General features: G+C 41.0%; 14 protein-coding genes across 27 annotated transcripts; 5 read left to right on the top strand and 9 right to left on the bottom strand.

The window, feature by feature from the left end:
* Positions 1–14,800: 14,800 nt before the first annotated feature.
* On the bottom strand, positions 14,801–23,313 carry slc25a10a (solute carrier family 25 member 10a). Its single transcript, XM_084925756.1, has 11 exons — positions 20,087–23,313; positions 19,434–19,553; positions 19,227–19,341; positions 19,084–19,132; positions 17,219–17,260; positions 17,070–17,113; positions 16,839–16,909; positions 15,747–15,839; positions 15,589–15,666; positions 15,354–15,410; positions 14,801–15,241 (listed from the first exon to the last, which is right to left on the bottom strand). The coding sequence occupies exons 1-11, from the start codon at positions 20,174–20,176 to the stop codon at positions 15,140–15,142; spliced, it is 861 nt and encodes a 286-aa protein (XP_084781882.1). The 5' UTR covers positions 20,177–23,313; the 3' UTR covers positions 14,801–15,139.
* A 98-nt stretch (positions 23,314–23,411) lies between these two features.
* Positions 23,412–28,547, bottom strand: mrpl12 (mitochondrial ribosomal protein L12). The gene is made up of 5 exons (XM_084925757.1): positions 28,354–28,547; positions 26,141–26,339; positions 25,968–26,042; positions 25,634–25,771; positions 23,412–24,488 (listed from the first exon to the last, which is right to left on the bottom strand). The coding sequence occupies exons 1-5, from the start codon at positions 28,410–28,412 to the stop codon at positions 24,372–24,374; spliced, it is 588 nt and encodes a 195-aa protein (XP_084781883.1). The 5' UTR covers positions 28,413–28,547; the 3' UTR covers positions 23,412–24,371.
* A 599-nt stretch (positions 28,548–29,146) lies between these two features.
* On the top strand, positions 29,147–32,882 carry LOC146388445 (methyltransferase-like 26 B). Of its 2 annotated transcripts, XM_084925765.1 has the most exons (7): positions 29,147–29,328; positions 29,421–29,623; positions 29,800–29,962; positions 31,608–31,667; positions 31,743–31,810; positions 31,895–31,973; positions 32,055–32,882. In XM_084925765.1, exons 2-7 carry the CDS (start codon positions 29,424–29,426, stop codon positions 32,100–32,102), a joined length of 618 nt encoding a protein of 205 aa, XP_084781891.1. In that variant the 5' UTR covers positions 29,147–29,328; positions 29,421–29,423; the 3' UTR covers positions 32,103–32,882. The 2 variants fall into 2 exon arrangements, with proteins under 2 accessions (XP_084781891.1, XP_084781890.1); XM_084925764.1 differs by having other exon boundaries at positions 31,895–32,882.
* On the bottom strand, positions 32,277–45,033 carry hgs (hepatocyte growth factor-regulated tyrosine kinase substrate). 6 transcript variants are annotated; one of them, XM_084925763.1, is made up of 20 exons: positions 44,855–45,033; positions 42,135–42,219; positions 41,884–41,959; positions 41,616–41,708; positions 40,832–40,955; positions 40,522–40,574; positions 40,336–40,404; positions 40,059–40,183; positions 36,958–37,042; positions 36,307–36,405; positions 36,109–36,204; positions 35,934–35,972; positions 35,664–35,828; positions 35,357–35,567; positions 35,091–35,263; positions 34,870–35,010; positions 34,434–34,617; positions 34,147–34,283; positions 33,865–34,047; positions 32,277–33,683 (listed from the first exon to the last, which is right to left on the bottom strand). In XM_084925763.1, the coding sequence occupies exons 1-20, from the start codon at positions 44,889–44,891 to the stop codon at positions 33,570–33,572; spliced, it is 2,289 nt and encodes a 762-aa protein (XP_084781889.1). In that variant the 5' UTR covers positions 44,892–45,033; the 3' UTR covers positions 32,277–33,569. The 6 variants fall into 6 exon arrangements, with proteins under 6 accessions (XP_084781889.1, XP_084781886.1, XP_084781887.1 ...); XM_084925760.1 differs by having other exon boundaries at positions 35,357–35,570; positions 36,958–37,069; XM_084925761.1 differs by having other exon boundaries at positions 35,357–35,570; positions 36,958–37,072; positions 40,832–40,949; positions 44,855–45,032.
* A 2,198-nt stretch (positions 45,034–47,231) lies between these two features.
* On the bottom strand, positions 47,232–48,174 carry cldnk (claudin k). The gene has a single exon (XM_084925784.1). It carries the CDS (start codon positions 48,172–48,174, stop codon positions 47,527–47,529), a length of 648 nt encoding a protein of 215 aa, XP_084781910.1. The 3' UTR covers positions 47,232–47,526.
* Positions 48,175–49,662: 1,488 nt separating this feature from the next.
* Positions 49,663–53,640, bottom strand: btr02 (bloodthirsty-related gene family, member 2). Of its 2 annotated transcripts, XM_084925779.1 has the most exons (7): positions 53,529–53,640; positions 51,563–51,835; positions 51,391–51,468; positions 51,042–51,284; positions 50,818–50,944; positions 50,696–50,722; positions 49,663–50,457 (listed from the first exon to the last, which is right to left on the bottom strand). In XM_084925779.1, exons 2-7 carry the CDS (start codon positions 51,830–51,832, stop codon positions 49,913–49,915), a joined length of 1,290 nt encoding a protein of 429 aa, XP_084781905.1. In that variant the 5' UTR covers positions 51,833–51,835; positions 53,529–53,640; the 3' UTR covers positions 49,663–49,912. The 2 variants fall into 2 exon arrangements, with proteins under 2 accessions (XP_084781905.1, XP_084781904.1); XM_084925778.1 differs by lacking the exon at positions 53,529–53,640 and having other exon boundaries at positions 51,563–51,836.
* A 421-nt stretch (positions 53,641–54,061) lies between these two features.
* On the bottom strand, positions 54,062–58,333 carry LOC146388449 (GTPase IMAP family member 4). The gene is made up of 2 exons (XM_084925781.1): positions 55,596–58,333; positions 54,062–55,097 (listed from the first exon to the last, which is right to left on the bottom strand). Exons 1-2 carry the CDS (start codon positions 55,612–55,614, stop codon positions 54,073–54,075), a joined length of 1,044 nt encoding a protein of 347 aa, XP_084781907.1. The 5' UTR covers positions 55,615–58,333; the 3' UTR covers positions 54,062–54,072.
* Positions 58,334–58,343: 10 nt separating this feature from the next.
* rsad1 (radical S-adenosyl methionine domain containing 1) lies at positions 58,344–62,941 on the top strand. The gene is made up of 9 exons (XM_084925776.1): positions 58,344–58,672; positions 58,801–58,934; positions 59,011–59,215; positions 59,749–60,114; positions 61,412–61,475; positions 61,561–61,708; positions 61,968–62,022; positions 62,123–62,226; positions 62,437–62,941. Exons 1-9 carry the CDS (start codon positions 58,532–58,534, stop codon positions 62,546–62,548), a joined length of 1,329 nt encoding a protein of 442 aa, XP_084781902.1. The 5' UTR covers positions 58,344–58,531; the 3' UTR covers positions 62,549–62,941.
* A 1,356-nt stretch (positions 62,942–64,297) lies between these two features.
* Positions 64,298–65,739, bottom strand: rasd2a (RASD family member 2a). The gene is made up of 2 exons (XM_084925780.1): positions 65,089–65,739; positions 64,298–64,977 (listed from the first exon to the last, which is right to left on the bottom strand). The coding sequence occupies exons 1-2, from the start codon at positions 65,624–65,626 to the stop codon at positions 64,460–64,462; spliced, it is 1,056 nt and encodes a 351-aa protein (XP_084781906.1). The 5' UTR covers positions 65,627–65,739; the 3' UTR covers positions 64,298–64,459.
* A 4,079-nt stretch (positions 65,740–69,818) lies between these two features.
* On the top strand, positions 69,819–79,857 carry epn3a (epsin 3a). 5 transcript variants are annotated; one of them, XM_084925769.1, is made up of 11 exons: positions 69,819–70,125; positions 71,829–72,557; positions 74,124–74,218; positions 74,791–74,868; positions 75,345–75,437; positions 77,188–77,271; positions 77,407–77,536; positions 77,703–77,858; positions 77,980–78,054; positions 78,147–78,383; positions 78,884–79,857. In XM_084925769.1, the coding sequence occupies exons 2-11, from the start codon at positions 71,990–71,992 to the stop codon at positions 79,177–79,179; spliced, it is 1,812 nt and encodes a 603-aa protein (XP_084781895.1). In that variant the 5' UTR covers positions 69,819–70,125; positions 71,829–71,989; the 3' UTR covers positions 79,180–79,857. The 5 variants fall into 5 exon arrangements, with proteins under 5 accessions (XP_084781895.1, XP_084781896.1, XP_084781897.1 ...); XM_084925770.1 differs by having other exon boundaries at positions 77,706–77,858; XM_084925771.1 differs by having other exon boundaries at positions 77,407–77,512.
* Position 79,858: 1 nt separating this feature from the next.
* Positions 79,859–83,821, bottom strand: arl16 (ADP-ribosylation factor-like 16). Its single transcript, XM_084925785.1, has 5 exons — positions 83,650–83,821; positions 82,133–82,187; positions 81,937–82,053; positions 81,719–81,834; positions 79,859–81,561 (listed from the first exon to the last, which is right to left on the bottom strand). The coding sequence occupies exons 1-5, from the start codon at positions 83,724–83,726 to the stop codon at positions 81,396–81,398; spliced, it is 531 nt and encodes a 176-aa protein (XP_084781911.1). The 5' UTR covers positions 83,727–83,821; the 3' UTR covers positions 79,859–81,395.
* Positions 83,822–83,946: 125 nt separating this feature from the next.
* On the top strand, positions 83,947–86,350 carry fn3krp (fructosamine 3 kinase related protein). Its single transcript, XM_084925783.1, has 6 exons — positions 83,947–84,186; positions 84,425–84,576; positions 84,712–84,803; positions 84,943–85,025; positions 85,191–85,313; positions 85,416–86,350. The coding sequence occupies exons 1-6, from the start codon at positions 84,046–84,048 to the stop codon at positions 85,752–85,754; spliced, it is 930 nt and encodes a 309-aa protein (XP_084781909.1). The 5' UTR covers positions 83,947–84,045; the 3' UTR covers positions 85,755–86,350.
* Positions 86,351–86,448: 98 nt separating this feature from the next.
* tbcd (tubulin folding cofactor D) lies at positions 86,449–113,725 on the top strand. 2 transcript variants are annotated; one of them, XM_084925766.1, is made up of 39 exons: positions 86,449–87,095; positions 87,189–87,239; positions 87,326–87,423; positions 87,547–87,648; positions 87,761–87,907; positions 88,569–88,624; positions 89,996–90,128; positions 90,746–90,791; positions 92,430–92,562; positions 92,655–92,797; positions 92,898–92,958; positions 93,111–93,185; positions 93,290–93,384; positions 97,870–98,026; positions 102,869–102,926; positions 103,014–103,043; positions 103,394–103,479; positions 104,470–104,550; positions 104,650–104,723; positions 104,865–104,982; positions 106,473–106,533; positions 106,629–106,651; positions 106,740–106,771; positions 106,860–106,922; positions 107,005–107,081; positions 107,365–107,446; positions 107,549–107,667; positions 107,765–107,856; positions 108,199–108,339; positions 109,205–109,288; positions 109,528–109,686; positions 109,857–109,995; positions 111,869–111,990; positions 112,084–112,161; positions 112,252–112,338; positions 112,427–112,514; positions 113,239–113,348; positions 113,428–113,512; positions 113,599–113,725. In XM_084925766.1, exons 1-39 carry the CDS (start codon positions 86,909–86,911, stop codon positions 113,620–113,622), a joined length of 3,597 nt encoding a protein of 1,198 aa, XP_084781892.1. In that variant the 5' UTR covers positions 86,449–86,908; the 3' UTR covers positions 113,623–113,725. The 2 variants fall into 2 exon arrangements, with proteins under 2 accessions (XP_084781892.1, XP_084781893.1); XM_084925767.1 differs by having other exon boundaries at positions 113,602–113,725.
* Positions 93,445–97,434, bottom strand: znf750 (zinc finger protein 750). Of its 2 annotated transcripts, XM_084925774.1 has the most exons (3): positions 97,163–97,433; positions 94,377–95,642; positions 93,446–94,270 (listed from the first exon to the last, which is right to left on the bottom strand). In XM_084925774.1, exons 2-3 carry the CDS (start codon positions 95,633–95,635, stop codon positions 93,739–93,741), a joined length of 1,791 nt encoding a protein of 596 aa, XP_084781900.1. In that variant the 5' UTR covers positions 95,636–95,642; positions 97,163–97,433; the 3' UTR covers positions 93,446–93,738. The 2 variants fall into 2 exon arrangements, with proteins under 2 accessions (XP_084781901.1, XP_084781900.1); XM_084925775.1 differs by having other exon boundaries at positions 93,445–94,270; positions 94,377–97,434.
* Positions 113,726–139,486: the final 25,761 nt, after the last annotated feature.

A 139,486-nucleotide genomic window follows, 5' to 3' on the forward strand; every position in this document is an offset into this window, starting at 1 on the left:
AGGTTTGCCAGTTACTTGCAGAAAATGAAACATCTATTTATTTTTTACTAATAGTTTTTTTTACTAATAATATATCACAATCTCATGTAGCTAACATGAAGTTTCCACATTGATTCTTGATATTAAAATCATTTGCTGTATGCACACATGAATTATGTGCATGTCATATACAGCACACTTACACTTATAAAGGCAGATGTTTGTAAATTACCATCTCCAACTTCTGAAATGCTACATTTGCCCACATCAAAAGAGCCCTGTTATGACCTTTTAGGTTTTCCATGAATATCTGTAAAGCTACTCAGGATTGCTCATCTGCATTTCATTATAAAAAGGTCAAACTCCTGTGCTTTCTCCAATCCTCTGCTATAGACCTTCGAGAACCCGCTTCCTACTTTAAGAGTTCAAAGCATGCTCAAGCACTATTTTCTCTATTCTGTTTTCCCTTATGTGAGCCTGTGCTAACAGTACTGGTCGTGCCATGGCACCAGCATTATCCCTGACAAGATGATTGCCCTGTTAGCTAACGGCTCTCCCCTATTGCAAGTTTTTACTCTGTTTTTATTCAGCTCCATGCATGCATATCTGGAATTGGGGGTATGTGAAGGTGAAAAGGGTTCTGCTACGATGTAATTGATCTTTTTGTCTTGCTGTGGTTGTGGGTGTAAGGGGCTGTGTGCGGTGCCCATTAAACTCAACAGGGACCTGGACAGTAACAAAAGCAGCAGCAGAAGAGTGAGAGCAGAATGATTAGTAGAGAGTTGCTGGGCTTCTTCCTGTTGCTCCAAATAGCAAATAGTATGACTGTAAAGTAGCTTTCACTCAAGCTTTTAATTATTTGCAATAACATATGAAAGTGCGCTTGATAGTCTATAATGGACAAAAGTACATTTTTGTGCAGACTGTATAATTACACACTTTGATATACAAAATAAAAGGGTAGCCTTAGATGCATCATTCAAATTCAACATCTTCACCATGTATATGAATTAAAAGCTTATAGTAATTCACTGAGAGAAGTGTCTTCTTACCGAGTAGACAAATAGATCAAAACCCCTGTAAAATGTAGCTGTGGCAAACATGAAGCAACTATGCCGTGTTAGCAGGATTTATGGTGCTCGCCTTAAAAGATGGAGGATTTTTTAAATTCATTCGTTTTTTTTAAGACCTGCTAAGTTGTGTTTAATGGGAGTTGTTATATTGTTTGTATCATTACACGTGGTGGACAGCATCCATATGCTAGTTCAAGCAGTCTTGGTGATGGCTTCGTTTTAACTGATGAGTCTGTTTTAGTGCATTTTGAGTTTAGTGAGTTTGAGTTGACTTGGATATCTAGTATATTGCTGTGGGCATAGTTAGTGACGGATAAAAGGCGACAGATTTGTCTACAAATACTCTCTTGCTACTCTGTGAGCTGAAGACAACTTTTGCCTTGAAGGCAAGTCTTCTCCACTTGTAGCCTTGCAATTTTTCTAGTTTTAATACCGTTCAGCTATTAGTTGTTATTCGCTGACAAGCATGAAAAATTACAGGCAATCTGCTACCAACCAAAGCAATCAGTAGGAGGTTTTTGGTGCACTACCTTCACCCAGTAAAAGCCAACAACATCCAGGAACAACTGCCAGATCTGTACACCTCAAACCACTCAGGGAGAGAAAGGTCAACTGTTTCTTGTCATCAAACTAGCCAACTATTGGTGGTAGCTTCCAACTTACTTCAGACATTAGAGTACTCTCACTTTTCTATAACTCTCATAAATAAATAAACTGTCCAGGGTGCACCCTGTCTTTCAAAAAGTCGACCCTGAACTGAATAAGCAGTTAGAAAATGAAGGGACGGCTGCATAAATAAATATACTGGTATTTCTCAAAAGGTCCGGCTCTTTTTTTTAAGCTTGTGTCTGTTTTTCTCTTAAAACACAATTTGATTAAAGGTTTCAGGTCCATTTCATCATGTGAGAAATGGAAAACAAACAATGGCTCGGATTAAAAATAAAACAGCACATTTATGGTGTATTTGCATGATCCATCTGCATGTAAGTGAATGTATGAGCAAACATATTTCCACTGCCCACACATGCAGTGTTCATGCAGTGAAAGGTGAGCGCTCCTGCCTGTGCCGCTGCTGACTTTAACCACATAAATTGTGGAATTCTTGTGGTGCCTGCTGGGAATCATTACTCAGTGATGGAAGCTGGAAAGGGATTGCCAGGCACACTCTCAGGCTGCATCCACAATAACGCATTTGTAAAACAGTGTTTTTGAAGAGGAGATACGCTGACACCTTTAAAGGCGTGTCACTTTCACATATTCACAAACACTCGGCACGAATGTGTTGGTGCCAGCAGCAGGCAGAGTCTCAGTTGTTTATATAATACTATTGATAACTATAATATGTTATCAGCCTGATTGAATAACTGTTACGAGTTATTATCAGTCACATACATTTCCCTTTAACATCTAGCTGGCAGTCCATTGCAATGAGTGATAAACAGAGAAAAACAAACATTATGCAGCAGAGATCTATCAAAGAAGTGCATGCTAAATCTCCAGTGGTAAGAAATAAACTGAGCTTTGTAAAATTATGAAAATGTGTATTTAAACAAAAACAGTGACATTTTCTAGCACTAATATATTCAGTGAGCAGATAACATTTGAAACAGGTGCCTAGCACCTGCTGGATTACAACAGTGCTTTATCCATCGCCATGGGAAACAGGGCAATAGGAAAGGCAAAGCAAATGTCCATCTGCTGTTGAGAAATTGCTCTCCATTTCTGGATGTGTGCAGCCTGCAGCTGTGGAATGGTCACTGGTTGTGGCAACCTCTGATCAAATTCTTTTAGCCAGCATGTTCAAGGGCACATTCAAGACATATTGGCACCAAATGCTGGCCTATGTTCCAGAAAGGCCTGTACTACTCAGGCAGAGTGTGAGCCTGGGCATTGTCCTGCTGGAAAAATTAAAGGGCAGGAAGATTGCAATGCTGCAAAACTGGGTCGAATACAGGTTGAAGCATTTCTGTCCAGTCAGATATCCACCAAGAACAGATCAGAGATGGTTTTCTCTCTGACATGCAAGTCTGCAATATTAACTCGAACACACACGCAAGCATCCAGCACACCTCGGTCACTGGTCGGTCAAAGCATTGTGGGACTGATGACAAATTTGTGCACATATTTTCTTTAATTTTGTTTGTTTTGTGTGTCTCAATTTCTTGTCACTCAGATTGAAACAAGAGCTCAGTTTGTAACTGGATCAGCAGGATTTCAAAACCTCTCTTTCTTAGAAGATATTAGGAAGTGAACAATCTGATTCGCAATCATAAGCATCCAGCTGAGGGATTAGACCACACACACTTACTTACATGCGCATTGTGTTTATGTTTTCATCATTTCCACACAGCAGGTTTTAATGTCCTTTCTCATAGCGACTCTCAGCAGGGATAATTAAACAATTACAGGTCTAAGTGGCCTGTTGTCCTCCAGCGCCTGGGATTAATGGGATCATTTATGTGATGGCGAGTCCAGGTTTTCATCAGGGGCTCTGGAGCAGCAGTAGATGCTAGATCCAGACAGAAATCACCTTGTTAGACTGTGAGTCGGTAGTAATCATGCTCTGCTGGCTGCAGCTGATAAGCACCAGCAATATTTCAATTCAGGCCCTGTCATATTTCACAAGTGTTATTTTGGGATCATTCACCGGTTCCATTCCTTCCCCTGGGAAATTTTCAACTGAGTACCATAAAATATAAGTAACCCGAGTGATAAGAGAGGCTGATGTTCAGCAGTAACACAATCATACATATCCTCCATTCCAGCCACTCCTGTATCTGAATGACTGTCATCAAGAGCCCACAGTGGGAAACGCACACACAGAGTACATCACATTCCTTCACCTTTTTTGGCTACATCTGTGTCCAACACAAAACAAGGGGCACCTCATTAGTTTAACTACAGTGCTGAATTTTAAACTAAACAGAGCCATAAATCAATCTAATTACAACATTTAACTGCATAAAATAGATATATGTGCACACAAGTTCTTGTAGATCATCGTTTTATAAAAGAGTAGAATGTCTGCCACAACAAAAATAATCTATAACAGCATGAATTTTTTAATATATCCTCTGTGACTGCATATATATATGACTGCATATATATATGCAGTCACAGATAGGAAAAAAAAAATATATATATATATATATATATATATATATATATATATATATATATATATATATATACTAAAAAACTATTTAAGTAAAAATGAACAGAAAAGAACATGACATATATCCTCTGTGACTGCATCATATGTTAATCTGTTTGATTGTTCATACTGTTATGAATGCATCATTGCACAATAGATGCATCTTGAGGATGTGATGGTTCCACAGCTACTTTATTTAAACTTTAGTCCTGGGGTTCCCAAACTATGAGTTGTGATTTATTGTTTCCACTAATGAATTACTTATTTATTATTGTATTGTTTGGTGAAGGAATGCAAACTTGCGTGAGTGAAACTTTGGGAAACCTAGCCAAACTAATTTCAAACCGTTAAATCAAAAATTCAAGGTGTGTATTTTGAAATTAATAACAATAAAAACTTGAACTTTATGTTGGAATTTTAGGATGCTGATCTGAAATTTTGACACAAGGGTGGGATTTTTTTTTTTTAATTAAAACATTTAAAAAATTAAACACAATTTTTAAAAAAAATATATCAATGGATACATAATTCTACAACAGCAACCGCAGACAAAAGACCATTGAGATGGGAGCAAATATAAGAAAACAAGTATTTTACAAAGCTGTCAAAAACTTGTTTAAGGCTTAAAATCATTTTGTTTTCGTGACATGACACTGAGGGAACAGACTGAACTAATATGACAGGTGGAACACAGGGAAGATACTGAAACTAGAAGCTAGAACATCAAATAACCTCAAAAGAGTTAAAACCATGAAAAACAACAATCAAGAAATATAAATTAAACACAAAACACTGGGTTACACCCAGAACCATGACAGAAACAAAAAAAATATTTCTGTAATTACCAATACTGTTAATTATGGGCAGCTATGCCATACACCCTATTAGATGATCACTGAATGATCATCTAATAAATTTGTTAAGCACTATATATCTTAGGACAAGCCTGAATGAGTCTGTTTAATTGATTCATGCAATTACTGGTAAAGGAGAAATGGTAACTGACCCTGGGTATTTTATTTGTTTGGTTTTGTTTATTATGTCCACGCTTTAATATTTAAATGTAAAATAGTAAGGACCTAAGAACTGATCCTATTTTAGCAGAGTTGATTGATGACTTTGGCACACTGTGGAGTAAAAGAAGATTCTGGGTTCAAACCTGCCCTCTCAGAGTTGGATTTGCATGTTGGCCCAGTGCCTCTCCAGGTAGTCCAACTTTCTACCACCATCTAAATTCATGCATGTTAACTCATGACTCTAAATTGGCTGCAGGTGTGAACGTGATAGGGTAAGGACGTCTTTCTGCCTGTGTTGTGATAGACTGGTGATTCACCCAAGGTGTACTCTCCCTTTTGCACATTGTGCACCCCCACCGGCCCAATGCATACCTGAATTGGATAAGGGGATAAGAAAATGAATAAATGACTGATAAAGTCCCCTTTGAATGAAACCCTAAAATGATGAGAATAAAACTAAGCTCACATCAGACTTCAACTGACAGCCCATTTTTTTAAGCAGTCGTTTTAATTTAAAGATTGAGGACAATCCAGGAGGTGTAGAGAGACACACAGAGAGAGCAAGATGGGAAAAATATAATTTAAAACTCTATTTAGTGCAAGTTCTGGCTTATGACCTGCCCTAAATCCTGACTAAAATTTCTCAAATAGACCATTGCAATATACAAAGCAACTGATTCTCTGTGTTATTTCTGCCCTAAAAAGTTAAAGTGAGATTTAACTTGAATGCTGACTACAGAGTTTGAGCTAATGGGTTACCACAGAAACAATGCTTTAGTGCGAGAACAAGGCAAAGTCACTAATGGATGCAAAATAATGCCACACTTGAATTATCTGTCACCTGTGCATGGCTTGTTGGAGCTCGCTTTGTCTGCAACCTTATGACCTGTCACTCTTTGGGCAGAAAAAATTCATTTTCCCATTGATGACAGCTGGATCTGCTAATGACTAACATCCGCCTCCCTCAGGATTGCTTCTTTATCAGAGGCCAAAGTGTGAGCAAAACAATATTCCACTAACTCTGGTCTTCCGCTGTTTAATAGAGGACCCATATTAGGTTTGTAATGTAGTTTGTACCCAAAAGAACATTTTGGCTATAATGCCAGGTGTTATTTCTATCATCTGGAATATGCACTTATAGGTGAATTTTAAATCAAGTTGATTTGACCACAGGGAAAAACATAGACGGAAAGGAAATGAAAGCAACTGTTTCATAACATGGTGACAAAACAATATCTGACTGTTCTTATGTGCTAAGAACTGTCCTCCGGCAAATTCATGCAAAACATAGAACTTTGTCAGAAACAGGAAGACACTGGGGAAAGAGACTTGTTTTAGAAATCAATTTGAATAAAAGTCAGACCAGTTTAGCGTGAACAGGGCTCAAGTGAAGGCAAAACTGCTGTGCTTATTTTCATTTAACCCGTAGCATGTCTCACAGAGATACGTTAGTCTTTTTTAGAGAAATAGAAGCAGGAAGCCAAAAATAAATAAGCTGCTTATGTTTAACACATTGTGAATTATATATGTAGGGGATGTTACTGAATTATAGAGTTTTAGATGCTGTGCCATGCTCCAGTAAGAGTGGAATGATTCCTCAAAAGGAAAATTTGGGAATTGTCTCATCTACATTACTTAAAATATCAATTGTGTTTGGTTAGAAGTGCAAATTCCTTCTGCAGACAAGCAATAAAGCAGAGTATTTTACATATTATGGGCAGATGTGCTATAAAATTTTGAATATTTCATTTCATTTCATTTTTTTTATTTCAAACATATACATTCACCAACATTTCATAAAATCTTTCCATGCAGTTGTTTGAAAAGGAGTAGGCAGACGTATATACTTATTTAGCCCTACCCCTTCAGGTTTACATCCTCATCATCTAAATTTGAACAACAAAAAACATATACAATGCCTTCAACTTAGAACATAACATCACAAAAAAAATATTTTCTCATGTTCAACTAAAACTATATTTAGATTTGCTAATTTGCAGAAGAAAATAAACATCAGTTTAATTGCTGTCTTGGGTTAATTGCATTTTCTTCATTCTTATACTTATTTAAAATTTCTTTTTTGAGTTTTATTTTAAACTGGTTTATATCACTACTGACCTTTATTTCTTCTTTTAACTCATTCCAGAATTTAACTCCCGCTATTGAAATAGACATCCTTTTCAATGTTGTTCTTACTCTTTGTAATTTTAAATTCCACTTCCCTCTAAAATTATACCTCCCTTCTCTTTCGAAGAACCATTTACTTATTTCGATTGGGAGCATCCCTTTCCTTGCCTTATATATTATTTGCACTGTTTTAAACTTCACCAGATCCTGGAATTTTATAGCTTGCATCTTAATAAAGAGTGCGTTTGTGTGAGCCCTATACCCCTCCAGTTTAACTATTAAAAAAAAAAGAAATGAATTATTTGGCTGACTTTTATCTGTAAAGCAATCTTTTGTATGTTTTTGCATTTAGAGAGACTTGCAACTGGATGTAATAGTCTGAAGATCTTCAAATAAAATATGCTTACACAAAAAGAGAATGCAGATTTTTTTTTTAAGTAACCAAATTTAAAAATTAAGATTCTAACTCTCTTTCCAATTTATTGAATTTCACAATTTAAGCCATTTTTTACACTGCATGTCAATGACAGATAAGGCCCACTGCAGTATGAAAAATATCAACGTAGGACAGAGTCAGGCTAAAATTAAACACATGTTAGGATTCAGTCACACAGGTCAACAACATCTGCTAACTAAGGAAAAATGTGTTTTGACTGGTTGTAAGAGGTCGCTTGTTGTTGCCAGGTGAAATTGACTACAAAGGGCTACATGGTGTTACACTGAAACCGTCCTTGAAACTGCTTTGCTCACTAGCAGGTTTCTGTGGTTGGTCCAATAATTTCTGTGGAAAATGTCAACATGGCTACAGACACGCACTAACTGCACACTAAGCAGTGATCCAGTGAAATTGTGAAAATAGTATAATACAAACTAGAAATGATGACTATCAACCAGCAGCCACTTGCCAACTGGTCAGGGAATATATGTTTCCCTAGCAACCAGAGGTTGGAAGGCTATGACCTTAAGTTGAGCTAACTGGATAATGGACAGGTGGTGAAAATAAGCTTGCATAGGAGGGAAATGCTTTGTTCCTGCTGCCACCGCAGGAAAAGAGGGCTCTAAGAGCATACAGTAATCAGCTCGCTATGAAGTAAGTAGCCATTGATGCCACCTTTCAGAATCAACACATGAGATTTAAGATCATGCTTCGTTTACCATCAAAAAAGCTTCCACGTGAACGCCAATTTGTTTCTTAACATTGCTTCAATAAGTAGTGATTATGTGATAAAATTAAACGTCACTGGTTTATATTTGCTCTTACATCAGCTGCACTGAACCAATCACAGATGGATACCATTATATGACATCTGCAACTGGTTTAAAAACATGACTGCAACATTGTCTGCATCATTATTCAGTTGACTTTGATTAAGTTTAAAAGCTTAATTGTGTTAAGGAGCAGGAGCTGCTTTCATTTCCTCCCAAAAGTAAAACAAGTGGGAACTTGATTGATTGTATTGATTGGGGTTTCAGGTAAATATCGGGCATATTTCAATTTCAATATATGTAGAAATGAAGATTCTTACGCTAAAGGAAAAACAAAAAAAAAAGTGTGAGATAGACCTCCTGTGGAGAAACTGCAGATCTAAATGCTTGAACAGTGCTAGCTGTAGCTATCTATCTGAAAGCTAAAGGTAAAAGGGTTCATTTTCACGTACTGCTTGCTCAGTTATATCGGGCTAATAAGCAATAAGATTACTGTGGTCCAGTAATAGCTTGTGCACGTCCACTGATGTCATTAAGCACTGTGATAAATGAAAAGCTGCAGTCAGTCATTTGGACTGCATAACTTCATACTGTACATATGAAAATGGATTTCTCAAAAAATAAAGCAAACGCTATATTGGTCTGACTGGGAATATCAACCTTTAATGCTGAAGATCATGTCTGTTATTCCACTTTGGATGTGGGGAGTCTATTTAAAAATGGGACACCCTCAAGTAAAAAGGCTGACGCGCCTTATTAACATAAAAGTTTTCTGAAAACAAAAACAAGAAATTCTGCATAGCTGTTTATCTCTGCTGCCTCAGACTAATGGGCTGTTTTTTCTGCTCTGATTTGAGCTGTTTCAGTGAGAACACAACCTGCTGTTTTTCATCATTATCTTTATTACATGTCACTGCCTCTTTTTTGGCGTCTTTTTTTCTGCTATTAACTGTAAAAAAAATCATCTTCACAAGTAGACATACACAAATTAAGCTGGGGTACATAGCTTACAAAAACTTTTGCTTTTACGTGGGATGAAATCTGGCTTCACATACATAATTGCCAAGTAAACAATTCTGTGTAATGTTTTGCTTGCTTGCCACCTTCTTTTACAATTGACTGATTCTCTGGCCTGCCAGTCACTTTGCTCCTTATATAAGGTTTTTGGTGATTTTCTCCGCCCTGGCTTTCGCTCCTGTTTATGTGAATATCTCTCTTCTAGCTGCAAAGGGCTGCCGGCCGGAGCAGAGAGGGGAGGCATGCAGGCTTAGATCCACAGTCAGACCTCAAGAGAAAAGCCTGGCTCCCACACTCCATCCCACAAACTTTTCCATAATGTGAAACCATCGCTCATTCTCTCAACTCTGTCGTCATTCCAAACCGAGGAGATCAGCGCTGTTACCACCCAGTATGATACTGGCAGCAAATGAGCTTTAAGAAAGGAAGAAAGGCATATCACTATTGTTGAATGAAAACCAGGGAAGTGTAATTTTGGTTATTTTTCCATTTAAATATAATTTTGCAGATTTATGGCCCCTCTGTTGCCCACATTGAGTGTCATGAAGCCCAGTTGAGAGTGGTTTTGAAGCACCTTTAGCCTTCAGCACTACCTGCTGTGGTCAGCCAGGCGTGGCACAGGTGGTGCTGTGACCCAGTCCAACGCAAGCTGGCAGAAATCCCTCAGACATAGACAGTGTAGGAAAAATCATCTCCAGCCAACAACGCAGGGTTGATAAGAGAAGGATTCATTAAGGAAACGCACCAAACTTTGACTCTGGGAGCGGCAGTGAGAAGGGATCTAAGTTCTGGTCTCATTTTTAAATTATAGTGATAATAGTAACAGATTAGCCACTTGAAAGTGACCTTAAAATTTTCCAAAAACTAAATCCATGATTTCAGACAGAGGTAGACAAAAGCAGTGTTACAATTTCTGGCTGGTGACGATCAATTTTGCCAGGCGAAATGACAACTTTTCATCAGCTTTAAAACTTCTAATAAAGAATCAATTGTAACTCTAAAAGTTGGAAATATGCTAACCATCATTTTTACTGCTGATTTTAAATTGTCATTGCTTAAACAAGCATTAAATAGGTCCATTTGATGGCTGTGTGTTGAAAAAAAAGATGAATTTAGATAATAATGTCTAAAGAACGGTAAGGACAAAAATGATAGTCAATCTGACTCATTCCTCTTTACCTCTTAATTTTAATGGAACAAGCAAGATGTGTGCTTTATTATTAACAAGCTTAGTAATTAACGTTCACTGAATGAACAGCTCCTTTTGTGCTGGACTGAAATCCTAATCTTGCTGATATTAGTCTGCACCGTGATTTAAAATCTCATCCTTTTTTCCAATCCAGTCCAGAAGCTGCTGCTGTATACTACAAAGAACCAGGGGTCCAGATGAAAATATTGGATTTAACCCTGTCATTTTGCATTTGTATTTTGGAGAAGAAAATTAACAGAGTGTAACATTTTTGTACGTATAGGTTTGCTTTTCTCTTATGTCTGCGGTCACACTGCTTAAAAAACATGCTGCGAAATCTAAAGTTTCACAGGCCTGGTGTTTTTCAGTTGCTAAGCTGTTTGGATGATCACTTTGGTAATTGGCAGGTCTTCCCACCTTCATCCTCACTGAAGTCTAACACTGTTGCTTGCACTGACTGAGCTGACCAGCCTGTGGAAAAACAGACATCGCCCATGAGAGGAAGAATCTGACATTTGAAGCAGCTGGCAGCTGAGTGCAGAGAAGAAGAACAGAGGACTGTCAACTACCTTGTAAGAGTCCAGGAAAGCTGAGGAAAACTCTGATGGATCAGTAAGATAAAAGGAGGGAAGAAACTAGAAAAGAAGGGATTTCCACAGCTGGCAGTGAGATGAAATGTAAAAGCGCTTTTTTTGGTTTCTTAGATGTTAAAAGACTGTTGAACTGTGACAGTGCAGCTGGTCCAGGCTTAACAGCAGAGGTATAACAAACTGCAAAGCTCATACGCTTTGGACTAACCGGCCTACTTGGCCATACCCAGTGCATTTAATTTCAATTTCATGCTGTTTAAAGAGTGCAGCCAGACACTTTAATTCAATTCAGTTTTATTTATATAGCGCCAATTCACAACAACAGTTGCCTCAAGGCGCTTTGCACATTATTCCATGCAAATGTCCACTTCAAATTTAATCAAGGCCACATATGAATTACTTGGATGTTTGCTATCCCGCTGGATCTTACACACACAAAAATGTAATGCAATTAAATTAATCTTTATTGCATTAAATTGTTAACAGCTGCATGCCAGCACTGTGGTGTATGGATATATTCAACCAGAGCTGACATGAGAGACATGAAATCATGCCCGGTTTTAACATGCTTGTTGATTTTTTATTTTTTTTTTTCAACAAATGTTGTGATCCAGAAACGTTTTAAACACAAATAATCTCGAGTTACTTTTTAGTATGATAATAATAATAAACAATTACAGAGAATGAGGTCAGGGTCAGTGTTTTCCTTTAAAGGCTGCAGAAGAGTTTTGCAATTTGTCAGCATCTTAAAGACATAACAGCCTGAAACTTTGACTCACAGGTTACAACTTCTGAGACTGACATCTGGAAAAAAAAAAGTGAAATTAAACATGAAATATAACTATCAGGGTTGTATAGTTTGATTTGGGGGTTTTTGCGTGGATGCTAACTGAACATTAACTGAAACCTTCTTAATGCTGTTTTGGAAAAGACTTGTCTGTGCCCTTACTTTACTTATATCTGCACAAGCCCAGTTTCTCAGTGTGAAGAAGAGATTATTATTTCAACAAACTGACCAATGAGAAATAATAAAATATAAAAATGTATATTTTTAACAAGCCTGTTTGTTCATATATACAGTGAGCATCCTGTTGGGTAAAAATCAAAGATGAAAATGACTTCTCCTCGTGTTCAGATATGAACCCGCAACATCTGGTATAACAATTCACCTCACTGTAAAATCTCAAATTCTGTTTCTGTTGTCAGGACCGTTCCAAAACATTCAGTCTGTCAGTTCTCAGCTTCAAACCAGACTTTGACATCTCTTCCTCGTCCGCATCCAGAAACAAAGGTAAACGGAGAAAGACGAGAAAGCGATATGTGTTTCTGTCCGTGTGTGCGTGTGCATCATCATCGATATCATTAGCTGCATCCCCGGTGGATGTCTTCGGGCACAGCGGTCAGTCTCTACCAGCGATAGAGTGCCTGATAAAGAGAAAATGTCAAGCACAAACCGCCGTCTGAGGCTTCAGAGTGATGAAGGGCAGAAAATGCCACAAAAAATAAATGATTTCTAAATGAATCAGTTTATAAAAATAATACAAGTGTAATAAATCAGAGCATTCAATTTAATTAAAAATGTGACAGAAATAGATAATTTTTTATTAATATGCTTCCCTATTTATTTATTTATTTATATTTAATTTTCCACTTTTTTTGCCCCATAACAGTTGAGAGAAGAGGAAGAAGACAGATGGATGAATGGATAATCGATTGATTGTCTTTATTAATCTCTTTGAATTTTATATTTAGCATTTTTCTTAATGCAAATCAATCAGGAGGCTCAACATCCAAGAGAAATGCGTGCTTCTAGAGACCTGAGGCAGCTGGCTAAGCTATCTAAAACTTATACAACTGCTCAGTACTGTTTGCAAGCAAATAAAATAATACTGAAATACATTCATACATTAATATTATAAAAGAAAAAATGTTATATTTTATAAATTAACACCTACACTTCTTTTTAATAATTTTTTATTTTATTTTAACTGTCTGATTCTTTCATACACAGCAAAGTAAATCTGGATATACACTAAAAAAGGAAGCAGATGTACTCTTCTTATGCAGTGCATTATCTATCATTACTGACCTATGTCATCAAGCTGCTCTTTCGTCAAGCACCATGACAACCGCACATAATAACCGGCTCACCATTAGATGACTTTTTGCACAGGTTTAACGGGGTTGTGTAACCCGTGCAGCAGTTAGGAATAAGCCATTTGAAACTCAACCTTTAACCACAAAAAATAAGTAAATAAAAGTTTCATCAAAAAGAGCTGATTTCACTTACACATTAATCTCTTGGTGATATCAGTGACTTTTTAAGGAAAGTTTGTCTGATTTTTGTTTGACTATACATCATGGAAAAGGCATCAAGCATGGAGCTGTTGGATCCCGAAGACAAGAATCATCACTCAAATTCTGACACTGATACAGGCAGTGAGTAAACCATAGGACATGGAAAAGATATCAGTTCGTCTTGTAAAGCTGAGCATGATGGATTTTGCATCGCTGTACAATATAATGCTCAGGAAAATAATACCTGGAACGATATTAAATAACATGAACCCACAAACCCACATACAGCTGCTGAACCATGGCACACAACTTTTTTTTCTCTCTGTCTTTTTTTTTAAGCAAAAAGTTTGTCTTCACACGAATCTGCCGGCCTCCTGTTTTAAAAAGCTGCTGAGTGTCTAATGAAAGCACGGTCATAATGAATTCAAGTGAATCTAATTGTCTAAGAGGTTAAGTATTCCTTTTTAAAAGAGGCCTGACAGGATGTCTGATGTGTCCAGCAATAACTGCACTCATGCAGTGAGAGAAGTAAATAAAGACACAAATTACTGACAAGGGAGTGTCTCACAAGCTTGTTTTCACAATTGAATCAGCCTTGTTTTCTTTTCCATAAAGCCCATCATTTATTTTCTCACTATATTCTCAATCCTGACTAATGAAAATGAGAAAAAGTAACGCTTCTGCCACAGATTTTCTTTCTAATCATTTTCTCCAGCAAATCCCACTATGGATCCAAGGGGCCTCTTCCATCAGCTGACATAGCACAAGAGGCAGGGTCCAGTCCATCACAGGCGCTCACAATGTAGAATCACCAATTAACCTAGCATGCCTGTTTTTGCACTGTGGCAGGAAATCAGTGGCAGAATAGGGAAAAACATGCAAACTCTGCACAGGCAGTGGAGAAAGTTCTAACCACTGCACCACTGTCCCGCCCTCACATTCCTTCCATAATATGAAAATAAACAGTCTTGTCTTGAACCAAATCCGTTGACAATCTGCATAATTACAAATACACTTTATATAAATATATTGGCAGGCTGTTTTTCAGTGTAACACTGTCCCCCAGAGGGCACTGGAGGTTTTGTAGCATGAAGATTCATTTGTCAGGTTCAGGATATTCATTCAAGAGACAGTTTTGAATTTAATGGAAATCCATTTATTACTTTATTAGCCTTATATAACCTTAGGTGATATTTATAGTTGCACAGTTCATGACAAGTGATGTAGCACAGTGGTGAATTTAAATAATTTAAACCGTCTCCATTTTTAAGAAACACCACGTTTCGTCACCACGTTTTTGTCTGGAGCTTTGGGTGTTATTACACAAGTTGTTTTGATTATGTGTTATGGATGGAAAAACGTAGCATGAAGATTTTCTTTCCGTCTCAGACTTTTGAGGGTTCCACTCAACCCCAGCTCAGTTTGTCGAGATCAACCTGTGCAGCATGGAGGAATAGCCGTGGCCGTAGGATAACTTTCTTATGGCACCCTCAGGTAATGACCATCTCACCAAAATGCTGCTTCAGCTGCTCGAGGAATATGAAGGTTAAGACTGTGTGAGGGATGAGGCGGATAGCTGCAGGAACAAGACCCTGGACACAAATCAAAGCACTATTTCAGTGTCTTAATACTCTGTAGGTTACTACAGCACATAATTAGAAAGAGCTGTATAAAACATCATGTCTGCGTGAATGTGACATCCACCTTGTAGAACGCATTCGGCCCCAGCTTTGCTGTTTCTGTTAAGCAGTGAGACACACTCTGCAACAAGGAGACAAAACACACAAGAGACATGCCAAGCTGTGTCATTTTCCCCATAACCAATGAATAAAACATACATAATATCAGACTGATGAGGGCGGGAGAACTCAGAGACCTAAATAAGCCAAACTCTCCTGCAAAACCAGATAACAGGAAAAGTCATTTTAAAGACACTCACCCCATACTGAACTTCTGAATTCATTAATCTTGTTTTAACAACATCCAGTGGTTGACAGAGGATTGTAGCAGAGCCACCCTGCGCAAGAACAGAGGGCTTTTTTCAGAAAATCATGTGATGTTTGTCTTGCTATGCTATGACAGACGTGAGTCACTTACTGCAAACACACTCGCCAGGAAGTGAGTGAAGATGTTGTCAGTCAAGTAACCAGTAGCCAGAACCAACTCTTTGGACTGGTCGTAGCAGGCGAGCTGCAGCAAAACACACATGTACTGCGTTAGTTGGCTCGCATTTATGGCTTTCTGTTTTGTTTCTTTATTTTTTAAAGAAGTGTATAATTTCCAAGAAAATACTTTTAAAAATATCAGTGAAATAGACCTAAAACCCAAAATGTAGTTTTGGTTTAAATGCTGCAGGCTAATTCGTGTCCTTCCTGCCACAGAACAAGAGCAAACTACACAGCTATTGTGGATATACAGTTGTGGTCAGAAGTTCGTGGGTACTCAACATGGGCATAAATGTCATGGTGATTTAGGGCCTTTAATGATTTCTTTGAAGTTTTCTTTCTCCAGGGTGGAATGATTGTGCATAGATCTTTAAAGACGTTAAAAAAACAAGAATTGAATGCACAAGTTTTAATTTATTAGGATTTCCTCCAATCCATGCAGGGTCAAAAGTATACACACAGGCTCAAACATCTACACACGCTCACTTAAATCTTAATAAGTGACGCTGAAGGCCCTACAATGTTTTTACTAACTTAACAACACCAAGGCCTGTTAACATCTCGTTAGTGATCACGATTGTCTCCAACTGGTAGTTTCTCTTTGCCAGAGAAAAAGGAATTTCTTTGACAGCACTTATTGGTCTGAGCAGTATTCAGAATTTTGGCATTTTGCATGATAATTACATGCAGTATAATTTTTAGGATTATAGTGACTGATTTTAAAATTTAAAAAATACCAACATTTAAATGTATAGATTTTTTTAATTGAACTTTATGCGTAGCCTCTAAAATATATTTCCCTACATAACAAGCTAAGAAAAACTGAATAAACACAGTTTAATCAGCTGACTATCTGCATATTTAGCCATTACAGATTTATTTATGGCAATAATTGTTGGGCATAAAAATTATAACATTAAGGCCATTATGGTTCTGTCTTACAGTTTGCTGTTACTGCTCAAAAATTCACAGTTTCACTATATTTGCAGTCACTGTTGTCTTGTAGGGCAGTTTATGACTTTACCTGTCCAATAGACACCAGTGCACCTCTCGAAGAAGCCATTGAAGCACCAGAAAACAGTTTCCTCAGCCCCTCTAAAAAGCACATTTCAAAAGGATGAACATTGTAAAGAAATCTTTAGTCAGTATTTGTTCTCTTGAGTTTAAGGATTGTGGATTTTAAACTTGTGACAGAACATACAAAGGAAATAAAAATTAATGGTACGTAATCTATAGAAGCTTTTATGGACTTTACCTTCCTTACAGACACGTAAGAGCCCATCAAACACATGAGCATAACTGTAAAAAGGGGAAAAAAACTATCTTACAATATGATTATTTGGAAAGAACTATAATTGTCTGTAATTATGATTCGGGATGTATTCCCATTTTTCGTGCACTTACTTTCTTCTGAACTCTGCTGCCATCTTGATGTCATTTTGCATTCTGTAAAGATGAGAGATTTCAAAGCCGGTTGTCTGTCAGCACGTGCAGCCTTAACACTGATTGTCTTGCTTCTGCACTCTGGGAAAATTGACCATCTAAAATTGGAAGGCTTTTGTGCCACCACAACTTTTTTTCTTGTGTAGTTTGTACTTTTCCCAGCTATCTTCCTTTCACTTCACAACATTTCTACAGGTACCTACTTTGGATGTTATGTTAGAAACCCCTTAACCCCTTAACTTGTGTTTAGAAATATATATACACTCATAGACACTTTGTTAGATAGTACCACGTTTGACCCCTTTTGCATTCAGAACTGCCTTCATGGCATTGACAAGATAGCATCATGTCAGTTGCTGCAGATTTGTCAGCTGCACATCTATGATCTGCATCTCCTGTTCCACCACATCCCAAATGAGCCCTGGAGGCCTTTTTGATACAGTGCGTGCTGGACATGTTCAGCAACAATATTCAGGCTGCCTGTGGCATTTAAATGATGCTCAGCTGGTAATAAGGATCCCAACGTTTGCACCACAAGCAGCAGCATGATGATACCGGGATGAATCAATGTTTTCCTGTTGTTTATGACAAATTCTGACCCTACTATCCAAATATCAAAGCAGAAAAAGTCATCAGACCAGACATTTTTCCAACCTTCTGTTGCCCATTTTTTTCTTTTATTTATTTTCAATTTTCATAACAATCAAAACACAAAATAGAATACACTGGACATGGTTACATCTGTGCAATCAGTAAGGAGAAATACAAAGACAGAAAAGTACCCAAGTACTAAGAACAAAATAAATAAGGGGTTGTGTAAAACTTAGCAGACGCACAAAAGAGAAAGGGCAACTGTCCGTCAGGTTATGTCCTTTGTTTTCTCCGCAACCTCAATCCACTCTTGCTGAAACTTTCCTTGACAGTTATTATTCCTTACCATCAGGAAGCAGTGTCTTTAACCATTCTATGAACTCTGGTTTAGTGTGGCTCCTCCAAAGGCAAAGAATAACCTAAGAAGCACAGGGTAAAACAGCCCAAGCTCCCAGTCGGCACAACTGAGGCAATTCTGGTAAAGGCCTATGTAGCAACTATCCAATACAATGAATCACTTGAAGATCAACAGGCCCTGAAATACTCCGACCAGCCTATCTGGCAGCAACAACCATACCACCTTCAGAGTCGCTTCTGTCGCCTTTCTTCCCCACTTTGATGTTCTCTTTGAACTTCAGCAGGTCATCTTGATCACGTCTACATGTCTAAATGCACTGAGTTCCTCTCATGTAATTGGCTGATGAGATATTTGTGATGAGCAGTTGGACAGGTGTACCTAATGAAGTGATCCGTGTTCGTGTATCCTTTGTTACTTTTTTGTATTTTTCTTTTTCTATTATTGTTTGTTTTTTGGTCATCAAGCACTCGCACAAATGTCCGGTGGACAGAAACCGCAAAACTCCAAAAGTTATAAACAACATTTTTTAAATGCTCAAGATAATAAAACGGCCACTTAAATGGACCAGAACAAACTAAAAATAAATGTAGGCTTTTATTAGTAATATGTTTCAAGATTCCGTTTCAATTTAATCTCCATTTAAATGTATATTAAATATTCATAGAATTATTATAACTATTAAAGCATTTTGACAACAAAATTAATCACTTTTATCTCACGGCTGGAATGACAGCAAATTTAGACCAATGTAGCAATGTAGTGGATGCACTGAACTATAAAATACAAACTATGACTTTTATGTAGTGAAACACAAAAATGCATTTGATTCTACATGTGAAGTGCAAACAGATACAAAGACATAAACACTATATCTCACCTTACATTCACCAGGTCAGTTGGGGTCCCAATGAAACCACCTGTAAAACCTGATGAAGGAAAAACAACATCTTTAAATAAAATTTTAAGTATAAAATAAAACAACATCTTTAAATAAAATGTAAGCTATTTTGCACCATTTACCTCCAAAGGCACCCAGGAGGACTTTCTGGTGGAAAGGCATAGGACCTTTATTTTTTCTCTTCATCTTATCCCTGACGGTCTCGTAAATGGCAAATCGTGACAAAGAATATGTCATCTGGACAAATGAATAAATAAAAACAGCTATGTCAAAGAGAGGAAGAGTGTACGGCTGATAAAGGTTTTATGGAAATGAGTGTTGTTTTTGACCTGCCGGCAGAGGGAAGCAGTGAGCCCGCTGTAGAGAGCCAGAAAACCCTCTCTTCTCACTACGTTAAGAGTCATCCCAATCATCCTCATCCTCACTTCCTGCTGTGTTTGCAAGTGGACCTGGAAGCAACCATAAGGAAGCAGCACTAAGAGTCAGTGGCACTTTTAGTGAGAATTGGCCTTAGAGATATGTAAAGTTCCTGTCTTTAAAACCGTTAATATCTAGTCTGAAAATATATCTCACGCTCTAATATTACCAGCACCCTTCAGTCTGCATCCTAAATTAAAGAAAACCAATGCAATAAGTGGATAATCGCTGCAAGAAATAAAAAAAAACTGTGCCACTAAACATACACTACAAATGTTACTATCATTTAAAGCACCTTAAGGAATCAAAGCAAGCCTAATGATTGCCAATATAAAGGCAATTTGGCTGCATAATAGTCTCATCAGCCAAGTGAAATTCTAAGAAACTACTAAAATGAATATTGCTACAACACATTATTCCAAATTTTATCATCAGCAGGTAAATAGAAAACCAAAATAGCCAAAATAGACACATCAGTGAGGCCTATCTGGATCTATTTTGTCTCTGCCGAATGGAAGGATTGTGCTCTGGTGTTAATTCAAATTCGATAAGCTCTATAATTTACCTTTATCAAATCCAGTGGATGGGTTACACAGGCTGCTGCACTGGACGAGACCCCACCAAAATACCAACGAGAGACACGGTTCTCCTGCATGCTGTCAGTGAGGCAAACTCTAGAGGGGGAAAAAGCCAAAGGGTCGACTTCTCAGAGGCTCAAAGGACAACTTTGCCCGAGGGTGCTCCTTTCATCGTTTCTCCCCTCAGCACTTCTAGTGATGCATGGCCACAATTCATCTTAAAAGTCAACGGGAGTCATCTCAATGTAAATCTGTATTTTTGTTTCTTTTGAAGCAGTGGACAGACAAATATAACGAGTGTCCCTCTGTACTTACTCCATGTTTGTGTGCCAAGAAGAAGAGGGGTGCAGCTGGTTCATGGGAGAAAGTGTACGTGACCAATATAAAAATAGTAAGCGGGCTTGACCGCTGCTGTAGTTTTGAAATTGTGGCATGCTGACCCACCGACATGGAGCAAAGGTTTCGAAGTTTAAACAAATATTTGTCAAGGATAGATTTGTCTAATTATAGCATTCAGACTTCAGGTCATACGCACAAAAGGTTACAAGGTTACAACATTTTGAACAATGGGTCAGTGATGCACAGCAACATTATTATTTTTATACTTTTCTGAAAGTTTCTACAGCTACTGCAACCGTCTGGGTTGTTGAACATGACATGATTTTAAATGAGTGCTATGAATGACCAGCCTGGCACAGCAGCACTTGGGCTGACTCAGAGGAAGGGCACTCATGACAGATGATACAAACAGCAACTGGATACCCACTCCAAGTTGGAGCAAAGGTAAGATGTGAGCAGACACAGGCAGGCATGGGTAATGACAGCTAGCAATAGTCAGAACTGAGATTTAGGTTTCTGTCTAATGCTTTAACATGAGTTGTTGTTGCTGGGCCTCTTTCAGGGAGCTGTTTGATCAGATTGGGGGTGGTTGCAATTTGGCCTACCGTCTGTGAAATAAATGAGATGGGCAAAACGATAACTGCAAGGTCCAGAATAAAAATGAAGTTGAATGAACAACAGGCTTAACCTTCATGTTGATAGGATTTATTGCAGGCCTGCTCCATTATTTTCTGCTGGCTGTAGCTACACCGGTTGAGATTGCAATCAAGTCAGACTGCAGACATTAATCTACTGCACATGAATCCAAATCTTTAAGGTTACACTGAGATTAAATAACAAGAACAAACTAGGAGTTAGGTCTACGTGGATGTTATATTGCATTGATGCTGGATGTTTGCAGTTGGTGGACCGTAGGCTGACATCAGTCACTTGAAGTGTAGGAGAGTGATATGCTGCTGCCCTCTGCTTTATGCTAAATTGCTGCATTAAATTGCATACAGCTGGATTTTGTTTTTATCATAAAGTGAGTTAAAATGAAACCTGTGACTGATTTAATGTGGTGAATTCCTTCAGCAGTCCAGGCAAGGCTTGCAATGCTACGACCCAGCCAGAAGCCATCATCACTAACACAGCAAAGTATCATTTTCATTCTCCAGGACAATTTTCTACGACTCTCATCAGGACTAAAGGGTTTTTCCCCCCCTCACTGTAGGAAAACTGGATGACAAGCCATTTCTTTTACATGTTGTTCACAGAGTTTTTAATCACTTATGTTGCGTTGCTCTTTCTCATGTTTCATCTGTACACATCTGTCTTCATTCTTCCTGCTCTCCATCTGTGCTTTGCATTTGTTCTTGTGACAGATGTAAAAACAGACTGTATTCTCTCTAAGATTTAGATGTGTCACAATAGATTAAGTCCGGGTGTTGACATAAAAACTAAACATGTTAAATTATCAAAGCACTAAAATTTACATTTAGGTTTAGCCTTAAAAAAACTAAAAGCAAAACTCCATCATGATTTGGCACACACACCTTCATCAGGGAATGAAACAGAGTTAATGAAATCACTCGATCCTTCTACTTTCCAGTGGTGTTTCACCATTAGGGATTTCCCATTAATGGTATTCCCCCAATGATAAGCTTCCACCCAGGATAAAAGTGGAATATTCCACCAGTGAAAAGATATAAGAGCAATCTTCAACACCTGGACAGATACAGGAGCCCAAAAGGATCAATAAGCCCAGAATATTCACCAATCCAACAGGAGTGAAATACTCCACTGTTTATCCTCTGCACTCTTTGTGCTAAAACACGTCAGTTCCCAGGTCCTGAATCCTTCCTGATGCTTCAGTCACAAAAGATTACTGAGACTACTTGATTAAAACAACTAGCCAACATATCTACTGTGAAAAAACACTATAAAAAACTGTTATATTAACATTATACTGCCATGATAGCAGGTATTTTATATTCTTCAGGTTTTTCTTTTTACAGTCAGCAGTCTGCAGGTGATTTTGTGCAGGGTTAGCAGTTTATGTTCCTTATGTAAACCCCTTTGAAGAGACAGATTCTCCAAGAGGAAAAGCAATCCAACACTAGTTTTAAAATAACTGTAATTTTTCTTCTTTACATGCTGACTTTTTTTTTCTTTTCTTTTTTAAATCTGTTTTCCAAGTAGTTGCAGACAAAATAAGATTGTCTAATTACAGCAACTAAATGCATGTAGACATAAAATGGGCAGAATGAAAAGCCGATTTAAAGGACTTTGAAAGTGACATAGCTCGTAATGACAGCTGGGCTGGACCGAGTACTTAAGTAACTGCTGATCTGCTGGGGTTTTCTCACACGACCATCTCTAAGGTCTCTTCTGACATCTCAGTGTGAGATGTCAGAAGAGAATGAGTGTCTCCTTTCATCTGATAGGACAGCAACAATAATTTGAATAACCACTTGTTACAACCAAGGTATGCAGAAGAGCATCTGTGAACAAATCAGACCTTGATGCACATGGGTTACAGCAGCACAAGACCACACTGGTTGCCACTTATGCCAGCTAAGAGCAGGGAACTAAAAGTAGAGTTTGCACAGATTCATGAAAACCGTTTTTTGTTCCAAAGGCAAAAGGGGTTCAGAGGAAGGTATACCTAATTAAGTGTCCAGTTAGTGTAAATTACTTTCTCTCCAAATCATACGTCATCACAGATACTGAAGCTTTTTTCCTCTTTTAGGAAAACCTACTCATTTCTGTTCATTTCAACACTAAGGTTTACTCAGAAACAAAATGACATGTAAGTGCTGTTATCCAGCGTTATTATGACCTCTGGTGGACAACCACAGTAAAGCATAATCTAGTGAAATGCACTGTTCCACTATAAATGTTCAGTCAACACAGCACACATGAAATCTTGATTACATCTCATCAAGTTTTCTGTAAATTCAGCCACACGACCAATAACACATAAGAGCAAAATAATTATTTCAACTTTAATCACATTATTAACATTTCAATGAGATTTATCTGGACTCAGCCCTGCCATTCTCTGAACTACACACAGTATCTGGTGCTCCTCAACATCAGTCATCTGTATCAACCTGGAAACCACAAGATTTAACCTTGTGAGAAGATTAAACACAAAGAATTACAAAGTGACTTCAGCCTCTTTCAGACATGCGCTCCTTCCCATTGATCTGACAGGATCTTGGTGTGGTAATGGTTTCGTGTCCATCAGCACCCTGATCACGCCTCTGGAGGTAGGACGCAATAAATTTCAACACTAGCAACTGTGCATGCATCTTTGGCGAGTTACTCAGCTCACAAGAGAATGCAATTAAAAGCAGAAACGTTTACATCGTTTCTAATTTGGAATATGATTCAAGCATTCTTCCTAATACAGAAGAGCTTTTTAGAGCATGCATGTGGGGGGGGCAGGGTACAGCTCTCTCTGCAACACCACGCAGCACATGCAGCTCTTTATAACAATGACAGAGAGAGAAGTTCTCTCAGTCTGTCGTAGGAAGGTCAGATAGAAACCAGAGGAACATTAATGTGATCAATGGCCGATTGACACAATGCCATTACTGCAATGTTATTCATCCCATGTCTGAAAAAGGCTTTACTCTGCATCCAACCAATCTCCTTATCTTGTTTGTGACACGTGTATCAGACAAGCGAACCACCAAACAGTGCGACGGCACATCTGCGAAGGCTGCGTGCCGGAGAGTTCAGTCTCAGCTGTGCCGTCCCGACCTGACGTTGTAAGGGGACGGCGATAATGTCAGAAGGCATTTGTTTCCATTTCTCTTACGATCCACGTCTTTGTCGTACAAAAAAAAGGGAGGAAAGAAAACAAAAAAAACAAATAAAAAGAAATAAATGAAGTGCATGAGTAGTAAAATGATGGCGAACAGTGGGCATAAGGGCAGACGAGATCTACTCCAACTCCACGGTGCCACCTGCTGCCTCCAGGGCTGCTTTTAATTTCTCTGCCTCTTCTTTGGATACGTTGGCCCGGATTTCCTGTGGAAGAGACTCCACTAGTTTCTTAGCCTGTTTCAAATAAAGAGGGCGGAGAAAAAAAACAATTAGTGAAATTAACAAATTTGTGCTTTGAGAAGCTTTAACACTGCAGACAAAGCAAATTACACTATACACAATGTTTGCTTGTAGTTACTGCTCACAATAAAAAGAAAGAAATTAGGAACACTTGATCACCACAATACAACAAATTCATATCAATCTGTCAAGTTAGAAACTGTTGGGAATGCATTTCACCCACTTTGGTGCAAATAAAGTGACAACAGGTTCACTGCAAAGCCAACACCACAGACAAACTCTGTGAGCAAAGGACCCACTAAAACAGCGGTCCCCAACCCCCGGGCCGGTACCGGTCCGTGAGTCGTTTGGTACCGGGTCGCGAGAGTTCAGGCTCAGGTGTGAAATGTATGGTTTTCAGGGTTTTTATCGGTTTTCAGCGTTATTTTGTTATCGTTTTGATCGTTAACTCAGTTTTCCTGGGTCTTTTCACGTGTGTTATGAATAAATCTTCTTTTTTCGGTACCGGTACTAGTTTTATTTTGTTGTATTTATCCGCGACACCTTAAAGGCCGGTCCGTGAAAATATTGTCGGGCATAAACCGGTCCGTGGCGCAAAAAAGGTTGGGGACCTCTGCACTAAAAGACGTCAACCCATGCTACCCTCATGCCCTCTGACAGTTTGGTCAGAGGAATGCACATGACGAGCTTGCTGGAGGTCATGTAGTAGGACTGGCAATTCTTTGCTCAGAGGAGCAGACACTGATGCCCTTGATATCCTTCTACAGCCCTGTTCAGCCTTCCTTGTGTAACAGCCCACCTGCATCACCGCACCACTCTTGAGAACATGCTGGGAGACATAGCAAACCTTCTCATGACAGCACGAATGGATGTGTCATCCTGGATGAGCTGGACTGCACGTACTGTTTTATGCTACCAGCAGTGAGATTTTCATTTGCACCAAAGCAGCTTAAACGGATTCACAAAATAAATTTGACTGATTTTGCAGAATATTATGTAATAATATATGCATATTATTACCTCCAAAGCGTCATCTCATAAACATTTTATATCTCACAATCTAACACTGGCCTGTTAACACTGCTTTTTGCCAAAAGCTACAATGAGCCTGCTTAAATAGCTCCAACAGTGAGACTTACCTGCACCAGATTCAAGCCCTGGATGCAGTTTTTCACTTCCTTTATAAGCTTTACTTTTTCAGCAGCTTTCAATTCTGTCAACTTTACTGTAAAGTGAGTCTTCTCCTTCTTTACTGGTGCCGCCTCCTCCTCTGCAGCCTAGTTGCAAAAGGAACACAAACAAGGTCATTTAACTGTGCGCACAGAGCCCCGTTGGCCACATCAACTATGAGTGGCTTTAAATTCCTAAGCTAGACATCTGAAAAAGAACAATAATGATGTATGTTGCTACTTAAGCCATTAATGATTTATAAGGCAGTCTTCAGAACTTCCCTTTAAAAACAATTATCAATACCTGAGCTGCAGGAGCAGCTAATGTCGCCATCGCCCCCATCGGCATCATTCCGACACTCTCAATGTTCAGAGTTTTCTGTGGTAAAGACAAACAAGTTATCACTCAACATTTAACACAAACGGACAGCAAGAAGCTCAGACAAAGTGCACTGTGGTTTCAAGTTTCCCACAAACCTTGAGGAGTTCGTTGAGATCGGACACCTCTAACAAGGTGAGGCTGGCTATGTCACTGACAAGCTGCTGGATTTTGGGGGAATACTGTTTGGGGGCTCCATCTAGAGGAGGGGTGGCGATGGCATCTGAAGACGAGGCTGGACTGGTTTTCAGAAGTCTGAGAGCACACAAGGCTGGTGTCTGCCGCTGAAGCTGTTGCCTGGGAAAGTGAAAAACCGATTAGCTAAACGGCAGACTGTATCCACATATTCAGTATGGTGTGGATCACACCTGGCATCATCCACTGCCATATTTTGACTTTGTCTACTGCTTTACAAAAACAATCCTTCTTACATTTAGAGTGCAGACTGCCTAAATGATGCATAATTAATGGTCTCAATTTGCAAACCACCAAATAACCCCTCAAGCTTCTCACTGTGTAAAGACAGTAGCTATTACTATGAGATGGGTTTGCTTTCTTATTTCACCTGGAGGACACTTTTATGCTTATTGCTTTGCAGTTTAACAGCTCACAAACAAAATTATGGTAATTTGGCAAGCAAAAAACCCTGAAATTCCAGTTTTGCATCAGCAAATAATGCTGTACAAAAACACCACACCACAAAGGATTTGGCAGGATTCTGCAGGTACTGGCTAGCTTTGGTTGGAGAGTCACGCATCCCTGGTAAGAATAGTAAGAAGAGATTTGTTGTATGTTATATGCGAGATGGCACAAGAATGCAGAGCAGTCGCTTAGGGCGGGCAGCACTGGCTGACATTACGGCAAGTACCTGTGAGCTAAGAAATCAACCACTATATTCTGGCAGTAAAGACAGATTTCAGGAATACTGTAGGTTTATTACAAAGGCACACTCTGCAACACGAATATCCAACTTGAAAACCTTTGGAACACAATCAAGTTTCATGTAAGCAGAATGTACAATAATAATATCAACTGAATTATAACCCTCACAGATGCAATTTATTTACCCGTTCTGTGTTACACCCTCCCTGTTGAGGTTACAATTGCATTATATAACAAAGGTTATATATCAGCTCAATCTTCTTCTTTGTTACCCGTCATTGTTTAGCAACCTCGCTATCTATGAATGCAGGACTGTAATCATGTAATCAAAGAAAGTATGTAGACCTAGAAATGCACTGTGGAGGGGAGAGGGGGGCAGGAAGCTCAGTCCTGTTAGTAAAACTGACAGCATGGTGGTTCTTCATGCCTTCTCAAACATCTCAGACTTCAGATTTCACAATGACAGACGTGGACAGCTCAGCTGAGCAGTTGCTCTTCATTGATTGCATGGAGGCCAGTTGGATGAGGGACGTACAGACGATGCACTTATAGTGTCTGATGGTTACAACAAATTGTCAGGCATGTGGACAACCCAGCCCCAAAGCTACCCATTCTACTTGTGATTACAAAATTTAAGTCCCTTTACACCCAAACAAACCCCTGGGTACTTGCAGGCAAAAAAAAATAAATAAATACAAAAAAAAAAAAAAAAAAAAAAAATATAGTTGTGCAAAGGGCAGTCAGCCTCCATGTAACCAGGGCGACACTGGAGGAAACTACAGCTTTGGCTGAGAGGTCCTGATAAGGATGAAGAGAGAGAAGCGCTCCAGGACGAGCCACGGTGGCTTACATCATAAAATCTCCAGCTGACAGTCTGGACATGTCTGTTTTAAGACACAACTGCCTCTTTTACACACATGGCATTGAAAGTCTCAAGATTCCCGAAAACCCCCAGTGGTGGCTCTATAGTCAGTTTTAACAGGGTAATGTAGCCTATCAAGCTATAAAAAATGTTTTAAAAAATCATCCAGGGTATTTTTACTACTGTCAAATACCAGAAAAGTCCCATTTGACCAGTGTAGGTAAGAAAAAAAAAAAGGTCAAAGCCATGCTTCTCTTAGATTTTTTTAAGACGAAGCCATAAAGGTATACTGCGTTTTGTGTCATTAGTCGGACAGCAGGACTCAATTGGTCACGTTGTTCAAGTTGAAGCCTGCGAGAGAACCTTTAACGCCGGCTAACCTACTTAGCACACAGCCGCAAACCATTAAACTCATTTCTGTGCTCAGACAAGGCGCATCGTCTGTCTTTAGACGAATTAAAAAGACAACATCATGTTCTCCATCCAAATTAAGCGGCAGCAGTGGCCGGCTCTCTGCCCTTGAAGCCGCAGACACTCGGATACAGGTGTACTCCGCCTGTTACGTACCGATGCGTGCTGGCTGCGGCTCGCAGCGCGGTGCGGAGGCAGCGGCTGGTGCAGAACATGCCGACGGTAAACGGAGCCGGTGGTCCTCTCTCTGAGAAAACAGACAAATTTATTACACACGTCTCCTTCCAGCGGCTCCTCTGCCTCAAAAGCACATGGCGTCCCCTCTACTCCTGACCTACCCACAATGCATTGCGTGAACTGTTAAAAAACCTCAATTCAACTGCTACGGGGGCCCACAAGGGACAATCAATGTGCGTGAGAGAGCGACAGAAAGAAAGGAAGTTTGAAATAATAATAATAATAATAATAATAATGTCCAGTCTCATCTTCCCATCTCTAGCATTATCACTTCAATGCCATGCAGTGACTCATAGTGCTCCATTATGTTTTTCCATCCAGGTGTCTTTACTGCATTGGCAGTGTGGTTGGGATCATTCTAATGCTCAAAAATTAAGCTATTACAGTCACATGCTTTCCAGATGGAATTGCATAGTGGATCAACATCTGAAGGGGTTTTGCTGTGTTCAGAATTCATCAGCTTTGACATTATCCACAACACCACTGGCTCAGATTCAGCCCAAAACCATGTCAGATCCAGACCCGAGGTCCTGTGTTTGGACTTTCTTAACAAGGCTTAACAAAACAAAAGAAAAAAATAGTAAATGAGTGAAAAGTCAGAATTGGAGAATTATTGGTCAAGACCACTTTAAAAATGTAAAGTGGACTGGCTCCTTGCATGCAAAGTAGAAAGAAATAAGAGGTGACTCAAGACTATAGCTGTCCTACTATTTGCTGTGCATGTGCACATGCGTATGTCCTACCTGTAGCGTACCAGTGCTGGGCACTTGGACACTGGGAAAGAGCATGAAGGAAATCCTCTTAACCAGGTAATCTCTCCACCCATCTGCTGCTACTGTCTTCCACCAACATGCCATTCCCTCCACTGGCCTTTATCGCCAGTGCAAATAAAAGGTAAGAAGCATCCACTGAGAGAACAATGCAATGCATGGGAGTGCAATGCTAGATAAAAGAGGCACACATCTTTTCTTTTCTTTTTCCTTCAGGCCATGCTGCTGTCTCCTCAGGCTGAAAGGAACTGGGAGAGTCTTTGTTCAGTGCTCGAAGATGTGTTGGAGAGCCAGTCACACAGGCAGTTATTTGCTTTAGAGCTTGGTTCTGGAACTGGCCAGCATATCATACGGTTTGCTCAGAAGATGCCCTTTGTCATTTGGCAGCCATCAGACATCAAAGAGGATTCTCTAGAGAGGTTTGTGCCTTTCAGAAAGTGCTTGCCATGTTGACGTGTCAGTATAGTTATGTGTGACAGAAAGATTTACAAACATATTCCAGTTAAATCAATGATCTATTTAAACAAGTGATTTGTTGAAGTCTACGGATTTGACATTAAATCTAAAATGAAGCTCGCACACACCTTGTTGGCAGTATCAAGGCATATATTGCTGCAACCCAAGCAAAGACGGTGCTACCACCTGTTCACCTGGATGCCAGTGATCCGTGGGAGAAATGGGCAGGACTGAGTCACAACTCCTGTGACGTTATTATTTCCATTAATTTACTGCAATACAGCTCCTTCAAAACAGCCCAGGTAGGCCTGGTTGCTTATAAATCAACTGAAGAGCTTGAGATAAATCCCTACAGTATTTTATTTACAGGGAGTGCAGAATTATTAGGCAAGTTGTATTTTTGAGGAATAATTTTATTATTGAACAACAACCATGTTCTCAATGAACCCACAAAACTCATTAATATCAAAGCTGAATGTTTTTGGAAGTAGTTTTTAGTTTGTTTTTAGTTTTAGCTATTTTAGGGGGATATCTGTGTGTGCAGGTGACTATTACTGTGCATAATTATTAGGCAACTTAACAAAAAACAAATATATACCCATTTCAATGATTTATTTTTACCTATGAAACAAATATAACATCTCCACATTCACAAATATACATTTCTGACATTCAAAAACAAAACAAAAACAAATCAGCGACCAATATAGCCACCTTTCTTTGCAAGGACACTCAAAAGCCTGCCATCCATGGATTCTGTCAGTGTTTTGATCTGTTCACCATCAACATTGCGTGCAGCAGCAACCACAGCCTCCCAGACACTGTTCAGAGAGGTGTACTGTTTTCCCTCCTTGTAAATCTCACATTTGATGATGGACCACAGGTTCTCAATGGGGTTCAGATCAGGTGAACAAGGTGGCCATGTCATTAGTTTTTCTTCTTTTATACCCTTTCTTGCCAGCCACGCTGTGGAGTACTTGGACGCGTGTGATGGAGCATTGTCCTGCATGAAAATCATGTTTTTCTTGAAGGATGCAGACTTCTTCCTGTACCACTGCTTGAAGAAGGTGTCTTCCAGAAACTAGCAGTAGGACTGGGAGTTGAGCTTGACTCCATCCTCAACCCGAAAAGGCCCCACAAGCTCATCTTTGATGATACCAGCCCAAACCTGTACTCCACCTCCACCTTGCTGGCGTCTGAGTCGGACTGGAGCTCTCTGCCCTTTACCAATCCAGCCACGGGCCCATCCATCTGGCCCATCAAGACTCACTCTCATTTCATCAGTCCATAAAACCTTAGAAAAATCAGTCTTGAGATATTTCTTGGCCCAGTCTTGACGTTTCAGCTTGTGTGTCTGGTTCAGTGGTGGTCGTCTTTCAGCCTTTCTTACCTTGGCCATGTCTCTGAGTATTGCACACCTTGTGCTTTTGGGCACTCCAGTGATGTTGCAGCTCTGAAATATGGCCAAACTGGTGGCAAGTGGCATCTTGGCAGCTGCACGCTTGACTTTTCTCAGTTCATGGGCAATTATTTTGCGCCTTGGTTTTTCCACACGCTTCTTGCGACCCTGTTGACTATTTTGAATGAAACGCTTGATTGTTCGATGATCACGCTTCAGAAGCTTTGCAATTTTGAGATTGCTGCATCCCTCTGCAAGATATCTCACTATTTTTGACTTTTCTGAGCCTGGCAAGTCCTTCTTTTGACCCATTTTGCCAAAGGAAAGGACGTTGCCTAATAATTATGCACACCTGATATACGGTGTTGATGTCATTAGACCACACCCCTTCTCATTACAGAGATGCACGTCACCTAATATGCTTAATTGGTAGTAGGCTTTCGAGCCTATACAGCTTGGAGTAAGACAACATGCATGCAGAGGATGGTGTGGACAAAATACTCATTTGCCTAATAATTCTGCACTCCCTGTACTTATCATTTTCTCAGGGAGCGTTCAGTGGAGCAGGACAGATCCTCAAACAAAACGGCCTTTTGATAACATATGGGGTACGTAATGATTTTTAATTACACTACAAATAAACCTGAACCTACTAACTGATGTCAAATTAAAACATTTCTCAGGTGTATGCTGTTAATGGCATCATCACACCAAGTTGTAATGAAAAGCTGGATGAGGAGCTACGAAAAATGTGAGTAGCAGCTATTTGGTAATATGTGTATGTGGTTGGCTGTTAGGATAAGATATGAACCATGTTTGGTTCTGTTGCATACAGGAATCCAGACTGGGGTCTTCCAGATATCGACGTGCTCAGACAGCTGGCCTATGGGAACGGGATGCGTATGGAGCGGATAGTAAGTCATGTATCTCGGCTTAGAGGCGATTCCACCTCCCAGCAGCATGCCTTTTACACTTGTAATGTTTCCTTCTTTTAGATTGAGATGGAAGAATACTACAAATGCCTCATCTTCAGAAAACTCTAAAGAAGCCAAAATACCAAAAGGACATTAATTAGTTCACATCACTTATGAGTGTAAGTCTATAGTCTTTATATTTGTAAGACAATTCTGCAATCTGATAATGGATATAGTTGAATAAAAGCTTAAAAAAAAAACCCTCCTCTGTGTGTGGTTACAAAATACAAGTCGAGGCACGTGGACAGTAAGAACCAGATATTTATTAAATATAATTTTAAAATTACTTCAAAGTCAGATCAGTATGTTGGAATAAAGAAGTTCACAGACGCCAACTGAAGAGTTACAGAAACCACTGATCGGGTGTGTGATACATACATGCAGCACATCATGTTTGCTCTGCAAGCTTTTCTTCACTTCTGGATACTCAAGTAGACTTTAGAAAGAGTGCCCACATGTACTCCCGATGCAGGCATCTGTATATGTGAAAATTACAACTAATAGAATGTAGGCTGGGACTGGTGGAGGAAACTTGCACTTTATTACAGGTTAAGTTCATATGCTTCTGTTTTGTGATGGCACTTGATGTTCGGCAACACCAGTCGCTTTAACAGAAGGGATGCAAGATGCTATTAGAACTGCTGGACTGCTTTTAGTATGAATATTTTATTGTTACTAATTGCGGATTTTTAATGATTTAGTTAATTAAGTATAATTGATGAAGACGAAACAACCACCCAGCTAATTTTCTAAACAGTTCTCCCATAACGTGCTAATCCCTGCATCGTCTCTCAAACTATATTAACACACAGTTGAAGCAGCACACAACAAATAAATGCCCCCCCCCCCCCCCCCCAATTAAAAAAGAAGACTAATTTGTAATTATGAGAAGGGATGATATGAAAACTACTGCTTATGCATTAGTGAGATTTTTTCCAGGTGTCTGACTGTGCTGTCACTCTTCAGACATACCAACAGCATCTTAAACAGTGAATACAGATGTTTCTCAGTCACTTCTTAAACTGTTAAAACACATTGAAATAATTTGCTTCCATTCCAGAAAAGAACTGAAATTTCAACATGCAAATTTGCATTTAGAAAAATGTGAGACAAAGGATGGTTGCATCTTCTTCTCTCTTTTTTTTTTTTTTTTTTTTAAATCTCCTAAATGGTCATATGTTCTGTAACTTTAATACCACTGACTATTTCTGCTCTTCAGTTATTCATTTAATAAGGAGATACTACATACATATCAGCTGGAAAGGAGGAGGAAGAGGGTGAAGGTTCTTGGTTATGGCGCTTCCCATTGCAGCTTCACCCCTCCTGATTTTTATACTTCAGCGGGGGAGAGGCAAGGAGAGCAACAGTTCTGCAACATCATCACAATATTTCACGTTGCCACAAAAATCACAGCGAGGTGGAAGGTGGGAATTATGTGTGTGTTTCCAGAGGGTATCCTCAGAGTCCAGAGAGGGAAGAAAGAGACCAAACAGGGAGAGGAGCTGTAGTGTGTTAGACCCAGCAGCGTGAGGCCCTTCAGTCGAAGGAGATGAGCTGTGCCTCTGCGCTGCCCGGCACGGCTTGAGGTGCCTGCTGCTGCGGCTGCTGAGGCTGTTGCTGCTGCTGCGGGGGGCCACCAGGGGGAGCAACCTAGCAGCATGAATGCACAAGTAAAAATAGGAAGATTAGCCAGGACTGACATTTAAATAACCTAAATAAAAATACCAAAGATAAAAATAAAGAAAGCTTTCATGCGTTAACTGTGAATGACAGTTGAACCAATTAACTTTTAGTCTGTCAGAAGCTTCAAATATATAAATATACAACTGACCTGCTGATACATGGGCTGCTGGCCTGGCATGTACTGCTGTTGGGGGGGCATATTGGGGTCCTGTCCCGGCAATGCTGAAATCATGTTCTGCATATTGTACGGCTGGTAACCCATATAACCCATACCGTTAGTGGGGGGTGCCTGGGACATGGGGGGCATACTCTGCGCCTGAGAGGCCACATTCTGCACAAAACACAGAGAACAGTGAGATGCATTCATCTTTAAACGTTTTTGTGGCATTTCATGTATTAATCAGAAAATTTAAGTGGAGCTTTGTCAGACCTGGTAACCCTGCGTAGGTGTGGGCTGATAGGTGGAGTAGGGTGGACTAGTTGTGGGTGGAGCCTGACCAGGCGGAGGAGCGGGCTGCCCATTAGTTCCTGGAGGCGGGTACATGTATGCATTAACCATATTGGGATCTGAAAGAAAGGGGGTGGGGGGGAGAGACACAAAACATTGTAGTGAACGATTAAGATTTTAGATCATATCGCTAATTGTAACACCAGATGACCAAAGTTGGTAGATTTCTTGTCTTTTCAGCTGATCCTTTTTCTTGTGAACCTCCTCACCTGTGGTAGGACCAGGCATAGCCTGGTACTGTGCTGGTGCAGTCTGCCCTGGCTGATTCATATAGATGTTGTGCATAGGTGAACCCTCCACAGAACCAGCGGGGCTGAAAGTGCCTGGGTAGCTGGGCGGAGCACCGGGTTGGTATACCACCCCTCCCGCGACATTGGGGGGCAAAGACTGCATCTACATAACAGCAAATAAAGACAGCATTAAAATTTCACCAAAAGATTACAATGAACTTAAAAAAGTTCAAAAACATAAAAAGTCTCCCGCTGAAATCTAAAAAATGTTTCATTAGCTGAAATGTATTCTTTAGGTTCATATATTTCTGCTATTATTGAGACATTTGGTTTCTGCAATATCAAGTGAATTTACTGACTAGATTATCCTTGGGTTGAGTTCAGTCTGAGGCCAGATGGAGTATAAAATGTGTACCTGGGCATAGGGAAGAGAGAAAGCAGGCATCTGGGCCCTCATCTGGATGGTGTGCTTCTGCTGCTCCAAACGCATCTGCCTCTCTTTCTCCTGCTCCTGGAGGCGCTGAATGGCCAACTGTCTTTGCATCTCCAGGTACTCCTGCGGTCCAAAGAAATACCTGTGAGCATGGTAATGGCCTATTATATCTGAACTCTCATTGAACAGATTCAGTTCAGTACCTGTTTCTTCTGCCTCATGATCTCCAGTTTTTGTGCCAGCTGGATCTGCCTCTGTCTTTCCGCTTCCTCTGCAGCGCGACGCAGTTTCTCTCTGTGTTCGTCCCGGAGTGCGTTGAGAGCGGCTCGAGCATCACGAACCTGAGCTAGCTTGTCCTGCAGCCCTTCATAATACACTGACAAGACACAGATCATCACAGTTCAGAGCCTGGACATGGGGAGAGAGAAATCTATAAACATGGACACAATTACACAAGGCCAACGCTTACATCGCTTCTCATCTAGCTGGTTGAGGATGTCCAAAAGCTGTGGGTGCATGTTGTTGATGGACTGGAAGAGTGAGAGCACGGCGCTGTCGTTAGTGATGCTTCGCCCACGCATGTGGTTGCTCTTCATGCGGTTCAGGAAGGTGGTGACAGCATTCTGCAGAGCCTTCAGAAACTGCTCATGGTTCTCCTCTGATTCGCCATTCTGGTACTGCTGCTGAAAGAGGGGATGAACAGGGCAAACCATGAGCGGGGGCTCATTTGTGTTTAGTTTGATTTTGTTTTTTTAGAGCTCACAACTTCAGCATACCTCCACTATGTTGACAGGCTGGACAGGGACGTGACTTTCCACGGGCTGACTGATTGCCGGAAGTGGCTCAGCCAATGTCACAGGGGCAGGGGCTGAGGGGGTGGGACTCTTGCGAGCCTCTTCCTGTTTTTTCTCCCAATATGTTCTGTTCAGGTAACGGGCCAGCTGGAATGATGTCATATTTCCTTATTAGCTTTAAAAGCACGGTGTAGCATTTCCATTAATCAGCAATACTGTTAACATTTGAGAAGAGCAATATACCACATGTACCTCAGGATCTACATCTTCAGCTGATGGAGCAGAGGAGTTCTGCAATGTGTTTCATAATAGTCAAAAAATGCATTTTAAAATTTGCTTAACAATAATAAAAATCTTTCAAACATGCTTTTAAAATCATGAAAAAAATTTTGTAGAGTATAAGTGATTTTGCTGGAAACAGCCTTACCACAGGGGAAGTGTAGAGGGTACTGACTGGAGGAGCAGAGGAAGTCACTGGGGTGGGATCGGTTTTGGGATACATCGAGTACGAGTTCTTATGTCTCTGCAATTGAGCATTCAGCTGTGTGTCAGCTTTTATTCTATATACTAGCTGAAAACAAACACATCCATACCCAAAAATGAGCATTTCAGCTTAGCAACCCACCATTCGCTCCTTCTCCTCAGCCTCACTTTGAGAAAGGGCTATGGCCAGCTGCAGCTCCTCCTCCTCCTGCAGGGCAGCCTCATCTCTCTTGGGGGGCATCTGGTGAGAAAGAAGAGCAGGAGAAATATATAGCAGGAGAGTCCAACAGCGAAAGCTTGGCTGCAACTGGATCATCTAAACTACAACAAATCTACAACAGAATAGCTGAAAAAGAAAACACTAAAGGTTTCATAATGACCACAAATAAAGTCCAGACATTCAGCTTGATTGAAATGCTGTAGAATTACATTAAGAGAGCTCTGCCTGCAAATCTCAGTGAACCAAAGCAACACTGTAGGAAAGATTGGGACAAATTTCCTCCACAGCAATATGGGAATTAAAGTCAGCTAGAAAACACTGATTTCAAGTGATTGCTGGTAAAGGTGGTTCTTTAAGCTAATGAATGATGGGATGTACATGACTATTTATTTCCAGTGTGACAATTTTGGTAACTTTTTTCCAAAAAGGCTAGAAAGCTGTCTAAAATGTAAAAAAACAACAACAATATAATAACTCGAAAATAATTTAAGTCCTATATTTAACAGGTAACAAAACAAAAACAAAAAAAATCCAGAAAGACAGTGATTGATATAAAGAGTTTCAAATTATTACCTGTGACTGCTGGGACAGTGGGCTGGTCAGGTACTCAGGTGGCAGTTCAGCAGAGCCTGAGGAAGGGGCTTTTCCTTCAGCTTTCCTAAGTGGAGGAGAGAGGGAGGGGTGGCTGCTAAGGAAGAGGGATCAGGGAGGACAAATAACCTTGTAAATCAGAGTTTCAAGCATGCTGCTTGAAACAACAGTAGCACTCCAAAGAGAGAACAATACAACAAAACATCATGGGAAACACTTTCAAGTTACTCCCATTTGGATTTCGGATCTCCATCCAAACACACACACTGACAAACAATGCTTCCAAGTATGGTACACACCTTTGTTTTAGTTTGTTGTTCTTATTCACTAAAGTTCTGTTATATTTGTGTTTAAGTATTTTTCCCCAGTTAACATACAGAAAGCTGCTACATTAGAGAAACAGTAAACAACAACCCTTATCATCAATACATCTGGCTCATCAGCTCTTTGTTCTGTGTATAAATTACAGGAAACAGTGAAAACGCATATCACGATTTCTTGAAGTCGAAGCTGAAATGTCCTAATGTCTGATTTATTACTTCTAGTTGATTACGTCGATTAAGCATCACGAGGCGGAGGGTGGGGGTGGTTCCTTATTTTTTTTTGCTGGGAGCTGACAACCCTATTAGTTAGGTTCTTTAATATTTCTGCTAAGTACTCTTTAAAATACCAGAATAGGGAGGATCGTGTAGGTTCAAGTTTATTAGATTGGTCAGTTTGCTGAACTATGAAATGTTTTGGGTGCAGTGTGTTTTTTGCATACAGGTATAACAGAATAGCTTTAGTGTTTTGTTTTTTAAAACGTGAGTATGAACTTATACAAAATGCAGCAAGATATAAAAAAATACTTTTTTATATCTGCCGGTATCGGCAGATATCCAAATTTATGATATCGGTATCGGACATAAAAAAGTGGTATGGTGCCATCTCTAATTACTTCAGCATTATTTATTGTTGTATGTGCGACGATGTTCATACAAATTTTGTCCAGATTGCCCCCCCCCCAAAATAAGGAGGAAATAGTGAAAATACAGATATATATACATACATATACTATCATCATTATAATAATATTATCATCATCATCAGAATGTCTGTTTTCTGCTGCAGGAAAAACGGCCTCAAAGCACAACTGTTGATATGCTCACTTTGCTTCATTGCAGCCGGATTTAAAGGATCCCACACACACACTCACTCATTCACTAGCACACGTGTGTGTACACACATACACATTAGCACTACCTCAAACAAGAAATATAATACTGTCAGAACTTGTTTTATTGCTACTAATGTAAGAAAGTTTTCTAATAAGTAAATAACATTTTAATTTATAAGGCATAAATTAAAATGTTATTTACAACATAAAACAAGGCGTTTTATGTTGTTTGCATAACTTATTTTACAATACAGTTATTTATTATTTTCTTTTGGACGTAAACATTTTTCTTAAGGAATGCTGTCCAATTCCTGTGTGATTCTAGGTGTTCTTTGCTGCTTTCAATCAGTGAAAGGTATGGAGTGCAGGCATATTCTTCAACTACTGTCTTGCAAAGCCTTCCCTGAAAAAGACGTCATTTGGATAGGAGCGTATGTTGTTCTAAAAACTTTCAGTGCCGATAATGCCTTTCCAGATGTGCAGGCTGCCAGGTCCCCAGTACCATCAAGAATGCAACTGACCGCTGATAGCAAACCACCTCCTCTTCAGTCCAGAGGATATAATATTCATGTTTTCCAAAAAGAATTTCAAATTTCAATTCATCTGAAAACAGAACACTTTTCCACTTTGCTTCAGTCCATTTTAAAAGCCAGCGCTTTTCTTACTCTCTTCTGATGCCAAAAGAAGGAAACTGAACTGCTTTCTGAGCTGTTCATTCTGATAGACATCAGTTAAAAACGTATTAAACAAGACCTTCTGCTTAGATTCTTGTCGACACTGTTTATTAATCATCTCCATTTTATTTTGAGCCTGGTTTTGTATTGCTATTAACTGTATTTTAATTTTCTATCATATTTCGTTATAATTATTCTGTTTGCACAGCACTTTGTGACAACGTGTCTTGTGAAAAGCCTTATAAACTTTACTTACTTACTAGACAGGCCCACAAACATAGTCTGCATGTTTTCACAATCCATCTATTTCTTTTCTTTTTAGAAAAAAAAATTAAGTACTCATGTTGCAGCATACTAAGTACTTCCTGATTTTAGCTTGACACGTCCAGCTAAAATCTTTCTGCATTGTCCTGTGAATTACCAGCTGTGAGTGAGACAATTTAACGACTGCTTGGAGCAGTTGACTACACAGCATGTTTCACCCAGTGTTACCAGCAGTCTTTCAGTATCAGCTGTCAAACATGTGCAAACATGCCTCAGAACACGTTACACAGTTGCAGACATAATTTGCATACTTTTACATAGTTTATTTTTAAAACCGGCATTATCTTCAAATATCTACATACCATTTTTTCATTATAAGTCTTTCCGTGTCTTTCTTTAAGGGTATTTGTTCCAATTTCTCAAAACACACTCTCACTCATTAGTACATTTTCATCACTACCCTTAATCAACTTAACGTGCTGCACATCCTTTCCAGCTTTATCTTTTTGCCTAGGTAGTCAATAAAAATTATTTTCTCGTTCCTTAGCGTCCAGCCTCACATACAGCTCACTCTAAGCCTTTTCCACCTCTGCTGTACCCCTAACCTCCTAGTACTCTTGTCTACTTTACTCATCTCCCCTACTATCCCACTTTTCTTTTGCTTCCCTCCTCCTTTGAATATTTTCCTGCACTTCCTCATTCCACCACACATCTATTTGCCCTCTTTCCTCTCTCCATAACACATTCTCTGCATTTTACCTCAGCACCACAGCTGCATATATTTAACCTATCATTTTTTCCAAGTCATATCACAGCTACATATCATTTTTACCTTGAATAAAATCAGTCACGTGTTCATTGTGTTTAATCTGTTGCACCCTAGATAATTGTGAGACATAAACACTTGTACTATCCAGGGCCACCATGTTACACACAGCCTGTTTTTCACACTAATTCTAACATTTTAACCACCACATCTGTGGACTCACTTGTTAAGCAGCTCGAAGCAGGGCTCGCACACACGCACTTCCTTCTCGATCCCAAACTTCGGAATGGTGGAGTACTTAGACGAACACTTGCCGCAGAAAATCTGACCACAGGCTCGACAGTGGTGCTGGGAAAGCACAGAACACAAAATGAGGTTGATTTCCACACATGCGCCGTGAGAACGTACTGCATACACGCAGACACACACTCACAGCATCAAATGAATGAAGGAAACCATAAAACCTCCAAGTGGCCTAGTTACAAGCAGGCCCGGCCTACCTTTCTTGTCATAACGCCAAACTGGACTCTGCACCGGTGGCATTCCTCAGCGTCAACCCAGTCAGGGGCCTGGATAAACAAGGCAGACATCACATTACTCAACTACTTCTCAATGTAAGGGGCACATGCCACAAAAACATAACTCTCTTCACACACCAGTAAAAGTAGAAACACAAAATATCTTACTCTCTCAGCAGCAAACATGGCGTCACTCTCCTTGAACTCGGGGAAAACGTGACCTGCAGACAAACAAAAGCAGAAAATCTGTTTACAACAACTACAAAAAAATAACAAAGAGGCAATAACTACTAGCTGCTGATGTACCTTTTGACAATGATATTTGAATCAATAAAATCAGTTTTTATCATTACAAATCATCTGAACTGGTATCACCCAGTTTTAAGTGGCCTGTTAGAAAACATTTTCTGGGTCAGTAAGCTTTCAGAGATCCTTTGGTTTCATTTCAGATGAGAGCACTCGGCTCGTTCAAACTTACCTTCCACTTTCATGATCTGATAGGTGTCTTGAACCACTTTATATTTGGGTTCATTGCGGAAGGCGTGAGCCCAGGCCTGGATCAGGTAAAGGATCTTGTTTCTGACATTTGGTTCCGTCTGTTTCTGGAAGTCAAGGAATTTACACACAATTAAAGCAAAAAACGAAAAGGCCCACTTTCCCTGTTTCTGTATTCTACTGTCAAATAACACACTGAATTCATCAACACTGTGAGGTGGGAAGTCCCTTGTTTTCATCTGGAAAAAAAAAAAAAAAGACTCCTGTCACAAGGCAATGACATCACCAGGAAGTTGAAACCAGCATGAGGTATACAGCCTGTGTCACATGATACAGTTAGGATCCAATCAAATATTGCTAGCTCATGCTGTAATCCAGTCAGCTGAAAGAGTGAGCAGTCATAGGAGGGGGGGAAAGCTTATAAAGCCTCCAGCCAAAATATATAATTGAAGCACTGTAAAGACTCTAAACCTGTTATTTAAAAAGTTCATTTAGTATCAACTACTTTAATATCAGACCACTGTGTGGCTGCTCACTTTAACATCACTCTAACATGTACACCTTTGGGAATCTGGAGCCGGTGTTTTTCACTACGGTTTGAATAAAGACTAAACTCTTCATTGATTAAGCCAAAGCAACCGCTCCACCTGACCTCTGCCACCAAATTAAGCTTCACAGTAAGAAGACAACACAGGCCATCTCCGAATGACATTGAGAAGAGTGTGGTGGGAACTGAGCAGACAGGGAGTAGATAAAATGAATGTCACCTTAAGTAGCTCCTTCAGTTCCTCCATGGTTTGCTTACTCGCCACCTCATCGTGCACCGTCTGGCCACAGTTCTTCACCACTGACTCCAAGACCTGAAGGGTGAGGCTGCATTATTCTCAACAACCCAACGCAAAAGATGCCAAGTCTACTTTTGCCCACAGTTAGGTGACAAAGCAAGAGAACACACCAACCAAAGCAAAAATCAAACTATGTTTACAGGCAACAGAGATTTTGTATTTTTGATTGTATACTTTCCACACGTCTTACCTCAAGTGCATAAATCGCCACATGTGGATTTTTGTCATTCAGCTTCTTTTTAATGGCCCCAATGGCATATTTAGCTCTGCAAGGACAAAAAACACAGATATCGCTTAATGCAGAATCATTGGCATAAATTCAATAAGCAAACTCTCAAGTATGTTTATTTCAAAAACATTGAAGACAATAGTCGAAGCTGTATTAAATCTTCAGCTGCTGGAGGATGTGACTGTAGAGGGGAAGAAGACAGAATCACTCACTGTGTGTCTCCCTGTCGAATGAGATCACAGATCTGCAGGATGGATTCCCAGTCAGTCTCCAGAAGCAGTTGACTGGTGGCTTTATCTGCATGAGTACAGAAAGCTTTAACATGCATGTCTGTCAAATGGCATCTACAACAGCTGCTCCACAAAACTGCACCGGCAGTTACACATGAACAAATGCTTCTTCCACATGCTTTAAGCTTTATAGAAACATCTGTACTCCTGCTATTAACGTAGGACTCCAGATCGATCTTTGTATGATATCAAACTATTACTACACAAAAGGTTTGCGGTGTCAAACCTTAATGATATAATAGAGATCTACTTATTTATTATATCATCATCAGCAGGGATAACTAAAAATATTTTATTGCTACAGATGCTTCCGTGAGTTCAGCTGTCAGAAAAAAAATAGCCTTGCATATGATTCAGGTGTGCCAAAGCGCTGCAGTCCTGGGTCTGACATTTGTTATGCCCTGTGGAACTGTGGGGAAAACAGGAAAGCACTGATAGCACGAAGTGATAATCCTGTTTGGCATATGATTGCGATGCATTTAGTAGATGAAACCTGGTCTTGATTTGCATTTCTAAATACAAGTGGAACCTAATCCAACTTTCAGCACAACAAACGACCTGTTTGCAAATCATAAAATAAAATAAAAAACTGCCCAATTTTTAGGAACCAAATATCATCTTATTACATGTCAAACTGAAGGATGTGTGCTGTGAATTCAGCAATCACCCACACATAATGGTGGTTTAATTTTGAGTTAAATATCTTTAAAAAGATTAAATGTTTTAAATACACATGACATCTGCTATAAAACTGCGAATCTGATCATAGGTTTAGAGGTGTGCGTTACTCAGTTCAGACTTTTTTTTTTTTTTTTTTTTTTTATCTGCTTCTATACTTTGAACGTCAGGTAAAATTTATGCTTCAACAACAACGATTCTGACTACAGGCAGGGGGTAAACAACTGCAGAGGTGGTGCAGGTGTAGTATCTCTGCATCAAGTTCAAGAAAAAAAAGGAGATGAGTTTGCTTTTTAGAAGGGACAAAGACTAGCTTCCGCCCCTGCAAATCAGTAGAACAACTGTGGAAGTGGACTGTAGATCTCACTGAAAACCCTATCTGGTGTCACAACATTTCCGTCCTGGTTAAGAAAAAAAAACACCAACGCTTCCACTTTTTCAGGAGGTTGCAGTACGGGGAACTTGTTAGCTCAGTCTTAAACGTATTCTGCAGATTTGTGGGGAAAGAGTGTCCTGAGGATGGTAGAGAAAACGCCTCTGCTGAGGGCCTCCCCATCAATACAGACATTTACGCCAGCAGATACAGGAAAAGGGCCTCCTCTATCTTGAAAGATCCCACTCACCAAGCACATGCAGTGTTTGTTCCCCTCCCCTCAGACAGGAGGCCACAGAGTATCAAGAGCAGAACCACCATGTTTTTAGACTGCTTCTGTGTCTACTTCTCCCAGCCAATCGTAACAAAGACACCGATTGTGTATTTGCAATATCCTCCATACCCTTAAAAAAATTATTATTCATTCTCTATGACACTGTAAATATGTTTTCTCTTCCTTGTTTCTGTATAGTTCTCTTGTGCGTTCTCATTGTTGCTGGCGTTAAATAGGGACCTGAGTGCTAAATTTAGTTTCACCTCATGTGAATACACACGTTTGAAATGGAATAAAAATCCTTGAATCCTTGAGAAAAACAAGTTGGGACTGCAACGATAAGTTCGGCAGGAATTATATTTAATGGATTTAAATTCTGAAACCATTTCCATCACTGGTGAGAAGAATCAAACACACGATTTATAACCTATTTGATGGTTTTAATACAAACACTTTGATATTTAGGCCTCAAATATCAAATTATTACTGGTTACATTGGCAGAGCAGGCAAAACTCTCCAGCTGAACTAAAGAGACCTAAAATGTCTGAAAATTGTTTAATAGTAATCAATATGCACAGCTGCGTATTCATTTGACACTTCACAAAATAATTTGATATTTACTGGGTGTATACATTTTTCATCCAGGTTCGCTAGTTAACCTGCTCATCTTTGTAGCCCAAGAAACTTGTTGTTGCATAACTGGAAATTCACTTGGGACTCGTTTTAAACCAAGGTAACTGTTGAAACATGCTACGACAGAGACGCCTTGTTTTCTATGATTAGTCATGGAGTAAAAGCAACTATTAGCCATCTGATGTTAGCGTAGGTCTATACGTGGATCACAAAGTATCTCAGTCGCTAATTATAGACAGGTGTCAGCGAACTAATCAACCTGTTGTGGTCTTTAAAAAAAACTCAGGACAACAGAGCGCCTCACGAATACCAGCGTTGTGTTTGTCTGCCTGGTTTCCTTGGATATGGGGTAGTTAATGTGTGAAGCAACAGCTAATCGTATATTACCGTGTATGAAACGCACAGGAACACAACAACAGCCTTGGTTAGCTTAACTAAAAGCAAGGCGATAACGCAAGAACTGGACCAGACTTTGAGTTAAAACTGCTCGCTTCAGCTAACTTCTTAGCATTTCTTGGCCTTCGAACAATAGCAGCGAATTTGTTAGCAGGCTAGGAAAAAAAAGCTAGCTGGCCTGGGAGCCACAGCCCGATCGACTGTCAAAACAATACGCTGGAAAACATCGCACTCTGCCTTATAGTTACTTATTTTACTCTCAACTTACGCATGTGCTGTTAACTTACCGAGAAGCCTCTCAAATGTGCCTCCACCTTTTCCCATGTTAAACTCAGAGTCTCAGAGTGGCTGTCGAGATGACTTATTTAATTAGCGGATCCCGATACTTTCACAACGGAGGTTAGCTGCTAGCCACGGAGCACAGCTGTACAGCAGGTACAGCCTCCTCTGACTTCCCACTTCCGTCGCAGAAACAGCGACACGCATGAAATGTCTCCCTCTCGCGGCGGGTATGCGCAATTACGGGTGCATTTTATTTATTTATTTTTAATTTATTGAATTTATTTATTGATTTATTGATTTAGTGATTGATTTATTGTTAAGCGAAACCTTGACATGATGATTGCCGCTTTAGAAATCTAAATAAAAATATGCGTTATCAGCAAGTCATTGATGAGATGTGTGGTAGGAGTGACAGATTGGTTTAAGGTGAGGGTGAAATTACAGTAGAGACGGGTTCTGAGGCAATACTGACAGGGCAGCTCATGTTGAGCAGTTTATAGACAAGGCTGACATGATTTAGACACGTGCAGAGGACCGATAGTGGCTATATAAGACAAAGGATACTAAATACGGAGATGCTAGGCAGAAGGAAAAGAGAAGATTCTTCGCTAAAGAAAGCAGCCAAAAGAACAAGAAGAATTATGCTCTTTGATAAAGCAAATTGAACTTTCATAAGTGTAAAGTGATGTGTATTAGTTGGTGCTCAAGGCACAATAACATCCAAAAATGTAATTAAACACCCATGGCAGTTTTGATTTTCATGATCATCTTTCTGCACTCCAGGACATTTTGACATGCAGCAAATCACTTAAAAGCATGATCAAAATCCTCCAGTTTTATGTAACGGTCTAACACAGACAAACAGTGAGTTATTTCTTGATACCTTTTATCTGAGTAAAAGTTTGCATGTAGGAATCTGACTTTGGCAGCAGGGTGATGATGATGATGTGATGATCAAAATGTTGCTGATGTGATGATCACAGCAGCAACATCTTGGGTTCAAATCCACAGGCCAACTGCGGCCTTCCTATGTGGAACTGGTGACCTGTCCAGACTGCACCTAAGACAGATGGGCTCCAGCCAGCCAGAACTTGAATCGGATAAATGGAGGAACGATGAATAGAATCTGACTTTAAGAAAGTGGTTTTAAATTATGTTAAAACTTGAACATACTTATGCGATTATGAAAATATCTTTAGGAAAAACGTTTCTTTTTTTCTTCAATTCATTAGGCTACATTTATTTTAAGGTTATGTTGACTTTGGAAACAACCAAATCCCAATATCATTTTTGTTTGTTTGTCTTTATTTCACATTTTCTGCACATATACCCTTGATTTTTACAGCCTAAGGACAGAGAAAAGAAATATACCCCACTTCACACATACTATAGCACTCACACCAAAAGACTTCACAGACAATTATCAGTGTTTGTATTTACTCAGGGAACTCTAGAGCTCTAGAAAGCAGATCTAATATGAACTGGACACACATCAGTGATGCCCAAAGTCTCAAATGCATCAGTGACGTGTGCAGTTATCGCCTCCTTGTAAATGATACACTCATTAGTTCACTTTCATGTAATCAACTTTTGTGTTAACTCTTTGTTACTGTCATTGTTAAGAACTGCATTGACACCATACCTCGAAGCCACTTTGAAGCACTCCATTCATTATTTACAATGTAACTAGTGCACTCGTCTCCCTCTGTTGTCCTCTTTGTAAGCGTACAGTAAAATACCACAGACTTACAGTATTCACATCATTACTCTACCAGCACTGGTAAAGGCCTACTTAGGTCATGTGTGAGTCACTACCTGGCACTTGGAACACTAGTGGCTATTGTTATTGTGGTGCTGTAATGCTCTATAGAGTGGCATTGTGTTGCTCTGTCTTCTGCTGTCACAGACAGAAAGCAAAGGAACTGATAGATTAATGCATGCCCGCACAACTACGATTATATTTACAGTCACCTACAGTGCAATCAATCAGGTTTAAGAACAAGGATAATATCTCATGAATAAAGATGGTGCTTGGAATTGTACTACATGAACACATGCAAAGACAGATAGTGATTCAGGCTCAGTCTGGTTTTTGCTTGTTATCATACAGTTATCTGCTGGAGCAATGTGTGATTTTATTAGAAGAAATAGCAGGATCTTTATGAAGTGAAAAAAGGATCATGTATTTTTCTTTGTTCCTGCCGTATAGAGTAACTCAGATAAGGAAAATGAGATGGAAGACAGGACAACACACACACTGAAAAATATGGCACCACATGCTAATGCACACACATCTCCATTGTTCTATTGTTCTTCTCCATTCAGCAGAACCCCTCGTAGTGTTTACATAAATGACTCAAAGGTTTTTCCTTGTAAAACAAGTATTTTGAGGAGCTTTAATATATGTAATGGTACAAATGTAAACACACACCATTTTTCCTCCACAGAGGATACAACGTTTATTGTATTTAACTGGCAGACAGAGAAAGAGTGTTATTGAAGGGTATCAGGTATGACATAATAAAACAAGTTCGGTTTTCAGCCTCCTGTGACGTTTCTCAAGACAACAAAAGAAAAGTGACACTTAATAAAAAATAATTACATGAATCAATGTCAAGAGGAGAAAAGACAGGTTTGACATCATTTGGGGTGGATTTGTGGAAGGCCTTCAGACATTTTAGACATAACCTTTGACTTGTGTGGCAGGTGCCCTGCGTGGACTGCTCTCTCCACTGCTGAAAGTGGGAGAGCCTGGGATTCCGGGAGGACTTGACCCCGCATAGAGCAGTGACCCCCCAATTAGAAGCAAGGCTGACGCCCCCCAGCCGATGTAAAGGGCAGGGCCGAGCTCACGCTTGTGTGGAGCTGCCACATGTGGATCATAGAAATCCCTGATGATGGAGTGGGCAGTCCAGCAGACGGGCACAAGGTAAAGGAACCCTGCGATGGCAAAAAGGGAGCCAGAAATGCGAGCAATGCGGGCTTTAAGGCTGTTTACGCCGATGCATTTAGTGCACTTGACTCCTAGGACCCCCAGAGCCAGAGCCAGGCCACAGAGCAGGATGGACAACACAGTGAGGCCGCGGGCAGCCTGCATGTCGCTGGGCAGAGCCAGCAAGCTATCGTACACCTTACACTGGATCTCACCTGTGCTCTGCACTATGCAATTCATCCAAAGGCCTTCCCAAATGATCTGAGCTGTCACTATGTTGTTACCGATGAAGGCGGTGACCCGCCACAGGGGGATGGCACAAACTATTAACCCACCCACCCAGCCCACGATGGAAAGGATCAGACCCAGCAACTGCATGCCCGTGGTAGCCATGGCGAAAGACAGATGGACTTGTCTCTGATATATTAGTCTCTGCACAGGCCAAACTTATAGTCCCACAAAGAAATGTGACAGTCTATGTTGCTAGAAATGCCGTGGTCCACTCCGCCGTCTGTGGATGATGATGTCGATGAGGTCAGCTTGGGTTTGACGTGGATTGATATCCTAAAATTAACAAAACATAAAATAGTCGCACCAGCCGGGTTATTCTCTTAGTAATCAAACAAGCAGTGCAAGAAAACTCTCAGAGACACACTGGATATTACATCACATGCTGTTGTTATTTACCACAACAACCACTAGCATAACATTAGTAAAGTATGAAAAGACTATTGGAGCATATAGTTATCATAAATATTTGGAATCAGGCTGGGAGGCCTGTTGGATTCCAGTGAGAATCGCAGAGAATAGCTTTCTTTGACATGACTGTGGGTGTCGAGCTACGCCTTGCCGGGTGGTGGATTATCTCAGAAAAACATGAGGAGACTCGGAACACAAGCAGCTTTCATGAAAGCCTGTAGAGTGGGCCAGGAGAACCTGTGTCTTCTGTTTATTACAGCTACAATTTTACTAATACTGTTTATACGATCCATTCATAACAAGATCGATACACATGTAGCAGGACATTGAGGACCAATGGGATGCATTTTACTATTTAGTTCAGTTATTTAGTTTGAGTTTTGAGTCCAGTAAGTATAATTCTGAAAGATTATTGTGATGTTTGGTGCAGATGACACTGGATAAACCATATTAAAATAACAGAGGGCCCTGGAATATTCCCAGATCTCATTACTAAAATGTTCATTTCATTCCTAGGAAGTTTTGCAGATAACACAATGGAAGAAAAGCCACTTCCAGTACATACATGTGTTGGAAACTAACAAACTAACAAAGCACATCGCATAAATTTGCTCTTAAGTCATAGTGAAGACATTTCTAACATTTGGAAAATGTTTAAATGTCCAAACAATATTAATGAAATGGTTATTATGAGGAATATTTACCTGAAATAGAGGTCGCTGAACTTTCACTGCTCCTCCCGGAGATGATTCACAGTTTACGGTTTGCCTGAAGCTCCGTAGGTTTTGTAGTTCAGCTGTGAATGCCTGAAGTTGTGAATGACAGCCCTGAGAATTCAGTTCAGTCAACAGGAAGGCCAGAGAGCAGGGGAGGCTCTCTGTCTCTCAGCTCCAACACCCAGGACAGGACTGGAGATGGGGCTGCCCTGCGAGATGCCAGTGTGTCTGTGTGGCGGTGGGCTGAAGCACGCGCTTCTGTGCACGACTGTGTCGGTGTGTGAATGCGTGAATGTGTTTGAGTGTGTCTCCCAGTGCCTGGTGTACGGGCACAATGCCCTGCTGTTTTACTGTGCCCTCCCCCCCGCTTTCCCTGCTTCTCGTCAACCTCTGTCCCAACCCTGCAGCCCCGCGCATCCATCCAACTCAGCAATCCTCTTTTTTCTACTTTCACTCACTTGTTCATTTATGACAGCCATCTATTATTTACTGCCACGCTTTTTTCTTTTTTCAGTCTGTTTATGCGTTTCATTGAAGTTTTCAAGTGTACTGACGTAGTCCTTTTGCACCATCTTGTTCAGTAGCCTGCTCTGACAGGGAAAATGTGGCTCATTGTTCAATAGCTTTGTAAATAAATAAACACATTAATCACGCTAGATAAATATTAAGGAGATAACAAGAACCAACAAGTAACTCTTTTTAAACTGGAATGAGGTTTAGATGTTGCAAAAACTTGAGCAGATGACTAGAGGAGCTGCATTTCTGCCTCCATGCATGCGACCAGGACTGAAGAATGGATGGAGCCGATCTGTGAACTTATCCATGAAGGTCTGAATGTGGACTCCAGAGTCTGCGCAGTAGAAGGACACACGACCTTCGTTGTAATCCAGAAACACTCCAAACTTCTTGGGTCGTTGGTCTAGAGCCAACTGGGTGACAGGAGAGGTGTTTGCAATGTACTGGCCTCCAGCTTTCAGGCTTAAGGTCCAGTAACCATTTGCAGGGCACACTGTGAACTTGCCTTTCCTGTTTACGGACTGTCTGGCAACACCTAGGGTCCATTCTATCTTCTCCCCAACCTCCACTTCCCAGTAGCACCTCCCGCCAGCGAAGCTTTCTTTGGCCAGAACATTTCCCACTCTGTCAAACCTCTTGGGGTTCTCCGGTACTTCCTGAAGCTTATCCGTGTGCCTCACCTGCTTTCTGTCATCTGAGACCCAAAGGAAAGGGTGGGCTGTTTTAGCACTTAGGTTAACATCCACTAAAAAGAAAAAAGAGCAAAGAAAGGAGAAAAAGAGGAAAAAGTCAAGAATTAGTCAAACAGTGCGCGTTCATTTTCAGCTATTCACAACAGCGGAAAATTCATGCAGTTTAATTTTAAACTCAAAATGAAGCTGAATTATGGTTATATTTTTGATATTATCCACAAAAATAATCTTCAATCCCTAATAATTTTTGTAAAGTTGATAAAATGTATTTCTGCACAGCGTGAACCTTACCTGAGTATTTCTCGATTCTCTTAAGTTCTAAAAACAAACAAGGGGGGGGGGGGGGGGAATGTCAATGAATTTATCTTTTAAGATTGATATGATGCACGCAAGATTAAAACAGCTCCACCCACCAGCTTTGGAGAGTCTGTTGACTTCTAACTTTATTTGTTCCAACACGTCTGACAGTGCTCTTCTGGTGACTCCAATACAAGGATCAGTTTCTATGGTAACCTTGGACCAGTCCTTCATCTCACAGGGCTAAATAGCATTCGCAGTGTTGGAAAGATTTTACAGTTATGCTTCAAATCACATCATCATCACTTCCTGCATTTGGCAGTAGATGGAGATAACTTACCTTGGCAGGTCGCTTCAAGTCGTCACTCTGATCACCAGAGATCTGAGGGTCCGGTTCTTTGGTCTCCTTCCTCAGCTCCTCAATCTCCTGTTCGATCTCTTTGACCAGTGTTTCTACCCTGCTGTCCTCTTCTCTCTGCCTCTCCTCAATTGCAGCAACAACAGCTTTATGGCTCTTCTCCATAGCATTTACAAGGGCAGAGAAGATCTTCTGACTCTCTCGCACCTCTCTGAGGTAAGAGTTCTGATTGGACAGCAACATCATTTAATGATGTACAGATCAAAGTAAAATAAAGAAAAAATATAAATTATGTTATACATGTTTAAGTTTTATAGATATTTCCACTCACCTTTTGTAGCCCGAGTGAGTATTTCAGTCTTTCTATCTTCTGCACCCTTTCCTGAATCATTTGGTTAACATCTATAACCTGTGAATGTGCGAACACTTTGCATCAGCACACAAAAATACACTAGATTTATTAGATTAGATCACCTGTTATTAGATAACAGAAAAAAGAGTACCGTTTCCTCATCTGGGGGTTTCTGTGGTCGAGACTTCCTGTAGTTTTCAGATATGTCTGCCAGTATGTGGTTGACACTGAGGTCAGGCTTGTCTGTGAACAGTCTCCTGCAGTGAGGGCAGTATTTCAACTGATGTCGTGTCCAGTATTTGGACAGGCAGGACAAGCAAAAGCTGTGTCCACATGGTATGGTTACGGGGCTGGTGAAGATGTCCCTACACAGAAAGCACAAGAAGTGCTTCTCAGGGAGCAAGCAGATGGTAGAGGCCATGATCTGAAAAAGAAATTATGTCAGAAAAAAGTAAGCAACAGAACTTTTCCTGCTGTGCATATCGAAGTCTTTTAAGGGAGTGTTGTGTTTGAATAGTAAAGCAAAGAATAAACCAAAAGTGATACCTACGAGTAAGTGAGAAGTGCCAACAGAAGTCGTTTGATAAACAAATGCAATGAAACCATCTTGTTAACAGTCCCAACTTAAAAGTACTATAAAGTACTATAAAGTAGATTTGTGTTTTTAACACATAATTGTGTAAATGCTCAATCCTACATCCACGATTTTACTTACGCACTATGACGGTACACAAGTATCAAAAGTACTTGTCACTGTTACTCATATTACAAGATGCTTATCATATGTTTTATGAATTTTCAAGTGTATTAGTCATACATTGATTGGCCACTTTGTTAGGTGAGTCCGTTTAATTGCTCGTCAACATAAATATCTAATCTGCCAATCACATAGCAGCAACTCATGCATTTAGGCATGTAGAAATAGTCAGAATGACGTGAAGTTGAAACTGAGCATAAGAATGGGAAAGAACGTAATTTAAATGACATTCAATGTAGCATAGTACTTGGCAGAAAATCACCCTGGGCTACTGGGGTTTTCCTGCACAACCATCTCTAGGCTTTACAGAGAATGGTCTGAAAAAGAGATTGTATCCAGTGAGAGGTCAGAGGAGAATGACCAGACTGCTTCAAAGAAGGCAACAATAACTCTAATAACTACTTGTTACAGCCAAGGTATGCAAAAGAGCATCTCCTTGAAGCAGATGGGCTTCAGTAGCAGAAGACCACACCAGGTGCCACTTCTGTAAACTAAGAACAGGAAACGGAGGCTACAGTTTGCACAGGATCACCAACATTAGACAATAAAAGACTGGACAAATGACTCTCAGTTTCATTTTGCTGCCATGTTCAGATGTTAGAATCAGAATTTGGAGTAAACAAAAGCATGGATCTGCACTTCCTTGCATCAACAGTTCAGGTCAGTGGTGTTGGTGCAATGATCTGTGGGATATTTTCTAATCACACTTCAGACACCTTAGTACCACCACAGCCCAAGATTTTAGACACAGATACTTAAGGTTTGACTTTAAAATCCATGCTTATTAAACAACAGTAAATATTCAGAATTCAGCTCACATTTCGCGTGAGAGAAGGCGGATTTACTCATGGCAGAAATATTTTCACTGGAATTCAGGGCGTCATGTTTTAACATTGTGTTCTCATACAGAATGGATTACTCTCATTCTACACAGACTAAAAGAGGCACAAACAACTGGACATGATTATACTTTAATGCCCTGCCGTTGAACTTTACCCCGTTATCTCTTTCTATCTCTGCGTGTTTTGATTGCCACTGTCACAGCCAGTGTGAGCAACAGCAGATTGATAACAAACAGAGGCAGCAAAATATGCAGTCAAACTGGTATTTGCCAAATAGTTTTCTTGTGTCATGAGGAAGCTACGAGTCAAAACAAAAATAAACCCACTAAATTCTCAAGATCGTTTTAATGTAATGTGCAATCCTCAGTTCGGACTCCCTTGTACTCACATAGGAAACAGTTTACGATTATGCAACATGGCCATAAAAGATTGAGAGGACTAACAGGAAATCAGCACACAGGTAACTTTGTGAAAACAGACACATTTGTTAAAAAGTATTAAAGGAAATGTGATCTTACCTTTACTTAGTTGATCTTTTCTGGGTAGGAGCGGTGTCTGTATGGCTTGTACTTGTTAATTTAGTTAATAATACACAGAAACTTCACTGGTTCACACTGAACAGGTGTACTGAGGTATGTGGATTGTCTAGGAAAGTGGCAGTGCTTTAGACAATGGCGTGTTCAGCTAAGACTCCGCCCTACATGTTATTTGAGTTGCACTTCAACTAATCCACAGCAAGGCACCAGGAAGAGGTGGAGGTTGAATAAAATATAAAGTGTTCACACAAATCTGCTATAAATGTGCTAAAATCACAGCTTTATTTATTTATAATAGGCCTATTTATAGTTTAAACTGGCTGTCACAGTTTGAATTGATGCCACTGGAAACCTTTCAAGTTTTCTGTCGAAATAGTCTCGTACTACACGTATGTTCTTGAGATGAAAGAGGGCTTAAGACGGCTATCTAGTTTGTTATCAAGTAAGTCAGAAAGCTACCTAACCAGAAGTTGGATACAAAGAGTAAGTTTTTTATTTTCATCAGGTCATCAGTCAGTTCCCTATGTCATGTACGAGGAGCTGCAAAGAAGCGGTTAATAAAGATTGAGTTGAAGTTCAGTCTGGCAGTCGGGGCCATTCTGTTGTCCATATGCTTTATTGCCACCTGTGCTGTTCCCCCTGCTGATCCACCCACTGCACCACCTATGATCCCATAGAGAACCATCCCTCCTGGGCCCTCTATAGACCCGGCCAGCGCACCCATCACAGCCCCCACAACAAAACCCGTCCCCAGGCCTCTGGCTAGGGACGTCCTGAGCCAGCTGTTGTCGATCTCCGCTTGAGTTCTAATCTCTGCGCCAATATTAGCCGTATAGGCATCCTTCTGGAAGTACAGCTCCTCTTCCATGTATTGCTTTTCCATCTCAGTCCATGCCTTCTCTATCTCTGCTGCTCGCTGCTTCCTAAGCTTATTCTCCTCCTTCTTTACACAGTCCTCTGCCTTCTGGAAAGTTCTGCTGGAGAAGTAGCCTCCTCCTAACGAGGCAACCATCAGCTCTATCTTCTTCAACAGCTCTCTGTCCTGACTTCGATCTCTCCAGTTCTTGTTGAAAAGGTGAAAGCGTCCACCGTACTTCTCGATGAGTTCTCGCAGATGCCAATCTGTCTTCTTCACCCTATCTTCCAAGGCAGCTCTATTCTGATTTCCTTCATAGGCCAGGAGGACCATGGCGTGTCTCAGACAGTGTCTTCCAAAGCGTTCCCTCATCAGTCTGGAGGTTCTCACATCATTGGGGGAGATTTTCTCCATGTCAAAGGCAACGAGAAAGGCATGGGGACCAGGTATACATAAGCACTTGGACCTCCTTAGCTCCATCTTCCTCTTAGCTTTAGATATATCCTTATCATAGATGTTTGGTCCATTGATCACTGCCACTCGTCTACCAGCCAGCTCACCGTTGTTCTTTATGCTGCCAGAAAGGCTGGTGACATCCTTAGAAAACACCTGTCTCCCAAGTATGGAATTGGTTAGTAGGAACTGAGAAGGTCCACTGCTACCAACCACAATGAGCCTTAATTCTATGGCACCACCTTTAAAAATTAAAAAAAAAAAAAACAGAAATTCAATTGGGATCAGATTGATAAAGATTTATTTTTTTAAAGTGTGTAATAAACTCTACAGAAAACAATAGAAAATGTCAAAAGAAGCTAAAATATCAGCAATTAACATCATTAACACCATATTGTTTGTGTTTGTCTTATTTTATACTTTTTCTGATATCAATGCAATGCAAAGCATGTTTGAAAAGGGCTGTGTGTGTGCATGTGTCTGGTTCATCCTACTTTCTGAACATAACTTATGGTACATGTGTGCAGTAAAATCTAACAGTAAGTAGGGTAGTTTGATTTTTATTGTTAAAGTTAAACCCAAGGTTCAACTCCTCCTTCTCCACCTTTAGGTATTTTCCCACAGTCCCTGCCTGACATGCAACTTGAGAATATTCCCCTTTGTGCCTTTGTGCCTAGAGCAAAGAGAAACCACATCAAATCCTTTCTTTGTCATGTTTGCATGGTTATTGGAAAGCCTACCTTTCTTCCTTGTATCCATTTGGCAGCTTCACATCACAGATTCAGTAGTTTGTTTGTTTTTTTAATTTGGAAATTATTAAAACCTTTCCTTGAACCGACTTCACACATTTGAGTTCGGTGAAAATATATTCCTGTGTGTTTCCCGTTTCTCCCTCTGTCTGCCTCACTGTATCTGCTGATTAGATAACTGGTCACTAGATTTTACATTAAGTGGAAAATGACCTCAGGGCTGGAAGCTGGCAGTGAACATATTCACATTTATTGACATTAATATTAATCTATGTGTAATTAAAGCTTTAGATTTATTACTGATTGAATGTATGAACACTGTCTTATTTTGGAAATTATATTGCAGTAAATGAGAGCAGGTATACATGCATGCTTTATTTGTTTTGATTTGAATTATCAAGTGAGGATCACACTCATCTGATGATGAGTAGCACCGACATGGATCCATGATTGCAGTCATATCAGAATGATGAAGACATTTATTGCCTATAATCCTGATTTAGATTTTTAATCTTTAGTTAAAAAATAATCCGTTTTTAAAGCAGCTGTTCTAGGCTGTGTTACTGTCTTTGTGCTAGGCTTCGGAAAAATCAATATCTCATTAGTTAGTTTCATCGTGTGTTAGTGGGACACACATTTATTTTCCAAATATAGACTTGTGTCTTTATTTAATGTATCAGCTATGCTCATAAGAATTCCCACATAATCTACCAGTGGATCAGCCCAACCATACCCTTGAAAGTCTCTAGGTTGTCTTGACTATGGTTACATGTGTCGGTCCACTGAGTTGGTGCCAGATATTTGTATTATTCAATTCAATTATATACATTGCCAAATCACAACAACTCTAGCTTTAAAGCGCTTTATATTGTAAGGTAAAGACCACACAATAATACAGAGAAAACAGAGGAAAACCCCAGCAATCATATGAACCCATGAGCAATGGCTTTGGTGACAGGAAAGGAAAAACTTCATTTTAGGAAGAATAAACCTCCAGCAGAACCAGGCTCAGGGAGGTACAGCTATCTGTCGCAACCAGATGGGAGTGAGGGTAGGAAGACAGCATAAAGACATGCTGTGGAAGAGAACCAGATATTAATAATGACTCATGATTAAATGCTGAGTGATGTATAAACACTTAAAAAGGTAAATTAAGAAGAAACACTGAAAGTGCATTGTGGGAATCCCCAAGCAGCCTTCCCACAAAGGGAAGGTTTACATTAGGACTGAGGGTTATCTGATCCAGCCCTAACTATAAACTTTAAGCCTTAAAAAAAAGTTTTAAGCCTAATCTTAAAAGTAGAGAGTGTGCCTGTCTCCCAATGTCTCAGAGCAGAGTGCTCTGTAGAGGTGATAGAGTACTGTGAGGTTTTTAAGATAAAGTGGGGGCTGAGTATTCAAGACCTTGTATGTTAGGATCAGAATTGTAAATTCAATTCTGGATTTAACAGAGAGCCAATGAAGACAAGCCGTCTCTTTCTGGAGCCTGTCAGTACTCTTGCTGCAGCATTTTGGATCAGCTGAAGCTTTTTCAGAGAGTTTTAGGACATCTTGATAATGCTGAATGACAGTAGTTCAGCCTAGAAGTAATAACAAGCAGTTGAACAGGTGCACCCAACAAAGATTACTTATGATTCATAGGCTCCTAAATAAGCGGCGTCATTTTCAATATAAGGCCCATATAAATCATATTTTAATCAGAAATAGCTTAAAATCAACCTCTAAATCATAGAAAACTAACAATACTATTTACCTTCCAGCATGTTGTCAAATTTGAGCCATTTTAAACTTTGACAACAGCAAAAATACCCTACGTGTTATAAATATTTAATACTGTTTGATTCTTTTGCAAATTTTATATATAGTGAGGCTATTTGGGGTCAGATTTGACCTGTATCTATCCAAATGTATTTCAGATTCACTACCATTAGTAAAATCAAGAAAAACTGTGAATTTTAGGGAATCTTGAAACTGCAAATCTGTGTGTGCCTTGTCTGTTATGGGATAGTGGTGACAGAGTTCAAGGGCCACATTTGACCAGGTTAGTGCAAAGACAGAATAGGAGTTATAATATATAACCCTACATGACAAGCAGAGGTCAAAGAGTGCCTTGATGCCAATGATTACCAATTTCACTTCACAGAGAGAGGGTTCCTGGTTCAATCCTGGCTAGGGTCATTCAGTATGGAGTTTAAAGGCACTTTGAGTGGTTAGTAAGAGTGGAAAATGCTATATAAATATGAGTGTATTACAGTTAGACCTGAAATGTAAAAAAAAGAAAAGAAAAGAAAAACAAATAAATCATTCATTTTGATAGTCTCATAGTTACATAACACATGTGCAAGTCCCACACAAGCAAGGATTTCATTAATGTTGCGATAATAATGATAACTGCAGATGGTACTTACAGAGATTTGTTATGACATAACATTGATCGTAGTGTTTAATGGTTGTAAAGGTCATACATGGTTATATAATAAATCCCAAGAGTTTAAGGAGTTTCTTTCCATTTCTACTTTAGCGTTAGAATATATTTAAATCATTACCGCTGCAACGTTTTCATGTTTTGGGTAAAACTTGAGACGATGTTGTGTGAAAATACATATTTTTCACCAAAAGCAAATGTTGCAAACCTAAAAACTTGGTTGACCCTCTTGTGCTTCGGGTATTTCTTACTGTGGTAAAACAGCGCCCCGCTGTGGCCAAACTGGGAACATGAAGAGGAAATCGCTCCATGTATTTCCGGTTGGAGCGACTTGACGGCACCTTCGAATAGCGTAAATACAAAGTGAATTTACGCTATTTTGTAACTACTTTGTTGTCACAGAAACGCATACCGTTTGAGTGATGAAGCCGGGTAGTGAGGTAACCTCTGGTTCGGGTCGGAGAATGTAATCTCCCGTGGAGAAACAAACGCTGTCTCCAAAATGATGAGACGCACATTAAATGCGGTCAGTCGTGTCCTCCCTCCCCGACTGCGGCACTTCTCGGACGGAGAAGTAACCGAAGATGTGTCTGAATGTGCGGCATCTCCACAAATCACAGAGCGCGCGTCTCTTTATGTGCACGTGAGCTATAGCTTCTTTTTTCTTTTTCTGAGAACATCACGCGCACATGTATCCGTAACTGCATGTTGACTCACCTGATTTAAGCATAAGTGGGCTGTGTCATGACTATAAGGTTCTTCCTCCCCCAGTGGCCTTACTGTCTCAGGAGGTGCTCCTACTGCAATTTCAATAAGTACATATCCAAAGAGAATAATGACCATATCATGACTAAGTGCCTTCAGAAGGAGACTGAGACACTGCTGCGACTCAGTCAAGTATCCTGGTATGTGCATTTATTAAACCTGACAATCAGTAACTGTAACCTGCAGCTGAGATCACGCTCTGGTTTTCATTTGTAGCATCACCTCAGTGTTCTTTGGTGGTGGGACTCCAAGCCTGGCCCACCCCTCCATCTTTGCTGCGATCCTCGAGACTGTTTCCAGGCAGGTGAATCTCTCAGATGAGGCAGAGGTCACCCTCGAAGTCAACCCCACTCCTGCGGGAAAGTCCAGGTTAGAGGACTACTGCCGTGCTGGGGTGAACCGATTTTCCATCGGGGTCCAGGTGAGCATAATCCTCGGGTGCTCATGAAAACCCATGGAAAAGCAGGGCCTTCCAGCTGTTTTACTCAAAGCATTTAGTGGTTGGTTGCAACTTTACACTCCAGGCCTATCATTGTGTTCATGTTTTTCTTGAAAATCCCCTCTTCTGTGTGATGACATTTACTCAAAACACACTTTTTGAAGTTTAGTCCTGTCAGGTCCAAATCACATATCTAGGGTACCAGTGCTTGTTTCTTTTGCTCTGCATCATAGACATTAAATTGCATGCAATGAAAATTGCAATTTGGATTTTATATTGTAGATTTCAGTTGGAACAGAGCTTAAATGTGTTTTCAGAGGTTAATCTTTCCATCTGTCTATCTCCTGACTCGATAATATTGGAAAAATAACACAATTCAAAAATGTTGACCCACTTATATGTACTATGAGGTGATGTAACTCTGAAAATTGCATTAATAATTTGATTCTGAAGGGGTAAGGTGAGAACTTTTTTTCATTTTATGGAACAACACTGATCAAACTTTCTATCTTCAGTCTTTGCAGGATGAGGACTTGAAAAGTCTGGGAAGAGACCACGACTCCCACGAGGCTTTGCAGACTATCGAAGAGGCCAGGAGGCTGTGCCCTGGTCGGGTGTCGGTGGATGTCATGTTCGGACGTCCCAAACAAACCGTTGAATCCTGGGAAATAGAGTTGTCTGAGCTGCTGAGGGTGTGTGATGATCACGTGTCTCTGTACCAGCTGACCCTGGAGCGAGGCACTCAGCTTTTTAAACGGGTTGAGTGCGGTGCAGTGACGATGCCCTCCGAGGATGTGACAGCAGAAATGTACCAGCGCGCCAGGAAGACTCTGCACCAGCATGGCTTTCAACAGTACGAGGTGTCGAATTTTGCAAGACATGTAAGTCTTTGCTGTAACAAGAACGTTCTCCTTTCCGCACTTTAACGCTTCACCTTATCATGCATCCGTTTTATACACAAAAATTATATGTTAAATCGAAGGAAGGTTCGGAGAATGAAAAGAGAAAATAAATAAAAGAAAAACACTTCCTTGGTACATTTGTTTAAATGCTTATTAACACAAATACCTAGCCAGCCAATCAAGTGGCAGCAACTCATTGCATTTAGGCATGTAGACACGGTCAAGACGACCTGCTGAAATTCAAACTGAGCGTCAGAATTAAGAGAAGAGCGCTGATTTCAGTGACTCACAATGTGGCATTGTTATTTGTGCCAGACGGGCTGGTCTGAGTATTTCAGAAACTGCCGATCTGCTGCGAGTTTCCCACACAACCATCTCTAGGGTTTACTGAGAATGGCCTGAAAAAGTGAAAGAACCACTCAGCAACACTTCCTTGGTAGAAAATGCCTTGTTAATGTTAAGAGGTCAGAAGAGAATGACCAGGTTGACTTGAAGGCAACAGTAACTCAGATAACCACTCGTTACAGCCAAGGTTTGCAGAAGAGCATCTCTGACTGCACACCACACCAAATCTTAAAGAAGCATGCCAGATACCATCCTGTCAGCTAACAACTGGAAACTGAAGCTACAATTCTCACGGTCTCACCACAATTGGATAATAGAAGATTGAAAAATGTTGCCAGATCTGATGATTCTCAATTTCTGCTGCAGCTTTCGGATGGTAGGGTCAGAAATTGACATAAACATGAAAGCATGGATCCATCCTGCCTTGTAGCAACAGTTCAGGTTGTTGGTGGTTTATAATGGTGTAAGAGGATGTTTGTATGTGTTTGTAAGTGTCGTCATCTTCTGATGGCTGCTTTCAGAATAACGTGCCATATCACAAAGCTCAAGTCATCTCAATCTGACTGATAGTGGCTTCACTGTTTACAGTTCATGCAAAAAAAAAGTCTTCCTTCACTCTTAATTGTAAAATGCAAAATACGTACAACAAACTACATGTTCAGTCCTCTGTTTTATAGGCATCCATATTTTTCTTGTATAATTTAGAGTCATCAGATGTTTTCAAGGTTATTGAGCGCGATTTAAATGTCCAGTTCTATCGAAAACCAAAGATTTATATTGTTTTTCCCCAGCAGAGTCTACTAAGTTGTATTTTTAAGCTTCTTTTTAACTTTGTGTTTGGTTTTCTGTCTTCATTAAATCTCCATAATATGACAGTTTTACTATTCTCCCTCATAAACACTCAGTAAATGTTTTTCTCTGTGTAATGTAGAACTCAGTGAGTCATCACAATATCAGCTACTGGAAAGGAAACCAATACATCGGTGTCGGCCCAGGTAATACTTAGATCTAAAGCACTAAATCGCTCCGGTTATGCTCCTGTTGGAAACGGTGCTTTTTACATTGTTGTCTCTGACACAGGAGCACATGGGCGGTTTGTTCCTCTGGGGGAGGGAGGTGTTGTTCGAGAGGCCCGGACCCAGACTCTGGAGCCTGACGTGTGGATCCGTGAAGTGCGGCAGAGGGGACACGGGACGCGGAGGCGGCTTTCGCTTGGCCATCTTGAATTGTACGCCGTTGCACTTCCAGGCAGAGACAGATGCCCAGAAATGCTCCGAGCATGTGAAATGTAGCAGTGAAGTCTGAGACAGTCCACAGTGTAATTTATCACACTGAGCGTTGAGGCCGTGGCACATGTGCTTGTTCTCTCAAACATTCTGTCCTTGTGAGATGCTATTATGAGACTTGTATTCAGGCCTTTTACTCTTTCTGTTCTGTCCTTGCTATTCTGTATTCAGTTTAAGTTATGAAAGATGTTTGCTTGGCAGATTGGAGGAGGTGTTGGTGATGGGAATGAGAATGACTGAGGGCATTAATCATAAGGTAAAGCACACAAAATAAATCTTTCATTGTATTTTCTGTCACGGCAGATAATGTTCAGTTCGCAGAGACTTTTTTTTTTTTTTTTTAATTATGTTAACAGCACTGGGAGATGTTCAGCCCACAAACTGGCCTTGATGAAGTTTTTGGTGAATCCATTGTCGTCCAAGAGTTGCTACAGAGCGGACAGCTGATTCTTGATGACAGGTGACTTATGATGTTTAATTTTCTCTTTAAGTTTCCTTACCTAACAATTGCTTTTATTATTTGATAATATTTCCCTTATTATATAACGGTTTGGTGCATGAGGTGACAGAAAATAAGGGGAATAGTCTGTTCTGATTTCCACAGCACACGGTATTTAAAACGTCTCTACAGCTTGAAGGTTAAATCATTTGTGTCTTTTTTCCTTGTCAGGGGTCTGAGGTGCTCCTGGGAAGGACTGGCCTTACTGGACAGCATCCTTCCAGCTCTCCTGGTGGAGCTGGAAAGACAAATTTCCCCCAAAGCCTCACGGGGACCACTCTGAGTCTGCTGGCAGACAAACAAAGAACACCTCCAACCTTCAATGACACAAATGTTTATAAAGCAGATAAGCTCGTGGCTGTCAAAACATATAAAAACCAACAGTTTTGTTTGGTACACCTTTTAAACGTGTTAGTGAAGGCTCTTCATCATTTTCCATACCATTGCAAACGTGACTTTATCTTTAATGACTGCAGCCCAGCAGCGATCGAGCATATTGTGTTATGTCCGTGTTGCCTCTCCCACCGGTTAGAACGAGTCTTGGATTTAAGTCTCCGGATGCTTTCATGCAGTCATTACTACAACGGATACACTTTGCACTAAAGCTTTAATTGCTGCTGTTGCTGTTGTTTAATCATAATTATACCTCTGACAATAAACAGGAAATTGTTTTGGATTGATGTCATGGTCTTTTCAGCAAATGTACACGGTGAGTGGGAAGTTTTAGAGGGTGAACAAATTATATTATACCAAGAAAAGCCTCCGAGTAAGCAATCATTTTGTTCTCGGACTTTATTGATATCACTGCAGGTGCTGCATGTCTTCTCAAATCCCTGGAAATCATACCAGATGGATGAACATTAATTTCCTGGTGAGTAAAGGGATATCTAGATATATATATAGCTTTAAACTGATCCCAGCTCACTTGTAAGTCTCTAAATTTCGTAATCACTGTCGAGTTTGCCTAAAAAGAGCTTTGAAATGTGGTACTTCTGGAGAGAAGTGAGACATTTGTGTTGTGCATACAATAAAACTCCCCCTCATGAGAGAATAAATAATAAATATTTAGTCCATTTAAAAGGATTGAGTCTTATCTCAAGGAACTTTACTGTCATGAGACATATTCAGACATTATTATTTTTCCATGAACTAGGTCTGGAAATACAGATCTTTATGATTCAACTGTGTATTGAAAACCCAGCTAGTGCCCTGTCACTTTAAAAGTACATGCGGGTACATCGGCACCTTTTAAACCTTGTTTGTAGATTGAAATGTGGTGACCGTGGAGGCATGTTGAGCACCAGTTTGAGATGATTTAAGCCTTAGCAGCCATTAGAAGATGGGTTCACTGTGATCAGAGTTACTTAAATCCCCTTTCTTTCCCATTTTGATGCTCATTTGTGAATGTACCAGACAAATTTGTCAGGAGCTTGTGTTTTTATTTCATCGTGACTTTTAGTTTAGCTTTCTAAAGTGGGTTTTATTGATCCACTTCAGTTTTACTGTTTGGAGAGGTTTATTTTAAGCAAATATACTGAACTTCTTGTCAGTGTCAGTAATATTAAATGCCGAGTTGAATAATCGTTGTGCTCTCTCCATGGTGCTGATCTCACTCCGTCTCTCTCCTTTCGCCCACCTTCCCCTCTTTAATAAATCATGCGCTATCACTCATTGTTTCCTCCAACTACCATGGTGACACACAAGCGCGTACACCACCGCGGCTGATTAATAGGCATTGTAGCACCTCTGTACTTTAAGCCATTCACTAAACCGTGGGCGTTCTAAACAAACCGTGCAAAAACTCTCGAGACTGACAACAGATACTGGAAGATGTTGAAGGTCTGCGTTTGAATCATCCACCCATGGCTCTGAACTCCCTCCCACACGCGAGGTTTTTACATCATCACTCGAAGAGAATTGACTGCTTACGTCAGTGTGCGTAATCTGGCCGTGCCCGTCTCTTTGTGAAGAGATTCTTAAATGTTTTGTAACAAACGGAATGATGGAAAGCAAGGACACAAAACACGCAAGATAGTTGGAAATATTCAGCTTTTATTACAGGGTTATAGAACAGGGATATACAAAAAACACGATAAGAATGCACTGGTCCAGCCAGGTGCTACAGAGTATAACTCTTTACGTATACCATATTGCAGCGTACTACTACAATTTGTTTGTCGAGAAGTCTCATAATTCATTGAATCTGACACTTCTCGGGTTTGTTGTGTTTGGTGCTTGATCCAAGCACGAGTTGCAGGTCGCTGTTGAAGCTCGGGCGGCGCGCCAGAGGGTCCACTGCGGCACAGGGCGCAGAGAGTACCCGCGTACGGCTACCCCTCCTGCCTCGCTGGCCGACGTACAGCGACCGGTAGGTGAGGATGGGTATGACCTGATGTCGCGATGGACTGGTCTCGTGAGGTAGTCCACCCAGAGAGGCAAGGGCTCTGAACATCGCGTCCAGCCCGGTGCCGGTTTTAGCAGAGGTTTCGAAGAATGGGATATCCTCGCCGAGGATTTTCCCCACGTCTGGCCGTCTCACGACTCTCTCTGAGTCTAAGTCCCCTTTATTACCGCATACAATGACCGGCACTCTCACTGGCTGTTTTAATTTCAGCAGCTTTGCCTTAGCAGCTTTGATTTCGCTGAGCAGCTCACAGGCTTCACTCAGAGATTCTCTGTCATCCAAACTGAAGACGAGCAGAAAAATGTCACCTGGAGAGACAAAGAACATCAGATGTAAATTAAGGTAGTTAGCATTCATTTTCAAAATTTAAAAAAACAACATCCCTTAAAAACAGATTTAATACAGCACTGATTCCTAACCTGTCAGGATGGATAGTCTGCGTTTGGCAGGGAAGTCCCTCTCACTTGCCGCATCCAGAAGATCGACCTGGTATGCCTCTCCTCCTATGTGGAACAGCTTTCTGTGGAAGTCTTCGATTGTGGGCTCATAGCTCTCCTCAAAGTCTTTCCCCATGAACCGCCGGAGAATGTTTGTTTTACCCACTCTGGGCGCACCTAGCACAACTATTCTATGACAATTTCTGGGCTTGGTCAAACGCAACTCCAGCAGGTCCACGGACCTCTTCGGGAGTCGATCAGCCGACACTTGCCGATTGCCAGAACTTGTGGATCTACTCACAACTATCCTCGTATCCTGCTGTCTCCAGCACCCCTTAACCTTTTTGACGAGCCCCATGCCTGTCGCTATGTTTGAGGCTTTGGGGTGCTGGAGCACTGGACCGAGTGAGGTGCTCTGAAGATCTGGGTGCGTAATGCTTGATTGTAGATGCCCGGTGAGAGAGTTCAACATTTCGAGAATGCCATCAACGGGAAGATAAAACTTCTCAGTTGTGTTCATCTCTTGTGCTCTTTCAAGAGTCTCCAGTCACCGAGAGGCAATCACAACCTCACCAACCCAGTTGCTTTCCCATGTGTCCAGCGAAACAGAGCCGAGTGTCATCTCTTATACACCCACAGTTTCTGCGTCAGCAGGCTCATTCAAAATGCATTCCTTTTATAGAAGCACGGAGCCCCCCACGGCCCCCGCTTGTGAAAAATATTCCTTTGGAGGAAGACAAAAGTGCTAGATTGGCCTAGAAATATACAGTAGACTTTTTTCAGTTGGTGCATTGCAGCTTTCTGAAAGTTATCCGGATAGTTTTAAATTACGATCTTACTTTGTTCTGGGGGGGGGGCACGAAACACTCTGATCTGTTCTGGCACGCTTCTGTTTTTAGCACTTGACCTACAGGTGTTTCCTGTGTAATTCTGGGTAAATGTTTGGTAGACAGAGTACAGATAATTGCCCATATCATGGACATTGGAGGTGTGACGTGCGAGCGCAAATTAATTTTGTTTATCCTCTTATCCTCTTTTCCTGAAACGCTGTCACGGAGACATTAGCCATTTGCCGTATATGTATTTATATCTGTTATTTAACAGTTCCACAGTGTTTTCATAACAAATCCCACTTAACAACACATCCCTGCACCGCCCGACATAAATCTGTGCATGACGGATTTGATTATTCCTGAACTGTGATTGCATACTCTGGAAGCCCCTTTATTTTCTGAATTGCTCACGACTTTTTCGAGTGTTGAAGCTTGAAACCGAGCAACTCTTTGCTTTATGAATCATAGATGACCTGGCGATGAGTCCTCTGCAGAACCTCGCGTCAGAAAGCTGATGTTATTTTTCCACGGTACACTAACATATAAATCAAATTTGTATTTCTGGAGGAGAGATATGCTGATGTTTTAGAGAGAAGGTGTATCACTGGAGCACACCAAATCATTTGTGAGCTCAGTGCATTAGTCAGAACATGATACAAAGCCTTTTTTCCCTCCATCAAACTATTCTCAAAATCCAAGGACACTTTGAATGGACAGCCCACATAATGGTTTCTTTCTTGAACCTGAAAAACATGCAGTTATATATACAAGACTAGCTGATCGCCATGGAGATTGCAGTCTCACTCTAATAAGTGCACTTTAGTGCTACAGCTGAAAACCATGTTGTGATGAATAATGTAATATAAGCAGCCATAGTAGCTGATGATGTACGAGTAGATGGTTGGTTTCTAAATAGGTGCTATCAGCAGTACATAATGGAACACTGATATACTTCTAGAAATACTAATGGGTGCAAAAGTCTGAGAGAGCTCGTGAATATTTGAGCCAGTTTGCGTTTTTCGAAATTATATTGTAAAATTTTCTATTAAAAATAACAGTGAGCTTAATAAAGTGAGCAGAAACACGAATCCACGTATTTTAGTGCATCTTTGGTTTTGATCAGAGCATATACTTGAGATTCGCATTGTGCAAAATTTGCAGATTTTTTTTTGTTTTCAGGACATAAGAGGGAGACAAAAACACTGCCCCTAGAGGGCACCAGAGACAAACAGATGAAGTTAGTTGATTAACCAGTGGAAAGGAATTGATCATCGTTATGCACATCATGCTGCTTTTGTTGCAGCAGCAATTAACTAAAAGTAAATTATTATTCCCATTCATACACATTACAGGACATTTCACCCATTTTCAACCCTGCTCCTTTGTCTTGCATGACCTCTAATTTTAGCTGTTGTTTTTAGCATTCTTTGCTTGATGTAGCAGTTTACCTAAACAACAGTCTGAGCCCTCCTTTGTCAGAGTTCTTAGTCAGAGTGTCTTATCCTCCCTGGTGTGTTCCTTTTGTGATTGGTCTGGTCTGGATGCCACTTTAGATTGCTGACTCTTTTACTACATGCTAAATGTAGTTTGGTGCTGTCATGCTCAAATAAGCAAGGCTTTCCCTGAAAAAACAATGTTCCTTGAGAGACAGCATATGTTGCTCCAAAACCTATTCAAATTGTTTATTATTATCATTTAATGGACCTTTCACAAATGAGCAAGTTACCCATGCTGTTTGCAGCAACGCACATGATCACAGATGCAACCTTAGAACTGTGCACTGAAAACAAGGCTCTCTTCTTTAGCTCTGATGTCACAGCACCCAGCTTTTTTAAAAAAATATGTTGCTGGTACTGAATTAAATTAAGCATATATTTTTTTCAAATACTTTTAAATATGCTGTCAATAAAAACAGAATACAATGATTTGCAAATCTCATAAACCCACATTTTATTCACAATATAATAGAAAACATATAAATGTTTAAACTATAAAGACATTTGACTTTTTTGTGAAAATTTGAGCTCATTTAGAGTTTATTAGCAGCAACATCTCTCAAAAAGTTGTGATCAGTGCAACAAAAAGGCTGGAAAAGTAAGTGATATTAAAAAGAAACAGTTTGAGGAACATTTTTCAACTAATGAGATTAACTGGCAGCAGGTCAGTAACATGATTGGATATAAAAAGAATATCTTAGACAGGCAGTTTCTCAGAGCTGAAGATGGGTGGAGGTTCACCAATCTGCAACAAGCTCTGACATGCAAAGAAGAAGCCATATGTGAACATCACTGGGACACACTGCCGTCTTTGTAATATAAAATACGGAAACAAGACCAAGGGCTGTCGGACAAGAATGGAACAACATTCCTCTCCCAAAAGACTGCCATAAAATTCAAAGTGGAGCTAATATTGTTCTTATAATTGTACATTTGATATGTGTTCTATGTTCTACTGTGAATAAAATATGTGTTTATTCTGTATTTATTTACATTTTACAGAGTCTGGTAACTTTTGGGAATTAGGCTTGTGTGCCAAATTCTTAGTTTTAATAATGTCTGTAACAGTTTTAATAAACTTTATGGTTAAATTATATTTAAATTCTTTGCATTATTACACTATACAGTTTAAAAAAATCCAGCTTTTTCTGATGAAATAGGATCTCATGTTAATATCCCTGAGACTTACTATGGCTATAACCACCATAATCTAAGTCTTCCTTTCAGTGTAGTAATTTACATTATATACACTCACTGTAATGGAGGTGTCCCCAGGAGGTATAAGACTGTGTCAATAGATTAATGGCTCCAGAAGTAACACATGTGCACACACACTTGAAGTCTGATTGCCTTTCTTGCATGACGTCATCATTGGCCGTCCTCTCTCCTCCCCCTCTGTTTTCCCAGCCCTCGCCTGCATGTCCCCCCTGTCCTGACCTCATCACGCCTTTGTTGGGGAACAAAGAATGTTCAGGCATCTGTTTTGAGGAGAAATAAAGACAGAGAGGAGGAGGGCTGAAAGAGGTATATGAAATGAGCTTGACTGACTGGATCAGTGAAAGTGAACAGGGCGGCTGCAGCAAGCAATAGTACATTCCTACACACAGGGCCGGGCAGTACACACTTATTTCAGATATATATATTATTTTTAACCCCCAAGTCATACGTCATATCACTTGATGACATTTTAATTCCTGTGCACTTTGCCCTTCAGTTGTCTTCAGGAGTGTTTTGTTGTTACAAGGTTGAGCTGGTATTTCCTGTATATCCTGCTCAGTCAACCACAAGACCCGCTGCTCTCTCTCCAGCAGCTTCTCCCTTTAGTTAGATAATCATTTTGCACTCACTGTATGTTCATACAGACACCCTCAGATTACACTGTGCATTTGTCTGAGTCCAAGCCAGAGTGAATACAGAGCAGATTGAGGTCTTAATGCACAAGGATGGGAGTTCAGACAAGAACCCATTAGTGGTAATAAATAAGTAAAGAGCAGAAATGCATGGAAGAAGCTGGTGGGAAGGAAGTGTAGTTCTTTGTACACTCCCCCTGGGAGAGCATGTTCACTCAAAAAGTGTTGCAGCGCTGACTTTCTGTGAAAAGATCTGTGCCTGGCTTAGATTATTTGTTCTTATCTCACAGTACAAAATTGTACATCGGTCTAGCTGTGTGTTTGCACCACTTGCAAATAACACACAGTTCTAGTTGTTTTAAGCTTGTGAATGTTTGTGGCAGAGAAAAAGAGAGATTCCTTAGCATGTGCTGTGATCACCTGCTTCAGTTACGACAGATGATTTTCCATCAGGCAGTGAAAGAGTTAAGTCTGACTCTGCATGCACCGAGCAGGCCTCCCTCCCTCCCCTTCTCTCCATCCATCCATTTTTACTGTGTGTGTTCGCGTGTTTATAGGGGGCTGTGCCATCTGCAGGCTCAGTGCCTGGATTTGTGATAAGCACACACAACTTAGTTTGATAACAAACTAAACAGCAGCTTCCGCCTCCGCGCCGTAGTTTGGGATTCTTACACAGTCCGTGCGCTTCTCGCTGACTGCTTTGCTTTGGGCTTTAAATATCTTTCTCCACTAGTTCTTCTCTGTGCGACAGCTACGGGATATGCCGAGAGGCGGAGGCGTTTCTTATTCTACCCAAAGCTTCCCCAAGTTGGGACCCCACTGACGCGCTATGACATGAAGGTAAGAGGGAAAGTGGACACGGTGGAGATGATCTATATGTTTTTCGTGGTTTCTTTTCGTTTTATCGGGGTTTTAACTTTTAAACTCGGAAACAAGGCTGAGTCACGGTCACATACTTCACCTACCCGATCATCGCATTTGACGCAATAATGGCCCCGGTCTTCCTAGTTTGGGACAGAAAGAGCATGTCAGGAAAAGAGCCGCGCTTTCCCCCAGCGGGTCAGTGATTTTTCTCACGGCTGTAGCCCGCAGTGAAGAACACCTGGGCGGGTATGTAGGCCCGATCTGGGAGCAGTTTTATTTGGGGCGGGGGGTTGCGTCCTATAAGTGCAGATAGATCGCGTTCTTTTAATTTAAGCAGGACTTTTTTTTCTTTCTTTTTTTTTAATTGTTTAAATCCTCCAAATTTGAAAATGGTCAAGTCAAGGTCAGAAATGGAAAATCAGTTGTGTTTTTGTGCGTGTTAATGTTTTGGACCTGCCTCTCTTCCTGGCTGTACTTTGAGCTTTGTGATAATTAACGAAATTGAGGTGCCAAAATTTGACTTAAAAAGAATTTATCGTCTTCATTTTGCCACATTAACAGAGGCAGAAATCTGTCCAGAGAGACTTTAACTGACTTCTGTTAAACATTTCTCCTCTGCTAGCCCTCATAAAACCACCTTTTCCTTTAAACTGACTTCCACTGACAGAAAGTTACAGGAAGAACGCATTTTCTCTTATTTTCTGGGCACAGCTATGTAGTTTCAAGAAGGGCCTAAGCAGTGAACCGGGCCTGCATTGATCACTGAACCTGCTGTTCTTTGAACCAGAAATAGACTCACTCACTCCCTCTTATCCTGGTACAGTCAAAGGTACAGCTAAATCTTTTGAGAGACAAAAGTAGCAGTGTGCTCATATTTAGTGTAACACAATAGATTTTCAAGCGTAATTTTTGCTGTTTTACTTTTTTTTTTGTAAGTCCTACTGATGTGATTGGGCTGTCACTCATCTTTGTACTCCTTTATGTGGGGGAGAGGAAGCTTATCAGTTAGCTTATGATTCCTCTGACTATGTAAGACAAAGCAATCCAAAGTTCAGGACAAAGTGACATGTACTGTAAGGCATAATTTTCTGTAACTGCTGCAGAAAAACATTTTGGTGATTCAGGCAGATAGACATATGCTTACATGTACAGGACACTGGGTGTTTCGTTAGTCATGGGAGGCCCACCACCGCTGTCATGATGATGTAACCAGGTCAGACCAGCAGGGGAGGTGGAGCCCCTCCCTTTTCTCATAATGCCCAACACCTGCAGATTAAACAGTAGTCCCAGATACAGTGAGTTTGGTATGACACAAAACTGTGCTTTTATTAGCAGCAAAAGTGAGGAATGAAATAAGATATAGCAAATATTTGTCAAGCTGGTGGCTGCCCACTTAGGAACAGTGCACTGCATGCCTTAAGCCATCGCCCATGTCTTCAAGTAAATTCGGGGAAAACCGAGATCAGGTGTTTTGTTTCACTTTGCTCAGAGGCGTGGAGTTATTTCTCTCCTTCCAAACACTAATAATGGGTGGGAAAACATGAAAGCTAGGCGAGCTCACTAATGCTGCTGATAATTGCAGACAGAAGATGATATATAAGGAGTTATAAAGCCGACAAGTTATGTTAAATTCTTATTTTACATATGCATATGCTTAAATCATGTTTTTGTTCTTCCAGAAGGAGCACACTTGTGGACACAGCTGAAGTCACCTTTAGGCCTTCACTTTAACCGCATTTTTCTGTTAAGCTGAACAAGCCGTTTTTCTTTGAAGCAACACAGTGGGCTGGCCTGCTGCTGCTAGATTTTCTTCCTCTACCTGTTAAACACCGCTGCCATCATGCAGACATCATCGATCCGCCGCCAAATGAAAAACATGGTCAACAACTACACCGAGGCCGAGATAAAGGTTAGAGAGGCCACCTCCAACGACCCCTGGGGACCCTCCAGCTCGCTCATGGCTGAAATTGCAGATCTGACCTTCAATGTTGTGGCTTTCACCGAGGTTATGGGTATGGTCTGGAAGAGGCTCAATGATCACGGCAAAAACTGGAGGCATGTTTACAAGGCGCTCACGCTACTGGACTATTTAATCAAAACAGGGTCTGAGCGCGTAGCCAGGGATTGCCGGGACAACATATACAGCATTCAGACACTGAGAGACTTCCAGTACTTAGATCGAGATGGACGTGACCAGGGTCTCAATGTGAGGGAAAAGGCTAAACAGTTGGTGGCTCTGTTGAGGGATGAAGAAAAGCTAAAGAAGGAGCGAACCCAGGCACTGAAGACCAAAACACGCATGACAGGGGTCACAAGTAGCTTAGGTTCAAGTCCCTTACCTCCTCCTTACCCAGGATACCCGAGTGATGAGGGCGGCAGGTGCAGAAGCTCTCCTTCCTCCTTCCGCTGTGAGTAGCAGGGGCTGTTGTGTAACTACAGACTATATATTACATTACTCAAAGCACACAGTGTTGAGTACTTGAATATTTCCTTTTGCACGGGAGCTGTCATTTCTCTGAATCACTCACATGGCAAGTCACAAGTTAACATGGTCATGAGTTCATCTGATAAGTTCCCTGAACTCTTATGTGTGATGAAGTAAATCAAAACCTGTTTTCAAGGTAGTTTCGAAAACACTATTAGTTTTAATACTCACGCTCCACCTTTCCGAGCCTTGATATACATAAACTGACTGCGATTTCATTTCAGTTTTGCTCTCTTCACACTGTTGGGCATCTGCATTCCTTTGATTCCTCTTTTCTGGCAGCTAAACTGGATTTATGATAGAGAAGAGGCCCAATGTGTGCTTTTTTTTCACTCCAACACAGGTTTACAGCATGTTTGCTTGAGGTGGTCTGTACTATACTTTGGCAAATGTGTGGTCTTTGTGGGGAATGTTGTTTAAAAAGGCTGTTAGTAACTTTTGCCCTTGTGGTGTCTCAAGGGCAGATGTTTCTCTTTATCTTTTCATGTCTGTGGCTTGCTTCATGAGGGAAAAGTAAATACTGTATACCCGCAAGACGGTATATGACTGTCTTTTCTTTCTTCTTTTTTTTTTTTTTTTTTTTTGTTCAACAGATTTTCCACCTAATACAAATTACTAGCATACTTTTCTGAGCAAGAATGAGTGCCAGCGGAAGCACATGGCCAGTGTCCAATTCCTAGCTCTGGTTCTGTGGTTCAGAGATACTATAAAAATAGCATGGTTTATTTGACGGAGGCTTTCCTATCCATTCCAGAAATCATAGCAAGGAATTGGATAAAGAAACCCCAGATGATTTAGAAACGCCCACCAGTCTGTTGTTGTTTCTCTCTAGCTGATTTTAACTATAATACGGGGGGATATTTTGGTGATTTCCAGAAGATTCCATGATAATGACAATGATTAGTACCGTGGGAGGGGGTCACTAGGTTGTCAGCAGCTAATTGCTAGAAAGTATTCCAGCTCAGACGGGGGATATTGAGGGGCAGTGCGGTGGAAAAGATTGGTTTCCGAGACCTGACTTTTCCAGCGTGTGGCCTGCTTCCCTCTTTTAGCCCTGTGACCCACAGCCTGGCACCCAGACTGGTAAGCTGCCAGCTCCCCCCGACCCCCTTCCCTATTCCCTCTCTCAAATCTGGACCTGAATCCTCCAACTGGCCCAGAGGATTCGGGGTAATAAGGTGGGCCCCACTCCAATCCATCCATTCCTCTCCCCCACCACCAGCCGAACTCTCCACACAGCCACACCATTGTTCTCAGTGCAGGCAGACTGTGGCAAGCAATGTGATCAAAGGCCCTTAACAACAGGCAATGGAAAATTAACATGCAAAAACAGTGCCAGCTCGTTTCTGACCTTAAAAATCACCCTAAAGTGTTTCTTTCTTGGCTTTGCATCCCTTTCCTCCCTCCATCTGTTCATGTTTCTCTCATCCTATGGCTCCCCATTCCTCCCTAAAACCCACTCCCCTCTGCTCTTTCTCTCCTCAACTAGCTCCAGACCTGGAACAAGCACGGCCAGCAACCAGTGGCGAAGAGGAGCTACAGCTGCAGCTGGCCCTGGCTATGAGCCGAGAAGAAAGTGAAAAGGTACTAAAACACACAACACACTCGCTCTTTCAGTGAGCACAAACCTTTCACGCTTACAGGCACATGCGCCAGACAGAAAGAGGCTTCTTCGCTTTGCTGTTGACATTTTATGCTGTAGTAAAACATTAAACAGCTGCCCCAGTGGTGAAGCGTTGCTCCTGACTGTGTATTTCCCAGAACTGTTGTCAGAAAATGATATCATCAGCTCAACCTCTGATGTAGCCAACAATGACCGAGCAGAGTGAGGAAGCTGGGAGCGAAAGAGTGAGAAGCCAGACAGAATGTGTGCATTGATCCACTCTCAAGCTTCCACAGCCTGCCCCGGTCTCCATGCCAAGGGCAGCTTTGCCCTCGGAGACTTCCTGCTTCAGCTCCTGTAGGAATATATTAGAGTGCATATCAGTTTCCACTTCAGCAATCAGACAAATCGGCTGCAATTTTTGATAAGAAATCCAAGGCATTTGATCTGTTTCTCTTCTTTCCAGCATAGCCTATCGTTACAGCAAAATCAAGCATGCTTTTTACCATTTTTTTGATTTGCCTTCCTCCAATTCCCTCATGTGTAACTCTAGCCACCTCCTCGAGTGGATATCGATGAGCAGACCCAGCTCCAGATCGCTATGAGCCTCAGCAAAGAGGAGGCCCACCAGGTACATGTATACTGGGAGGGATGCAGCTACCTTTTGCATTTTTTCTTTGTCCCTTGGTTTAAACATTTAACCCAGTATCACATTCCAGTGTTTTTCCTTCACAGAAGCAACTGCATGCCTACTCACTTTCTCTCCTTCCTACAACTGAACTATCCCCCTTCACTCACTCACTTTTGAACAGCAAAGAAATATGCAACTTTCTCTAAAAATTAACCAATTGTGGTTTCATCCTTTGTTTTTTCTTATACTAACCATAAGTTGTTTCCTCTGAGTACACTATAAGACACACATCTCAGGCTCTGACCTGGTGCTGCTGACCTTCTGGTGTGGTGCCAGGGAAGGGCAAAGGACTGGCTCCTTCACATTGATTGGGAAACTTGTTAAATTTGCTTGTGAAGTACTGTGAGGATGCCCAACTTTATTTCTGTTAAAATGGAAGCTGACTGTAAATCCCTCCTTGGTTTACACTTTCACAGCCAGTCCAACGCGCTCCTGCTGCTGCCCTGGATATGGACGAGGAAACTCAGCTCCAGTTGGCCCTGAGCTTGAGCAAGGAGGAGCACCAGCAGGTAGAGTGTCCTGGGGAGTGGGTGAGAGGACTTGAACCATTTCCTAAGCACTTTTGAAATAGACAGTAAGAACTGTCATGACATTTTTCACAAGTTATTTATAAAAAATGAAGGTGCAGGTGACCACACTTGTCACTTCAGTGTGAATTACAGTGCTGTGCAAAAGACTTGAGCCACCCCCTCATTTCTGGCTTCTACGGAACCAGACTTCTTGTAACTGTTTTATTTTTTGAAGTTGTATTAAGCCATAATTCTCCAGACTTTTTGGAGGTCTTTCAAAGCTTTTCCTTGGACATTGACTGTTTTTTTCCACTCATTGTTAAAGGATTTTTTTTTTTCTTGGTAGTGTTACGTGGCTTAAAAAAACCAATCATTTAAACAAAAAAAAAAAAGGCAGCTTGCTCAAGTGATGAATCAGTGCTGTGTAAACACAGACAACTTAGCAAAGAAGCAATTGTAAATGGTATATTTTGGCACTTCCAGTCTGTCACAAAAATCAAGTTTTTCCAATTTTCTTTAGTTGAATCTATGAAAAGTACTAAAGATGACACGGTTTGACAAGCAAAAAAGAATCATTTTGCACCAACAAGGTGATTCCCACAAAGCTATTAGCTAAAACTCGCCATATCTCAGCATGGTGTGCGGTGTGTTCATTATAAATTTAAGGAAATCAGACAAGTGGAGGACAAAAGAAGTGGAAGGACTAAAAAAAGGAAATGGAAAGCATCTGAAAGTCATCCATCCATCTTCTTTTGCTTATCCAATTCAGAATCATGGGTGGGCTGGAGCGTATCCCAACTGCCATAGGGCGAATGGTAGGGTGCACCCTGGGCAGGTCGCCAATGTGTCTCAGGGTTTATCATGTTCTTAAGAAACAGGAAAAATCCAGCAAAGAAAAACACACAGTGGAACACTATTGGTCATGAATTAACCTCCACAGAGCCCACACCTCAACATTATTGTAACAGTGTGAGATCATCTTGACAGAGAACAGAAGTAAAGACAGCCAACATCCAAAGAAGAGAGAAAGAAAGCTGCTATATATGCTGTATTTCAAGCCATCTTATTCCACATCTTAAATAAATAAATCATAAATGAATACATCACTATTTTGCCTATTTCTTTATATCCCAGTGATATATATGGAAATTAAATGTGGGTCAAAACTTTTGCACAATATTTATAATGTAAATTCAGACTTGCTTCCTGAATAGCTCAGGAGAATATTACCTGTTTAATTTCAGTCCTCTGTTACAACATAAGCCATTATATGATCAGTGCCACTTGTCCTAAATCATCCTTTCTCTCTATTTTTTTTTTTTTTTTAATTATATTTTCCCCCATACAACCTTTACAGTACCTTATTGCCACACTTTCTGCTTCCTTTTCTTTGCCTTGTTTGAAAAAGTTGTATAACGTTCACTTTGTTGTATTATCTCTGCAACCTTTGGACCCCCGCTTCCTGTCTCACTCTCTTTGTCTCTTTCCTCCCCCTTTTTTACCCTCTCTGTCTACACTCCTATATAGTAACACAATAGAACTGCTCTGTTAGAGATCACAGGGATGCTCTGCTTTCTGTCCTCTCTTTGGCCAGGGAATTTTCTGGTTTCTGCCAACTGTGTACATATGTTGCATAGGAAAAATGCAAGCCATCTATTTTTCCTGTGCACCGTCACTGAGTGAGAAATATAGTGTGATGTGACAATATGTGACCCATAAAGGCTTACGTGTGTCTTTTATCTGTTGAAAGGAGCAGCTCAGCCGGCAAGGAGATGAGTCCCTGCTCCAGAAAGCTCTGGACGAGAGCAAACGTGAAATGGAGAAAAAAGGCGGGGTATGAAAGCTTGAAACATAAGCAGTAGTATATGACTATGAAAACATTCAATAATACTATCAAAATATATGTTGAAATGTTGAAATATAAACTTCTTTTTCTGGTTTTGTTTTTTTCTTTGATAAATTTGGTCAGACGGCCTTTATGGACCTGGTAGATGTTTTCGCAGTACCCACAGATCTGCCTCCCAGTGACCATCGGTGGAATAATGCCTCACACCAGGCAGCTGCTGGGGCTGGAGGTACAGACCATTGGGACTCTTTCGGTGAGCCTTGAGTTGGCTTGGTCATGGTATATTATTTTAGATGGAATCGTATGAAGATGAAGAATCTTTTTTTTCTTTTTACATGAAACTCTTTGCTTTTTGTACCTACAAAATAATTTGAACTGCTCACCGGCTAACAGACTCTTTTATTTGTGCGTTAATTAAGAAGGCAGCCGCGTTCCAAGAGCTGATTCTCCATGGATGGTACCTCCACCTTCAAATAGCCCTCCCCCACCGTGGGAACCTCCAGCCAACCCCTGGGATCCACCACAGGACAACGTCTCCAGCCTCAGTCCTGTATGGTCTTTGCCTGCAAATACAGGTGAGTGTTTTCACTTACAATTAGGATAACGAAAATAAAGACGTCACCTGGATATCTTAAAAACTACCTATGTTCCACAGAAAGTTAAATAGCATTTCTGTCATGTTTTTATCCTCATCAGGAGCTGATCTGTTCACAGCGCCTTCAGGAAGATCAGCACCTACAGAACCTGCTCCCCGAACTCTAAGTCCCTCAGGTAAACAATACACTATCTGCTATTCTTGTTCTACTTTTTGTACGCTGGTTCCACTTGCAGTCTTACTTGTCTTTCTACTTTTCTGCTGACAGATACTGATCTGTTTGATGACGCTATGGATGGTGGTCAGGTGAACGGGGCTAGTGGGCGAGAGGATAGCCCTGAGCTTTTTGACCTTTCTCGTCTTCGAGAAAGCCTGAATGACCCCAGCTCTCGAACATGCCGGACACCCGAGTCCTTCCTGGACCCTTCGGCAGCTTCCTTGGTGAACTTGGACAGCTTGATCCCAGCAAACCCATCAGCCAAGAACAAGAACCCGTTTTTATCAGGTATGTTTTGTATTATTGACTGCAGGTGCAGTCATTGCACTTTCTTATTGGACATACAGAGTAGTTAAAACATTGTATTCAAATCAACCAGGTGCTGGTTGTGCATAAGATGAGCACAACCACCACCTGGCAGTGTTAATCATTTACCAGTGTGTGCCATGTACTGGTAAATGCAGGCGAGTGATAATCCGCTGCCATGTAACAACTGCAGTAAAACCCCCACGTGCAGAGTGCTAGATATTTCCATTTTTCCATTTATCCTTGCTGGTATCTGTTTTTTGTAATCTCCAGTTGGTTTGTGAATGAGAATTAAAGTTTTTTGTTCCTGCCTTTTAAATCTCAGATGAGTTTTGGGAACAGTGTGTGCTTGAAACTGTAGCGTCATGAGAGACATAAAGCAGTCATTGACTCAACAGGTTCAAGGCTCAGTTTTAGAAAAAATAAACTTTGAATAGGTGTTAAAAGCAGACTTTTTCTCTTCTTTATTTCTTTTCACATAGGCCTGAATGCTCCTTCACCCAGCAATCCATTCCAAACAGATCAGCCGAAACTAAGTCTAAATCAAATGGGCACCGGCTCCGCCTTGACGGCTCCCCACGCCACTTCTCTTCCATACAGTGCCTCCTTGCCCCTGCCTACAAGTCATCCGGGTGCCAGCATCCCGTCGTCACATACTCACCCCACCCATCCTGGACTGGACTTGCCAGTGAGGCTCCCTGAGCCCTTGTTGCCTTTCTCTTCAGCAAGTGCTCAGGGATCACAGGCCGCACAGAGCAGTCAAAACCCCTTCTTATGAGGACAAACTAAACCGGAAAAAATATTTTAGAAAAATGGAAATTCACTAAATTGTCCTCTTGAAATATTGCTCTAACTGCACACCAAACTACAGCCCAATGGACTTGTATGAAAAACCTATTCTTAGTTGTTTTTATATTCTTGTAATGCACAATAACCTTTAGGTAGACGCAAGCTGAATCTGCTCTTCACTGCAGCAACATATCCTGCTCCTCTTTTAATGAACAGACTACAACAGAGATAACACCTTTTTTTTTTTTTTTTTTTAATCTAACAACTAAGTGTCAAGTACAATTTCAAGGTCATACCCTACAACGTAGAAACAAAAGGTCTGATAATATTTTGCTGTCAACAAACTAAGCTGTAAGTAGAGGGAAGATGCATTACAGGTTTAGGTGGTCACTGCTGATTACACATTCTCGGTATGTGCACATCAACCTGTTCGCTGCTGGAAGTACTGCATCATACTGGTATATGGCTGGAACAGAGCTGGTGGGGAAAAAATCAATGTATACCAGTCTGCTATTATGAAATTCAAGTGGTGAATGAAGTAATAGTTTGGGAGGACTGTGAGCAAATAATTCATATGACGTAACCTTAGAAAATGTATGAATATGAGTTTATTCATTGCTTGCAAACCACTGACTTCACCAAATATAGGAGTGTATTTACAACACTGCTCAGTTCTTCACATGGGTTTATTCACTTGCATTTACTCATTTCCCTTGGTATCAATACATGTCACATGAAATCATGACGACTCAGGAACACACTCAGTATCACTGTCTCATAAGCAGTTTGTGCCCCCTGCTGGTAGTGAAGTCAGCAATATTACCTGTTCTTACATTACACCACTACCAGAATAAACAGAAAAAAGTGACAATAAGCCAAAAAACAAAAACAAAAAACTGCTCCTCTCAATTAAAACATAACATCCACATACACTGAAAACAAAGTTCATACACAAAATCCAAATTTCATTAAGAAAAAACATATACAAAGATAAATACTGAATGCCTTACATGAGAAAATATTCTGTAAAATCTTCATAAAGTTCTATAAGAGTTGTTACTCATTTTTTTATATTAAATCTGAAGTGAAAGAGCTTTATATAATTTCAGACAGAGTTCACGTGATTTACAGCCATGGAAAACAGCCATAACAGAAAACAGGAACTCTTATAAGTGACAGTATCAATCAGGAATACCCCAGATTCCCACTCTGCGTCGAATAACAAATGCATGAAAGTAAGACCTTTACAAATGAGACAATCATTTGATCCTGTTATACTATCACTTCGTCCTCTTCACTCTGCCTAATGTACAGTTATGTCTTTGTGTTACCAAAGATAAACACTCTTACACGAGAAACACACCATGAAAACCTCAACAGAGTAGCATATAAGCTGATAAAGACCAAAAGGCAGAACATTTTTTGTATAAACAGTATCACTATTATAAGATACAAATACAGAAACTGGCACGCACGCGCACACACACAGTCACTGGCCACTTTATTAGGTACCTCACTAGTTCAGGGTTGGACCCATTTTTCCTTCAGAGCTGTTTTAATTCTATTTAACAAGGTGCTAGAAACATTCCTTGGATTTTGGTCCATACTGACTTGACAGTCTTATGTATTTGCTGCAGATCTGTCATATGCACAACCATGGTGTGAGTTTGCACCAGACTTTGAAGGTGCTCCACTGGATTGAGATCTGGTGACTCTTGAGGCCATTTGAGTACAGTGAACTGATTGTCAAGTTCATGACTGGAGCTTTGTGACATACTGCGTTACCCTGCTGGGTGCAGGGTACCAAGAAAATATCCGGCACACCATTACACCACTACCAGCCTGATCCTCTGATATAAGGCAGGATGGATCTATACTTTCATTTTATTTATGCCAAATTGTAACAATACCATCCAAATTCCCGGGAGAAACTGACACTCACTGGACCAGGCAACATTTTTAAATTCTTTGATGTCTAACTTTGGTTAGCCTGCGCAAACTATAGCCTGTTTCCTGTTCTTAGCCCCTCTGGTCTCCTTTTCCTCTGACCATCTACAACAACAAGGCCAGAGAACTCTGTTCAGCAGATCATCTTTACCATGTTTCAATGCTTAAACTAATTCAGTTGCTGCCATGTTATTAGCTGATTAGATATTTGCATGAAAGAGTAATTGTGTACCTAATGAAGTAGTCAGTAAGCGTATGTCACTTGACTGTGACGGACTCCAGCCAGCTCATCACCTCTTTAAGTCCCTCTCCAGATCTGGCACTGACTTCCAGTGTTGTGATTGGCTGAGTCGCAGATGCAACAATGTCATCCATCCTGAACAGTGACTTTATCTCTATAAGGCTCATAGTGCAAGGCATGTCCCTGGGGGAAAAATATAAAATTGGAAAAGAAAATCAAAAATTTCCTAGTGGTATTATTAGCTTTCCTTATTACATACAAATTGCATTAAACCTGCTAGAGATCTTGTACAATATGGTAAAACACTAATAGAGACTGATGTGTATTCTAGGAGTGTCACCTCTTGTTGAAGAGAATAAGCACAGAGGCCTTGCTCAGAGGCTCAGCTGAGAGTACTGACAGCAACTGGATACAGGAGGAGGATATCTGAGCAATGTTGGCCGAATCCACCATGAACTATGGAGAAATGTAAACAAAAGAAATCTACTCAAGTACTTCAATTTAGTAAACCCATATTGAATATTACAAATATAAACAGCATGTATACAAAGATCATACAATGACAGAGGAGCAGTCTTTGAAGTAACTGGGCCATATAGGGCCCATGCAGCCTCCCAGCTCTCTCACAGTCACCTTCTTCTTCTTCACGGTTAGATCTGTCAGATTGGTTCCTACCTACAAAGAATGAAGACTGGAGATGGAGAAATTACACGGATAAGGTGTCAGAGACTTTGAACTGTCCATTAGTACTTACTGTGGGAAGAGTTGAAGGTGGTGTCCCTAATTCATCTAAACCATGTACGATAAACTGTAAATGAAATCTGATAGGAAAATCGACTGGAGACAGCATTGCTATCAGCTTTAAAGAAAAACATTTTGAAATGTTTATGCAATATTTTATGAGCTATGAAAGTAGAACTTGAATATTTGTTATTTGTAAGGTTGGTGATGTCACAGCTGAGAGACTACTGTTGACTTGTCACCTCACAAATGAGATCATGTCATCTGTTCAGATGACAGTTTATTAATAATCCACCAATTTGGGCTAAGTTTATATGTGATGGGCCCCATGCATGTAATCTAGGCAACTGGAGGATAGTGTTTAACTTGTGCTGTTGCAGATCACTTCCCTTTCAATCTCTGAAATATAATTTTTAGAATAAAAGCAACTGGAAAAATACAGAAATAGCTATGTGAACGAGAACTGCCTCCAGATAAATACTGGAAAAACCAAAGGGCTGGTGGTGAACGTCCACAGGCACAAATATCCTTCTCCACTTACGAAATGGAGAATGTGGACTATATCAAAAAAATGCTATTTACCGAAAAGGACAGAGCAGGCTGTATCTGGTAAGTATGCCAAGGACTTTTGAAGTGCAGGAGAAGCTCCTGAAGACTCTGTGGTTCCAACAGCTATCTGTAATGGTGTTGGTCTGTTGGGGCAGCAGTATCTCTACTGGGGACAAAAAGAATTGAAACAGGTAGACCAAGAGTGCCAACGTGATGCCCTCTTGACCCAGTGGAGGTAGTAAGTGACAGGTAGCATGGTAGCTAAACACATCCCACCCCATGCAGGACACTCTTACAGCACTGAGCAGCTTCTTCAGCGTCAGGCTGCTGGACCCACGGTGTGTAAAGGAGCAATATTGGAGGTCTTTCCATCCAGCAGAGCCGCAGCAGTAAAACACATGTATACTTACACATGCACACATTAGGGACTGATAAATCACAGTGTGCAACTGTTTTCAACACTTCATCTTCTATTAGCGTCATCCGGGGCTGTTTTTTTGCTTGTAGGCATCTAAAGATGTTATTTTATTTTATCACTGCGCCATATATGTACAGATATTTAAATTATACTTCCTCTATCTTGTACATGTTTCCTATTGTTTTATATAATTATAATTATTATTGTTATTATCCACTTTCTGACCATTGACAATTTCACATTACAGTACAGCACTAATTTCTGCTGTAATGTGAATTTCCAAACTATTGGACTAATAAGGGCTACCATAGCTTAAATATTGTAATAATAATCTCTCTTACAGATCTTATTATGAAAATGAATTTGTACACATACCGATGCAAAATAAAATAACACTGGGTATCGACATTTGGCAATTGGGAAAGGCGATATACAAACCCAGGTCGTCCATTACTTAGCAACTTAAGTACTACACAAGCTCATAGGCTAAATTAGTTAGCTAATTAAGCTATTTGGTAGTATGTCCTTTTACGTCAAAGAAATTCACATGGCCACAAAGGATATTTTGTAGACGTTTGAGCAACAACGTCTTTCCAACACCGGTCGCTCCGAGGAGTAAACACATTTCTTTGCTGGTCATGCCGGTTTTTCCGCAGAACCATAGTTAAAATCGTAGCGTATAGCTGTAGCCTCACTTGGCACCATGGCGACGTTCACGTGACCGGACAAACGTCGCAACTATTGGGCAAAGTAGAAATCAATCAACCCAGACTTGTTTATGATTGGCTACTACTCAATCATTATTTACATAATGGAAGAAAAACAAGATCCTGCTTCGGGACAAAGTCCTGGTTGGCTGCCGCAACGGAAACTGTCAGAAAGACTTTCATACCCGCATTTGCGATGCGTAGGTGGTTTTAGTCCTGCTGTAACTGTCCTGGAACTGATGATAAATAATCATGGAAGCTAAGTTAAAGAAAGAGTTGGGGACAACCATGCTGAAATCAGCTGGTCATGCTGGAGGTGGATGCATCAGCGAAGGACAGAGTTATCATACTGACACTGGGAAAGTGTTTGTAAAGATAAATCACAAGAGTGAGGTATTTGTCATTGTTAGTTTTTCATTTTCTTTAACTGTTGTGTCATTCAGTTCATGATCGGCTTTCAGCGTGTGTTCAACTCGGGACTTAAGTGAATAGGACATGATCCAGCAGCTGCACCACACTACTGTCCGTGGACTTTGTGTAGATGTTGTGGAGTGGAGAACAATGCAAAAAATTCACATTTACTGAAGCTTGTGTTTACCAGACCGTGTTGTCCTGTCTTTAAATTATCCAGGCCAAACTGATGTTTGATGGAGAAATGGCCAGTCTGGAGGCTATTGTAAAGACAGAAACCGTGAAAGTCCCCAAGCCCATGAAGGTGATTGAGCTTGACACAGGAGGCTCTGTATTTGTGATGGAACATCTGGACATGAACAGTCTTAGCAAGTAAGAGAGCTCTTGACTACATTTTTTTTCTTTAGTGCAGTTTAAAGCAGAATTTGGGCAGATGAATTTAGTTTTAGAAACACTGAGCAAAATATTTTTCCAATGACATACTTTATTTTTAAACACAATGAGCAGGTACTCAAAACAGCTAGGAGAGAAGATGGCAGATCTGCATCTTCACAACAAGAAACAACTGGAAAAATTAAATAAAGAGCAACAGACAGTGGGTAATTCAGTTTAACTTCATTTTAGGATGCCACAATGTGGATAATACGCACACACACCAATGAATAATAATGAACTGTGTCATATTTAAGGTAAAAAGTTTGTGATTACTGTTTATTAATATTACGGCTATATATGCAGGAAAAGGAACGGGGCAGTCAGATGTGGCTGCTGTTGAAAAATTTGGCTTCCATGTAACTACATGCTGTGGATATCTGCCACAGGTAAAGCCAATGTATATGTGTCTATATACTGTGTCTGCATTCTAGGGGAAGGTGTACAGTATTGATGTCTCTAAGTTGTGTTACAAATGTTTGGTCTCCAAATCTTCAAGATGTTAAAGTGAATTTCAGCAGCATCACAGTTTTTTCTCTTTCTTACCTCTCCAGGACAATCAATGGCAGGGTGACTGGGTGCCATTCTACACCCAGCAGAGGCTACAGCACCAGCTTAACATGGTGGAGAAATCGTATGGAGACAGGGAGACCAGAGAACTATGGGCTGAGTTACAGGTGCAACCTCCCTTTGATCCTGTTTGAAATTAAACATATTTTGCACAAGACATTATGATTGTATCAGCATTGTAATGTGCATGTTGTGTCTCTTATTTCCAGCTGAAGATCCCTCAGTTCTTCAAAGATGTGGAGATAGTCCCCGCTCTCCTACATGGAGATTTATGGGGAGGAAACGTGGCAGAGTGTGCAGACGGCCCAGTCATCTTCGATCCTGCATCCTTCTACGGCCACTCTGAGTTTGAGTTGGGTATTGCCGGGATGTTTGGTGGCTTCAACAGTGCTTTTTACTCTGCATACCACAGCAAGATTCCCCAAGCACCAGGATTTGCAAAGAGGAACCAGCTTTACCAACTCTTCCACTACCTGAATCACTGGAACCACTTTGGTGGTGGTTACAAAGGTTCTTCCATAAGAGTTATGAAGACCCTGCTGAAATAAACACACTCACAGGCACTCTTAGAAAGCATTGCAGTCTTAAATTGAAGTATTATGCGATTTTGCTTATTTGACCAAAAACAGTGTGTGAAGACACTAAACAACACATCTAACACTTTAATGTCTTCTGTACTGTGTAGAAAATACTGACCTAACATAGCAAAAACAGTTGCATCCTGCCAGCTCATTTGACACTGTCCTGCTTCCTAATATTTAAAACAGAATCTGCAAATAAATTCTGTATTTTGCACAAGGTGTTACAGTGAATTAAGTGTAGTTTGTTTATAGACATAAATTAAACAAAACTTGCAAATCAGAAGTCTGTACTACACACCAATGACTCAACTTAAAAATTATTGTTTTTTTATTTATTTATGTTAATATTGAGGAATCCTTTATAAGCAGGTAGAACAAACCAGAATCTGACTTTCACTATGGATGCAATGTTTTATATTTTATCTGCATTATAGTAGAATGGCTACGAATGGAATAAAGGTTGGCATACTAACTACATCTACAAAATATCCCTGTATAACAGTGAGTCATTGCAAGCCCTTGTTGTGCATGGTATAACCAGTATTAAATCCTAAGCGAATCCATTGTGTTTTTCCAGACCTGCTGAATTTGTTATTTATCTAGTGTGAAAACCTTTACACACTAGATTTACACACCTTAATTCCCTGTGAATGGAGGCATGGAAAAGAAAAACACTCCCATTTGGATAGAAATGTTTCATCATTAGGTCAACTTCACAGCAGCCCAAATAACTGTTTAGTAAATGGTTAGTAAACATATCCTGCGTTAATACGGCCTAGAGAACACGTGACCTGGGACTTTTCTTTCCGCCCCTGTTAACCACGTGAGCCATCTCGCTTGCCGTACCGGGGCGGGGTATGACTACAACAGCTAGCTGCATCTTTATAGACATCAACAATAGTTGTTTCCAGTGAAGTTTATGTAATTTTGAGAGCTGCCATATTTCGCGCGTATACTCTCTGAACCTCCTACGCATCTTATCAGTATATGTTTTAATTAAATTCACCAGTTTCCAGGAATAATTTCCACTTTTCCACTTTTATTTGTTGGCACAAATGCTAATATTAGCTAGCTAACCTGTCATAACTTGCAACAGATACTCGTGCTAAAGGTCTGCGAGAATGGCTCTATCGGAGACGGAGAATGGGTTTTCCGGTGGTGAAGGAGGAGGAGAGGCGGACGCTATTGTCCAGACTTGTGTGCTGGGCAGCTTCAGTGAGAGAGGCGAGACCACAGCCCTCATCTCCAGCCTGCCGGAGGTCCACGGAGACCTGGGGCCAAGGGAGTCTACTACAGAGAGGTTCCTAGGTGAGACGGTCACAAATAAATCAGCTTCCCCAAGATAAGCAATTTTAAGTGATTAGTTTGGAGACGTGATGGTCTGCTAATTTCTCCTTGCAGTAATAATGAACAGATATCAAGAGCAGCCTCATCTGCTGGACCCTCATCTAGGTACACTACAACAGCTAATTTACAAGTAAAATCACTCAGTTTATAAAAACACTTCCTTCCTTATTTTGTTCCTTTTTTTATTTTAGAATGGATGTTAAATATGATACTGGACTTCATAAGGAGTGAAAAGTCTCCACCTTCGTTGGTTCATTTGTGTTTCAAATTCCTCTACGTAATCTGCAAGGTCAGTTTTCTCATTAAAAACCTCCTGGCTGCACTGAATAAAAGCCGCAATGTGATTGCACTCACGCATGTCTTATGCAGCAGATTCACTAATCCTGCACGTTGTTTGTTTATTTCTGGTTAGGTCAGAGGCTATAAAATTTTCATGCAGCTTTTTCCTCATGAGGTGGCCGATGTCCAGCCAGTTCTGGACCTGATGTCCAGACAGGATCCCAGTGACTCTGAGGTGAGGCTTTAGTTTAAAGGGAAAAATAATAGCTTCACACTGATGCATCAGTTACATATGCCTATAGCAATAGTGTATATTGTTTTGATCTTTATTTATTTACTTGTTCCAGACTTGGGAAACTCGGTACATGTTGTTGTTATGGCTGTCTATGACCTGCCTCATACCCTTTGATCTTTCTCGTCTGGATGGCCACCTCGAGTCAGATGGTGGTAAGGCTAGAGAGCCTACCATGGATCGCATTCTAGCTATTGCCAAGGTTAGTTATACCAACGTGATATGATGTTTTTATGTTTTGGCACAGCCATTGCCGAAGTCAAGAGTGCTGTGGCCTACTTAAATAAATAAGTAGGCCAAAATAAATAAAAAAGAAAGTGATGTGTTTCCTTGAAAAACTTATTTAAAAAACATAACAAAGGCTGTTGGTTATAGATAGCTAATGCTACTCAGTCATATGTAAAGTGCTAAGGCCAATGTGTGACCCACCTTCCACTGAGACACAAACTTCAGTGCAAGAGTAGTGAAATTAGGTCAGAATAAGGAGTAAACCATCTCATATTACCAGTTTTTTATATACATAAACTAATTTTATAGAAATATTTAACTGTACATACCTGTGAGTAATTTTAAAGTGAATTTCTATTACTACAGTACCTTTGCATCCCGCCAGGGGTCCCGGCCCACACTTTGGGAGTCGCTATGTAGTGGTTGCGGCTTGATTTTTGATGATATATATGCCTTCCTGTACAAACTGATCCACCAGAGATTCCTTAACAAGAAAATCCAGCAGTGTGATATTGGCACTAGATTTAATCTTCTCATTTAAGATTTTTGTCAATTTTTTCGAATTTGCATAATACAGTATGTGTTTGGGTATTTTTAAACAGTATGAATAATCACACTATTTTTTTCTTCCACAGTCTTATCTAGTTGTGAGCGACAGTGCAAGAAATGCTGCATCTGTATTGGTATCAAAGTAAGTGGACAAATACCACACAGACACTTAAAGTTAAACAGTGTTTTTAGTAACATACCTGAGAGGTAAACATGCTCCAGTCCATGTTTTTAAATCTGTCGTGGAGTACATAACCTACTCCCATTGGCCACACTTAGATTGTCTTCACTAATGGTTTCACACGGTTGATGAGCGGTGAATATTCGGGGGAGAAACAAAGAAAGGTGATCAGACTGTCCCAGGTGGGGGAGGGGCGTTACTGTGTAGGCTCCAGCAATAGGATAGGATAAGGATAATCTTTATTAGTCCCACACATGGAAAATTTGTTGTACCACAGCAGAAAGTGATCAGTCTAAAGTTACAGTAGCAAAAATTAAGAAAAACACTGGAGTAGGACAAGATAATAAGAATAAGATACTATATACTATAGAATAGAATAAAATACTATATATAACAGAATAAAATATGTTATCAGAAAAAGAATTGCAATTGTATACACATGGTCCTGTGTTGTCCCCTCTTGTGTGGCAGGAGACATGTTGATAAAATTTAGCTAATACTGTCTTTAGGTTGGAGTGGTTGAAGTCACCTGCTACAATAAATGCAGCCTCAGGGTGTACAGGTTGTTGTTTGCTAATGGCCGCATGGATTTCGCTCATAGCAAGCTTATCATTAGCATTGGGTGTGATATATGCACCTGCATTTGGTTGAATCTGAGCAGAGTGTAGTAATATTGTTGAGGCAATATTTCTGTCAAAGCCCTTGAGTTAAACTTGAAAGTCTGCAGTTCAACCACATGTTGATTCTTTGACTTAAAATCTTTTTAGTGATTTACATTGTTCAAATTCTTATGGACTTTATTTTAAACTTAGTTTTTTATGATCTAATAATGTTTCCCCCTGCTGTTTAATAAATTATTTCTGGTATTTGTTCCATTAGACATCTGTGTGTTGGAGTGGAGAGTGTAGCATGCAGTATTAGATTTAAGATATGGTGTGTGTTTCAGGTGCTGCTGACATCATAGTCACTTTCAGTCTAGTGGAAACCAGGGTATTTTTCAAATGACCATAATCTTAATTATTTTACAGTGTGTTGCTTCAAAGCTAAGCTAAAAAACAGAGTTACGATGTTTTTAATTTTGCACCTTTATGTTTGTGAAAATATGTTTTTAACTGAAAACCATACAAGATCATTACTAAAGCATTTTGCCTCTGGTTACAAATATATCTCAGATTCTAAGTAAATTCGTTCTAAGTAAATTCCAACAAACAATTTAAAACTATTGATCTGTAATCAGGTCTTTATCCAGTAGAGGGCAAGATTGCTCTTGTTATATTTAGTGTCAGCGATTTGGTCTTTCATGGTGTTGTCTTATTTTACATGACTCTGCAGGTTTATGACTCGCCCTGATGTGAAACAGAAGCGCCTCGGAGACTTTTTGGACTGGAATCTAACCACTATATCCCAGACCAATGATCAATCATTAAGAAACATTGTGGTGTTGGATGGTGCTCTGCAGTCTCTGGTAAACATATGCACTCAAACTCAAGCCTGTATGTTGTGTGCATACTTGTCTGTGTGTGTATGTGTGTTTGAAGACAGTGTAGTCTGTGTGTATAAAAACCTGTCGAGGGGGACTTACAAGAGCTGACATGACTGGTATGCTTCACACAATAGCCTGTGTGCTTTTAGCAGGTGTGTTATGCACCTGCTGCGTGTGTGGGATCCCTTGCTTCAAGTGACTTAATTCAATTTCATCTAATGATTTAAGCAAAATGTTTCTTGTTTTTTTTTTTTTAAGACAACAGACGTTTTTTCCCATGTTACACCTTCATTGATAAGCTACGTTTAGATCACTTTGTCTAATCTAAGGTGATCTAATGGATCCCACAAGCATGCACATGGATGTTGTATAATTGGCACGTAAACTTGTATAGCATGTTTTTAAAAAGCGTCGCTTTGCACTTAATGTTTGCTAAATGAACCTGGAGCCAAGGTGTTGCTTAGGGCATTCAAAACTGGCTCTGTGCATTTAGTCTCAAGACTTCAGAACTCAAGCTTACATGTTTTTGTGGTTAATGGGAGATGCTTAAAAGTGCAGCTATGTACCAGCTGCATTAAAAAAAACAAACTATGTTACAGGCAAAGCTCTTCAAGCATGGAAAACGAGATGACCTCTTGCAGTATGGTAGGTTCCTTTTCTTTGTTCATGCACAAAGTAAGAAGCAAGACTTTGCTCTACAGCAGGGGTAGGCAACTCCAGGCCTCAAGTGCCGGTGTCCTGCAGGTTTTAGGCATCACCCTGTGTCAACACACCTGAATCAAATCATTAGTTCATTCCCAGGCCTCTGGAGAACTTCAAGACAAGTTGAGGAGGTAATTTAGCCATTTGAATCAGCTGTGTTGGATCAAGGACACATCTAAAACCTGCAGGACATCGGCTCTCGAGGCCTGGAGTTGCCTACCCCTGCTCTACAGTCTCATTTTGGGGACAAAAATAAATAAATAAAAAGAATCACTGGAGCTTGAGATTTATTTATTTATTTTACATTTGTAGTTCATTATTGTGATGCATTTGCACAGTTTGGGGAATTGGCAACCTCAATTCCCAAAAGTGTGGAACACTGTGAAACGTAAACAAAAACAGAATTCAATGATTCATAAACCTGTATTTTGTTCACAACGAAGAAATTTTGAATTTGATGGTATCAACACTCCTCTAAAAGGTTGGAACAGGATGATGTTTACCACTCTGTGGCATCCCCCCTTTTAAATGTCTTGGAATTAACGAGCCCAGTTGCTGAAGTTTTAGGAGAGGAATGTTTTCCCATCCTTGTCTGGTATAGGATTCTAGCTGCTCAACTGGTCCTGCGCCTTCTTTGTGCTATCTTTTGTTTCATGATCCACCATCTGTTTTCAAGTGGTGAAAGGTCAAGCGGGCCAGTTCAGTACCCAGACTCTTCTATGAGCTGTTTTCAGATAATCATTTGGAAGCCTTCCTGAGCCCGTGAAGGGATTTCAATGCCTGAATCACACCTGTTTTTAATCATGATTCTGGTGTTAGTGTCACCTCATGGTCTGAAAATCATGAGCATTCTTTTCATGAGATTTCTCCATATTTTGTGAATGTTTTGATGATATTATGTAGACTGCAGATGATGAGATATTCAAAGCTTTTGAAATTTTACGTTAAGGAATATTATTCTGAAATTGTTCCACATTTTGCAGATGAAGCCTTCGGTAGACTGGGGAACCTCGGCCCATCTTTACTTCTCAGAAACTGCCTCTGTAAAACGTAATTAGATGTAAAATGTTCCTCCAGCTGTTTTCTTTAGTACCACTTACTTTTCCAGCTCCCTTGACCCCATATCAACTTTTCTGAGACATGTCGCTGCCATTAAATTGAAAATGAAGTAATATTTTATTTTTCTAGAAATGGTAAAATGTCTCATTTTAAACATTTTTAAAATTTTCTATGTTCTGCTGTGAATAAAATATGGGTTTATGAGAATTATAAATCATTGAATTCTCTCTTATTTGCATTGTATACAACATCCCAACATTTTGGGGATTAAGGACATACTTACATTTTAACTGTTACCTCTCTATAGTCATTGATAGCTAAGTCTTCCTATATATGAAAATACCTCTCAGTATATCACTGACATGCTGTCTCTTGTATAACTGGCATGTGATTGTTGTTTAACTAATTGTTTAATAGCTTCACTACCTGGAAAATATTTCAATCTAAGTATTAATTTCCACAAACTTTATATATTCCTGTGTGTTCGCTCATGTAATAAATTTAATAAATAAATTTCCTCAGCTCCTGCAGTTCTACAGTGTCTGGAAAAGAAGCATCTGTCAGAGAGCAGCGAGGCCATGCTGAGGAAGCTTGGTGTCAAATTAACCCAGAGGCTCGGCCTTACCTTTTTAAAGCCCCGTTTGGCCGCTTGGAGGTCAGATTTAGTACCAGCTAGTTTTTAAAATAAGCAGAAACACAGAAATGCATTTTGTGTGTGTGCTTTTTTGTAATATGCAAAATTTTCAGGTATCAGAGAGGCAGCCGATCCTTAGCAGCAAACCTTTCCATGTCCCAATCGGCTGCAGACAGTACTGGTGCGACCTCTGAAGTGGAGACAAAAGAACAGGAGGAAGACTACGACATTCCCGAGGAAGTGGAGACTGTCATTGGTAAGTTTCTGCCTCCAATTAATTTAAAATGTTTGTCCTTACAAAAGATTTAAAAATAATAATAAAATAAAAAAAATCTGATTTGCATGTTATTCTACAGAACATCTGCTATTGGGACTGAAAGATAAGGAAACAATCGTGCGCTGGTCTGCAGCAAAGGGGTAACAAACCTTTTATATGACACTTGAAAAACCTGAACTGTTTATAAAAACGCATCCATGTTGCTGCCTGTCTTTGGTATTTTGACATTTCAAAAGCAGATCATGAGAAAGAGTTGTTGTGTTACAGTAATCTATGTTGTTTAACCCTTCAGCATTGGGAGGGTGACTGGAAGGCTTCCCAAGGAGCTGGCAGATGAGGTGGTTGGATCAGTGCTGGACTGCTTCAGGTACATTCATGCTTGGGGCATTTCAGCTCTCTCTGCTACTTACCCCTCATAGAGGGGCAATGTTCTGCGTTTTGATATGCTTTGCATGTGTTTGGATCCTGAAGCTTACAGGAAACAGACAACGCTTGGCATGGAGGCTGCCTGGCACTTGCTGAACTGGGTAGAAGAGGACTGCTGCTGCCTTCCAGACTGACAGATGGTAGGTGATTTAATATCTCAATACTTAATGTATGATACACAGACTACTGTAAACAACTTTTATTATTTTATTAAGCATCTTTATACATATGACATGACATTTACAGTTGTCTGCTTTACAAAATTGTTCAACTTTTAGAAAACTTGCAAAATTTGCTCATCATCTTTTCAAGTCATTTCTGAGATTAAAAAAAAAGAACAGTGTAACATTTTACATTTTTAACCTTGTAGCAGTGCTATTGGCTAAAACAGTCAAATCTTTCAGTGCTAAATCAATACAATAAGAAGTCCATTATCAATGAGGCTTTTAGACTTTAGATCAGAGATAGTCCTTATTACAGTCAGAGTTTAGTTGTTAGCAGCAACGAGATCTCCTCCTCAGAACCCGTCCGGGCGCTTTTACTCTCTTGGGTTTATGGCATTTGTTTTCAGCCTTTCCACTGTGTGGTCTTTTCATGGCTGTTGCCTTGGCCCTGGTCGTTTGTTTGCTCTTCTCTTGATAAACAGGACTTTTAGCTTCTGTGGAATCTGTCGAGGGCTCGTCTATAGTACTGAAGTCACGTGAAGACGCTGCAGAGCTTGCAATGGCTAGCTGACAGAGTGCCAGAGCTGCAGTCTGCCTCTGGTCACAAGGCTCTTCATCCAGCTTTTCAATGGACTGAGAAGTTCTGAGGCTGAGGTTCAGGGGCGACTCATGCTCTGTTGATTTCATTGTGTCTGAGCAGCTCAGTCTGTCGACAGACTGAATTTTTTCCTTGTCTTGGTTTCTTGTTGAGAGGTTGAGGGGAGCCATATCATCTGTGCTGTTGACTTCATGACGCTCTGATGAAGTTTCAGGATGTGGATCAGAATCAGACATGAAGGAAAATCTGCTGTTCTCAGCTAATCTGAAATGGAAAGGCCAAAACCATAATGTACACAACATAACAATACAATAATAGAAACAGAAACTTTTTTAAAATTAATACATCCAAAATTTTGAATTTTGCTTACCCTCTGTCTACGTGCTGAGCTGACATTTCTGCACACTCCTCTGGTCTTAAGTCATTTTTGATGGGTTGCACCGCTGTAGACGCGTTTCCTAGTTGTGGGCCGATCTGTGACTCACTGATGTTGGTGTACTGCAGCACCTCGATGTCTCGCTGGATGATGTGAGCTTGGCTGGGTCTGTCAGGGGATCCCAGAGCTGAGCTGCCCTCTTTGGGACTCAGCCTTGTTGCCTTGTCTCCACTTTGCCCGTGGTGGCTCTCTGCTTGTGTAGAAGTGTGTGGGTGGTTCAGACTGGCACGTGAATGTATGTACAAGTCATAGTCTTTATGGCCAAAAGTTGGGCCATACATATCCAAAGGAATATATCTGTGTCCTGCAATTGGCATAGGAAGCTCGTGGGGTCTGTACAGAGTGTAAGGCAGAGGGTGCCCTGGGTGAAGAGGATGGCAGTACCTGTATGGGAAAGAGGGAAATGGGGAAGTGTTAGCTGGAGTCACTGGTTGTTGTACCATAGGCCTCTGGGGATCCAGAAAATCTGCCTGAAAGGAAGGAGAGTTTGGCTCATTCACATGGTGATTTCCTGGAAGATAGTAAGGTGGATATAGGGGCCGATCAGGCTGGAGATAAGGAGAATATTCGGGAACCAAGAGAGGCACGAATGATTTTAAGGGAATGGATGATGAAACCGTGCCCCATGGGAAGCGTGGGTGGTTGAAAGTGGGAACAGGAGCTTGCAAATCCTCGGTCTGCTTCACAGGTGTCTTGAAAGCTTCTGCTCCGTCACGGTTGGGTGTGACAGGCGAGAAGGCAGATGGGCGCGTCTGATCCTTTTCCTCGTTGCTCTCCGTGCTCTGTGTCTCTGAAACCATATTTGGATTTGCTGCACTCTGACTGTCCTTGATGACTGGGCTGTCACACCCTACATCGACCTTTTCTGTGTCATCTGTGCTCTCAGCTTTCTTCTCTTCAGCTCCCTGCTTCTCCGTAGTGTTGTTCTGAACTGCTGGTTGGGCATTTGTTAAATCCTTAGTTTTAGGAGGGATTGCTTTTGCCATTGCCTTCATCTGTCTAGCTGTTTGCCCACTTTTCTGTGATACGAGGGAGATGGAGTTTTCACACAAGTTGTATTTCATATGGTTGAAAAGATGGGACTTTTCGTTGCAGGTGAACGGGCACTGGAAGCACTGGTACTTGAAAGGCTTGCCTGGTGGTCGGGGAATATAGTGGGGTCTTTTTGGCTTGCGTTCTTGAACAGTCTCCATCTTGATTCTGAAAGAAGAGTATAGCGTGCCATAGTTGGGGATTTAGTAATGGTTTAGATTTTACTGAAGTACCTCTATTCTAAATAAATAAATCGGCAAAAAAAACAAAGCACACCCGTCTTACAAAAAAAGTCACAACTGTCAATGGACTAGGCCAGTTGCCGATGGCCAGTAAATCCATCCAAATGCCCATCCCTACTCTGTACCAGATTCCCAAGCTTGCTGTCAAGTAATGAGCCTGCTCAAGTTGTTTGACTGGTTACCGTAAAAAGTGGTTGATTTTTCAGTGAGTGTTTCTTCAGCTGCTCAGCCAGAAAATCTCTAGCTGCACAAAACACCGAGCCCTCGGGCTAATGTATTTCTGCAGCTGTTACTTCACAGTGCTTTGGACACCAAACAGAAATATACTCAAATATGTAAAGTAGCCTACCATATGCAAAAAAGTTGCCACACGTTTGCATAGATGCAGTTCTGTCCTAGTTTCGTTTTGGTTGATTGACGGCAGCCTGCAAACACCTCCACATGTTTCGCACTTTCACTCGGCAGTCGGTTTTGCGATTGCTTTGCTCATCACGCCTCTAATGTTAGAGAGTCGCTAATCCACTAGACAGTTAGACTACACACTCTCTAGCACAAACCTCGAGGGCATGTAGAGACAAGCTCACTCCCTCTCTCTCTCTCAATCTACTAAACTCTGCGCTGTCGGCATGGGAACCACCAGCCACCTGCTTCCCATGACTACACCTGTGGGATGAATTTATCACTTGATGAGCTCACCAGCTCAGGAGACGCATGAGTATTGGAAGTAATTGTTTAATGGTTTTTCTTGTGATACAGCGCTCACGCTAGCTGAACAATATCAGCAATTAGTAAGTCTGCAAACGAGGATGGCATCTGTAGCACGTCAGGCTTCTGAAACGAATCATCACCTAAAGCTGTAAGTTCAGTGTTGGTGGGCGGACTCAGAGGAACCTGCTTGTCATGCGCTGTTGCAAGAAGTTGCCACTCGAGTTTCTGTCCAACTGTGGTAGCATGCAAAACCACTCCCTTCTTAAGAAGTAAAAGTCTTTCGAAAGTCTTCTTATAACAAGTCTTTATTTTCATTATAATACAGCTTTAAAAAAACAAAAGCAAAAAATAAAATAAAGGATCTAAACTTACTTGTTTTTTTAAATAAATCTGGATGGAGTGAGATCAGGTAATTTTAGTTTTTTAAAGATGATATTCTTTAAAGAAGGCCGTCTGTCTGCTGTCTAAATAAGTATTTTAGACCTGATTAAAAGGTTGTCTGCAGAGCTCAGATATTTACCTGTGGCTCAGTTACTGCAGCCTGAGCAGGGATCAAGAGGTAGCAGGTGCACAGTTATCCCTACCCTTAAATGCAGCCAATAAAAATGGTTAGAAACACCATTACAAATCACAGTCAGTCTTATCCATTGGCACAGAAATGCTTTGATAGAGTGCTGAAAATAAGTTTAGTGTTAATAAAAGAAAGACAAAAAAAGAAAAAAACAAAACAAACCCTACCTTCTCTAGCCAAAGGGTCAGTATCTTATCCTCTTTATCCAGTGGGCTGCTCCACGCTTCACGCCGCACGGCACTTTCTGGTCAGGACACCTCCGTCGGTGCGTGCTCAGAGTTCAGAGTGGGTGAACGTGTGTGTGATCATGAATGTGTTTGATATTTGTTGTGTGGTGAGTTTCTATCTCTGAGGAGTTGTCTCACCTGTGGGTGGAGCTTTCATCTAAACAGCAAGGCCCTCGGGCAACACTGATGTACCTGGTATTAGTCAAGCCTCAAGCAATGATTTACATGTGGGGGGGGGGCGGGGTTTGCAATCCTTCTTCCTCTTTTTGGTTCCAACTGAACAAAAAATGTATATGAAGTTTTAAATAAAGTTTAATAGCAGGCGGGCCATTTATTCTCCTATTAGTCCTTTTTATGTTCTGTTAAAACAAATGTTCTGTTATTATGAAACAGATTTATTTTGATAATCATCCTAAATAACATGCACTTACTATATTGTTCATAATCTGACCTTGAAAAGTCTTATGAACTGGTGCTAGCTTATTTTCATGTTGTATTACTCTCCTTTAATCTGGAATTGCAAAAGTCAAGCTTTGTGAAGATAAAGTAGTGATCTTTGCTTACCAAAAACATTTCATGCAGTTTATGTAATATATATTTTGGACATTTCTGACAACTTTTCATCTCACTGCGGTGTCTGCTTGCAGTTGTGCCACTCATTATCAAGTCCCTAATCTACGAGGAAAAGAGAGGAGCGTGCAGTGTTGGTTCCAATGTGCGTGATGCTGCCTGCTACGTCTGCTGGTCTTTTGCGAGGGCTTATGAACCCAAGGAGCTCAAACCTTTTGTCACTCAGATTGCCAGGTAACCTTCCCTTATACACACGAAACACTGCTACACATAGGCAATGATGGGAATAACGGCGTTACAAGTAACGGTGTTACTTTTTTTCAGTAACGAGTAATCTAACTAATTACTGTTCCTGTCGTTACAACGCTGTTACCGTTACTAACAAGAAAATGCGGAGCGGTCGCGTTACTATTTTTCAACAAACAGATGGTTGAAGCTGTGTTTAGCTTACAGCACCTATAATCAGTTGCACGGAAGTAGCTGTAAGTAATCTGGGCGCTACAGCTTTAAGCAGCGGCGCGCGCTCCCGCGGGCGGCAATCACTTTCTGCCCGACGATCACTTCTTTGCACAACACCTGGAGCTAAGGGGGCAAAACAATCGCATGAGTGCTGTTTGACTGAGGAAGAATAAAGTAGTCGTGGTAACCCAATCACATGACCACTTCAAGATGACAAAGTAACAAGGTGATATATACCAGTTTTTAAATTGTGTTGATAGGCCACGTAAAACCAGAGTCATGATAAACAATATATACGCATTTTTCCTCAATAGTTTCGTCACGTTTACTGTCTAAGGACAGCGCTAGCAAGCACTCTCTGCTTATGACCAAACAAACAAACAAAAAACACCTCTTTCGAGTTGGTGGAAAAATGCGCCATGTCAACCAATCAAAAAATGATATGGCAACCTGACATTTGGTTGTTTACGAATAGGGGGAAGTTTTAGGAGTGATGGCGAGAGAGAGAGAGAGAGAGAGAGACAGCAGAAAAACAGAGAGAGCCAGTTTTGAGATGTGAGAGATTTGTGACATTTAGCGTGTTTGGAGTGTGTAGTTAATGTGTTGTCTTGTGTAGTTAGTGTGTAGTGTTGTGGATAGTTTTGTGTTGTGTGTCAGAGCAATGGGGTGACTGCTGTCTCCAGGTATCAGGCTGTGATGTTCTCCTTTATAGTGGACAGAAATGATTTTTTTTGGAGTGGCACATATAATTTGTGTGGCATCTTATTGAATGCAGAACAGCTGATTGTTCTGTAAATAGTTTGAAATGGTTATTTAAAAAAGGGTAAAAGGTAAATGGCTGCAAATAACTTTGTTGTTGTTTGCAAAACTTGTGCATATGATTTTAAAACTGGCAATTTATATTTGCATTTAAAGTTATGAAATATGATTAAATAAACATGTTTGTGGTTGTTACAGTAAAAGACCTTTTCTACTTGGAATTTATGTTTTTTGTCTGATTTTAGATCAATTGTGTTAATACAGTATGTCAAAATGAAAACATAACTGTAAATTCAAACACGTGAGGTTGTGCTGAAAAACAATGATACCAATCAAGACAAAGTAAATCGTTTTTAACGGTGAAATGTAGAGGAAACATCAAAAGTAGTGAAAAATGGCCAATTATACCCTGGACCCCAGAGGGTTACATTTTTTTATTATTTCTTTTAAAGTAAGGCAATAGTTACTTTTCAAGTAATTAATTACTTTTAGAATATTGTAACTCAGTTACTAACTCAGTTACTTTTTTGAAGAAGTAACTAGTAACTATAATTAATTACTTTTTCAAAGTAACTTGCCCAACACTGCACATAGGAGTGAATCTTAAGCCCATCTGTGGACCAAAGGGGAAATTTCACTTGTTATAGAAATGTATAACAAATCTCATTTCCCCAGAGGAAAACTATTATCATTCTTCCACTAGTAAAATGCGAAATAATTACTTACAGAATTATCTCCAGTTTCATTAGATTCCTTCAGTACCTTGCTGCGGGTTAATATTCAAGACAAGTCAGCATTTATCCTCCTCCTTTGCAAAGAACCAGCTGAAATCAAGAGATCGGTGCATAACGTGACATGTCAAGTAATCAGTCAAATCATTTGATTGCAGCTGTTAGGAGTGACATTATCATTACAATTTGCATAGAAACTGCAAGGTGTTTTTACATAGGGATGGGTATCGAAACCCGGTTCTTGTTGAGAACCGGTTCCCACTGTTTCAATTCCTTGGAATTGTTTGCCATTTTTGCAAACGATTCCCTTATCGATTCCAGTCGCCCCGAATGACGTCACCACGTTGCGGAACGTCATTTACCTGGCAGGAAACACGGCGCGTAAGCGGCTCAAACGCTCAAAAGTTTGGTTATACTTTACGAGAACGGATGACAACGGGGCAACTTGCAATACTTGCAAAGTCGATATTTCATTTAAGGGAGGAAACACTACGAATATGCAAAAAAAATCCGATAACCTTAAATGAATGTCGTGTTTTTAATTCCGCTCCGGACTCGTGAATCTCAACCCAGCAGCACGTCCTCTCCCATTAATGCGGCAGGTAAATAATCAACAACAGTGCATATTATGTTTGCGCGATCTGCCTTATCACAAAACCTGCCATTACTGTGCATTTAGGTGACCATGATGAGAGAGACAGACAGCGTCTGACTGGCTTAGATGCTGGCAGTTGTCGCTGCAGTTTACCGGTAGCGTCTCCTTTCAGGCCAGGATAGACGAATGTCACCGAGCAGTGACTAAGTTTGTGGTAAAAGGCTTGCACCCATTTGCCACAGCAGATGCCCACGATTTTCGGTAAGTGAATGTGTTTAATTGTAGGCAGGGACATTACTGGATATTCTTGTGTAATTGCTACTGAATAATTTATATTATACTTTGTTTTTGCTACAGAAGAATATTTATTTTATTATTTTACATTTACAATTTTTTTTCCTGGGGACCCTGTGACACCCCATTGAAGAGCCGTAGGCTGTGGATCTCTTAAGATCTCACTGTCGGGTTTGTAAGGCCATGTTACTCCTAAATTTCTATCTTGTTCGAAGAGAAGATATAAAACAAAGTTCTTAGCTATTCGACCTTAGTGTTCTCCTTTTTTTTAAAAGAATCGATAAAAGAATCGAATCATTAAACAGAATCGAAAATGGAATCGGAATCGTGGAAATCTTATCAATACCCATCCCTAGTCTTGCATGTCCCCACACAGGCAACATACATCCCCATTTGATAATGTTTTCATGTGTTCAATTTAGAATAGGCTACAAGTTCGGGTTTTTATGTTGTAAAAATCAAATAGATTCAGTAAAGCTCCAATTGTCTGAGGCAGTGGGTGGGAAAAGTACTTTGTTTTTTGTTGTTTTTAAAGCAAATGCACAACATGGGCTTTATATGCTAAATAAAGGCTATAGTCCTTTTTTTTTTACATAGAACTTTTTATATTACATTTCGGTTTTGAAATGAGATCCAGTATCTAAAGATCTGCATTCCTGGTTTGCCAGACGTTGACATTTGGAGTATTATCTAGCATATCTACTAAAGAGCACATTTTGCTCTGTTTTAGTGTTTGACTGAAAAACAGAAGGTTTATAGGTTTGGTGCAGAAAGGTTTATCTCAGTATTTTTTAACCCTGGTGCAGCATGAAGGGAAATTTATTTTAGAAAAACAAGGAACCAAAATCTGGTCTTTTCTTACAGTCCTCATCAAATTTATAAAAATGATTTTTATGTTCTGTTACCTTAGACTGCAATATCTCTATTAGACCTGCATTTCTTTCTGCATGTTTTGCCCTCATGTTGCTGCAGCAGCCACTATGTTAAACTGCAGGCATTTAGTTAAGACTTCATTTGCATGCAGCATGCTCATGCGGGCATGGAAAGAAGTACTGAAATCTTTGTTTGTTTGTTTGTTTTTACATGAGCATTAACAGACGGTAATTGTTGAGTAAAATGTTTTATATGCCTCACTTTAAAATCAGAACTAGCTCTAAAAATAAAAACCAAGATCGGGAGATTTTCCCATCTAATGAGCAACCATGCAGAGAAGTACGACTTCACCCATTGACGTGCGTTCAGTCTTTGTTAATAGTAACGGTTTATCTCATCCTTGAGCTCTTTTTCTTGGTGTGCATGTATGGACCTGTGGCCTGTGACTGTGCAGACCAGCTCTGCAGTGTCAGTTTGAACCCCTGCAAATTATCATCAGCAGTCGCGACAACACCCTCCCTTTCTCTAGCCTACAGGACTGCCAGGTTTCGCCTGCTGTTGTAGGTTTCGGTCGCCGTTTGGCAGTAATGCTAAGACAAGCTGGTTCCTGCTCTATTCATCAAAGCTTGATGACATTTACAGAAAACTCACTTTTGTCAGTGGCTTGGGGGCACACTCATGCACTTGTATTCTTACTAACTTAAATAAATAAACTATATACTAATTGTAGCAGTGGTAAAAGTAATTTAGAGTAACCTTTATGTCAGGAAGTTTGTTTTCTAAACCCTCAGGGTGAGGGCAGTTAGCATAGCCAAATTGGGCAGCTGGTAAATCTCCATGCTGGGATCTTGCTGAAGCTGGGTACATGAAGGGAAAAAGGACAACAGCAGTCAGTCTCAGCCTCTCACAGGTTGGCCCCCACTTAAACGTGGTGTGGGGATATTTAGGTCAGAAGGCAGTCATGCTTGATCATATTATGGTTTAGCGTCTGTGCTGAGAATCTGTGGTTCACAATCACAGTTTGCAATAATGATGTAATTGAAACCTAGCATCTGACTCATCTGTGCGCTCATAAGAATCTGTACACTGTTGGTGAAGATTGAGGTTAATTTCACAGGAATGGGGCAGTCTAACATTTATATTAGTATATTTTTAATTCCATATGCATAAAAACTGTATTTAAGCGTTAACTACAGAATTTTCTAAAATTGAAGTATCTGTCAAGCAGAAAAATGATAACAACAAAGTACAAGAAGGCTGATTCATCTTTACTTAACGCCCTGTGACAAGAAAAAGTTATTACCTTCTCCAACACGTTTGGTGGCAGTTGAATGTATTTAACACATACTTTGTGTCTTTCTGCAGTGCTTTGCTGATCACAGCTGTGTTTGATCGAAATGTTAACTGCCGCAGAGCTGCATCTGTAAGTTCTCTTTTCGACATCCCATGCTTTCCTAACTAAGACATACAGTTACAGGACAGGAGTTCATTTTGTCTCTTTTTGTCCCAGGCTGCCTTCCAGGAGAATGTCGGCAGACAGGTTTGTGACCTCAGTATTGACTACATGAACATTGTGACTAACAGAATCGCTGTGATTTGAAGCTTATTTGTTGCCAAATATCTAGCTCATGCTCAAACTTGCCTTGTTAGTTAGAACCTTTTAAGTAAAGAAATAGCCTCCCAGTATGGCTGCAGGGCACCAGCAAAAGCTTGATTTGCAAGTAGACCTCAAGCAATAACTCTGTGAGATCGTTTCTTGAATTTGGAACCTAACTGTGTGTTTTCTATCTCATAATCATGAGCTCAGTGTTTAATAATATGAGCAACCTTTAATTAATGAAATGCAGTAGAAACATCTCAGCACTTTCTTGGTTTCTTGTGTCTCGATAGGGGACATTTCCTCATGGTATTGACATCTTAACAACAGCAGACTACTATGCAGTTGGTAATCTCAACAACTGCTACCTGAACATCAGGTAAGAAACACTGCACAAATCACAGTAGCCTAAAAAATAAATGTTGGAAACAGGTAATACATTTTCTTTTCACACTGGCACAGCAGAGAATTAAATCTCAGTTTTTCCTAACATTACTGTTTATGTGTGTTGTCCCTAATTAAAAATATCTTATCTCACTATAAGTGACAAGCAAGAAAAAAATCATTCGGGCCAAAAGTGTGTGGTGTACTCTCTCTCTAGAAGATAGACCCTGCATCCCACTCTAAAAAGAGAAACCTGTCCAGAAATGTCATAATCCTGGATTCTTCTGTGACTGATGACAAAATAAGGTCACACTTTATTATGTCTATAAGAAAATTACACTTTTTTCCATTTTATACTATAGTAAACACTTTCCTTATTTCTTGATTAATCAGTTTCAAGACCTTTTCAATACAGCAAACTGGTCTTTGTGTGGACTGCAGTCTTATTCAGAGTGAAATAGACAGTAAACCATGGCATGCTTCAGGGAGTGGCTACCTTGTGATTGACAAGTTGCCATAACACGAGCATACCTCATCTTTGCTATGTCAACGGGCTCCATTCTTCACTTGCTTCAAATTAACCTTTTACATAAAGTGTACAGTCCATCATCACATCATCACATGACCTTGGGTTAAGGTAACTGAGTTGTAATGGCACCAAAAATCTTAATATTATAACCCAGTATATACACATACACATTTGATAAAGTGTATATTGAAGCCAGTGCAGAAAAACTTTACCCTTTACAAGAATCTGCACCTTTGGCAGGAATGTGTCACCAACATAGTAAACATTTAAGCGGTGAAAACGAATAAAGATGCTAGCCCCAGGGCATGAATGAATACAGAACGAGGAAGGAACATAGCACAGTGATAGCAGATGTGATTTAAGTGTGGCTAAATTGATGTTTGCATTTTATTGGTTACCAAAACATGCATAAAACTGTTATGTGTGTTGTTATTTTTTTTATTACTTGTCTCAAAGTGTCTATATAGCAGGTTTCCCAGAGTACACCAAATCAATGATCGACCATTTAGTAGCTATGAAGATCAACCACTGGGATGGGTAAGTACTTGCATTAATAATGCTGCCAAATGTGAAAAGGACACTGTTTTGTTTTCACTTATTTATTTATCTATTTATATTTGTGTATGTATTTTGCAGTATGATTCGAGAGCTTGCCACTAAAGCTCTCCACAACTTGACGCCTCAAGTGCCTGATTATATGGCAGCAACAGGTAAACAATGTCACCCTACCTGTTTCTCAGTCAATGTTTGTCTTTTAGTTCAACTGCTAAATGCTTTATGAAACTGAATGAAACCTTCAATTAAAAATAAAGAGTGGAAATTTTATACTCCCCCTCCCTGCTCGGTTTCAGTTTTACCGCAGCTGTTGAAAATGGCCGTGGGTATTGATCTCCATGGCCGGCATGGAGCCATCCTGGCTTGCGGGCAGATCACACATGCTCTGTACAAAGTGGGCCTTCAAACCAACAGGTAGGCTTTATATACACAATAAAAGTAGCATTAACCAGGGTTGGTCTAGAACTGAAACTTCTTTTTAAACCTTAATATACACGGGTTAAAAACACTTTTTAATCAGAGTAAAGCATTAAGTCAGTTAAACTTCTGGCATATTAAAGTGGTCGTTTAAGTAGCAGAGGGGGTTGTTGGTTTGATTCTCATGCTTTGGTGTTAATTAAATTAACAACAGGCGCACTAGAGGGGAAACAATGACACAACCCCCAACACAGGAATGGTTTTACAGGCCACTTCTACATTTTGCTAGTTTAAGTGTCACTACTGCTAGCATGAGGCCATACCTCACTGGACCTTGCAGAGGTTTCACTGGTAGTCCTCCAGGATGGCGCATCAATATGTGCCACTGGCGAAGGATTTACTATATCACCCAGCACAGTCTCAGGAGCATGGAGGAGTTTCCAGGAGGCAGACAGTTACTGTAAGAGAGCTGGACAGCGTCGTAGAAGGTCGTTAACCCCTTAACAGGACTGATATCTGCTCCTCCTATCTGCTTGTGTAAGAAGGAAGAAAATGAGCACTACCAGAGCCCTATAAAATGACCTCCAGCAGGCCACTAGTGTGAATATCTCTGACAAAACAATGAGAAAAAGCCTTCATAAGGCTGGCCTAAGGGCCTTACAGCCTGTAGCACCCCGTGCTCGTAGCCCAATTAGCATTTGCTATAAAATACCAGATTTGGCAGGACCACCGCCGTGTGCTTTTCACAGATTAGAGCAGGTTCACCCTGAGCACACATGACAGACGTTGAATGGATCTGGAGAAGCCAAGGAAAATATTGATTCCTGTGACATCATTCAGCATATGGTGGTGTGTCATTGATGGTTTGGGGAGACATATCTATGGAGGGATGCACAGACCTCTACAGGCTAGCCAACAGCACACTGACTGCCATTAAGTATCAGGATGAAATTCTTGGACTCATTGCCAGACCCTATACTGGCGCTTTGGGTCCTGGCATTCTCCTGGTGGACAAGAATGTCCGACCTCATGTGTCCAGGCAGTTCCCGGAGGACGATGATACCCTTGACTGGCCCCCACAATCACCTGACCTAAATCCAGTAGAGCACCTTTGGCACATTATATTTTGGTCAATCTGATGCCACCAGGTAGTACAAGATCTCAGTGATGCCCTGATTCAAATCAGGGACGAGATTCCCCCAGGACTCTATCTGTCATCTCATTAGAAGCATGCCCTGATGTTGTCAGGCATGCATGGAAGCACATCGGGCCATACAAATTTCAGTAAAATGGACTCCCTGAATGCGGCATCTTTTTGTTACTAACACATTACTGAGTCCTTATCAATATAGATAACCCATAACGATTTGATGTGTCTTCAAAGTGTCCATGTAATTGTTTTAGCAGTGTGCTTTGACAGTGCCCTGTAAGCCTTTGGCACATTAAATGATGGCACTATTAAAATCGGGCTTGTATTTGTCCCATAGGACTGTGGTGGACATGATTTCTCCAGAATGTGTGGATGCTTTAAAGAACATTCACCAAATGGTAATTGCATGAACTTAAAAATAGTTTCAAGATTAACTTCAAATTAAACAAACTTTGCTCTTCTTGCTCATTTAAATTTGTTGGCCCACTTTCAGCTACATGACCGAAAACAGTACAGGTATGCTGAAATAATCTGTTTAACTTTGCAATATGGCAGATCAGTAATATATTACTCGTATTACAATTATGTTTATTTTGTTACATAGGGGCTTTGGTGGAGAGCTGATGAGACCAGCAAGTAAGTTTACATGCAAAGTTGGAATTTCAAAAATAGTTGCATGACATGCTGACGATTCCTGATTGTTTGGTTTTTTATTTTTTCACAGTTTGTAGTCTTATAGAAAAGCTGTCCCTGTCCAAAATGCCTTTCAAGAACGACCCCATCATCAGTAAGGCAGTTCTTTACAGCACTGAGGTTTTGCTTTTCTTTTTTTTCCAGCATCACAGCTAACAGTATGTATTATGTTACAGCTGGCTGGCAGTGGATTATAGACGACACCATAAAGACTCTTCATCTTGTTTCTAGTGGAGCAAAGGATGCCATTATGGTAAGCTTAATGCCTTTTCATTCTTCTCTAATGTTGAGGTCATTCCAGGAACCAGTGAGAATGATGATGCTCATTTTTATACGTCAGTTATATCTGTTTATTGTAACCAATCAATAGAGCAAAACACAGGTATCTGTAGTATAAGGTAAAGTGGCTGCTCCACCAGAGTGTGTACTAGTTTGGTCATTTTCAAAGCTGTGGAATCAAATACTGTCACCATTTGTTTATTTGTGGACTATTTTCTGTTTTCTACTCTCTGGCCTTCGCTTTCCTGTGTCTGCAGGCTGCACTTGTATCAGCCTTGTCTGCCTTGTGTGAGGAGTACTACCAGGCCAGTCCAGGCCAGGCTGACCCACAAATGCAAGGTAGCTTAGCTATGGTTTTCTCATTATTCTATAACCAAATATGGATTTCATCTGTATGATTTGGTTAATGTCTGTAACATGTCCGTGTCCTTACATGTTTAGATGCTCTGGTGTCTCAGTACACTGAAGGGCTTAACAACCCACAGATGCTCACTCGTTGCGGATCTGCCCTGGCCCTCGGCTGTCTGCCAAAATTTATGATCCATGGCAAATTGAAGCAGGTGTGTTTGAAGTGTGTCCACACTTTCATTTTCAAGCCGTTTTCCATCTAGCTGTCTCTGCATTTTAGGTATAAATTGGTTTGTGTGTTTGTGATAGATCATTGAAGGCCTTCGGCAGATGTGCGCTGAAACCCAGAAGGAAGGGACTTTTACTGAGGCGAGGAGAGATGCAATCACATCAATAGCTCAGTGAGTATTCATATGCACACGCTTATTGACTTCTCATCTTCTATCTACATTTTTTTCTACCCTGTTGTTTCTTTGGTGTGTATTTGTGCACTGTTATGTTTGCTTGTCTGTCCTCGGCTCTTTGCCTGCTAGTTTAAACACGTGGATATGTAGACAGTGGTGCTAAAATAAACAATTGGCCGACTATACCTGCAGGACCTGAAGGGCATGTCAGGCCATTTCTCTGATAGCATCTTTCCTCAAAATTCAAATTAAATTTCTTTGCTGTGGTTCATGTATATTTCTCGTTGTCCTTTTAAATTATGTTTTGATTTGCAAACTGTTTTTCATTTTCTCCACCAGAGTGAGTGTGAAAGCAGGCGCTTGTGCTGAAGGCTCTCCGGACTCTACCCTGTGCTCTGCGAATGTAGATGAGGTGTATGGCACTCTCCTCTCCAGTATGGTCGATTACACAACCGACAGCAGAGGGGATGTCGGGGCCTGGTGAGTGAAATTGCTCCTCAAAGGCACATATGTTCTTTTAACCGCCTCGGGGAGGAAGAATTCTTCCCCATTGAGACGTTTGGTCTTCTTCTGTCCGTCCACAAAGGGACGTGCCCATCTCACAGGTAGCTCCAGGCCACGGTTACCGACACGCCTGGAATGTCACCAGGCTTGTCACTTGTCTCCAACATGGGATGGGCTGCTTGCTTTTACACTGTCTAGTAATCTTGTTATTTCCTTCTTTCTTTCTCTTGAATCGCTTTTCTTCCTTGTTTACCTGCAATCTTTTTTTTTTTCTTTCGTAATAACACTGAATGAAGACAGTCCTTCCCTTATTTTCATCATATATAATCAAGAATTCACAAGTTGCTTGTGTTTAAGTTTTGAATGAACACCCTGATCAGCATTTCACATAAACAAATTGTGCCCTTTAGCCATGAAACTAATTTGACTGTAAAACTGCCGAATCCTGTAAAACTGCAACGGTCTTCTGTTGTTTATGTGGCTGTAGCTCAGGAGGTAGAGCAGTTCAAAAACTGACTGGAAGGTTGGTGGTTTGATCCCTTGGACAAGATACTAACCCCAAATTGCTCTCTGATGAATCCATCAGAGGGTGAATGTGTGTAACATTAGATAGAAAGCAGGTAAGCATAGAAAAAAAAAGTGATTGAATGAGTAAGAGTGAATCAGGCATGTAGTATAAAGCGCTTTGAGTGCCCAGATGGAGTAGAAAACGACTATATAAGTTCCAGTCCATTTAGATTACCTTAAAAAAAAAAGAAATGGATTGATAGTTTTAATAGAAAGTGGTGGGGTTTATTCAAGCCCATGCCATTTAAATATACTGTGTGTGTCACCTGCTCAGGGTCAGAGAGGCGGCAATGACTACTCTGAAAGATGTGACTATGCTGGTGGCTAGCAGTGCTCCAGAAATCCTTTCAGCAGACATGTGAGTACGAATCTTTAATTATTTAAATATGTTCTGTTTTTTTCTGTATGTTCTAGGCTCTCCAACTTTACTTTTACTGTTTATTGTTGTCATATAAATTATATCCAATGTTGCCTTTGAGCTTCTTGTAGTTCAAGCTCTTTTTTCTTAAGTCTTGATGGCAGCAAAACTTGTATAAACACAACTGTGAGAGAATAGTGATAGTGCTCATTGTCTTTATTTCACACTAATGTATGTAGGGTGAAATGTATGATGTGCTGCCTGGCCCAGCAATCTGCCGAGAAGATTGATCGCTACAGAGCCCACGCTGGCACCATCTTCCTTCACCTCCTTCACAGTACAGATCCTGTAGTACCTCACATTCCCCACCGAGAGGAGCTGTTGGGCATTTTCCCCATGTGAGTCACTACCGCAGTTAACCAGTAGCTTTAGGAGCTTTAATAATTGATATAATTTTAACCAGCCTTTTGTGTTTGGTCGGTTTTGGCACATGCACATGCAGTTTAACAGTGTTTCATAGATGACAGCTTTATATGCTGATCTGTGACCCATTTGCTCTGTGTTTCAGTGAGACCACAACCACTCTGAACTGGAATGCTCCATCTCACGCTTTCAAGTATATCGCCCAGCTGCTGGGATTGTTGGAGTATCAGTACCACACCCTGCTGGGGCTCACCGTGTCTGTGGGAGGAATCACAGAGTCCACAGTAGGTGGAGAAGTTGAATATTGTCAAATCTTTACATTATTATGTGCAGATGGTTTTAATCTGTAAACGTCTAAAAGGTTGGCAGTGAGTGATTTAGGGTTGTGGAGTTTTTCACCTATTGAGCTGTAAAGTTTGATCACCGGTAGGAATGATTTCCTGCTTCTGTGGCTGTCCACTACCCTGAGTCTGCTCCCACAGCAAAGGGGATCGCACTGGCTAACACAGACTCAAAAGACATCATCCGGTAGATGTTAAAGAACTCAGTCGTCTCAGAAAAGAGGGACAAATTTAGCACCTCTTATTGTGGGCTTTTGTGTTTTTAATGAAGTCCAGTAGATGTTTAATGATATCTGTGCGTAGAATAAAGCAGTGGCTTATTATAGAAATGTACTTTTCAGCATTAAACATCCCACAATAAGATCAACACACAATAAGATTTGTGTGTTGATACTCCGGTTGAGTTTAGACCAGCAGGGGGAGCTATCAGTCTGATGCACTCTGATCTCGTGTCTGACTTATAACACCTGCCTTTACGGCAGTCCATCGAATCATAGACACCAGCTGTGTTACTCATTTCCACCTGATTACGTCTTGTCTTTTTTATGGCCAAGCGTGAGTCAGACTTACCTACAGATTCCAAATGGGAACATCCCATAGGTTGTATCTGGAGTTTAGCTAATTTCCTGTCCCAATATTTACTCAACATCAGTCGGGAGGCTCAGCTGGGGTTGATCAAGTTTCCCCCCTTCATCTGTTATGACTTAACCTGTTAAAACCAATCACTCGGAGGAGAACTTGCACACAAAAATTGGAGCCAGTTAGGTTATTTCTTAGCTTTTAGTGTTTATAGATGTACTAAAGAAAATAAGTTTAATGCTTGTAATAGCAGCAGTGAGGCCAGTAAAGTCAAACTTGTCTTCCAGTGGTGGCCTAAATATATTCCCCAAGAGACAATCAGGCTCTCGTCCTGGTCTTCCAGTGGTTTTTACTGCAGATACATCCTCAGAGATGAGAAGTAGTGATATGTTTGCACAGGGTTGCATTTAGGAAACTGAGCCAAGACTGCATCAATCCATGGGCCAAGAATACTGTTCTCACACCACAGGCACATATTCACACAGGCCAGAGAGACATGGAGCATCTACCAACTTTCCAGGAATTGTGTGGACGTAGTTGGCCCACATGACCCTGAAAAAGAGCAGCCACACAACAGAAAAAGTTGGAGGTGTAAAATTAACCACTGAAACATAAAAACTGTTATTATAATGTGTATATATGTGCATTAATGTGGATGAGATTTTCAGCCAAGAGTTTCTTAGTAACTCTGTTTATAGGGCATTGTGCAACTATATTATGTTGCTATCTTGCAAATGTCAAGATTTGACACTTTCTTCACTGTGGTCTGATAATATCTGATGCTTTTCTTTCCCAGGCTCCTCAAGTTTGCACTCGCTCAGCAATAACTTCTCAGTAACTTTAATGTTACAGTCCAGGTTTCTGTTTTTTCTCAGTTTTTTTTCTATTTACATTTCCTACCTTTGCCTTTGAATGACAGGAAAAGAGTCGTAACACGGCAGTGTTTTTGTACTGCATGTACACGTACTCTTGGGTTGTCAATCTGTCCTGTCTTATTGAATTTATTGTCTCTTAAACACCATGAGACACTTTTTCCATTTGGAACAAGCATTAAACTATAGACACGGACCTTACAGTGGCCAAAACTTAGGTGTTATTATGTATGATCAATTAAAATGATGTAGTTTTATATACAAAAAGCTCAGACTTCATCTTCACTGTGACATCATACTGTTTTACAATAACACTTTATTTATTTTTTTATATATATTTACTAGTTTCTTCTGTTTCTGTTTAGGTGCATTTCTCTTCCCAGTCTCTGTTTGACCATCTGAAATTGATTCAGAGCGATAGTGCTGCTCTGGGACAATTTGGAGAAACGTTGCTGAGGATCTTCAGAGACAATCTTCACAATGACAGGTACGTGATGACGTGAGGCTTTTTTTATCTGTCCTGTTTTCAGTACATTACACTTGTAAAAGCTGCATATATTCTCTTTTCTTTTCCTTTTAGAGTGTCCGTTTCCTTTCTTAAGATGCTCAATCAGATTCTTGCTAACAGCTGCTTCGAAATATTCACCACGCAAGAGAAGTGAGTGCTGTCATTTGTTTTTCTTTCTTTGTATTAAACTAAATGTGGATGTTTGTCAGAGTTAAACTTTTTCTGCCTGTGTTTTCTTAGTCATCCGTTCTGTGTGGACCTTTTGGCCCTTTGCAAAGAATTCAAGAAGTCCAAAGACATTTCCAAGCTGCGAGCATGTATATCAGTGTAAGTCTCTGTCTCACTGATAAATGCACACATGATGCAAATCGCTAAAGCTAAAAGTATGTTGACTATGCCGGTTTGTGTTTCCCAGTTTATGTGGGCTGATCCAGTTCCAAGGTGAGGTGAGAAAGAAGGTTTTGTCCCAGCTGCTGCTGCTGCTCTGCCATTCATTTCCTGTGGTAGGTTTACTTGGAGAGTGCACCGCTATCCTTGAAGCAGGATTGTTGGGTTTTTTTGATCAACAGTTTCTTTCAGGTGGAAAGATCTCAACACCTAATTACTGTACATTCAGCTTTGTTTATATTTTTTGTATATTTATAGCCAGCTCTAAGGAAAACTAGAGCCCCATCACGTTGTATTTTTGAGTGGACTAAAGGGGACCTATTGTGCTTTTCCTTATTTTGTCACGCTGTTACAGAGTGCACAATTGGCTTTCAGACTTCTCTAAACACAGTTTCTAGTTTCTTCTGCTCTGAAAAGCCCTGGCAGTGAGCACATAAGCCCCACCCACCTGCTGATCAAAGCTTTTGTTTGTGAGAGGCAACCTATCAGAAGGAAGGGGCCTCAAAGCAAGAGGAGCTAAAACAGCTTTTTTTCCTCCAGACAGTGTATCAACAGAGCTGCACTGAAGCCAGTATTAGATACATGAATCCTTTTGGACTGTGAATCATGCGAAGCTACTCAAATAGAGTCCAAGAATAAAAATAAATGTGAGCATAACGTGCTCGCTTTTAATGAATGGATGAATTGATATGCATGTGGCTTTGGACACATGCAGGGTGATGATTATTGTGATCAGGTCAAAACATGTCTAGTTCTCAGTTTATATGTTCGGATCAAGCATAGCTGATTGCTGGAATAGCTCTTGACTCTTGTTCTAATTTGTATTTCTCACAACTGTAGATAAGAAAGACCACAGCCAGCCAGATGTATGAGATGCTTCTGACCTACGATGATGTTGTTGATCCAGAGGTGTTGGATGATGCCATGACTTTGCTAAGTGACACTAACTGGTAAGTAGTCATACTGGGGGCAGCTGTTAAATAAACTGACTATAAGCAGTATGTAAAACGTTGCCATGCTCCTTTCCAGGGAAAGCGACCTTGCCACAGTTCGGCCACATAGGAATCAGCTTTGCAACTGGTTAGGAGTCCCCAGGCCACAACCAGTTACAAAGGTAACCATTTAGCGTAATTATTGAGAGTTTAGAGCACAAGGCAAACAAATTGAATTGAGTTGATCCTAACTGCTGTCTTTAATCAGCAGGGCCCTGTCCAGGTTTCCTGATCACTCACAGGAAATGAAGAACACCCCGTGTCAGGTAGCCCTTCCGTCTGCCAATAAAACACATGGAAACAGTCGAAATACAATAAATGTATGAAAGAAATTACTTGATTTGTTGTGTTGTTATTACTAAGACACACCTGCATAAAGGTTATATCTCTATCACTTTGTGTGCGTTCTGGTTACAGCCTAATGTCACTTTGGTTTCAGTAGAGCTGTTTACTTGTAATCTGCACCTGGAATGACACAGATAGATGAAACTTAAACTGTAGTTTGCGTACACTCCAGGGGGATGTTTTCATTTAGCCATGTTGGCACACACCGTGGAATCTCACTGAGGCCTACGCAGACCTACTTTTTCTGCATCGGTGGAAGTGCCAAGGGCTAGAGGAGTCTCGGGGCCTGATAGCAGAGCCTCCCTGGTGCTCTGTGGTACAGAGCCTTTGTCATCAGAGGCTGATAGTAGCCACATTGTGTCCGACACCTTCCTTCACAAAGATAGAATTGTTGCATTATTTTCAAATTACGTGCTTCTGATTGCGAGTCACACAGTGTAGAAACTCCCTAAGCTGGTAATCACTATATTGCATTACATTTTTTTGTGCTGTGTATAATATGATTAATGTAACTAGATTTATCCTTTCTCGTGGAAACTGATCTGTATTTTGACCTGTTTAAAATGGATAGAGAAAAAAGTTTTTTTTATGATTTGCTTGGCTTCGTGTATTTCAGCAAGGCTACGTGTGCTGCCAGATCATTAGTGACATATTTTTTCCAGTTATTCTTTCACGGATGAACTCTATGATATTCTAAACAGCAGTTCCACGGCACAAAACCATGGCTGGAAAAAAAAATCCCCTCGTGGTGGTTTATGTAATCGAAAATCAACATGACAAAATCAGGAAATATAACATGAAGTTTGAGGTTATTTTATATGAAAGCCATGCTTCAGCTGTTTCCATTAGCTTTATGTGTTTCTTGAATCAGCAATAATGGTGCCAAAGCCGTTCAGTCACTTCGGCTCATTTATAAATGGGTCTATTAAATATGACATGATTTGTCTCATCACGAGTGAGTAATAACTTCTGAATTAGTGTCTCTGACAAGTGGCCGTGCCTCCTATCCTGCTCATTAACAATGCCGCATTCATTCTTACCCTCCACGGGCGTTGTTGAGTTTGTCTGAGTAGGCCAATATTGCCGCGGCCCATAATTCGACTTTAATTAATTCCCAGCCAGATGGAAATTCCTGTAGTTGCTAATGAAAGAAATGTTGTTTCTCTCAAGGCGGATTGACCGTAAAGAGAGCGGCTTTGCTACAGTGCTCAGGGTAGAGAGGAATGCTAATAATTCTAAAAGGCTTACAGTGCGCCGGCAGTATCCATGGTAATTCTTCACATACAATGGTGGCCTTTTTTTAGAGGAGTGGAGAGGGGAGGGAGGCGTCTTCCTCGTCGATTCAGTTTGGTGCGACATTAAGAAAGAGCTCCTGTTCAGGTTATTAGACATTTTATCCAATGCAGTTTGCTTAGATTAATGATTATGAAGCGATTTTTAGGTGTGTCTGTATGTAACGTGGCTTGGTAGTCTGCCTGAAAGAGTTACTCATAAATGGTTAAATATAAACATCACCAGATCATCGCAGAATTTCCCTAACGTAGATAAGATTTCGAGCTCTCCTCAGCCCCCTTTTTTCTTTTCTTTTTCTGTGTGTCATGTCGCTGTTCCCTGCATGAGGACAGTGTGAGGGCGTTGTGCGCTTTTTTTTTTTTCTCATCAGTAATGTCAGGCTCTGTTTGAACACTTGTTATGGCTTAAAGAAAACAGTGTGTTTCTAATTTACCTCATGATCCAGTGATTGCTATCAACATCACAGAAGCATGTATAATCAAAATTCACTTCCCCTCTCACAATCAATGACTCAACTGTGGTGAACACAGAGGCGAGTGTTACGCTAATTGCCCTCTGGATAACCTTTTGTTTATTCATTTGGTTTCTTGACCTGCTCAGTACTTTTCTGGGGTAAAAGGAACTGGACGGCATATAAATGTCTTTCAGTACAAGCATGCACTTCTCTTAGCCAGCGCGGCGTGGATTGAACCTGACGTCATAGTACGGGTAATTGATTTTATATTACTACTGCAGTACAATACATAGAATATTAAATGTCATATTTAATGGTTTTAAAAAAATCTTGTAAATCCAGTAGTCCCATAAAGCAGTTCTGCTTGTTGATTTATACTATTGCCATCAGTGGCCTAATAACCACATAACCACCACGCGGCAGAAGCCATTTAATCTGGAGATTCATGGCTCAAATTTTGGCATTTATGCAGTTTAACTATCTATTATATGTTCTATGGATAAAGCTTTTACTGTGCTTTCAGTGTGTCCCAGCCCTGAGATGGTGCTAAAGTTTATTATTCCCAGGTGTTTTTCCTGCTGGGTCCTTGTGTATATGGCCTTAACACCTGGTGAGGGAGCAACAACCCTCCTCCTGCTTGTTAGTCAGCTTCATTAGTGAAGCCCAGGCTGTAAAGGGCCTAAATTCATCAAGCCACTGTCACAAGTAGTGTTCCTTTAAGTTCAAGCCTCCAGAACAACCTTTAATATATTATAAATGCATACATTGAGATGGAATTTGCTTAACTAGAAGTGATAGTTCTTTTATTTTCTAAGCTGCTTCTTCTTGTTTCGCTTGCTTCCTTAAAGGGTTGCCACATTGGATTATCTTATCCCTAACATCCTTTTCTATCAACCCAACCCACTGCATGTCTTCTTTCACCTCATCCATGAACCTCCTCTGTGCACTTCTTATTTTCCTCCTGCCTGGCAACTCCATAGTCAACATCCTTTGTCCGGTATATCCACAATCCTCCATGTGCTCAAGTCTAAATTGACTTGACAAACAAAAAGGCTTTTCTTCCTTTATTTTTGCTTTCTGTTCAGCAATATCCTCCAAACTGTGTGCTCAGCCACGTCGTCCTCCACAATCAGAAAAATTCTGTGTTGCTTGTGGAAAAAAAAGGAGAAACGCTGTCCCAAATGTCATAAAAGTCATGAATCGTGAACTTTAAGAAAACTTTAGGAAACTGCAGAAGTAAAGTTTAGGTAGAAATGGCAGAAGACCTAATTATATGACTGATAGAAATAGCAGATATACGATAATCATAAGATTGATAGAAATAGCAGAAATGCTATAATTATGAATATGACAGCTGATGCGGTCTCCCTCCAGGAAACCACCGTCTTTATACGTTTTCAAAAAGCCATAATCAGCAGCACACCAAGCATGCGCTCTCTGCCGAGGAAATTACCACGTTGTTTGGAATTATAGTCATTTGGACATGGAGGCAGTTGGATACGTTTGGGAATGTGGCTTAATTGCTAAGCCTGTGTCCTTTTTGTAGACCACAGGTTAATGGGTGGTGTGTTTTTATATCGACAATGCTTACATGTGCTTGTAGATAATTTGGCTAATGGAACGGAAAGGTGGTATTTTTACTTCCCTCAGTTGTTAGTTAGAAAACATTATCTTATAGATTTTTTTCCATAAAATTTTCATTTATTTGCTTGTATAATAGACTCTTGGTTTTTTTTAAAGTGTGACCAGCTTATTCAGTAGCATGTGAAAGAGTTCCCCAGGCTCGTGTCTTCTGAATTCTGACCGCCCTTGTTAGAGCATGCACCATCCAATTAGCCTTCCTTCCTTATCGCTGCTGACCTGGAGGAGGCTGACAGCTGTTATCGGCTCCAGCACCTCCCAGATTCCCCATTCACTATTCATAGTGCGTGTGTAGCATTTCTGTGCACTTGCATCCTCACAAAGAACTGTGTTTATTGTTCAACTGTACTTATCTGACCTGTGAGCAGTGAAGGACAGTTACTATTCTTCTCTTATTGGCTAAAAGTGCAGGTCAGGAGCTTGTAAGTCACATATGTTGTTTGGGTTAAAATGATATCAAATGACTGCTGAGAGTTTCTTGTTGCCTTCTGAGCGATGTCCTCCATCCACTGTTTGTTTGATGAAAGTTCAGGCTTGCTTACTTAACGTCACTTAGAATTGTCAAGGTTTTTCTGTCCGATAAGATTTGTTGTGTATTCATAGTTGCTTGGTTATGAGTATGATGATAAGACTAAATTTAGCCTTGAAAGAAAAGCTTTTTTGCTCTCTCACTCTTTATTGAAGCTGAAGACCCATTAACACATTTAGTGCATACAACAGTTTTATTGGCTGGCCAAAAAGTTTCGGCTTATGGCCTTCTTCATAATCATAAAACATATTACAGGCAGCATTTTAAGTAGGATAATTACAGGGCTGAAAAAATACAAAACAGACAATCACAAAGACCAACATGCACATTGGTCATTGACGCACTAACAACGATGGGCTTTGATCTTGCGGTTTAGAGTCGGTCATTGTTCCTGGCCGCAAGCTGAAGTGCACTGGTAGGGCACTGAAGTTGTTATATATACTACATGTGCTGCTAGAGCTTTAACTTGTTGAGATCTTATCGTCTTCCTGCAACATGGAAGTTGGTGAAGCTGTGCCACAAATCTTAACCCTGTCTCTGCTCTTTATTCTGATCACATCTGTTGAAGCTGGGGTTTTTTTGTTGTCTTGGGGGTTCCCTTTGCCAGTACTTTCCATGTGGTTCTTGGTCTTGAAGCAAGCAGTTCCAGCCCCGCTCCAGTTCAGATGTAACTCCTCTTCCTGTTATCGTTCTGGCCTTGAATGAACCTCAGTTATTCTCTGTGTTTGTGAGCATGTCTTCAGAGGTTGTCCTGCTGATGCTCTGTGCTCTTGAAGAGTGACTTCATGGAGACAGCTCAAACTTCAGGGGTCTGGCTCGCCTCTTGTTTGGACGCCGGCCAAAATGAGCTCATCCATGACAGTGCTTCCAGCTGCTTGGTCGTAGGAGTGCTGTTCTTCCTTGACCTCCTCGCCCGGCAACGACGTCGTGAGGTGGTGCGTCTGTGACACGGTTCCCAGAAGCTCCGCCAGGGACTGACCACTGGCAGCCTGCCGCCCCCTCGGCGCCTGCTAAGCAGCGCGGCCTCAGGCCTCCACTGTTCCCTACGGAGAGGCCCAGTTTGTTCTGGACACACGCCAGCGCTGAGCGGTTGGGGGCAAGGCCAGGTCAGCTCTCAGGGGTGGTCTTGTAGTCCATGCGTGCGAATGTATGTGCGATGTGTTTGGAGCCACGATGATTAGCTTGTGTTTTGTTTTTGTGTGATTCTGTTATTTTTTGCTTTGGTTTTAAGCTCTCGGGCCGTAAGATCTCTCTCTGTCTTTGTCAAACCCCCCAGCGTGTCCTGGGAATAGCGAGGAGGAACAGCACACAAGAGATTATGCTTCTAATTCATTCAGCTATTTCTATGAAGATAAATGCTGAAGGGGTGCGGATCCTGAAGGAAGCTTTTGTCAGTTAGGGGACACAGAGAATTGCTAGTTCCAGCGCTGCTACTCATGCTACACTTTCTTTTGATGGCGCTGCATAATATCAGCATGAGTTAGAAATCTCTGGAGCGTATAAGGTATCAGCAGGCCTGAAAGATATCCCCCGGGAGGAAGATAGCTGCATTGGACTGTGTACTGGGCTCTGTCACTCAGTCATCTCCTGGCCTAACACAGTCAATCTGGTCTCAATCTGTAGCAGAGCACACGAGCAGGAGGGGGGCCAGCCAAAGGTCAGAACCTGAGAAGGAGTCACCCCCCCCCCCCCACCCCCTTCCTTCTGATCCACTTCTCCATTCGTGGCCACCTCCTCCAATGCTTCACCCACTTCTGCCTTAGCTCACCATTTGGAATCCATTATCCAACCCGGCTGGAGTTTTCTGATAATTAAAAGGAGACGTTCTCGATGTTCCCTCTCAGATTAACGGCTGTTCTCTGGGATCAGCTGTTGGCAGGGCGAAGACTGCAGGCAGACTGGTGCTCATCCAGAGCTGGGAGCAAATTCTAGTGTACATACATACATAGTGTGCTCACATAGTGTGAGCGAAATCCATTCGTTTTTTTAAAGTTAGCACTTTTGGAACTGGGATTTGCAATATGTTGGAGAAGAGAGTGGGGGAGAGGTGTTCATCTGGGGTACATTAAGGCTGCGGTTTGCAAAAGAAAGCTATCAAAAACATCTGTCACACAGCGGCGAGCTTATTCTGAACTTTGGGAGGGGGCAACTCTGGACTCAGTTTAATTGTAATTCAAGTTTGGCAGCGGTGCTGCTCAGCACAGAGGTCAGACACACTTGGTGTTACATTCTCATCAGACCATCCCTCCAAAAGTGCACCTGGTCAAATTGAGTTCATCACCCATTTCTGAAACTGTGTTTGACAGCTCTAACTTTTATTACAGAGACTTGGCTCAAATCTGGATTTGCATTCTGTTTCTCTTTTTTACAGTTGATGAAAACTTTACCCGTTATTCAAATATGCACGTGGCATGAGGATAAAGAAATCCCTGATGGCAGCCAGCATTTACACAACCCTTCTGTCCAGATACATTCATTTGGTTAAGCAAATTCATTTGGAAAAAAAAGTCTAATAAAGTTAAAAGTTTTGGCTAAAGAGGACTTCAACTGATGCAATACAAGATGCGCTCCCATGCACTAATGAACTTGTGAGGATTTTTCATTAGTTAAAAAACATATGAATCACATCAGATAACAGTGTTTCATGCGTTATTAGTTCCAGCTAATGAGTCATTTTCCTCCTTATCTATGAGCACATCTGTTGGACTCACTTATTTTTTTAATGTGTGTGCATGCAGCAAGAGGTATTTTGTACTATTATTTTCCTGGCAAATTTAAGAGTTACCAATTTGGAGTGTGACCTCAGTCAAAGGCAGTCACTTGTTTGCTGTTAAAGCATGTGATTAAATCCTAATGACAGTGCAGCCGATTTGGTCTCTCTCGGGGTAGTTTATGAAGCATAGCTGGTCTTGAACTTGTGACATGCAGCTAGTCTTGACAATTCACAGCTGCGAGGCCCCAAAGATCATCACAGGACTCTTAAATCAGATGACATGGTAGCCGGTGTGCTTTTTTTCTTTTTTGCAATCTGTTAAAAAGCCTTTCTGCAGTTTATTTATCCCCCTGTCACGTGATTTTGTAAATATTCAGGATGCGCCTTATTTCAGCAGCAGCTGTATCCTCTGATCGGAAGTTATAGAATGTAAGCTGTCATCACTTTATAGTTGCAACACAGGTCGAGTCTTTTGAAATCGGTGACACAGTCTTGGTAAGAAGAGGGCTGCAAGAATTATTGCTCATCTTCGTGGATCTCAAGGGCAGATCCAGGCCACTTCAGAAACAAACAGCTTTTGTGGTTATGTGGATCTGCTGAAACGTAGAATTAGAGGCAGCATCAAAAACTCAGAGCCCTGTGATGATCTAGTTTTATCTGCTGGTGTGATTTATTTATTTATTTATTTTTAAAGGTATTAGATATAGTTTTTTAGGTTTTCTGCACCTTTACTCAGTTCTCAATTCCGTCTTATTTGCTTGGAAGTGAAAAAATAAGAGTTTCGACATTTGCAGTGTGGTTGTGGCCAATTTTGTCTTGTCTGGTTAACCTCAGGGGGACAGATTAGTTTCTCATGTTGAAAAGCTCTCTGCATCTCTGTTTGTTAGCAGCTTCCACAGTCAAAAATGGCAGAGAAGCATTTGTTTTTATTATAGCCTTTTCTGTCATTTGCTTTAACCTCGTCTTCCTGCAGAAGTCCTAATTACAGGGCTGGTAGTCATAGTGTGTTGGTGTATATGTTCTGTGCGTAACCCCTGCTTCTCTTAAAGTGTTTCACCTGTTCATGCATCATTTCCTGCCAGCCTTCAGGGATAACATCCGGGGCTGCTGCAGTATTCCAGACATGTGTGGCTTATTAGCATGATAAATAATCACTATAGTTGCAGCATTGTTGTATATTTTATATAAACTCGAAGCGTAAACTTCAGAGACGCTGAGCCGATCAAAACATAGAGCTTGAATTTAGCTTGAATTTAGAGTTTGCAGGCACATTTTCACATGTTTATGTTTAAATTTCAGAGCAAGGAATGCTTTTGAAATCATTCATGTGCTGAGAAATCACAGGCTGGCAGCACAAGTAGCAAAGAGGGTTTTAAACCGAGGGGCCTCTCGAGTCAACGATGCCATGCTTCTCTCTCCCCCACAAGGAAGGCCTGCTGCTGGAGTCACGAGCCAACATCAGCAGCCTAATAAGAAATTGCTTCTCTGCTCCAATCAGAGGAATTCAAACATGTGTGCAGGCCAGCCGCCCTCCCCTCTATTCCACTATTTTAAGAGCCAGACCAAGGGGGGTGGAATTACACTCCAATATACTTAATCATTTCCATCAGTGATGTGGGATACAAAAGCCCTGCTCCTCCAGGGCTGTTTCCAAGAGACATATTCACTGTACACATAAATGTCCTGGATGAATTAAGTGGAGAGATCGCTGTGCAGCTACTACTTGCACAGAAGCTTTTGAAATTGTCAATGATGTGCGTCACGCCTGCTTTAACCGAGCAGTGTGCGCAGAGGAACTGCAGTGCTGAGGAAGAGCGATAGCAAGAGATTTGGCGATGCAAAAGAAAGGGCAGTGGACGCGGTCGCAGCGGTCTACCAGCAGCTGTCATCCTAAACGAGTGACTCAACTCTAGGAAGTGACTTTTGACATACAGTCTAGAGTAAAGGAAGTGTGCACAAGTGTGCCGTAGTCTGATCAACAGTTTATCAGCTTTTTCGCTTTCATCCTTCACATTTAGCCGCGTGTGCCCAGCGTCAAAGAAGCAGTGTTGTCACTTATGGCTTCTTGGTCCCCCCCCGCCCCCCTTGTTTTTTTTCTTCTCTTTTCTTTTGTTTGTAGTGGTCTTATCATATTTTTCTGAGGTCCCTCAGAGAGACAAGAAGATAAAATTGCAGGATGTGGGATTCCCCTCCTGCTCCATATGAAATAATCATCCCTCTTCCCGCTTCTCCTGTCATCTATGTGGTGGAGGGGGGGGTTTCAGAGGAAGGAAAAAGCGCGTGCAGAAGCACAGGCGAGCTCGCACGCTGCGGCGAAGATCACAAAGACTTTGGCAGGAGGTTGGCTGTGATGTGGCGGCCCTCTGATACACATGGGCACCATTCTGGCCGTGAATGGGAACAGTGGAGTACTGCTCACCGGAAAGCCCCAGCCTTTCTGATCCGTCACACACACACACACGAACACAAAAAACGCTCTGGCTCAAAGTTTTCTCCAACTCAGAGCTGCTGGTTCAAAGCAGCCTTAGCAACTTTGTGTTTAGAGGATTGAATCCGATTTACGTTAATTGGACTAAATCTTCGTGTCGTTAACGCGGATGTTGGAAAAACCAGAAGATTCACCAGGTCCCGTAACCACAGAGTCATCACTGACGTTAAAGGTGCAGTCAAGCCGTCACATGATGTTTTGATTTTCTTGTTTTATTATTGTCTGACAACTTAACCTATCCTACCAGTGCGCCCTCTGACACACTCTGCATTAGTTGCGGTGGAAAGACAAGTCTCTGCACGCGGATGAAACAGTAGCCATGTTAGCAGTGTTTATCATGATAGCAAGAGGGTAAACAAACACTCGAACTCCTTTGAGGTCCTCTTTTATTTTAAACCTCTGCATGCTCTGCTTGTCACCTACAGCAGCCTGGAAAAAAAACTTTTGACATGCAAGAACACCAACTGACATCCTGAAAGTTTGAAGTTAAGGTACAAGTTCACCTGAGGTGCAGTTGGCTCATGAATGTGGGTGCACCGAAAGCATCACAAAGCCATAACTGCTACTGATGCAGTAATGGATGGGAAACCGCCAACTGATTCTTAACTGTGAATAAGTGTGAAAGTCACCAAAGTGCAGGTGAGATAAAAGGTTACAAGAAAGGAAGGAGGGAGTTTTTACTGCTATGTTTTTTTCTTGTAAAGTTATAGCTTTTATCTTTGTGGTTAGATGTGGCTTTAAGCAGCGTTTTTTGTTGCACAACAGTCAGCAGCACACATTTCAAAAAAATGAAGACAAGAACAATGTTTGCATGGATCAACACAGAACACAACAGAGAAGATAAAACAACAAAAAATGTCTAACAAATAAAAATGAGTAGACATTGTATATGTGTGGCTAATCTGTAGTGAGAGTTGGTAAAAAAAAAATAATAGGAAAGTAAATAATCAAAAAAAGACATGCAATTCTGAAAAAAACTTTCAAAAATGGAAAACGGAGTTGTTCAGTGGTTCTAGTTTTGGTCATCGTGCAACTGTACTGCATAATGACCTGGAGAAACCTGCAGTCAGCTGAGACTGAAGGAGGAACTTGGGTTACCGATGAACGGAATCAACCTGGGATTTCTGTACCTGGATGATTGAGCAGGCATCACGACATGTTAACCTGAGCTTTTCTGCTCTGAGAAATGACATAACATCCTTAAGCCACAAAGAAATAACTGGAAGATCAGGTGACTACCAGAGAAGCAGGATGCAATGTGACATGAAAATAAGTAAATGTATCATAAGAATTATAGTTATCTTATAGCAGCGATATGATCGAGCCCAGCTGTGTTGTCCAGCTGTGGAGATCTAGATATATGTGTTACATACAGGGACTGAACCACAGAGAGGTCAGGGGTGGCCACCGCCCCACCCACATGCAAGTAATTGTGAAGCCCGTTAGAAGCTGCACACACACTAAAGTCAAAGACATTCAGCTACTTCCACTGAGTGCAGGCAAAAATAACTGCTGGCGACTTGAAGTGGGCGGGCCCAGAGTTGACTGAAACTACTGCCAATGAGAGCACAGGATACCTTTGACTGAGATATGATAGGGGGTTACCTAGGCAACCGGAGCCTGGAATGACTGCTACCAGCCGTCAGCTTCAGCTCAAAGTGATGCATGCCTCTATTATATTATTTTTAACAGCACAGCCACCCATTTAAATTCCAGTTATTCACAAACCTTATCAAAAGTTTCCATCACTGAAACGGAAAAGCTTATTTATGAGGAAAAAACATAACAAGAAAGCAAGAACAAGGCATCAACTTCTATCCCACTCCAGTATAATTAATTAGCCCAGCCTTTCCACCTCCAGTAATTTCGCAACCAAACAGGATTATAGATTGATGTTATTCTGTAGTAAATCTGCAAATAACATTTAACAGTAATATTATCTGTATTTATAACATTCAATAGGCTGCCAGTACAGTACTCTTCTTGCTGAGAGGCAACAGTGCTGACCTCTTGTTAAAAATTGCTGGACTGGTGAAACTCTAAATCAGAGTAATTTAAGTACGGGTGCTGAAGGCAATTTTAGCAACACCTGAAACTGTATCAAGTGCTGAATAACTAAACTAGTAGAAAGTAAGAGGAGACAGATGTAGGTCTTCTAAAGATGACAGCTAAAATGCCCAGCTCCTGTAGAAACTACTTTTGAGTCACTCCACTGTGAAGTTTACTGCTTCTTATTAGACCTTGAGCAACACTTAATAAAGGGAAGCATGTGTAGTCGGTCATTCCACAGAAGTGTTTAGATAGGGTTAGTCATTAACAAGGAGTTATGAGTAGAGTCAGCTTTTGTTTCCCCAGAAAAGCAGTAGCAGCATTATGGCTGTTCAGCTCTGCTGTTTACAGTCTGTGATGCCCTTTGACTCTCCCCTCCTTCGCTGACCCCCTCCAAATCCTGTATTTATTAAACAACCCCACCACCTGTCTGTGCAAGAGGAATGTGAGTGCCGTCAGGGCCCAACAACCGCCACCACCACCATCACCACCGCTGCTGCTGCCAGTTTCTGCTTCCATTTTGGTGGAGACAGGAGAGGGAGGGAGAGATTAACCGCTGGACTGCTGTGGTTTTAGGCCTGCCTGACGGACCATGCAGACTGCTGGTTCTCTCATTAGCCTCCCTCTTTTTCCTTCCAAAATCTCTCTTTCCCCTTCATTGCTCCGCGATGTGCCAGTGGGTTTTTGGAATACTGAAATAGCCTGTGTCTTGTTTTATTTGTCAGGCATTCAGTGAGAATTCCCCCTCCAACCCACAGCTGGCTCAGGAATGTCCTCTCAAGTCTCCACTCACTTCATCACCTCCTTGTCCCCCACTCGCTCTTTATTATTTCCCTCCTCTCCTCCTCTCCTGCACTGGCTCTCCGTTGTCCTCCTCTCCCCACATTTCCCCCCATTTTTATCTCTTTCCTTCGCCGTGTCCCTCTGTCTGCTTGCCTTTTCAGGGATGGTCGTTAGCAAGGGGCTGACATGGGGAGAAGAGTCGACCGGTGCCAAAGCTCACAAACTGCTCGCTGCAAACACAAAGGGTTGCTGTGGAGATGGGCTCACATATGGCTAAATTGGATTTGCTCACTTTGTCTACCCGCTCACTTTTATTATTTCTCTTTCTGCCACTGCCTCTTGCTCCCCTTAATGTTACTTTTCCCTCCTGTGCCATCCTGTGAAGCTCATTTATTTTCCTCATTCTGGATGTTAATCTCCCAACTGTCTACTTTAAAACTTTTCTTGCCATATTTTAACACAGATACACTAAATAACAGGATGATAAAAAAAGAAAGTATTTATATGTGAAGATCTGTTCTGTGTCCTTCACATCTTATTAGATATAAAACTCCCTGAAACAACTGTTAAATGTTTACTGAGAGTACTGAGGATGACTGTTTTAAAATAAAACAATAGTGTAAGTGTAACTTTATTTAGATTAATATGCACCAATAGACTGAGGTGAGTTTACATATATTTCTGTCTCTGGTTTGAATGTATCACTGCAGATCTTTGCAAGTACAAATGCAAATAATTTATCGGCATCACTGCATTTCCAATAATTTTCTCTGTAGGTCTGTTTTTGGTCTTCACGTATTTCACCTGACTTTTTCAGCTTTTTGGTGCATGGCACTGTGTGTGCTATGCACTTGTAAAGCTTTTTTTTTTTTTTTTGCCAGAGTAACTGCCTGACTGGGGCCAAAAACAACACTCGCTGAGCAGTGGGACTCAAAGAAAACTGTAAAGTTGTGGGCTAGAAAATGAAAAACTGAGCTGAAAAGATGCTATCGTGCTTTGCATAACTGCAGTTGGGTAATAATTCTCTGTTGGGAATCTTGGTCACATACAAGTGGGCCTATTATTGATGTTAATTTAATTTCTTTAAAGAGATTTAAGCCTCGAAACCTCAGTTACCCCCCCTTCTCCAACCAGTCGAGCTGCAGTTTATATCCATATCTGCCCAGACTCGTATAAGGTAATCGGTGAAGACACGAAGAGATTTATTTAGAAGGCAGTGCTTCAGATATGGACGTTGCTGCAAAAGAAGCTTCAAATTCTAAATCGTGGAGCAGCAACAAAGGCCATTCCACAGGTCCAAGGTGTGTACCCAAGAGCTTAATTTAGAAAAGTTACAAAGGGCTTCACAGAAAGAAATTTAAGGAATCCACAACATAGTTAAAAAAAACTTTTAAAAAGACAAGAAGCACTCCAAGAGCACAACCCTCACCACGACAGCTCGCTGTCACTCTCTTGAAGCGTATAGTAGTGTATTTCCTGCAGAAGATTAAAGATTTAAAAAGTAGTAGTGAGGTCAGAGACAGATTTGACCTATTTGGATATATTGGATACAAACAAAGGCACTAGACTTTTAAGCATAGTTTTAAAGCTAAAAGAGATATTTTATGAAAGTTTGATCTTATCTGACCTCGAAGAAGAGGACAGATCCAAAGTAATAGTGAAGGTGCTTAGAATTGTTCCCTCTATGACTGTATGTTGTTAATATAAATAATGGCAGTAAGAAACATAAGTTTTTAATTGCTCTATATAGCACTGTTATCACATTAAGATCAATCTATTGAATATGAAGCAGAGGTCGGAGGTCGAACGTGACATGATATTTCAATCATTCTCTGATACTTTCCATATGTTGACAATAGGGAAAGTACACCCCACTTGTAATAATCATGCTTTTAAAGTACAAGACTTTTTGTCATTTTTGAACCAATAAAGAATTAAGTTGACTTTAAAGACCTTGGTGGATCTACGACAAATTTTTAAGGGATAGTATCACCTCACTCTAGTTTGATCAGAATTCATTCATTCTACCCTTAATACATATTAAGAGTTCTAATGGCAAAGGCCTGCTGTCCATTATTTACCATGTGATATGACAGGATACCCAGCAAAGTCCCATTTAGCAATCTCGATCGAGGCGATCGTGGCTCAAGAGTTGGGAGTTCGCCTTGTAATTGGAAGGTTGCCGGTTCGAGCCCTGGCTTGGACAGACGGTCGTTGTGTCCTTGGGCAAGACACTTCACCCGTTGCCTACTGGTGGTGGTCAGAGGGCCCGGTGGCGCCAGTGTCCGGCAGCCTCGCCTCTGTCAGTGCGCCCCAGGGTGGCTGTGGCTACAATGTAGCTTACCATCACCAGTGTGTGAATGGGTGGATGACTGGTTGTGTAAAGCGCTTTGGGGTCCTTAGGGACTAGTAAAGCGCTATACAAATATAGGCCAATACTATATCTAACAAAGCTCCCAGGCACATGAGGGGTTAATAACTCGGAGCATGGCCATTAAATGCTTTAGATCTGCCAGTACTGAAATAATAGGGTCATATTTTTTTCGTGCCAGTTAAAATTGGTATCCTGCTGCATAAAAATAGCACTTTTTTCATTTTTAGATCATCAAGCTAAACGACCGATGAGCTCATGCCATGGCGGGGTGACCTTTTTCCTTCCGTCCACAATTTGCCAGAATCGCTTCTCCTCCTGCACGAGTCTACATTTAATCAAGGTCAAGGTAACACTGGTTGTTCTCAACACATTTTCATTTTCATTAGTTGGTGCAAATGCAACCAAGCATTTACAAGGAAATGTATCACTTTCTTTTTGTGCATCACACATAACAATCACCTGTAAGCAGTAGCAGCATGAGTCGGATGAGCTACTGCGTCACTGACGTTGTGGTTTCCTGTTAGATATTTGTGCGAATTCTTTCATTTATATATTTAGTCATAGCAGGCATATAATTTTGTCATTTGAATCCAATTCAGCCCTAATTTAGAGAAACTTCTATAAAGAATTCCTGAGACAATGGGAGAGAAGCGATGGTAGAATTGTGCAGATGTTTTAAAAATGTTAACATATTCCAGAAATACCTTCCTCGAGCAGATTTTCTCCTAAAATAGTCAGAAGTTGTGTGGCAGCATGGTTTTGAATCCTCCACAGAGAGCTATTTTGCTAGCTTAAATACCTTTGACATGCCAAGCTACCTGCGCTCAGCTCTGCGGAAATCACCAGCCAGCTTAAAAGAGATCGCTCAAGGGGTGTTACTAAGTAAGCATAGCTGTTATAAACTACAGCCAAAACCTGTGACCCCTGTCTGTTTCTAATGATTTACAGCAAGAGACTGCAGTCGCCTTCATTTTCCAGTCTTCACATGGGGAACAAAGGGAGCGTTGTTCACGACACAGAGAGCATAGTTTTATAGATGGGCTTAGGTCAATGTTAAGGTGGTTCAGTGAGTGTGGTTTTTTTTCTCATGAACATATAAAGCATCTGGGCAATGTTTGTCTATACCAAGTTCCAGACCCATATTTGATGTTGAAAAATAATAATCCACAACACATCGTGGCCTCTGAAGGAGGTTTGATTCCGCTCCGCCACATATAAAGTTTCATCCTGCTACAGCATCTTCAAGAGAGTGATTAACACAAATTCCTCCACGGAAAATCGCTCAGAACAACTATGAATGGATTCCTGTGGGGAATAAAAGGTGGCTGTGGGCTTTTGTGGACCATATATATTCTAATGCTCCACCGCCATGCCATGAATCCATTGTTAAGCTCTCTGTCTCCCAAACACAACAGCAAAGCAGAGCATCATGAATAATACGGCATCTAATACCTCATGAAATATACATTAGTTGAAGTGCTTTCAGAGCTTTGTAGCACATCATCCTTCATGATTCATACGTGCTTTCTCTCCCTCTCTCTCTCTCTGCGTATGAGGGAGAGAAAGCATGCAGCGGCACTGTGCCGGTCGAAGCACTTGTTGATGCTGAAGCTAAAGTGAACCAGATGTACTGGAGGGGATATGCTGCGTTGCTCCTCGCTGAGGTAATTCTTGGGTTCTGTTTGGAGTTGGTATATCATTTGCATGCTCGCACGGGTGTAAACTTTAAAGACAAACAGGGAAGCGTTTTGTGCAGGTGTTAAAGAAGTTGTTATTCTGCTCGGTGTTTGGCACGATCCCGTGCAGGAGGGAAAAATAGTAAAGTGAGAGAGAGAGAGAGAGAGAGGGGGAAAAAAACACTGGAAGCTGTACTTCCCCTATAGAGCTGCTGGAAAATTTGTCCCAAGGAATAATTCATACTAAGGGTGGTTACAATCCAGCCACAACCTCCCCTCCTCTGAACCTGTGAATCACAAGCAGTACACAGAACCACAGCTCTGTTAAATGTGAAGGGAATATGAAAAGCTTCTTTATGGAAATGGAAATGGACTGGCATTTATACAGCACTTTCCCAGTCTTACTGACCACTCAAAGCACTTTTTAAACCATGCATTCATACAACGCTTTATTCCTACACCAACCTATTTAGAATCACCCGTTGACCTAACATGCATTCATAAATTACAGAGATGTCAAAGAATTATATGGCACACGTGGGAAAAAGATGGTGAATATGTGGTGATGTCTTTGAGAAACTTTGTGTCAACAATTTCCCTTTAACACGTGAGACTGGGTTAAAGCTTTTCTTGGAGCATATGTTGCCAGAAACCTTGAAGGTCAGATCATTAGTTGGATAATGTATGTCCTTGTGCCCAAATGGTCCCAGACACAAGACAAAGGCGTTACTCCTGCATACTTTCCAGGAGGGAAAACTGATACACTAGACCTTGAGTCCAGATCAAGGCGTTCAGGAAACTTTGAGTCGTTCTAACTTGCCTCGTTCATGCATACCTTAGTGAATGTAAACACACATAAGACACAAAACACAGACTGGAATGTCAAGATAACAAATAGCCCGTCTTACTTGCCACATGAGGTTCCTCCTTTGTGTCTGAATACTGTTTGAGGTGAACTTTGGTTATTTCATGTGTCCAAAGTGTGTTCAGAGATGTGAAGATACAGGTAAAAGTTGGTTAAACCTTCTAACCAAAAACAGAAAAAAGTGAAGTTTTCAACTTTAAGACCGCCATAATAAGCACTAACAATCAAAACTGCTGGTCTCCTGTATATATAGTCTGTGCATGCAGATTTTCTTCATCTGCAAGAGTGATGTACATGAGTTTAACTTACATGACTTCAAAGAGGATATGAAGAACTGAAACTACCAAAATCTAAATATATATATACTTGTGATAACAAACTAATAAAGAAAGTAGTAATTTAATTCAGTAATATGCAATTTAATGCGATTATAAATAAAACTATAAATAACTGTAAGGATGTATCATTTTATCTTAGCATTTACTTCCATAAATATACTTTTTTCACCCAATGTAGTTCCTACTAATGTAAATCTGCTTTACTGTGCAAATGACTGGGCTGTCACCCACAACAGAAATAGCTGCAGCCTGTCAGGTTATTGATGGGGAACTTTAGTAATCGAGCTGAAATTTATATCATCAGAGGTACAGTTAAAATTGAAAGGAAATAAATGAATTCATACAAAAGCACATTATTAGATAGATTTGGGAAATTTGGTCCCAAATCTTTTTTTTTTTTTTTTTTTTTTTTTGCCTGTCCCGTTTGGCTCTTTTGCCATCAGAATTATTGTCTAAAGGCAAAGAAAGATGCCCAACGGATTTACCAAATTGACCATCCCAGCCTTGCCGTAATGGTCCATTTGATTCACCTTTTATTGTTTATTTTATTTTCACTTGCTGAATACGGGACAGACTTGACTGGGGGAAAGAAGGGGAGAAAGAAAGAGGGAAAGAGAAACAGCTGAGAAGAGGGACAAGGGCAAAAAACAAAAACCAACAGAATGGGCAGAAAAAAAAAAATGCATCTATCGATCACCTGGATCACCTGTTGAGAAAGAAAAAAGAAAATAAGCAGAAGAGAACAAGAGTAATAGAATAAACAACATCACAATGATATATGGGAATATGACAGTAAATACTAAATATTAAACATTATTGTGCAGCACATAAGATCAACAGAACACAGTGTGCTTTGAGGTAGGAGCCAAAAAGGGTGTAGTTTGTGGGTGTGATCACCCGTGTGTACACCTGTGAGCATGGACGCGCTTGTTTTTTTAAAAGGTTCCTTCATGTAATGATCTGCTAGAGGGTGTGGGGAGCCACTGCCCCGTCCTCCAGGGCATGAAGCAGGTATGGAGGAGATCAAAACTCCAGACATCCAGAGGCCCCCAGAACACAAGAGACCAAGGAAGACCAACAGAGGGGCAGCCGCGCCACTGTCCCAGAAAGAGCTGAGGAGAGTCCCAGATGAGGGCTCACCCAGCAGCCGCGGAGCAGAAGCCAGGGGGGGTTGCAGTGACGCGCCCGTGAGCTCCGCCGGCAGCCAGCTGTGCCTGAGTGACCGAGCCCCAGGCCGAGAGGCCGGGGGCACCCCACCTCCGAAGTGGCCCGAGCGAGCCCCAGGCTCCAGGCCCTGATAAGCGGCCGCCAAGGAGTGAGCCGGTGTGTACCTGGACGCCCATCCCCAGACACAAAGAACCACCAACGCACCGATGTCTGAGGGAGTCCGCCACTGGCAGGGGAAGTGGTGGTGGGGGGAGATAGGCCTCCAAACCTTGGAGGGCCTGAGATATCCCCAGAGAGGTGGTGTCTGATACCCAGCCTGACATATAGACACAGACATACAGGCACACACAGATACAAACATCCATTCCCACCCTCATGCTCTCATATGCACTTACTCCACACTCAACCAACGTGGAGACAAACATAAAGAGACGCTGTACACACGATCACACTCCCCAAGCGTACTCTACGAACCGGGTCTAGGTACCCTTGCCCCTGGAGGGGGGAACTGCACCCAGACCCAGGTGGTGTAACCCTTTTCCCTGCGGTGGGGAGAGGCAGACCGCCCCGACTCCGCAGCAGCAGGGAGGCCCCACACTCCAGACCGCAGTCGGACGGCCAACTCCTCCTTCTAGCCCCCCCGCTCCAGCAGGCTGCAGAGAACGGGGGTGAGAGAAGACTCCAAACCTCCCTCCACCCGCTCATTGTAGTGTTGATGCATGTGTGTTCTAAGGTGCATTTAAAACCCAGGAGGGCATGGAGCTACCTGCCAGAGAGCAGCAGGTAAGCGCATAGTCCCTCCTGCTAGCCCTCAATGTCTACGTGTATTTAAAATTGAGAGGTGGGCAACGACGCCAGGGGTAAGGTGTACACCCTGATGGTCTTTTGGAATCCGTGTAGCGTGCCCACCCCCAAGATCCTATATGTATGTGTAATGAGAGTGTGAGTAATGTGAATGTCTAAGTTGTGGGATAAAATTGAGGCAGAGGCAGCCAGAAGGGGACAGAGGGGGGGGGGGGGGGGGGGGGTAGCCTCCTCTGCACCCTGGTGACACACCCCTACTCCAAGGCACTGCATGTGTGGGTGGTTGTGGTGGAGCGGGAAGAGGGAGGCAGCTGGAGATGGGGAGGGAAGGAAGGGAGGGGCAAGTGACCCCTCCCTGGGGCCAGGGTTTTGGTCCCAAATCTATCAATTAGCCATTAGCTGCTCATTAAAACAAATTTCTAAACAGCCAATCAGATGGCAGCCCCTCAGTGCATTTAGGCATTTACGTTCAAACAAAACATCAGAATGGGGAAGAAAGGTGATTTAAATGACTTTTAAGGAAGCATGATTGTTGGCTTGTTTCAAAAACGTTTCCAACACTACCAGAGAATGTGAAAAGGACAAAATGAGTGGAAGTTCTCTGGAGTTCTCAGGTGAGAACGGCCACACTGCTTTGAGCTGAAAAAGACCCAGTCTTTAGAACCAAGGTAAGCAGAAGAGCACACAACACCTTGAAGCAGATGGGCTACAGTAGCAGAAGACCGTACAGGGTCACACACACACACACACACACACACACACACACACACACACACACACACACACACACACACACACACGTGAACAAAGAGAAACTATATCTATAGCAGCTGCATGATTCTGTCAAGTCAATGTGGGCCCAAAATTCCGAGGAATGTTTCCAGCACATTACTGAATCTTTGTCATAACAGTCCTGAAGGCAAAAGTAGGTCCAATCAAACACTAGCAAGGTGTATTAGTGAGTGTGCACTACCATGTTTCCCCTCTCTATCCCCAAGAAATTGCAAAAAATAGGCTAAATCTTCACGCTGTCACACATTCTGTTCTGCACCATCTCTCCTCAGATCATTCAGACGTCAAGTTCAGCACAGACAGCATGCAGGTTCATTCTTAGGTAAACACAGAGGTTGCAAAGCGGAGCCCTGCTGTCCTGGTTCATTGTCGGCTGGTGACTGCAGGCATGCTTGGACACATCAGCCCTGGATCACATTGCTTTTGTTGGGACTGTCCGAGGTCTGCTCTGCTCCTCGTGACATCAAAGGACCATGTCAGTGTGAGTTAGCAAAGATGAGAGGCCGTACAAGCGCAACTCAGTGGAGTGTGATCAGCAGGGCTCACAGTGCACGCTCTGGACAACACTGTGTTGTGTTAGCAGGCAGGGTAATCACGTAGCACTACCAAAACACTCAAACACAGGAGCTGCAAGAAAGAACAAACAGGTGATGATCGGGGTGGAGAAAGGGATAGGTGGAACATTTGGATGGTGGCAGAGAACACTCTATGAGGATAGACTCCGTTCACGTGGTCTAATGACTCACTAAACACACATCAGAACAAAAACAGGCTGCTGTGTTATCTCCTGTATGTGCTACTGGACTGAATGTATGTACAACATTCAGCTATTTGATAAGAGCTACAATAGGACAGAGGTGAAGCAGGTTAGGAGAGAGGAAGGTGGAGGTCAGGAGTCACCACACAGGAGGCAAAACATCCTCTGCAGTACTCCCAAAAATCACATCCCCTAGCATTGCTGCAGCCAGACCTGAACATCCTTTTAGCAGTCCAAACACGGCCTTGCTCTTCCCTGCACACCTAGTCTGTAACAAATAACACGGAACAAAAAAGTCATCCGTGAAAATGTTTGGATTGTTATGTCTGAGAGGCACGCCTGTTATCTCCCGGCTGTATAATATTCTTATGCGCTGCTGTTGTGGTTCTGTAATAAAAAAAAAACCCTCAACATTTAACCACTTGATGATTTTCATGTGTTAGTTTCAAAAGAAAGAATTAAATATTCTTCCATTAACTGGGGAGAATGCTGTGAAACCGGTGCTTTGAAGGCAAATGAAATGCATGGTGCTCTTGAAATGACATGTTGGATGAAGTTTCTCCTTATTTAAAATAAAGAGAAAGAGCTTAATGCTTTGCATTGTCTACTTACAGTATTATCTTTAAGAGTAATTTAACATTTCTGTGTGCAGACAGCAGTTGTTGCCCTTAAGGTTTGAACTGCTGTGAGCGTGCGCTGTTTTTTTTTTTTTTTCACAGTGCCAGTTCTTTCACAGTGCACAGAAAGAGGTGTTTTACCGACAGGTGTGACTCCTGACCCTATCCTCTGTCTGCATCTGTCAACACATCTAACCCTGATGTCTCAGCTCAGGCGTGGAGAGACACGCTGCACCACCACCGGCTTTGTCTGCTCACCTGCTCGCATGGATAAAATATCCAGTCTGTTGAGCAGCAACAGCTCGCACTAGTAATTGCTCTTGATTTTGCACCTCTGATTCTTCTGCAGTCTTGTCTCAGACGAGTTTAAAAAAACATAAAAATGGGAGGATTGAACAACAAGTGTGTTTTTCTGACAGCATGTATTCCATTCTGAACCGCCCTTCGGTGAGTAATGAAGAGGGGACTGATCGTAAACTACTTGCTGATGTTGAGCAAGAATTTGTACACTGGAGATGATGTCAAAGCACAAATATCTTTTTGGCAATTCACCAGTTTCCTTAATTTATTTTCTGGACAGCAAGGTTAATCTTTACACAAAGATAACATTTCTGGCAAGAGTCCTGAATGACACAAACACACACAGGCATACGCGTGTATACTTTCATTCAACCGGCAGATGACTCCAGATGTTTCCTAAACAGATGAAAGGCAGGGAAGCTCCTCGCCAGCCTGCGTTAGACTCAACGAACGCCTGGAAGCCGGCCAGCTGGAAACACCCAAGCTTCCATACTGTTTCCTTCTCAGTGGTCCCTCCCTGCTGAGGGCCCATGGTTGCGATTTATATCCCCAGGAAGCGTCCAGACTTGTGAGGAGGACGAGGGGTCTGACTCCACTGTCGTTCAATAAAGCTTCGCGATAAGAGGATATAAGTGAAGAGAGGAAAAGAATAAAATGAAAAAAGAGAAACATAGTCTCTAAGAACACACTGCAAATGTACTTGTTTCAGTATGTTTATTAATCTAGTTAGACTGGCCTGCTTTTTGGCAATCTCATCTAAGTATTTCTCATTCGGGGTTTTAGATTGGCAGCAAGAAATTATTAAACTTTTCCAACAGACTTGTCTTTCACCACAGATCCACTTCATGGAAATGATGTTATTAAATCTGCCGCTGCAGCTCTGCAGACCCTGTGGTCAAGACGTAGGCTTTACACATGAAAAAAACAAAACAAATGGCAGCTTAGCGAGGCTCCAGCCGCAGCTCGAGGTGTGTGAGCCACCCACGTTTTACCTCATTGTATCTGAATAATGCAACATCAGTGGAAGCCACAAACCTCTCAAAATGTCACTAGGAGTCAAAAGTGGGTGTGTCTTTCACCTGAATGGGAACAATTATGGTGTTACCTCAGCTCATACAATGGGCCCATTGTGAGGAGTATAGCTCCACGGGCTGCTGGTGGATCTGAGGCTTGGCAAGATGAGAGTGGGATGGGGTTGAGGTGCGGAGCGAGCCCACCGCTGAATCGCTTGCTTTGTTTGCAGACATATCCCGGGATTTTTTTTGATCATATGGTTGGAATGGATGGGGGACTCAAAGCTGCTTAACTCTGCTTACAGTCTGGGCTGCGCACTGCGTCACACAGGTGTGAGAGCATGTTTAATCTCGCACTGAATCCCGTTGTCACTTTAGAAAACCGTCCAGATTTGGCTTTGGGCACACAAAAGGCTAGTAAAGAAAAAACAGTATTATTTCACAATTTTTTCAATATTTTACAGACGTTGTGTATAAACATCTGCTGTTTGATTTACTGCAGATGGTGAAGAAGACGCAGCCTTTTGTGTCGTGGACTCATTGATTTAGTGATCTGTTCCACACACTGTGCTCTGCTCATGCCTCCTTTGTGAAGGTGTGTGTCACCTGCTGCAGCTCTTTCACCTGGTTGTGATTCACCTGCGTAGATGCGTGTCTCATCATGATGGAGTCTCCCGTGTTTCAACAGGTGTCTGGTAGGGCAACAAAGTGAACTCCTTCACCTGGGGGTAGATTCAGCAAAGGGCTAGGGCGATCGACGTGTAAAAAGCAGCTGCAGTTGATGTTCAGCTGATGGGGTACTTGTTAACTTGAACATTTTTTGAAATCAACTATTATGGATTTAATAGCAGTGAGCGCCTCAGATATTTTATCTGCCTCCATCAAAAATGTGTTTACACTTTGTTTTCCTCTGCTTTCAGCATCTCTGATATGCATCCATACGTGTGACCTGCTGAAGCGTGTCTGTGTGCTGGGTCATGTGACCTTGGAAGTGTGCATGGAGTGTGCCAGCTTTGAATATGCGTGAGGCACGCTAAGTGCTACAGGTATGTGCGTCAAATGCACAAACCGGCCGGACAACTTGCTGATTCAGCCCTGTGGTGCTAAAGATGTCTGTTTGTGTGTGTGTGCATGCAAGACACTGAGCCTACTTAGCACGGCTAAGCCGGGCGGGCAGAGAGCGGAGTAGAGGACAGACAGCAAAGCACAATAATAAGGTCACAAAGCACAGCCTCCATGCTCGGCTCCCATGATCCCTCAGCTGATCCTGCAGCTGATCTGACAGAAACAGCCTCCTTGTTCCACTCAGTCAGCACATCAGCCCCTTTCAACTTCATCCAGGTTACTAAATACATAGATTAATACTCTCGCTACATTCTGCACCACCTGCTTAAACCCTAAAATATCTTAATGTGGGCCTTTCAACAAAACCTCAGACTAATTCAGGGCGAGTTTAATCGTTCTGGTGCCCTTGAAGGCGACTTAAAACGTATCTGAGCATTCCTGCGGAGGCCTTCAGCATAATCATTTATGCATGCCATATACCTGTTTGAAAGGAGAATAATAAACTTTTTCTGGGGATGCCAGAAGTTAGTTTTTTACCAGCAGATCCTTTCTATTTGTGCTCTATGAGTACCCTCTTTTCTCAAAATGTCTCATGGTTTCATCATGTAATGGAACAAGATACAGACCTAACAGGTTATTTGAGTGTTGGTCTGCGCTCTTCATTAATGCCACGCTTCAGGTCCTGGCGTGCCTGTGTTGTTTTTGTTTCACATGACACAATGAAACAACAGAGAGGTTGAAGTATTTAGCAACAGCTTGGAGTATTGCAAAAAGATAGAAAGACTATCCATCAAAACAGCGAACCAAAAACAAGACTGTGATGAAATGTGGTCATTTTATACGCTGGGACAACAAGCACACTCGATACTAGAAATGTAAAAGAAAAAAGAAAAGAAAAAAAGTAGTGCGAACCACTTTTTCACACTTTTAAATTTAATAAGTGGCATTTCCTTTAAAACAGATGTCGGTTTCACTTTTGCAGGGCTGCTGGAGTGATAACAGTTTTGCAACACAAGTCAGGAAGAACAAAATAAATGAGGCAATGCTCTCCTTACTGACCCTCCTCTAAGCTAATAAACTGCAGTTTCAGGAAACAATTCAACTCAGTTTTATTTATGCAGCCCCAATTTCCAACAACATTCAACACAAGGCGCTTTATACTGCAAAGAAAAGATCTTACAATATTGAAAAATACAATATTACAAACAAAGTCTGAAATATTTTAATGCTTTGTCTAAGTATAATCTCATCAAGCATTAGAAACAGAGCATATATTGCACAAATGTACCAAAATAAACTGCCCAGCTACTGTATAAGTACATTATATTTACTGAACTACTTTGAGCTGAATGTATAAATATGGGTATATATGCCTGTAGCCTCATAATTATCTTTAAAAATGAACTCATGAGCGCACTAAAAAAAAGCTTTGCAAGCTATAGCTGGTGGAATAGCCTAGAAGTGCTGCCCATATAAATACATCATAGGGGCATAGCCTTGAGGAAAAAGGATACTGTCTTTATTTTCCACTTCAGCCTTCAGGTTCTTAGACTCTGTATTTCCTGACCCTTAGCTATCGAGTCTTGTCATCACACCGGTTATGATGAATCAGCAAATGAACGAGTAGCACCTTCATAGTTGACCACGCCGCTGTCTGAACTCCTCTCTTTCTGAAATTCCAGCTCTTGTTCCGATGGCAACGAAGAAAAATAACAAGTCGACAAGGCAGAGTTTCCATTAGGAGCCGTCATACTTAGTTTATCCCAACACTTGACTGATTGTTTTGTTCTACAGCTTGATGGCTCTTTCTCCAGGCAAACCATGTGCTAATACTGTATATAACTGTGCATGTGGATAAACACAATAGACTAACTGTTCTCCTCTTCTACATTTCCCCTTCTCAGTCTCCTTCCCTTTGTAAATTCACAAGCTTGTTATGTGATCATAATTGTGCTGAAAGAGCTGGGCCTATTGGACAGCAGCGTGGGCTGTGTAGCGGTGGAAGAAATTCAGATCCTTCGCTTAAAGCCGGG

This window comes from Perissodus microlepis, chromosome 4 (genome assembly GCF_051167445.1).
Source record: "Perissodus microlepis isolate ML-2025 ecotype Zambia chromosome 4, ASM5116744v1, whole genome shotgun sequence".
Lineage (NCBI taxonomy): Eukaryota > Metazoa > Chordata > Actinopteri > Cichliformes > Cichlidae > Perissodus > Perissodus microlepis.

Coding starts and splice junctions, on each gene's coding strand:
- slc25a10a (XM_084925756.1), bottom strand. CDS start 20,176: ATGCAGGAGAACCGTGTCTCTCGTTGGTATTTTGGTGGGGTCTCGTCC. Junction 17,261..19,083: donor ACTGACCTGGTGAATGTAAG/GTGAGATATAGT, acceptor TCATCTTTACAG/AATGCAAAATGACATCAAGA. Junction 15,667..15,746: donor TCCTGGCGAGTGTGTTTGCA/GTAAGTGACTCA, acceptor GTTCTTGCGCAG/GGTGGCTCTGCTACAATCCT.
- mrpl12 (XM_084925757.1), bottom strand. CDS start 28,412: ATGTTCTGCACCAGCCGCTGCCTCCGCACCGCGCTGCGAGCCGCAGCC. Junction 26,043..26,140: donor ATCTCAACGAACTCCTCAAG/GTTTGTGGGAAA, acceptor TCTTTACCACAG/AAAACTCTGAACATTGAGAG. Junction 24,489..25,633: donor AGGGCTTGAATCTGGTGCAG/GTAAGTCTCACT, acceptor TATTTGAAACAG/GCTAAGAAACTAGTGGAGTC.
- LOC146388445 (XM_084925764.1), top strand. CDS start 29,424: ATGCTGCTGTCTCCTCAGGCTGAAAGGAACTGGGAGAGTCTTTGTTCA. Junction 31,668..31,742: donor GCCTTTTGATAACATATGGG/GTACGTAATGAT, acceptor AACATTTCTCAG/GTGTATGCTGTTAATGGCAT. Junction 31,811..31,894: donor GATGAGGAGCTACGAAAAAT/GTGAGTAGCAGC, acceptor TGTTGCATACAG/GAATCCAGACTGGGGTCTTC.
- hgs (XM_084925758.1), bottom strand. CDS start 44,891: ATGGGAAAAGGTGGAGGCACATTTGAGAGGCTTCTCG. Junction 36,406..36,957: donor CACTGTCCCAGCAGTCACAG/GTAATAATTTGA, acceptor CTTTCTCACCAG/ATGCCCCCCAAGAGAGATGA. Junction 34,284..34,433: donor TATGCCTGGTCCTACCACAG/GTGAGGAGGTTC, acceptor CCTTTCTTTCAG/ATCCCAATATGGTTAATGCA.
- cldnk (XM_084925784.1), bottom strand. CDS start 48,174: ATGGCTACCACGGGCATGCAGTTGCTGGGTCTGATCCTTTCCATCGTG.
- btr02 (XM_084925779.1), bottom strand. CDS start 51,832: ATGGCCTCTACCATCTGCTTGCTCCCTGAGAAGCACTTCTTGTGCTTT. Junction 50,945..51,041: donor ACTTGAAGCGACCTGCCAAG/GTAAGTTATCTC, acceptor AATGCTATTTAG/CCCTGTGAGATGAAGGACTG. Junction 50,458..50,695: donor GAGAATCGAGAAATACTCAG/GTAAGGTTCACG, acceptor TTTTCTTTTTAG/TGGATGTTAACCTAAGTGCT.
- rsad1 (XM_084925776.1), top strand. CDS start 58,532: ATGATGAGACGCACATTAAATGCGGTCAGTCGTGTCCTCCCTCCCCGA. Junction 60,115..61,411: donor TGTCGAATTTTGCAAGACAT/GTAAGTCTTTGC, acceptor TGTGTAATGTAG/AACTCAGTGAGTCATCACAA. Junction 62,023..62,122: donor CTGAGGGCATTAATCATAAG/GTAAAGCACACA, acceptor TTATGTTAACAG/CACTGGGAGATGTTCAGCCC.
- rasd2a (XM_084925780.1), bottom strand. CDS start 65,626: ATGAACACAACTGAGAAGTTTTATCTTCCCGTTGATGGCATTCTCGAA. Junction 64,978..65,088: donor CAGACTATCCATCCTGACAG/GTTAGGAATCAG, acceptor TTGTCTCTCCAG/GTGACATTTTTCTGCTCGTC.
- epn3a (XM_084925769.1), top strand. CDS start 71,990: ATGCAGACATCATCGATCCGCCGCCAAATGAAAAACATGGTCAACAAC. Junction 72,558..74,123: donor CTCTCCTTCCTCCTTCCGCT/GTGAGTAGCAGG, acceptor CTCCTCAACTAG/CTCCAGACCTGGAACAAGCA. Junction 77,272..77,406: donor AAATGGAGAAAAAAGGCGGG/GTATGAAAGCTT, acceptor AAATTTGGTCAG/ACGGCCTTTATGGACCTGGT.
- arl16 (XM_084925785.1), bottom strand. CDS start 83,726: ATGACCAGCAAAGAAATGTGTTTACTCCTCGGAGCGACCGGTGTTGGA. Junction 82,188..83,649: donor TTGCTCAAACGTCTACAAAA/TATCCTTTGTGG, acceptor ATTTCATTTACA/GTTTATCGTACATGGTTTAG. Junction 82,054..82,132: donor CACCTTCAACTCTTCCCACA/GTAAGTACTAAT, acceptor CATTCTTTGTAG/GTAGGAACCAATCTGACAGA.
- fn3krp (XM_084925783.1), top strand. CDS start 84,046: ATGGAAGCTAAGTTAAAGAAAGAGTTGGGGACAACCATGCTGAAATCA. Junction 84,804..84,942: donor TAAAGAGCAACAGACAGTGG/GTAATTCAGTTT, acceptor CTATATATGCAG/GAAAAGGAACGGGGCAGTCA. Junction 85,026..85,190: donor GCTGTGGATATCTGCCACAG/GTAAAGCCAATG, acceptor TTACCTCTCCAG/GACAATCAATGGCAGGGTGA.
- tbcd (XM_084925766.1), top strand. CDS start 86,909: ATGGCTCTATCGGAGACGGAGAATGGGTTTTCCGGTGGTGAAGGAGGA. Junction 106,772..106,859: donor AGAGCTGATGAGACCAGCAA/GTAAGTTTACAT, acceptor ATTTTTTCACAG/TTTGTAGTCTTATAGAAAAG. Junction 111,991..112,083: donor GACAATCTTCACAATGACAG/GTACGTGATGAC, acceptor TTTTCCTTTTAG/AGTGTCCGTTTCCTTTCTTA.
- znf750 (XM_084925775.1), bottom strand. CDS start 95,635: ATGGAGACTGTTCAAGAACGCAAGCCAAAAAGACCCCACTATATTCCC. Junction 94,271..94,376: donor GCTCAGCACGTAGACAGAGG/GTAAGCAAAATT, acceptor TTTCCATTTCAG/ATTAGCTGAGAACAGCAGAT.